General features: G+C 45.1%; 4 protein-coding genes across 13 annotated transcripts; 2 read left to right on the top strand and 2 right to left on the bottom strand.

The window, feature by feature from the left end:
• Positions 1 to 5,566: 5,566 nt before the first annotated feature.
• SLC9A6 (solute carrier family 9 member A6) lies at positions 5,567 to 31,191 on the bottom strand. 2 transcript variants are annotated; one of them, XM_068204693.1, is made up of 16 exons: positions 30,909 to 31,191; positions 24,787 to 24,986; positions 24,340 to 24,417; positions 23,620 to 23,696; positions 22,592 to 22,704; positions 20,910 to 21,015; positions 17,957 to 18,103; positions 17,630 to 17,730; positions 17,315 to 17,403; positions 16,984 to 17,097; positions 15,299 to 15,410; positions 14,762 to 14,915; positions 11,212 to 11,242; positions 10,397 to 10,476; positions 9,678 to 9,783; positions 5,567 to 8,897 (listed from the first exon to the last, which is right to left on the bottom strand). In XM_068204693.1, exons 1-16 carry the CDS (start codon positions 31,168 to 31,170, stop codon positions 8,622 to 8,624), a joined length of 2,046 nt encoding a protein of 681 aa, XP_068060794.1. In that variant the 5' UTR covers positions 31,171 to 31,191; the 3' UTR covers positions 5,567 to 8,621. The 2 variants fall into 2 exon arrangements, with proteins under 2 accessions (XP_068060794.1, XP_068060795.1); XM_068204694.1 differs by having other exon boundaries at positions 17,630 to 17,735; positions 17,962 to 18,103; positions 30,909 to 31,185.
• A 1,097-nt stretch (positions 31,192 to 32,288) lies between these two features.
• Positions 32,289 to 35,207, top strand: MMGT1 (membrane magnesium transporter 1). The gene is made up of 4 exons (XM_068204710.1): positions 32,289 to 32,423; positions 32,923 to 32,975; positions 33,818 to 33,921; positions 34,898 to 35,207. Exons 1-4 carry the CDS (start codon positions 32,342 to 32,344, stop codon positions 35,058 to 35,060), a joined length of 402 nt encoding a protein of 133 aa, XP_068060811.1. The 5' UTR covers positions 32,289 to 32,341; the 3' UTR covers positions 35,061 to 35,207.
• An 11,569-nt stretch (positions 35,208 to 46,776) lies between these two features.
• On the bottom strand, positions 46,777 to 86,513 carry LOC137482412 (integrator complex subunit 6-like). 6 transcript variants are annotated; one of them, XR_011004051.1, is made up of 19 exons: positions 86,219 to 86,504; positions 86,058 to 86,135; positions 68,055 to 68,204; positions 67,537 to 67,626; positions 67,037 to 67,220; positions 66,099 to 66,227; positions 64,108 to 64,271; positions 62,888 to 63,040; positions 61,150 to 61,282; positions 55,286 to 55,380; positions 54,412 to 54,522; positions 52,515 to 52,730; positions 51,913 to 52,036; positions 51,214 to 51,356; positions 50,655 to 50,886; positions 49,678 to 50,070; positions 48,216 to 48,309; positions 47,488 to 47,789; positions 46,777 to 47,051 (listed from the first exon to the last, which is right to left on the bottom strand). XR_011004051.1 is itself a non-coding variant. In XM_068204686.1 (18 exons), exons 1-18 carry the CDS (start codon positions 86,483 to 86,485, stop codon positions 47,690 to 47,692), a joined length of 2,856 nt encoding a protein of 951 aa, XP_068060787.1. In that variant the 5' UTR covers positions 86,486 to 86,504; the 3' UTR covers positions 46,777 to 47,689. The 6 variants fall into 6 exon arrangements, 4 of the variants coding, with proteins under 4 accessions (XP_068060787.1, XP_068060788.1, XP_068060790.1 ...); XR_011004050.1 differs by having other exon boundaries at positions 47,413 to 47,789; XM_068204686.1 differs by having other exon boundaries at positions 46,777 to 47,789.
• Positions 86,514 to 107,566: 21,053 nt separating this feature from the next.
• On the top strand, positions 107,567 to 121,851 carry MOSPD1 (motile sperm domain containing 1). Of its 4 annotated transcripts, none has more exons than XM_068204708.1 (7): positions 107,567 to 107,644; positions 112,839 to 113,095; positions 113,279 to 113,354; positions 116,095 to 116,321; positions 118,266 to 118,427; positions 119,010 to 119,113; positions 120,801 to 121,851. In XM_068204708.1, exons 2-6 carry the CDS (start codon positions 112,942 to 112,944, stop codon positions 119,087 to 119,089), a joined length of 699 nt encoding a protein of 232 aa, XP_068060809.1. In that variant the 5' UTR covers positions 107,567 to 107,644; positions 112,839 to 112,941; the 3' UTR covers positions 119,090 to 119,113; positions 120,801 to 121,851. The 4 variants fall into 4 exon arrangements, with proteins under 4 accessions (XP_068060809.1, XP_068060806.1, XP_068060810.1 ...); XM_068204705.1 differs by lacking the exon at positions 107,567 to 107,644 and adding an exon at positions 107,765 to 107,916; XM_068204706.1 differs by lacking the exon at positions 107,567 to 107,644 and adding an exon at positions 108,767 to 108,940.
• The last annotated feature ends 3,948 nt before the right edge of the window (positions 121,852 to 125,799 follow it).

Consider the following 125,799-nt stretch of genomic DNA (forward strand, 5'->3'; position numbering starts at 1 on the left):
AAAAATATTTGGCATTAGATATTCGGTATCTGAGGAAGAACATGAAAATTGTGCTCAGACTACTTAGATTTTGATTTTTAAAACAACCCCCATGCCATGAGGGGTGACAGAGGCATGTCCCAAGATAAAAAAGGCGCTGGGTGCTTCACGTTCCCTTTGCACCTCCCTCACGCAAACCTGAGCTGGTCAGGGAAAAATGCTGCCATCTGGGGGGCTGGTCAGCGCCTCGTGTCCCCCGCCCCGCTGCTGGCTGGGTGCGGGTGCAGGTGGGTGCAGTGGGTGCTGCTGTGATGTGGCAGCAGAGCCAGAAGCAGCTCTGGCTGCAGGAAGGGTCACTCAGAGCCCTGGGCACTGCCCCTGGCTCCCTGCAGTGTCCTTGGCAACCCAGAGCCACAAACACCCAGTGGTAGGAGCCAGGAGGGACGGAGGGATTGGCCAAATATGAAACCTGGTAACTGGCTATAAATATTTACACCGCAGCTTTACTCGTTCCGCTGCATCAGAGGCTCGGTGGCCACGGAGTGCAGGTATTAACTGTGCTGCTCGTGGTGCTCCAGGGCTTCCAGCAACACCATCATCTCCACCCAGTGTCCTGAGCCAGATTCACTCCTGGGGAGGCCAGTGGATGCTCCTTTTCCCAGCCTGAGGAGCCAGTGCATCCTTCTCTGACGGTGGTGTATCCACAGCAGAAGTTTTGCCCCTGCTCCCGGGACAGCCCAGCCAGCTCTGCACAGAACTGCTCCAGCAGCCAGGCAGGACTGCCTGGCCCAGCTGGGCTCTTCTCCCCAGAGCAATGGAATTCAGTCTTGCCAGCACTGCCGAGACCAAATGCCAGCTCTGGAATCTCAGCCTGAATATCTGTAAAGCCAGGATGATCCATTTTTTCCAGGGAGTTTTTTCACTCAACCCCTACACCCTTGTCACGAGCACCATCAGTCTATTATCAGCTCTGTCATCGAGCACAGATTGCAGCTGAAGCAACAAGTCTCTGATGGGGCTGAGTTTAGGAATGTCACAGTACCACAGGCCTGGCTTCTCTCTAGCAGGACAATAGCCCTGAGCCCTCTTAGGCATCTGACTAGAACTGGGGTATTTTATCTACAGCAAATATCTCAGCAACAGAGCTCCAGCCCATGCAGAGCAGAAACCAATCACAAGGCAAATTTGTTTGCCTTTTGTAAGAATTTACATTTTGTGTGAGCAGCAGACACAGGTCTGGGGTCCCAGGGTGGAACACATAATCCAGACATACCCTGTGCATTTTCAGAACTGTGTCACCTGAGCTGCCCTGTCAGAGGAATCCTTGATTTTGAACTTTGAGAAATGGACACCAGTGCAAATAGTGACCTCAGACCACTCAAAGATTATTCAGCTAAAGAGCTTTAGGATGTTCAGGGCTATTTCAAAGCTAAAAACTAATGGTAGAGTACATGGAGAAAGGAAGAAATTTGTATTAAACCTGGCCCATCTGTCACTCAGATACACAGACATTTCCAATCCTCTCTTATTGCAGATGTCAAAAGCTTCAGAACCTGGGAGAATTCACATAACATATCCAAAGCACCAGTGATTAATATTAACTACCTGAGAAAAGGGAAAAGCAACCAATGCTGCATCTCTTGTTCTCTTTTCTCTTGTACCTCTGGGAATTCTAAGAGTGAGCTGCATCACAGAAGAGCAGATTCAGCCATCCATCATCAAAGGGTGCAGAGGAGATACTTCAAGGCACTGCAGGGAATGAGGATGCTGTGAGGATGTGGAGACCTGCTGTCCTTAGCTGGTTTCAAGGTCATACTCCTGGGGCTGCTCCCCAGGAAAGGTACATTTTGGTTCAGACCGGCACTGAGAGGAGGAAGGGCAAGAGAAAAAAATCTTTGCTGCTGTCTCAGCCCAGGCACATTTACATTGCCAAGTGTTTCCATGCTCAGCCAGTTGGTGCTTTGCTATTCTCAAAGCATCCTTTGCCCTGCAGTGCCTGCCCTGCCCAGCACAGCACCCGTGTGGGTAGGCTGGCATAACTGCCCTGGCTGCTGCAGGTGGAAGGGCTGACACGCTGTACAGAACTGACAGCTTGAATTTATGCACATTTTTTATCTTTTTCCACATTCCTGGGAGCTTATGCACACAGGAAAGGGAGCAATGTTCACACATACCCTTAAAAGTAGCCATGACCACACTATTGTGGAACACGCAGGCTTGGGAGATTGCAACCATATATGGGCTCCTTGGGGCTGGAGCATCCCTGGCACCCCTGGGAGGAGGACAGCTGGTGGAATTTCCTACAAAAGGACAATTAATAAAGATCCAATCCTTTTGTGTATACACATGTCTAAATATTGGACAACAGATTTGCTACCCCAGAATCCTGAACCTTTCAGGACTCCTGCACTCATTAAGAGATTTGTAGCCTCTGACCCAGGTTCCAAGAGCAGGGACTGTGAGGGCTGGAGGTAGGAAAAGCACCGAGAGGGGCTGTTTAAGGACTGCAAGGCCCAAAGGAACATGCTCCAGAGCCCCTGGTCCCCAAACACTGCTCTGAGAGCAGACCTCCAGCAGCACTGAGTGGTGACAGGCTGGAATTCTGCTTTCCCTGGTTGAGCTCTCCAGTCACAGCCTCACCCTGACACCTCACCCCTGCAGCATCCTGAGACTTTGCTTTTCTTCTTATCTGAGGTCTAGGAGCTCTCAGGGACACCAGAGCCACTGTGCTGCTGTTCCACTCCCTGCTTGGCCATGGCAGGGACAGGGCTCCAGGAGCCACCGTCCCCAGCACTGCCCCTGCCAGCAAGGTGCAAAGCAGCCTCTGGGGTTAGTGTGGCTGCAGGCACCAGGTGTGCTGCAAGTGCCTTTGGGATAAATGAGACACACATTGCTCCCAGCTGAGTGGGGGAGGTGGAAAGCAGGGGCACACACAGGGTTTGTGCTGGGCAGTGTTGCTGCGCCTGCACTGGACACAGAGAGTACACAAACACTCCCAGTCCCTGGGTTCCCTCACCAGCTTGGCAGATTTTGTTAGGGTTGTCAGCAAGGACATCATTTCTCCATTTCCATATTACTTGCCTCATCTTCCAATTATTCTCCAATCACAGACACATGGGGCCAAAAGTGGTTTTTGCAATTTACTGTTGTGAGATTATATTTGGGCCCACTGGCATCTGAGAGGCACTTCCACCCCCACCTCCTCTCTTCACCTCACCAAGAAGTTTCCTCCATAAAACTCCCCACACCTGGTGAGAAAAACTCTTTTTGAGTTGTGACAAGAGCAAGTCCTCTCGCAACAGTGCAGGCAGCCATGATGACCACAAATTGGCTGCAGATGCCAGCAAAGCCTAGTGCCAGGACTGACCCAGGTGATGTGAGACACACACCTGTGAGACATGGGGAGCTCGTGGGGGAAGGAGCCATTGTGAGCTCAGTGCTGGAGGAAGGGTTTGAACCAGCTCTGAGCTGCATCAACAGCTCATCTCTCACCAAAACTCATCCTGCAGACAGCTTGTGGCCACTGGATTTAAACTCCTCATTCTGAAAGCTTAGTATGGAAAAAAATGGCCATCAAGCATCTGGGCTTAAAGGGGAAAACAAGGCACAGGGGAGATGTCTGTGAGCACCTCCATCCTCCCAGGGGTTTGAGAAGGTGGTGGCTCCCGCGGGGGGCTCAGGGTGTCAGAGCAGTCGGTGTTGCAACAGGGTCTCCTCTCCTTTGTGCTGATAAGGACCCAGCTGGATGGTGCCTGAGGTGTGGTGAGCCCTGCAGGGCAGTGGAGGGTCTCTGGAGCTGGGTGGGCTGGGCCCTGATGGCCAGGATCTGCAGGGACACAGTGGTGATGGACAACTGCTGTCCTTTCCAATATTGCCATCTAGAGGACCCAGCAAGGACCAGAGCTCCTTGCAGGCCATGATGAGATAAGGGAGAAGAATCAAAGCCTTGCTTTTTTAAAATTTTACCTCATATAAATGCTACCCCAGCATGATGAGGAGATGCAGAGCCAAGGGTGCAGGACTGTCTGTGGCTTTGGGCACGGCAATACAGGATTGCTCTAAAAACAGCCCTGTGATTTTTTGAGGCTGTAGACACCCAGTGCTGGCCCATTTCCCAGCGCTTTACTGATCCCCACATGAAGATGGACAGATGGCACTGACTGAAAGCTGCCCCTCATCAGCTCTAACGGAACAGAACTAATAAAACAGGGACTAATCAGCAAATGACAGCCCTGTGCACCTGCCTGCAGGGGAAGTCCCCCATCCCAGACCATGCAGGGAACTGCCTTGTCCCTGCTCGCTGTGCCTCTGAACAGCACCTATCCAAAACTTGCTTGCACGGCTGATATGAGATGCCAGCTCCTGGCACAGCGAGCCCATCCCAGCGGGTGCCCAGCTGCAGCTGCCCGTGCTGGGGAGGCTGGACACAGACCAGGGGATCCCAGCTACATTTTGGGTACTGGGGATACCACTCACCAATGGTGAGGGGCCTGAGTCATACCTTGTTTCAAGGAAACAATGCATTTGAAGGGATCTGCTGCACTTCTTCTGAGGGTTTGGGAAGGTGAAGGGCTGCCAAAAGGCATTTGTTCAATTGCTAAATGATGTCCTTGTTTGTTTTAGGTACATGCCAGAGTCCAACCCCAGCTGGGCTGGACAGCAGTGGGATTAGTGGTGTTTATTCCGACTGTCAGGATGCTGAGGTGGGAGTGCACAGCAGAATTAGCATCACTTCATGGCAAGAAAATAAACACCTTTGTCTCCTGTCCCACTGCTGTGACTTCCAGTAGCACAGGCCACCCACGACCAGCATGACGCCAGGCACGGCCCTCTTGTGAGCTGCAGGCTCAGTTTTGGGACAGCCCAGCAGGACAGCTCAGGATTCACCACCCCACACAAAGGCCACAGTCCCTCCGGAAAGCAGCACAGACACCCCCTGAGCTGCTATGGGCGGGAGATAAGTGTGGTAAATACATATCAGGGTATCTGCCTGGTAAATAGGTGTATAGGTACCTGCCTCCTGCCAGGCAGAGCTGTGACAACATGTTTTACACCATCCAAGGGATGAAAGTTGTCCTTTGCAAACCAAAGCCCTCAGAAAGAGATTCCTGGAATTTCTGAGGTGCCCTCCGTACTGAAGGGTTGTAAAGCATTTGAACAACTTGCCTTTTCAGCACGTGGCACCAAAAAAAAACGGTGCAGGTGGGAGTCAGAGGGCAAAATCACCAGCCAGGGGCCCAAGTGCAAATTCAACAGTCCCAGGGATATAAAAGCCTGAGAAAGCTCAGGGACCTTGATTTTGCAAACACTCCATGGTGATGCCTCCACGCAGGTCCACTCCCTGCCCCAGGGCCGAGAGTGAGCAGCATTATCCCAGCTGGATTTGCTGCTCCTGGAGGAGCTTTTGGCAACCAGCATGGCTCTGCTCCCCAGCCCTGCTCCTGCGAGGAGGGAGTGTGCCAGGAGCGGGGCTGAAGGCAGAGCGTGCACCCCAGCCCAGCTGCCCTCCAGTCCTCGGGGTCCAGCATCCGTGGCTGCTGCCAGAGGCCATGAACAAACTGCTCTCAGAAGGTCAAGTGGCACGTCGTCACTTTGCTACAGATTTATTTCCTTGTGAATTAATGAAACGGTACACACAATTCCAAAAAAAAATAATCATCTTTTATAGGCCCATAATCCTTCTTTCACAGTACAACGCAACAGTAAAGGATTTAGTCAGTGTAAACAGAAGGTCCAATAGTGATCATCAGCTATCACAGATCAGCTGCACAAACACCATAGCTACGGGGTTAATGCCACTACCACACAAATGGACAGTACCAGAACAAATCATAACTTTACCTACAATGCTTTTTCATGTGCAAAAACCATGGAAATTCAATTTACAGAAGAAGGGCACCTTCTCTAAATCTTCGTGGGGGCTGTAAAGTGCCTCTTCATGGCTGTCTTATATATTTGGCAAAGGTCTCAGGCCCTGATTTTCCAAGGCACCCTTAGCTCCATCTGCAGCACAAAGCATCAGGGCTCTGCCTCTGCACACCAGGCATTCCTGTGTGCTCTGCTGCAGCCTAGCACAGAAAATAATCAGTGGAGGATGAATCCCATTCATTTATGAAAGCACTCATTAATTTAAGCTTAAATTCATTCATCGACTGTGGCTGTTCAAAACAGTCCTGGTTATATTATATATGGATCACAATGTAACCCATAAAATCATCACTGGTTAACTTTTTTTCCTTTCATGTAACTGAACTGTTATTGGTGTCAAAAGCTGAGGCTTATGGGTAATGTGTCTGGCAAGTTTACGGTGAGTGGATAAATTACTGAAGTCAAAGGGTCAGAGGAAGAGAGGAATGCTACCACAGCCACAGAAAACATCAGCTTGTGGCCACCTCACAGCAAATTTGCACCTCAGCTGGGAATGCCTGGGAGGGAGCCCTGGGGCAGCAGAACTGTCCTGCCCCTCCAGCTGCACCTACTCTGTAAATTGAATCCATAGTCAGGCTATACAGGAAAAAACAAGAGGTAGTTATTTATCATACCTCTTCAAAAAGGCAGAACGAACAAAAAACAGGATGTAGAAGTGATGCAGTAAACCTAAAATCAACAGGTTCCTACTTTTTTTTTTTTCCTCCTTTTTTTGTTTTTTTAAACACATGAAGTTAAGTTACAGACATCATATAAAATGCACACTCACTTTATGGAATTCCTGCATAGTAGGAAACAAAGGCCAGTGCTAATCCAACAGCTTTGTTAACAGCGGGATGCCATTTACAGGTGCAAGGAAGATGCCCCAAATATATCCAAATATAAACAGAGCATTACCTCCCTTCTAGGGAAGTCCTATGGCAACACACATTTTGTTCAGAAGGAAAAAGAAAGCATTTTCTTGGGGATAAACTGCCAAAATAATTATCGTTTCACATCCATAAATTTAAGGCAATGTTACTTAGACCTGAGAAAATGAAAAAAAAAAAACAACCGTGTAGATTTATTTTCTCAACTATACATATACACTTGATACTTCAGGATTTTCTGTCTACTCCAGCTCTCAGGTGTTGCTGGAGAAAACAGCTGTGGGGACACTACTCTGAGGTCTCAGGGTCAGATCCTGAGAGATGCAGAGTTTGTTCCAAAGACAATTAATGGGAGCTGTGAGTGCTCAGACTCACCTGGCTCTCTTTCATGTATTTTCATTTTAAATACCTCTGTTGAAGCCCTCTGGAGAGGGTTAACTCCAGAATGGGCCTGTAGTGCATCAGTAACCCTGAAAGGTTTGTATAGAAAAACTGTAGATAAAATAGACCATAAAATTACATACAGTAAATTTCCATTATTCCCCCTATCCAGGATAAAAAAGATGTCAGGGTTAGCAGTTTCTCTGCACCTTTAGCCATTCCCATAACTACAGAATAAATCCTTTAACACTAGTGTGAAATTGCAAATTGTTCTGTGCTCTTCCTTGAAAAATAAAAACGTAAATTAAAACCAAAAATCAACTCACAAACATTTCTCATTAAATGATAAAAGACACAAGAAAGGTCGGGTGGGGACTGCAGACACACAGCATGCTAAGGAGTTACCAAACAAAGTGCAATGGTTTCTGACTCTGCGGGAGGACGGACGGACAGACGGACGGACGGCTCGCCTTCAGTACCAGCTGGATGCCTCTGGAGAGCTCCGGAGGTACCGTGTGGATCTGCAGCCTTAAAGCTCGAGTGTGAGGTTGGCTGGGCTCCACAGCCCCACGTGCAGCTGCAGCAGCTCTGCACACCTTGGCTACATCTGTGACCACAGGACAGGGATTCGCCCACGCAAAGACACGGCCACTTCCCAAACGTGACATTTAGTTGCCAAAAGAGGATTTGATGGCTGGTTCTAGAAAGCTGCTTGAGCCACAGCTGAAAGATGGACTCAGACCTAAAATCTGTGCACGCCTGGTGTAGTTTCGGTGGGATCGCCTCCTTCTCCTGAACACAACTACAGACACCAACCACCCCTCTCTCCTGCTCCCATCCGAGCAGCCGGACACCCGCAGCCCTTGCTGTCAGCTTTGGCCGGGGTCTGCCATGAGCCCACTAAAGCAGGGCTTGGGCAGAGGGACACTAAGAAGCAGAAAGTCTCAAGGTTCCCACAGTGAAACAAGTTTATCACCATCCACTGCCTGGTGAGAGGGTCTGTGAGCAGATTTTTTTGCTGATATTTCAAATGTGACTATCCAAAGATCAGAGACCAAAAGAAACTCAACAATCCTCATCAGACTAGAAAGCAATTTCCACTGCTCACCAGCAACTCCCTACCCTCCTCTCCCAGGATCAAAGGATGAACAGGGAGTCACAGCTCCTTTACTCACCCGCTGGGAACTAAGCCCTTCATCAAATCACACATCAACGAAGCTCACTGTGTGCAAAAGACTCTGACGCTAAAACAGTTCCACCCTACATAGTGCAGTCAACACAGTTTTTAACTTAAATTTGCAGCTTGTTCTTTACAAGTGCTTGGCAGAGAATATTTATATTCTTTTGACACCATATAAATAATATTTATACAGCTTAGACATTTTGAGACATGCATTAGACTTTAGGTAGTACATACTTCTTGATCATATATGCAAATATTACTGTCAATTAAACCGAGCAACCTTATGCTGGACCGTGCCTCGCGCTATCCAGGACGTTTGACGGGGGCTCCGAATCGTCCATGGGCAGGACCAGGCGCGTTCCCCGGATCACCAGTTCATGGTCCCCAAAAGCCAGCTCCCGGTCCAGGGCGTCCTCCGAGCTGTTCCCCACGAAGCGCCGGGACGCGCCGCTGGACGCCACCGAGTCGGTGTTCACCGTGGAGTCCCCGTACGTCAGGCTGATGTCCCCGTCGTTGAGAATGAGGTCGGAGTCATCGTCCTTCAGCTGCTCTTGATTCTGGGGAACAAACAGGAGGGAAGTGCTGTTCAACTCTTCCAGATCGGCTGTTTACCATCGCATGGTGATGGTGACTGAGCAGAGACACAGGCACCGAGTCACAGGCTCTCCTGCACCGTGACCAGAACCAGACGTGGCACACACACATCTCAGAGCCCAGGTGACTCAGAGCATGCAGAATTTCTCTGCAGACTGCCTAAAAGGGCTCTCCCAGCTCTCTTCTTTCTGGTGCCATAGCCAGGTACACGGGGAGCGCAGCATTGAGTGGCTTTAGCCATACTCATGAGCACAGGAATTGCACTGCTGATCCATCACAGCCGTTTCTGGCTTGTCAGGATGCTGATACTGTGCAGACAGGACAAGAAGACTCCTGGCATGGACAGCTGCCACTGCAAGGGCCCCTGGGCACAGCAATACTGGCTACCTTTCTGGTTGTGAGTGATGCAACTGAAAGGGCTGCAGGAATGGCTCAGCTGTAAGGCTGGAAGCAAGCAGGGGATAGGGAATTGTGTGCCCTCCCAGCTGGGCCTGGGGAAGGACAGCTGTGACAACTTCATTGAGCCAGTCACTGAGGAACCACCACGAACACACCACAAACCCCTTCATGACCGAACAGCAGGCTGGAAAAGCAAAATGCTCATGGGAATTAGCTCATCCATCAGCCCCAATACCTGATTTCCCCCATGCTCCCACCTTGACGCTGCACAGCAGCATCCAAAAGAGAAACAGAAACACATCAAACCCACAACACTGTGACAGAAAGGACACCAAAGGACTCACCTCATACGCCTGAGGGCTCGTCAGGCACCGGGCAACAGGCCCACAGCACCCTGGGAGCGTGGTGGTCAGAGGGGGACCACTGTGTGTCAGGAGAGGCTTTAGATAGCTACGGAGAAGGTTAAGGATAAAAGAGGAACGGGGCAGTGTTGGTGAGTCAAGGGCTGGAAGGGCAGCATTGAAGGACTCGGCATTGCAAGGAAATCACAGAAAGAAAACAAACACCAATGTGTGGCAGCACAGAAGTTGTAATGGTGTGCAACAAGAATGCAACCAAACATAGCAGGACACGGTCCTGGTAAGATGCTCAGCAGCACTGCTTGTCCCACCACCCTGTGCCCCTCAGCCTCACATCACTCCTCCACTGATTCACAGCACAGCATCTGGAAGGGACGAGAGGCACAGATCTACCAAGAGGAACTGCAAGTAAAAAAACCCCCATCCCTTCCTGCCCACCTGCCCCTGGGATTAAGGGCCCCCGGGATGCCAATCTTGGAGAGCCCAGCTTTGAACAGAACTGCTGCTGCATTCTCACTGACAGAGGGTGGAAAGTGTCGTTTCTGGCAGCCACAGACACGAGCAGGTGCAAACCAAAACACAGCAAAGTCACGGGACTGCAAACACTGGCTCCTCTGCTAAGCAGGGAGGAACTCCTGGTCCCAGTGAGAGGTGTCTGGCAGTGGGGTCTGACTCAGCACACACCCACGGCTGCCCAAGGATACTTGTGGTCGAAGTTGTACCACATGCGGAAAAGCCAAGCGCTTTCAGCCTTCGTGCTCCTCCTCTCGCTCTCTGGGACGCCCTGCAGGAGAGCAAAATGGTAAAGAGGGGCAGGACAACATGCCACGAGCTGGATCAGGGCCAGGAGACCCCATGGGACACTGGATTATCCCCAGAGGACACAAAGAGACACAGACTTTCCCACTGCCTCTTCAGAAGAAGCCTTTGGCTGTGTGTGTAAGGACGTTCACACCACAACAGGCTGCATTTAGCAGCATTCAACTGCCTCAGGGAGGTGGTATCAAAGCACAGAGTGACCATTTTGCTGCTAGAGCCTCCCAGTGTCTGGCCCCAAGGTTTAAAGTGCCTCAGAGCCAGCAGCTGCACTCAGACATCACATTTAACAGCAACTGACAGATCCAACCTCCATCAGATCTCGCTGCATGCAAATAACTGTGTGTTATGGGAACTCCAGGCTTCCTTTTAGTCAGATTAAAAAATAAAAACTGTTTGGAGGGGACTATGAATTACAGTTACATATTTCATAGAAATCTGGCTTACAGATTTATGGCCCTGGGCTGCCTGTCACATTTGATGCCCTTCTTTCCAGCTGAGTCAAAACAAGGCTCGTGAAAACCAGAGAGCACAGAAAAGCTGTGACTCCCACTGACTGCAAACTCTTTCACAGGGGGAGCTAAAACCTCCAGCAGCTGGAAGGAAGCAGAGCACAGACAGGCATTCACAGGGTCAGGATGTGACCAAGCCCTGCCCTGAGCGTGCAGTGTGCACTGCAGATTCCCCAGCAGAGAATACTCACCACGTTCTCCTGGTCCGCGTCCACACCGACCCTGTGAGGAGAGAACAAGCAGCGTCACACAGCGAGAACAAGCAGTGTCACACACCGAGGACAAGCAGTGTCACACACTGAGAACAAGCAGTGTCACACACTGAGAACAAGCAGTGTCACACCAAGAACAAGCAGTGTCACACATTGAGAACAAGCAGTGTCACACAGCGAGAACAAGCAGTGTCACACAGCGAGAACAAGCAGTGTCACACACCGAGAACAAGCAGTGCCACACACCGAGGACAAGCAGTGTCACACCAAGAACAAGCAGTGTCACACACCAAGAACAAGCAGTGTCACACACCAAGAACAAGCAGTGTCACACTGAGAACAAGCAGTGTCACACTAAGAACAAGCAGTGTCACACCAAGAACAAGCAGTGTCACACACCGAGAACAAGCAGTGTCACACTGAGAACAAGCAGTGTCACACACCGAGAACAAGCAGTGTCACACCGAGAACAAGCAGTGTCACACACCGGGAACAAGCAGTGTCACACACCGAGAACAAGCAGTGTCACACTAAGAACAAGCAGTGTCACACTAAGAACAAGCAGTGTCACACTAAGAACAAGCAGTGTCACACACCGAGAACAAGCAGTGTCACACTGAGAACAAGCAGTGTCACACACCGAGAACAAGCAGTGTCACACCGAGAACAAGCAGTGTCACACACCGGGAACAAGCAGTGTCACACACCGAGGACAAGCAGTGTCACACACTGAGAACAAGCAATGTCACACCGAGAACAAGCAGTGTCACACTGAGAACAAGCAGTGTCACACCAAGAACAAGCAGTGTCACACACCGAGAACAAGCAGTGTCACACACTGAGAACAAGCAGTGTCACACCAAGAACAAGCAGTGTCACACATTGAGAACAAGCAGTGTCACACACCGAGAACAAGCAGTGTCACACACCGAGAACAAGCAGTGTCACACAGCGAGAACAAGCAGTGTCACACACCGAGAACAAGCAGTGCCACACACCGAGGACAAGCAGTGTCACACCGAGAACAAGCAGTGTCACACACCAAGAACAAGCAGTGTCACACTGAGAACAAGCAGTGTCACACTAAGAACAAGCAGTGTCACACTAAGAACAAGCAGTGTCACACCGAGAACAAGCAGTGTCACACACCGGGAACAAGCAGTGTCACACACCGAGGACAAGCAGTGTCACACTGAGAACAAGCAGTGTCACACACTGAGAACAAGCAGTGTCACACTGAGAACAAGCAGTGTCACACACTAAGAACAAGCAGTTTCACACACCGAGGACAAGCAGTGTCACACACCGAGGACAAGCAGTGTCACACAGCGAGAACAAGCAGTGTCACACTGAGAACAAGCAGTGTCACACACCGAGAACAAGCAGTGTCACACACCGAGAACAAGCAGTGTCACACACCGAGGACAAGCAGTGTCACACACTGAGAACAAGCAGTGTCACACACTGAGAACAAGCAGTGTCACACCAAGAACAAGCAGTGTCACACATTGAGAACAAGCAGTGTCACACACTGAGAACAAGCAGTGTCACACCAAGAACAAGCAGTGTCACACATTGAGAACAAGCAGTGTCACACACCGAGAACAAGCAGTGTCACACACCGAGAACAAGCAGTGCCACACACCGAGGACAAGCAGTGTCACACCAAGAACAAGCAGTGTCACACACCAAGAACAAGCAGTGTCACACACCAAGAACAAGCAGTGTCACACTGAGAACAAGCAGTGTCACACTAAGAACAAGCAGTGTCACACCAAGAACAAGCAGTGTCACACACCGAGAACAAGCAGTGTCACACTGAGAACAAGCAGTGTCACACACCGAGAACAAGCAGTGTCACACCGAGAACAAGCAGTGTCACACACCGGGAACAAGCAGTGTCACACACCGAGAACAAGCAGTGTCACACTAAGAACAAGCAGTGTCACACTAAGAACAAGCAGTGTCACACTAAGAACAAGCAGTGTCACACACCGAGAACAAGCAGTGTCACACTGAGAACAAGCAGTGTCACACACCGAGAACAAGCAGTGTCACACCGAGAACAAGCAGTGTCACACACCGGGAACAAGCAGTGTCACACACCGAGGACAAGCAGTGTCACACACTGAGAACAAGCAATGTCACACCGAGAACAAGCAGTGTCACACTGAGAACAAGCAGTGTCACACCAAGAACAAGCAGTGTCACACACTGAGAACAAGCAGTGTCACACCAAGAACAAGCAGTGTCACACATTGAGAACAAGCAGTGTCACACACCGAGAACAAGCAGTGTCACACACCGAGAACAAGCAGTGTCACACAGCGAGAACAAGCAGTGTCACACACCGAGAACAAGCAGTGCCACACACCGAGGACAAGCAGTGTCACACCGAGAACAAGCAGTGTCACACACCAAGAACAAGCAGTGTCACACTAAGAACAAGCAGTGTCACACTAAGAACAAGCAGTGTCACACCGAGAACAAGCAGTGTCACACCGAGAACAAGCAGTGTCACACACCGGGAACAAGCAGTGTCACACACCGAGGACAAGCAGTGTCACACTGAGAACAAGCAGTGTCACACACTGAGAACAAGCAGTGTCACACTGAGAACAAGCAGTGTCACACACTAAGAACAAGCAGTTTCACACACCGAGGACAAGCAGTGTCACACACCGAGGACAAGCAGTGTCACACAGCGAGAACAAGCAGTGTCACACTGAGAACAAGCAGTGTCACACACCGAGAACAAGCAGTGTCACACACCGAGAACAAGCAGTGTCACACACCGAGGACAAGCAGTGTCACACAGAGAACAAGCAGTGTCACACACCGAGAACAAGCAGTGTCACACACTGAGAACAAGCAATGTCACACCGAGAACAAGCAGTGTCACACTGAGAACAAGCAGTGTCACACCAAGAACAAGCAGTGTCACACACCGAGGACAAGCAGTGTCACACACTGAGAACAAGCAGTGTCACACACTGAGAACAAGCAATGTGACACCGAGAACAAGCAGTGTCACACCGAGAACAAGCAGTGTCACACCAAGAACAAGCAGTGTCACACACCGAGAACAAGCAGTGTCACACACTGAGAACAAGCAGTGTCACACTGAGAACAAGCAGTGTCACACAGAGAACAAGCAGTGTCACACACCGAGAACAAGCAGTGTCACACACCGAGGACAAGCAGTGTCACACAGCGAGAACAAGCAGTGTCACACAGAGAACAAGCAGTGTCACACACCGAGGACAAGCAGTGTCACACACCAAGGACAAGCAGTGTCACACCGAGAACAAGCAGTGTCACACACCGAGAACAAGCAGTGTCACACCGAGAACAAGCAGTGTCACACAGAGAACAAGCAGTGTCACACCGAGAACAAGCAGTGTCACACACCGTGGCAGGGCTGGCATGGGGGAAGGACGATGCCGGGGATCTGCCCCCGCTCTCTGAAAGCCGAGCTGGGAGCAGGCCGTGGGGAGGCCGGGCTGAGCCAGGGGAGCCCCGCACTCACCGGATGTTGAGGCAGGACAGCATGGCCGTGGTGCCCCCGCCGAACACCCACACGGTGAAGAAGACGATGAGCAGGGTGGTGCTGAACATCATCTGCCGGGCGTAGGTGGCCGTGTCGCGGATGGCCAGCGCGAAGGCCATGGCTCCGCGCAGCCCTGCGGGAAGGGAGAGCACAGCAGCGCTGTCAGCCCCCAGCACCGGCCATGTCCCCCTGTGGCCAGCTCCCCACCTGGGGTTTACATCCTGCTGCCCCTCCGCTGGGACATCCATCCACCCCAGGGGAGAAGGGTGATGGTCTTGTCGCCTCTCTTTCTGAGCCCAGAAAGGCAAACCCTCCTCCTGCCCCTTGCCACGTACTTGAAGCAGGACAGGAGGAGCTCATTCCTACATCTCAAACCACCGAGTCCCTTCCTGCCCAGCCTCCCCTCCAGACATTGCCCATAAGAGATTTAGAGTTGAATAAGGAATATTTCCAGGTACTCGGAGGCAAGGAAGTGCCAATGGGCCACATGGTCAGAGGAAGGATGCAGCAACCTACCAGCAAACATCATCATATGCTGCAAATTCGTTCCGATCTTATTTCTTCTCCCCAAATTCAGTAAAAATGACAATGGGTAAATATTGGCAGCTCTCCCTAGGAAGATAGCAAGCTGTATTTGCACATGTTAAGGAAATTGCTCTTCCTGTGTCTCCCATCACATCCCACCTGCACACAGAGCCAGTTTCTACTGCCCAAAGGAAACTGGGAGCCGCAGAAACGCCGATGCTCGGGCTGCAAAAAAAATAATCCAGCCCTGAGTGCTACAGCACTGTGGAAAGAGCAGGCTGCTGCCTCGCTGAAACACAGCACACGCTGCAATTCAGGAATATCACACAGAGACAAGCACAAATAAACACAGGTAATGATGAAAGGACACGTTAGACAGTGAGAGGAGAGGAAAACCACCATTTCCCACAGTATGCTCTCTGCTGCCAGGTCCATTTTGCACCCCAAGAATAATTTGTCTTCTGTGAAGCTCAAGTTATCACAGCTATGACAACCCCTCTGACATTCCCCAGCATGCCACACTTCACAGCTGGGTTTGAAGCTTTAAGCCAAGTCTCATTCCCAAAGATTATTCAGCAAAATGAAAGCAGCAGCAGTTGAGAAGAAAAAAAAAAAAATCTAATACTCTTTCTGTTTTCATAGCCTGCAAGATACAAGAATCACCAGCCCCTTCATATTGCTTTTTATCTTTGAAGCTGTATCTTTTAATACCAGCACCCAGATGGCAAAAATAATCTTGGAGCCAGTATTCAGCACAGCCTTGAATAATATGGAAAATGCTTCTAGCTTTTATGTTCTTTCCTGAACACCACAATTTGCATAAGAGACGTATTTCATGATCTCTCTCATGAATGAGCTATTTCATCAGCGAGTTAGCCAGTTCCCACTGAAGAGGAACTGCACAAAATTTCAATATAACAGCCCAAATAGCATTTCTCTGCTCTCCATCCCTCCTGCCCCACGCAACCCCATAAAAGCTGATCAGGGAAATTCAGCTGAGGCTGCTGCAAAACCATGGACCAGCACTGGCAAAAATGTTTTGTTTACCGGTATAAACTTGCATCAATGCTGACAAAGGGTGAAAATAATTCTGCACATTAAACTGGCTTCCCTGTGATGTGAAAAAAATTCCTTCAAAATTCTTGTTTTTCTGAGACATACCAGGGCCCTTGTTCCCATTAGCATCAGCCTGCAGAACAGGAAATCCTTTCTCATGACATCATTCAGAGGCATCTACTGTAGCTGTAACTGTGCTGTTTGACCAAAAAAAGGCTTTTTTTTCAGGGTAAACCAAGTGCACTAGCAGAGAAAAGAGGAAATAAATGGCTAACCCAGGCAGCCCCCCTTTGCAAAGCCCCTCCTGGTGCCACATGACAAAGCCTGGCATTGGCATCACGGTCACACTGAATGATGAGTCCCTGCAGCAGCTGATTCAGATGCCCACAAGAGGAGAGAAGACAGGGAAAAAAAACAACAACAGAAGAGCTGAAAAAAGAATCTCCATCTTCTTAAAATAACCAGCAAAGGCACCACTACATGGCAGAAATCCCCTTTTAAAAATAAAGCTAGACCGACTGAAAAAAACCCAAACCCACTCATTTGAATGAAAAACACAAATTGGGAATGAGGCACCTCTCCCTTTCTTTCTGCCTTATAAATTGGGCTCCAAAGGATACAAAGGCCCCCACCACAAAGGTAGGGTTGAAGACATGGTTCTGGAAGGTGAACAGTGCAAGTCCCATGTAAGAGAAGATGAAGTTTTCTGCCAAGAAATTCAGAAGCTCAAACAACTGAAAGAGAAAAACAAATTAAAAGTGAGTTAGATATAATATAGATTTAACAAGAAAAGCATGTTAGCCCATCCGTCATGCAATAAATACTTCTGCAGAAGCAACCCTAGTGAAATGCAGCTGTAAGAAGACAGATGCACCTAATTCTGGCTAGAGGGAAGGGAAAAAAATTGAATTTGAAATTCAGAGAGGCTGAAGGGGTCTGAGGAGTTCTCACCTGCTTCGTTCTGTGTTGGGACTCTGTAGATAAGTTGTTATAGGTATAATGGGCCTGTGTGATCCCACAGAAGAGCACAGCCACCACACCTGGAGAGCAGAGCATCACATTAGACTCCTGGTGAGGAAAAGGGAGCCGAGCTGCACCCCAGGCCTGTAGGGAACTCAATGCAGAAACCCCAGAGCCCAGCGTCATTAAACTTCTGCAAGCAGAGGGAGAGCCCTGGCTACAATCAATACCGAGAGAAGCAAAACTCAGTGGCCCCATCATCCCTGCAGATCTCCATGCCAGAGGCAGGGCTGTGCTGGAGCTTGCCTGTAAAGCCACACGCTTCAGCCAGCAGGAACGTGCTCCAGGACATCAAGAAGAACAAGCCAGTCTCCAGCAAGGGGAACTCCCGAAGTTTGGTGAACTTGGTGACGTTGCAGATGGTTAAGGACAATTTGGAGAGACACTGCAGGCTAACAGCATATCAAATCCAATTGTGTATCACAGCTACACAGTCTGCCCCTAAAAAGGCTATGGCACTGTCCTTCATTCATTTAGGGGTAAAAAAATTAAACAGCTGGGTGAAATGCAGTGCAGCAAAAAATAAATAAGCTGTTATGCAAACACTTGGAGAAAAAACCAAACAGTGAAAAGGATATTAAAGCTGTCACAACTCCAGTAGCTGCTCCCATTGCAAAAGATCCACTGAATATCCCCAGGAAGATCCCGATGGACTTGAACATCGCTGTGACATCAAACGTGTGGCTGTTGTCACCCGCTGGCTGATACGCAACTATTGAGCTGGAAGAGGAGGGAAAGCACAAGAACAAAACTGCTTAGTCTGGAGGGAGAGGCACCTCATGGTGCTGCACAAGCCTTGCAAAGTGCTACAACTGCTGCAAACACCGAGCCTGAGGAAGCAGGGAGACACAACACACTGCATTCCCCTGAGATCACAGGGTGCAGTGGCTGCACACCCTCGCTGTGCTGGGGAGTTTGGGATCAGCCACCCCTCCTAGGCCTGGATGTGCAGTTACTCCTGGTCACTAGAGAGCAGGGGACCAAAGCCTGTGCCTCGTGTGACGTGTGGTACTTGTGGTGGTATTTGGGGGGGTTGGCACCAGCTCTCTGCAATGCCAGGTGCTGTGAGACCACGAAGCATTCAAGCAGGAAACCTCCATTTCTCCAGTGAGGCAGCTGATGTGAACAGCCCCTGGAGAGCTGTAACTGCTCCCATTCTGCCACGTTTAACATGCACTACATTTAGTCTGCACTGCTCTGAGCTCCAAAGTGCAATACCACAGGGTAGCCAAGGCAGACATGCACAGCAGCAACAGCATTCTCTGCATCCACCAGACCCCAACAGACCTTTGTGGTGAGATGGCAAACAGGTCTGCAGTGCTGATCCCATCTATCAACCTGCTCCCTCCTAACTCCTGATGAGCTGAGCCTTGCATTAGTCATTGTTCTACCTGGAAAGGCTGAGATACAGGGGGGGCCTCATCCAGCTCCTAAATCCCATTTATCAACTCCTTACATCACTTTCCTTCATGTAAACTTCTTGGAAACATTAACTTCCTAGTTAGCAATCCCTTGGCTCACTCTGTTAAAACTCCTGGATGTGAACTTTAAACATTTGGTGTTTAAACTGCTGAGAACAGACACTTACTGCCTTGCACACACATCTTGAAGCTTTCTCCCCTAACTATACACCAACATTTTTCTGCAACAGAAATTACAAACCTCCCCTTTCCAACACAGGTAATTTCCCCTGCTAAACCTCCCTGCTTTTAATACAGCTCATTTTTCTCCATTGCCTTTTACACTGCAAGCTGCAGATTTCTCCGTGCTTTAATTCCTTCCATCAATTCCATCTTATACTTCTCATTCACTAACATGCTCTTATTCTGGGTTTTCCGGTTTCATTTTTTTTCAAAATCCAGACTGGTTTCACTTCCCCTCCATAACCAACTTTTTGAATGTTGGTTTTGCATTTTAACCTCTTACAGTTCTCCTTCTGGTTTTGTTTTTTGCATTGCCAATAAGACACTATTGCCAGCTGCCCTTTATTTCCCCTTTTGCTGCCCATGGGGCTTCCTGTGGTGTTTAATCTCTGCGTATCCTCCCTTTGGAAGAAGCAGGTTGGGATCCTGCAGCTGCATTTACCCCTCTGCTCCCAAACTGCAGCTCTGGCATCTCACTGCCCACCAGCTTTCAGTTCTGGGTTCAATTCCTCTTCATCCTGCAACAAGCTTCTGCTGCCAAGCCACACCAGGCCAAGACAGGAAGAGAAAGGCACAGATCCTGCTCCTTAAGCACAGAATAGAGATTTGCCCAGGGCTGAAAGCAGGCAGGAGAGGAGCCTTGGGGCACCCACACTGGGCAAAAGCCACTGAAGAGCCCAGCTCCGCATCCTCCCCTGCCCGCAGTGCTGGGGCAAAATAAAACAACTGCTGAGTGAACTCGGAGCTGCTGCTTTGGTGCAAAATATCCTGTTTTGGGGAAGGGGTGGCCTGAGCTTAGCTCATGGAGAGAGGAAAGCAGGAAATCAGAGCAACAGCTCCAGAGCTGGCACTGAAGCAGAGCAAGAGGCAAATCACTGCAGGCGGTGCCGCCACCCACACGTGCCGAGATCCACCACGAATTCCATTACTCTGAAGCTGAATCCACCCACTCCCACCCAGAACCTGCCAGCACAGGCTGGAAGACCCCATCCCCTCCTCACTCATGAAACACAGTCTGGCTGTGGAGCGTTTCCTCTCACACCAGCAGTGACACATCCAGCAAAAAAGCCAGAGTGAGCAATACAAAGAGTTCCAGAAACCTCAACAGAAACACTCAATTCAGTAAATACAACACACAGCTCACAGTGTGTTACTTGCTGCCTCCAGTGAAACCCACACAACCAGCACGCTGGAGTGACAAGTATTTTAGAAATATTTTCTCCATTAGCCTTAGCTATATGTTAAGCTGTCACCATTGCAGGTATTATATATTACCGAACAAATTCCCACGATGACAACACAGTGAAAACGCAGGTAAAATATATCCTGCATGCAAAGGACATAAAATATTAAAGAATATAAAACATTCTTTAGAAAGGCAGCAAGTTTCCCATGTGTTCAGTCAAGGGCATTAACTCCAGCTGTAAGAACATTAACTCCTCAGAGTGGGAGAGAAAGGAAACAGCTGCTTCACCAGCTATTTCCACCTAAACAAAAGAGGGGTTTGTGGATAGGAAGCAATGCAGGTAGGAGCAAAGCCATCAGCAAGGGGTTGCAGTGGGATCTTGTGAATGAAAAGGAGACTTGGTGCTTTTCCTGTTTCAGAGGGATATAAAAACTTCCCTGTGGATGGGTCAACTGACCACACAAGCAAAACAAAACCATCCATCATGCAGGGGGAAGTTTTAAGGGCAATCTGTAATCCCAAGCAGCGGTGAGCAATGAGGACATGCATCAGAATGTCACTACAGCTTTTTGGGATGCTTAAGATGCTCTTGCAAACACCCATATTCCTATTTTACAGGGGCAAGGCCGAGAGGCTCCCCCCAGCTCCTGACATGTAACACACGTAACAATTCCAAATAAAAACAGGAGACACTTACGAAGACAGCACTATGGCAACGGCATCATTGAGGACGCTTTCGCCAAAGAGAAGGGCATACAGCTCAACATCGACCTGGAGTTCATGGAATATGGCAAGGACAGTCACTGACAAATAGAAAAATAAAGAGACATTCAAAAAGGTGCTGTTATTTCCATGTAATCAAAGACTAAATGTCCTTTGTAGAAAGCGGCCTTCCTGCACATCTGTGCCACTGCTGCGATGGTGCCAGCGGCCCCCCGTGCTCTCTTTGATAGTCTTCCTTCTGCTCTTTCAGATTAGGACTTGACTCATCATTTCCCTCCTCCTTTTACTAAAACACATCTTGGCCTACTGAATCTTTTGCAGGCAGACAAAAACAAACTCTGCTCTGAGCTTCCCAGGGTCTGAGCTCGTGGGCTGGGCCACAGTACCAGGCTGGCATGAGCCACCCAGCCTTAGGGATGCTGTTAGCTCAGAGCATCAGGGAGAGCCTTCCTGCACCTGCAGAAGGCCAGAAGGATCAGGCTTGTCCAGGATGATGACTGCTTTTTCTTTCCATTCCTGATGCTCTGAGAGAAATCCTTGGATTCAACACATTCTAAGTGCCAGCACAGACACACAATGTTTCAGATCTGACTGGAAATAGCCAGGCATCAGCTCAAACCCCATGTGGGGGTTTCTGTGGTTTAGGACCACATGGCAGAGATCAGAGTTCCCTCAAGCTCTTCTGTGACCCAGCAGCACCAAGAAGATAATGGAAAGCAGCAGGTTTAGCACATCAGCCTTGCAGAGATATCACAACACCCAAAGCAAGCAAGATGTAACACATGGTGCATCGGGCACGGTTCAGGCTGAGGGCTGAGCCAACTCCAAACAACTTCTGTGAGTCTTTTCAAACAGGAACAGGAACTCAGGACACACTGAGGGGTGTTCAACCCATTTATGCACTGGGAAATTCTCCATTTCTACCTGTGAAATCTTCTTGTTCCTATTTCAAGCCCAAAGAAGGGACACGACACCGACGGCTCATCTGCAGCATTTCTAAGCATTAGAAGATTTGCAGCTCTGCTCAGCAAAGGGCAGGAGCAAACAGAGGCCTTTTTGTGGCCCTGTGTTTTTACATGAAACGAGAGCATGCAAGTGAACAGCTACCACATACAAGTTATTATGAACTAATTTCAATTATTTGGACAAGGCATGTTTTTCACAGTTTTGATTTATAAACTGCATCAGTAAACCAAGGTGTCACTACTCCTCCACTACTGCTCATTAAGGTGTCTCCTTAGTCTAATTTCTATTAGATTAGCCCCTGTCAAAATCCAACCAAACTGGAAGCAGGAGAAAATAACTGAACTAACTAAAACTATCAACTGAACACTCCTCACATTACACATCTTGTTCTGCAACAGCTGCTGGCACAGGGTGGCAGAGACACAATGCCAAACCCCAGCACAGTCAAGACAGAGGTTGCCTAGGACTTCACTGCAAACAAAGATTCAGGAAAGCAGAGGTTTGGAAACTGTATTGCACATAACTAAAGAAAATTAAAAGGCACAGAGACAAATCTGACCTCTAAAGAGTGTCACAAATAAATTAAGCTCCAAAATTCAGAAGGAGGGAACTCACAGGAGTTTCAGACTTTCTTCCCCTCTGCCCCACAACTCAAACCAGGCCAAAATGTAGGGAAAGCATGTAACACACCTGGGTCAGTGGCTGACACGATGGCCCCGAACAGGAGGCAGTCAGTGAAGTAGAAATCTCCCCCGAGCTGCCCAGTGACTTTCATCAGCGCCACGCAGCCGTACACCACAGAGCTGGGGATCAGAAGAGGCAGTTACACATCTCTGCAATGCATTAAAACAACATTCATATGGGCCTGGTTTCTCTGCATTTACCAGATTAAAGCTATCCAAATGCCAGAACACCAAAGAACTGCATGGGATGCACAGAGCCTGGTGGAACCCCAGGGCCATGATCTTGGAGGTGAATGCTAGACCACACACACCAAAGCACCCTCTGAACTGGAGCACAAACATGGTGCCAGGAGGGAAGTGGGACCAGAACTCCTCCAGGAGCACAACATGCCTAAAGAAAAGCAGCAGCCAGGCTTATGGGGTCACAAGATCACTTTGCAGTGCTGCACATTAACACAGTCCAGTGAAGTCACCTTGGACTGACTCTGAAATGCCCAAAACTTTCAGCGAGGAGCAGATAATGCAGATGCTGAGTTTGCTTGAATCCACTGGACTCCAGTGGAGAACACTCTGTGTCAGCCTGTGTGCTACTATCCAGAGTGGGAACCATCCAGCAGCCTCTGCACTGAGGGATAAACAATTTGAAACACATCTGTGCTCACTAGACACCCACCTTTATGATCCTGCCCTCTACTCTTGTGCCTCAAGTTTAGGAGGGCTTATGCTTCCAATAATTTGAAGTTGCTGATTTATCAAGACAATTTTCTCTGAAGTGTGAAACTTTCCTTGCCATGAATAACTATTCTCATGGGATGCTCAGATGCTGAGAGAGCACTTCACAATTAGCAACCACCCTGCCCATGCAGCAGAAGTTTGCACAGTAAATAGTATTATTTGCTGCTGCTGAGCAGCAGTAGCAGAGCCTGTGTGACCTTTCAGGGCTGGGATTAGCAGCTTCAGCTCCAGGCTTAGAACACTTCTCCCAAGCACAGCTCAAATCCCTGTGGAAGAACCAGACCAGCTCCATCTACTCACCCAATCACCAGGCAGGAAATGGCAGTGCCAAGGAAAGCATAAGCCAGGATGGATCCCAAGTTTCTGAAGAAGTGCCTCTAGCAGGAGAAAAAAAAACCAAAAACTTAATTATATTTTGCTAACAGTTTATTTCAAGCCTGCACAGGCACCCACAGTGTCCACAGCAACTTGGACCCAGCTCACACACCATGAGCTGGACAGGCACAGGGTGCCCAGCACAGCCCAGTGCCAGACCAGGAGTTCATGCAGCATTAATAAACATGAATGTACCATGTTCTCATACCTGGGTGTTTAATAAGGTGCTATTCCAAGTCCTGGGAACTGATTTCCTAACCCAGCAGCACTCCTCCTTCCTTCTCCCGCAAGCTAAACTACATCATTCTGCTCTCCTTCCAAGTCAGCATTTCAGAGAGCTGCTGCTTTCTAAAACCTTCCCACACTCCCATGTGCTTGGAAAGCTGGGGTGGCTGAAATGGCCTGGCTGACCCCAAAAACCCCTGCTGGAGACAGCTGAAGTCATTGACCCTTCCCGGGGCAGAGGGGCAGACGAGAATGACGGGGGCACTCTCAGCTCTGCTTCCCACAATCCCACATTTGCTGGGTAAAACCATCCCACCCCCGCAGCCTCAGCCTGCTGAGCAAGCATTAAAGCATTCGCAAGTATTAAAAATTCTCTGGAGGCAGAGGAACTAAAAACATCAGCACTGTAAAGGCACGTACCCTTTTCAAGCTGTAGCCTGCATAAAATATAATGGGGGGAAGCAAAATGTTGAAGAATACTTCAGGATCAAAAGTCACCTGTTAAGAAAGAAAGGGAAAAAAAAAACCCAACAGTAAAATGATTTGTTGAAATTTTGCAAGACAAAACACAAGTAAGAAAGTAATATATGGAGGATGCCCTGTACCCCCACCATGGGAATCCTGTTGGGTCAACGCTGAGGATGTGTCTGGGATCTTCTGGAGACAAATCCCAGAGTTTAAACAGCTTAAATTAAGATGAGCTAAAACTAGAGTTTCATTACATTGTGCTCAACATATAAATTAGTGCTGATCACAATCACAAGTTAAAAAACCACAATAAAAACACTCAATCTAGCAGATCCAGGACCCATCCCCATGGAGGGTGTGGGAAGCACCGCTCACCTCTCCAGCCACTGCCACCCTTACCTTCCTCAGCATCTCATTATCCTGGACGTTGTTGAGCTCCTGGGCACTGATTTCCCCCTTCAGGGTGTACTCGTAGAACTTGCCACTGACGTTCACCAGCAGCGTGGCTGGGCTGCTCTGCACCTGGCAGCTCAGGGTGACGTTGTTCACATCGCTGGGGACGTGGATGCCGTAGCGCAGGACCACGCCGACCAGGACACCTGGGGAGGGACACAGCTCTGTGAGACAAACCACAGCAAACCCAGAATGATCCCTCTGAGCGTGGATGCAGCACCAGGATCCTGACCCCCTGCTCAGCTGCTGAGCACTACCACAACCCAATAAACGCCCGTGTGAATTGAACCATCCTCGTCGCCGTGAGCCAGGCGAATGCTCCGTGCTCACGGGGAGTTTCTAACACAGCCACGGACAAGTCCTGAAGGATTTGAACCACCCAGCAATCCGTCAGACCCTCACTCCAGGGCAGCCAGCATCAAGGGCACGCTGGGTTTTTTAAGGTGAGCAGCTCGCACTGCTGGGCCAGGTGCTGCTCACAACGTGCCCAAAATGTGCCCCCTGCCCCTTGAAACCTGACATTGATACATTAAACTCTTCATTTTGGCAGGGATTAAAGATGATACCCAGCAACCGCCCTGATCACTCTGAGGCTGGCAAGCATCTTTCCTAAGGTGCTGCAGCACCATAGAGCCTCCTCCCAGCCCTCCCTGTTTTTATAAAACCACATTTTGAAATACATAAACATATAAACATATAAAACTGTTTCCCAGTCCAGGCTGACCACCCAGGTCTACTCCTTGCCCCTGCTAAATTCAGCTCTGCACCACAAGCAGCAGCCCCAGGGCAGCCCCGTGAGGCAACTCTGCCTCCAGCTCAGCTGCTAAGTAGGGGTATTTTGGAGTTAATTTGCAAGTCAGCAATTTATAAGGCATTTTTCTTTTTCTGTCTGAGTCTCCTCGAATCCAGATTCAAGTTGTTGAGTGCTCTCCTGGCAGAGTGTTTTGACCTCTGCAGGCTGGGGAAGAGGGGTGTCCCACAAGACACCTTTCCACGTAGCCTTCAGCACAAAAGGGTTTGGAAACTCCTCGATTAAGGCGGCCCCGAGCTGCCACAGAAATCCTGGATCTTAACCCCATTTCTGAACCACACATTTATGAAAAGCTTTCAGACACGTGGGAACTAACGAAAGACCGCAAGGCTCTGAAGGCTTCTCCATTTGCCTCCCAGGACACTCCAGCTCCTGACTGCTGCCTTAATTAAAGCCTTGCTCTGCGCTTTCCTACAGGCAGGGCACAGCCCCGACTGATGGGAACACCCAACTCTTCTCGTGCCACCACCTCTCAGAGCAGAGCCTGGGCAGGACACTGTGGGGCCACAGCCATCTCCTGCAGCCAGTTCCTGATCATCCACCCGCTTTTTGACTTCTCCTCCCTTGGCCATAGTTTTTCCAGGACAAGATTTTCCATTTTTCCTGACGGCAAAAAGAAAAGTCCCCACCTCCTGTCTCAGGGCGTGCCACGCACAGCAGGGCCACCAGAGCACACAAGCACAGGCAGAGGAGGTGGCTGCACACAAAATCACCACTGCTGACCTAAAACAGCCCAGCTCAGGGACTGGACAGACCCAAAACCCTGGTCTAATACAGCACTTTGCAGCACAGATGAGCTAAAAGGCTACAGACGCTTCTAAGCCATGCACCATCAACCAGCTGCTCACCACTCTGGGCTTTATCCTGCCCTGAATCACCCCAAGAGTCACAGAACAGCTCCCTCTGGGCACAGCCAGGCACCACCAGCTCCAGCAAGGAGCGTTCAGGGCACATCACACCGTGCAGAGCAGCTGAGGGCTGCTTTTACACCACCATCACTGACAGGGGACACCATAAGTAATTCTTTAGCTTCCTTTTCTGGCAGCCTCTGCTCCTGTGATCTTCCAGAAATAAAAGTATAGAATGAAAGCAAGTATGCCAAGCACATCATGATGCCACAACATGTATTTACAGGAGCATGTGGCAGTGGCTGCAAAGCATCACAGCAGTGGGACAAAATACCCCTTTTTCCTTTCCCCCAGAAGATGACAATCCTACAGGTACCAGGGGAAACAACCAAAACCCTTCACTGGGACAAAAGGAGTTTCAAAGGGTTATTTACATCTGCTTATGGCTATTAAGGTACACCATGCTTTGCAGCCCTCAAGAACTACCTGGGGTGACTGTTAAAAAGCTTCTTCTTAAAAAAAAAAATCTTTCAGAGGTTCATGCAGGAATCAGAAGCCAGCAGCTGCCTGCCCTTGCTCAGATGGAAGGAAACCCACCCAGCAACCCCTTTAACACCCAGGCTAAGCACTGTGAGATGAGGCCCCACAGGAGGAAGGAGGGACAGACAGAAGGAGTCACTGCTGTGAATTCAGAAGGGATCCTGAGTCAGGATCACCTCTCCACCCTTAATCCCTGTCCCAAAGCAGTGCTACATGTGATATCACCCCTGGTCCTCTGCCACCTCCTTATCCAGACAGCTGTTCCTGGCCCCGTGTGCCAGCCAAGCTCCAGACAGGGCCAAATTCCCACCCTGGCCAGGAATGGGGTAAGGGAAAAGGGACAGATAAACCTACAACATCTGCCAAAGACCCCTGTTTGGGAGCCCCCAGATCATACTCTTTGTCTTGCTCAGTTTTAGGCTGCCTGGGAGGCTGCCAGGTGGGGAAAGACACCCACGTGCAAATACACAAATGCACAAATTGCTCCTGGGCACTGAGTGTGACCCTGCAGCGGCGCTGACACAGAGGCACTGCCAGAGTTACCTGCAGGGAAAGCATGCTGCAGCTCTGCTGGACACCAATTATTGCACCAACATTAAATGGCCCCACCAGCAGCCCCTCCTGCCCCACGGTGGGTCCGATCAACCCTCCCTATCCAATGATGCTCATGGGAGGCACGTAGGACAAACCTGACATGGTTTTCCAGGCACCAACCCAGTCCTGAGCTCTGGCCACCTGGACCAAGCCCAGGAGACCCTGCGGGTGCTCCTGGTTCCGACAGGCTCTTAGGAAATGGTTCAGACTCTCCTGGCACTCACAGGGCTGCCCCAGCAGCAACCTGTGAGCCAGTATCGACATGCTCTTGCTGCCAGAAGTTTTACAAAACTGAGCCCTGGGAGGGAGCTGAGCTGAGCAGAGGGAACCCAACACTGAGGAAGCTGCCAGCTGAAAGCTGCAAGGAGTTGAGAAGCTGAAGGCAAAGCCGGCAAATTATTTGAGTTCTTTTATGCAAAGTGCAAGAGATTCTTTTCATTGCCATTTCTCCTGACTTCATTAAAAAGAACAAAAGCCCATGGGCTTTTTTTTTAAGGTGCTGTTGAACATTTCCGAGGTAATGTTTTAAATGAAGACTAATATATTACCAAACCCAGCACTTAACAACAATGGAAGCAGACAGGATCCCCAGGCGAGCATTAATCTGGACACCAAAAGGAAAGAAAAAATCTAACAACTGAAGACATCCTGACAACAAGCAGTTTAGACACACAATCCACAGGTCAAGTGGGAACAAGTACAGGGAAACTAAACTTCTAGAGAAGCTCCTGCACATCCACCATCAGACTCTGAGAAGAACTAAAACAAAATTGTTCAATTAATCATCCTAAATGCTGAGCACCTCAGATGTGGGAACCTCATTTTAAACCCTGAAATGAAGCTTAAGGGCGACTAAGCACCTATTGTCTATCACTGAAATTACTCCAGCCGCTGTCCAGCTCTTGAACATCAGCTCTGAGCTGACAGTGTGATGTGCACGACAGAAATCCACCTGGAGCAAGAGCTTGTAACTTCCAGTAAAAACAAAGACAACAAAGAAACTGATGTGTTTTGCCAAAAGAGATATATGCAAAAGTTTTGACTTAGTTGTTGCTGGGTTTTTATAAACAGAAAAAGACAAGCTTTTGCAAATTGCTTCTCTTGTTCAGATTTCAGGGTCTGTTTTGCAGCCCCTTCCACATTTTCATAGAACTTCCTAGGGGCTAAAAGCATCGCAGGGAGCCAGGGACAGGGATACCTCCTCTCTTCCCTGCAGATTTCAAGTTGTCACAGTAAAACAACAGCATCTCACCATTCCTTGGGAATTACACATCTCTTTTCCTATGGCACCTGCCACTACCTGAGAAGCAAATGCCAAAAGCCTTGACACTGAGGAAAACTTGGGATTTTCTGCATGATCAGACAGGTGACATTACTGATTTCACCAGCAATTCCCTAAGCACAGTCTGCAGAAGAACAGAGAGAAAAGGTGCATTTTATGGATCAGCAGGAGACTGAAACGAGCCAGGCTGTGCTCTGAGAATAAAGTGAGCACTCGGGTACGTCAGGGAGAGAGGACAATCAGGAGGAAGAAATGTCTAGGAGAAGAAGAACAAAGTGTGAGGGCATGAAAGGAATAGAAAGTTGCATGTCAGGAGTTCTGGGGCAGCAGGAGAGAGAAGACCTTCCATGGTGGAAGCATGTCCTCCCACAGCACAGCTCCTGTCCCAGGAGGTAACCATTCCCACCTTGGGCAGGAGGCCAGAAACATCTGAACCCCCCTGAGCAGTGGCTGGATGGAATGTGAAAATGCAGAGCAGTATTTTATGCCCCTGAAAAAGCAGAGCAGTATTTTGTGCCCCTGAAAAAGGAGAGCAGTATTTCGTGCCTGTGCGTTGACGCAAGTGCCTCCACCCCTTCATTTGGAAGGACACTTCCAATTAACTGAAACTTGGGATCACAAAAGCCAGTGGCCCAAACAGGTCAAATCACAGCCTTCAGATCAAAGCTTTCTGCTGGGTGGGAGATTCGGCCACCTCTGACTGTGTGGTCACACATCACCCCCAGCCAGCAAGGGCCACACAGAGGACACACACCAACTACAGCACGTAGCAGGAGATGCCTTCTCAATCCTAAATTCAACAAATCATCCCTAGATACAGATCCACGGCCACGTTAATCATTCCCCAGCACACCTCCCAGTCCTACTTGGGATGAACTCAAAGTCATGCCAGATAACCCAGGGGGAGCCATACATGGCCCCGTCATACCCTGGGGTTCAGGCCACTTCCCGAGGCCATGTCACCTCAGTAAATCACAGGCCACCATTAAACCCCAAATGTCTACAGCCCCACTGCACTGACCCCCAGCCTTGCTTCACTTCCTGTGGGAATACACAAGGGGCTCCTCTCCAAGAGGTCCTGTCACAGTGGGAGGAAAAGGTAGGGGCTTGTGCACACAGGTCCTCAGGCAGCAGGATAGAAGGCTGCTGGGTCTGCAGGCTCCTCAGAGTGGCAAAGCTTGGGAGAATCCCTTAAATGGCCTCTCCACTCTTCTTGGACAGCTTCTGGAAATCTGAACACATCTTGGAAACACAGCCTCTGGCCCCAGCTTGTGGGATCACAGAATCACAGAATGGTTTGGGCCAGAAGGGGACTTTGATGATCATCCAGCTCCAACCCCCCTGCCATGGGCAGGGACACCTTCCACTAGACCAGGGTGCTCAGAGCCCCATCCAGCCCGGGATGCAAGGCTCCTGACCAGTGCAACAACTGCTCTGTGCTGCCCCAAGTCCCCACACTCAACCTGGAGCAGGTAAGTGGGACCTGCCAGCGCTCGGTGACGTGGTAGCCCATGACCCTGCCACCTTCACCCTGTGAGGCCGTCTGGAAAAACTCAACCAGTTCCTCACCGCCAGGGATTTGGGAGTAGCTCTGCCTTCGAGAGCCCTCCATATCTAGGGTTTGGAAAACAACCAACCCTCTCTGCAGCAACACCCAGATAAGGCTCAGCACAGCAGGACGGGGCTGTCCCGGTGACACAGCGCCCATGAGAGGATGTGTCGTGTCCCGCCGCAGCCCCGCAGCCCTTCGCCCACCGAACAAGCCCTGGCGCAGCCCCTCGCCCGGGGGCCACCAGGCAGCAGAAGGATGCGCTGCTGGTCCCCACTCGTGCTGCCCTGGGAGCGGGCGGTCGGGCAGGCACCCAGCCCCGCAGGCAGCGCTGCCAGAGCCGGGACTGGCCGGGATGGGGCTGCCAGCGCTCGGGGCAGCTCCCGCACGGGTCTCGCAGGGAAGGGCTGCGCGGGATGCACGCGTGGGGCAGGCACCGCTCACCGTAGATCATGGCCAGCCCGGTCTCGTGGAGGAAGCGAGCGCGGCGGTGCTTGAAGAGCCAGATGGTGAGGATGGTGAGGGTGAGCAGCAGGATGAAAACGAGCAGGTTGGCGCTGTCCTGACGGTGACTCTCCTCCGCCGCCTTCTCGGACACGATCTCCTCCTCCAGCGCCCCGGGACGCGCCGCCGCCACCTCGGCGCCCGCCGCGCCCCGCGCCCACAGCCCCGCGGCCGCCGCCAGCACCGGCCCCGGCCCCGCCATCGCCCCGGCACCGGCCCGGCCCCGCCGACACCAGGAAGCGGCTCTGGGCGCAGGCGCCGGGGGCGGGAACAGCGCCGGGAGCCCGGATAGGGACGGGCCGGCAGCGAGCGGGGACGGGCCGGCAGCGACGGAGCGGGAGAGGGGCCGCGGGGAGCGGGGGAAGGGGACGGGCGGCGCTGGGGAGCCCGTAAGGCGGGGTTTGGGAGGGAAAGGGGTGCCGGGGGGCTGCCACGAACCCTGGGGAGGCCGGAACGAGTCCTTGGGAGCGGGATGCGAGGGACGGAGAAGGTGATCCGAGTTCAAAGGGGTTTGCAGGAGGAAAGAGAAGTGCCCAGACAGACTTGGTGCGGGGTAGCTTAGCGCGGCCCCGCGCAGCGGCGGGCGTTGTTTGTGCGCAGGGTGCTTTGGGGGGATGTCCTGGACATCCCCCGGCTCATGGGGAGACGGGGTCCAGGAGGATCCTGCTCGTGCCTTTACACCGTGCCAAGGCATGTGTTTGGTGCCAAGAGCCGCCGTCAGCCCCGAAGTGGGATCGGGGTAAACTTCCCACCTTTTTTACCAAGAAATAGAGGGGGGATGCCTGGAGCTGGTGGGTCAAGAGTTGCAATAAATGCCAGTGGTCAGCTTAAAGGTGACTTGTAGGAAACGTCCTCAAAGAATTGCCTTTGTGCCTTGGGGGCACGGAAGACCCAGCGTGCTGGGCTATGTGGGACCCTGGTGTTTCCTTGCTTTGCCCCAAGCCTGGCTCAGCCAGGGGCGTCCCTCCCGCACGTGTTGTGTGCATCCCTTTGCCCCGTTTTTGCTTCCACCGGTTTCTCAAGCTTTGAGGTTAAACACGTGGAAAGTGGGAATTAACTCGGGCACCACTGGCCCTACGCTCTGTTTTCGGCTGGAAGGGATCCGGCCTGGCCCGGTGGAGGGAAGGGGCCTGTTCGGGGGGTCCATGGGCCCCTTCTCCCTCAGCCGCCCCCCAGAACCATCCCTGGCTCCGGGGTCCACGCACCGCCTCGCATTTTATCAATGGCCCCGCGTGGGAAAGCGGCGGCCTGGCCCCGCCCCCTGCCGCTGACGCCACGCCCCCTGCCCGCCGCTCTCCCGGGGCGCGGCCTGGCCCCGCCCCCTCGGTGACGCCATCATCGCGCGCCGATCGCCCTGGCGGCGGCGGGCGGCTATGGCGGCGGGGTCGGTGTGGAAGGGGCTGGTGGGGCTCGGCCTGTTCGCCCTGGCACACGCGGCCTTCTCGGCGGCGCAGCGTGAGTCACCGCCGGGGCGGCGCGCCGGGGCGCCCCGGGGCACCGGCACCCCCGCGCGGCCGACGGGGAGCGCCCGGGGCGGGGGCCGGGCCGGGCCGGCATCATCATCGTGCTCAGCCGCGAGCCCGCCGGCGGGGCCGGCCCTGCCCGTGGGGCCGGGCTGCGGGAGGGCCGAGCTTCCGGGAGGGGCGCGGGGCTCGCCCCGTGCGGGCGCCGCGGCAGCCGGGAAGGGACGGAAGAAGGAAGCGTGGGAAGGGGGAGCTGCCGCCCGCCGGGTCGCGGCTTCAGCCGGGCCTGTGCCGTGCCGCCGCCTCCCTCCCGGCTGCCTGCGCTAGGCCCGGCCGTGCTGCGGAGCAGCGGCAGCAGGGGCGGCCCAGCTGCCCGGGGAGGGTCGGGCTGACGCGTGGTTCTGCAGCCGATTCTCTGGGGGTTCGTGTTGCCGGGCTGTTTATTTGCGTGCACAGAGTGCTTGATGCGCGCGTGTGTTTCTGTTTTGTAGATCGTTCTTACATGAGGCTGACAGAAAAGGAAGATGAAACGTTGCCCATAGATGTAAGTTTTTGCAGTGTGTGAAGGGTGTAACTGTGGGGTGGTTCAGTCTCTCAATTGCTTCCTTTTAATGTGCTAGGAAGCATAAAGGATAAAGTAGTTTTTAAGCTGCACTTTCACTGGAGCTGGCACTGTCAAAAAGAACCACACTTTTCATCCCAACTTCCTGAGCATGTTGTAGTTGTCAGTGAAACCAAACCGCAGATCCAGACCTCCCTGTCTTCTAGAACTACCCTGGAGCATCTTGTCTGGGATTCCCTGAATGTAGCTCAGAGAGCTTGTGCATCCATCACCTCCTTTGCAGCATAAACGTCCTGCACCCTCTGGCTCTGGGTGGCTGACATATGTTTATCCAGTGGGGCTATTTCATCCCAGAACAACCTGCTTCAGGAAGGGAGCTTTTATTTGCTTTATTTGCTTGCTTTTCAAATTTCCACTTCAGTTCTCTGTTCCCTCTCTCCTTAATCAGAAGGGCAGGGAGATCAGGTGCCCAGGAGAGCCAGGCACAGTGCCTGGCCCAGGGCTCCACAGTGTTCCTGGCAGGAATTTGGGTCCTGGAGAGCACAGAACGCAGTGTTTGGTCTCAGGCTCTTGCTGAGAAGCCGTGTGAGTCGATTCAGTTGGTGCAACCCAGACCTGTGCTGGGGCAGCTGGAGCCCTGCTGTGCAAATGGGAGAGAATTTTAATTCTCCCATGCTTCAGTTTCCCCACTGCTGGATTGCTCACCTCTGTTTGCTGTCTCTGGATGAAAAGCACCAGAGATACTGTGTGGCAGCTGAGATGTTTTGGTAAATGTGCAGAACACTGGATAATGTGCGTGTTGCACTGTGCTCCCTCTGTTGCAGATAGTCCTGCAGACTCTGCTGGCCTTTGCAGTCACCTGCTATGGGATAGCACATATTGCAGGAGAGTTTAAAGACATGGATGCCACTTCAGAACTCAAAAATAAGTATGTTTTATTTCTTCTTTTTGTGCACACCGGTATCTGCTTCTCTGTACAAACTGAAATCACTCATCTTAAGCTCAGTCCTTCAATGCATGCTGTAGGCAGTTACCCAAGGGGAACAGCCACACTTGCAAAAGCCAGCAATGTCTTGAGTTTTAGGGAGAAGTAGATAACAGGCAGAAATCAAATAAACTTCTTGCTTTTCCTCATCTGAAATCCTGCTGTGCAGACTTGGTAGAGGAATGAAATGTGCAGGTGGGAAGCAGAGCTCAGGAATCACCACCTGCTGTCTTGACATGGTCTCAGACTGCAAGTCTGAGTCACTTGAGTCTCACACAGTTATATTCAAGGCAGGACATCTGTCAGACTTTAAGAAAACAAGGGATTTTGGACCAAGATTTTGAAGAGGAGAGTTGGTTAGAGCATGCCAGGGTTCTAGGTTCAACTGCTTTATGAGCCGTTCACTTTGGAGCTGACTCAATGATCCTTGTGGCTCCCTTCCTCCTCAGAATATTCTGTGATTCTGACAGGAAATTGGATGGGCAGACGTTGCCTCTCTGGCCATTTCCAAAACCACAGGGGAGTATGGGAAGTGAAAAAGTTGCCACAATTGTATTTCAGTGTGTTCACCTAAAGCCTTTAGCGTGAGGCTCCCAGGGGGGTGGAAAGCTGAGCATCATCAGGGTGTTAACACAAGTGAGAGCTGAACAAAGGCTGGCATGTGTGTGTCTGCAGCAGCATCCACAGGCTGCCCCTGAGCTCCAGAAAGGAAAGGGAAGTTGGTGACGTGGACATCTTGTGGTCTTTTTCACAACTGTGTATTTCCTCATTGGTTTAGTTTAGGAAACTTAAAAGCAAGCAAGAGTTTGGAGTGAAAACTTGTATTTTCGTGTCTAAAGTCGATACGGCCCAGACTGACTGTTCTAAACTCCCTGCTCTGAAAGAGTATTAACCTTGGCTTTTTGCATTTATTTTGAAGGACATTTGACACATTAAGGAACCATCCGTCTTTTTATGTATTTAATCATCGTGGTAGAGTATTGTTCCAGTCCCCAGACACAGTGAATTCTTCTTCAAACCAAGATGCTTTGTCATCCAGCTCGGCACTGAAATTTCGAAAACTTGAACCTCTGCGCCGCTAAGACTTTTACAGATGATACCAGTAACCCAGGACACTGAGATGTAATATTCAAGTCGGGGATGTAAACACTTTTTTAATTTCTGGAGCAGTATTTATATTGATCTTCCAGACTTTATAATATATATATATATATATATAAATATATATATATCAACTAATGACCTTCTTTGTACACTGTTAATGAGAGTGACTGAATTGTGGATTGGCAATGCAGTGTAAATTCTACAGTTATGCTGTGAAACACATCTTCAAAGTTTCAGATATTAAAACGAGTTGCAGCTAACCTAACTTCAGTTAAAACAAAAAGCAAGCTAGTTGTTCCTGCAACTGATGTTCTTTGACAGGAGGGAATATTTGAGCGTATTTATTTTCTCAGTTTGCTTGCACTACAGTCTATGGATCCCCTCAGAAATGCTGTGTGCACTGCATCACTGAACAGCAGGAAAAGGGGCAGCACCTGATCCTGGAATGCCTGTGGGACACCAGCACAGGGTGGCAGGGGGAGTCAAAGAGATTGCTTTCATTTTTATTGTTTTATAATGCTGAAAAACAGTTGTGTGAAGGGTTATTCTTTTTTTCCTGGTTTTTCACTACCACGTTATTTCCTCGTTGCCCTCCTTTGTTTCATGTGAGTTGCCCCGGGTTGCCTGGGCTGTGGCTGTGCGTCGGTGCTCGTGTCGGGGAGGCAGCTCAGCTCATCTGCCACACTCCGCGTGCTCCGGCTGTGAACCGGGGAATGCTGAACGTTGTGTACGTGCTGAACATGGTGTTGGCACCAGGTACAACCTCCAAGTCATCTTTGTATTCAAGTATCAGTAAAAAATGTCCCTTCTGTGAGTGATCCAGGGGTAGGGTCTAGCAGCTTGCTCTGTTTGCTGGCACTAATCCAGGACAGCAACCCCTTTTCTGCCAACAGAGCCTTTCACCTTGATTTTTCCAGCTAAGCCCCTCATTGATTTAATATTACTGTCTTGATTTTATGTATTAGAACTGATCATACAGTCCTTAACTCTTACTTATGTCTAAATTCTTATCTCCCCTCAGGGGCTGAATCAATACTAAAATCTCTCTCGGTCTGGTTTTTCACCTCCCTGACACAGCAGAGGGAGGGTAGGTCGAGATACTGGTGGGGCCAGTGAGAATTTGGGCTGGTTGGAGGATGTTTCACTGGCACAGTGGAAACTCAGCCTTTTGTCCTGGCATCTGTTGAATTGTGTTTGGTATTTTTTTAAACTGTTAAGAACTGTCAAAAGCAAAAAGCTTGGCAAAAATACTGTGTAAACCGAAGTCTCTTTTTCTAGCTCTGCCCGTCCTATGGAGTGGGTGCCCCTGTGCTCGAGCAATATCCGTGGCTGCTGCTCTACAATCACTCTTAAGCATCTGGGTTTGATTAGAAAGGGTTACTCTGCCAGCTGAAAGCATCTGAGCTGCAGGATTAGTTCCTAAAGTGTCCTGGTTCTCCTCTTGCTGGTGTCACAAAGCAGCTCCTGCCAGCACCAAAGGCCTCGGAAATAGTAGTGGGTCATCCCTCCACTGCGGACAGAGCTGTTCCCTGGGGGAACAGGGCTGCTGTGCAGCTGCTGCTGCACCGAGGGGAGGCTGAACACGGGCCAGGTGACCTTGTGGGGCAGAGGAGAGACAGAATTGGCAGAGGGAGGGAGAAGCACAGCAGGAGCTCAGTAACCACTGCTGTAGACAGGTTCTGCAGCCGTGGTTGCAATGAGCCCTTTGCAGAGGGCCTTGGAGCAGAGCTGCTCACGCAGAACGTCTGAGAAGCCCCTTTAGTGCTGGAAGGCTACAGGGACCTGCCCGAGGTGTGAGGTGCTGCTGGGACAGGGAGGTGGAGAACAGCCCCTGCTGCTCAGAGCAGGTCCTGCTGGGAGCCCCCTGGGGCTGCCTCAAGGCCCTTCTCATGAGGAGTAGCCTCACTCTGCAGCAGCAGCGGTTCTACCACAAAGCTGTACAAATTATTTTTTCTTATTGATCTCACAATGTCAAATAAAAATTGATATCCTTAAAGTGTTTGTTTGTTTGTTTATTTCTGACCATCCTGCAGTAAATCCCTGTTGAGTGACTGTTTAAAAGTGACTGCCTTAATTATAGCAGCTCTATATGAGAGTGCTGTCTGGCCTGGTGTTCATTACTGGGAGATAAGATCAGAAAGGGGGATCAAAATAGCTGCAAGTAGCTGAGTAAAACACTTGGGAGGGAAATATTACCAGCCTGGGGATCTGCTTGCCTTTGAGGCTCCTCGTCATCCTCTCTGGCAGAGCTGACATATTTTCTGTCTTCAGTTTAACCACAGTAAAGGCTTTTCTACCGTGTGCTAATCTACCCTGCCAGCCCACGGGACAGGCTCCTGCAAGGTCTGGTGTTGCAACAGTCACTGGGGGAAACACTCGGGCTGCTCCCAGGGCTGGTGATAGTTAAAATCCTGGGCTTGAGCAAGATCACTTTTCACTCCTTGCCCTGCTTTTCCACTGGGGGAGGTTGAAAAGTTAGCAAAGCACTGGAAGAGTTTGCTCAACTACAGCATCCATCAGGATTGCACCAGAGAGAGCAGCAGACTCGCCCCTCATCTGCTTTCTGTGCTGCTGCAGTTCTGCACCCAGCACAGCCTACAAGGGGAAAACACCAATAAAGCTGGTGTTTTGGGAAGGGGTACCTTAACCAGCTCCCAAAGCCACCTCCTGCTTACCTTGCAGCATGGGGCTCTTCACGGATGAGCTTCTCTTCTTCAAAAGCAAAGCAAGAGTTGAGCCAAGAGTTTCTTGAATTAGACTGGAGAGTTTCCAGCCTCACCCAATGCACATTTACAGCCGTCACATCTTGAATTGCTTTGGCTACAAGCCGTGATATTTCTACTACATTAAATAGTGAAATAAAAAATATGTGCTGGTAATTTCCATTCATTGCTGAAGTAGCAGGTTTAATCTGCATTAATTTTGCTGGGTTTTTGAACTATTGCAGTGAGAGCTCAGTGGGGAATTGCTAAGGAGGGCAGCAGTCATTTACACCCTTGCAGGTGGGGAATGGGGACCACGGTTTGTGTCAGAGTTTGGTCACTGTGAGGCTGGAATGGGAGTGCAGCTGGCAGAAGCGCTTATTCTAGAGGTCAGTGAGGGCTGAACTGCAGCACCATGTGTGGAAATCCTCCCTGGTCACACAGCTGATGTGTCCCCTCTGCATGCCCCAGACAGAGCCATCGCTGCAGTCTGGTCCCATGTCCCCAGTGCTGCCCAAAGTGGAGCACAGCATTCTCGGGAAAGCTGGCAGCTCATGGCCCCTTCCAGGTGCTGTGGAGCACCCACAGTCCCCCTTGCTGAAGAAAGCAGGGAAGGACTATTACTTTCTAACCCTAAAATGATTTTTGGCTTCCTTATCACTCGCTTCCCATGGTTCAGGTTCTCTCACACTTCACCACACTGCAGCAGATCCGCCCTTCTCCACCTCTGACACCTTCAGCAAGGACATTACTGCGGGGACATCCTCCACCTGGATACAGCCCCCCACCAAGAGTGGCACCATTTCTGCTCCCTTTTGCCACCTGCACCAACAGCAGCGGTTTTCCAGCGGACAACTCGGGAAGGCTGCGGCTCACCCGCAGCATCCGGGGCCACGGCGCTGCCCCCGGGCTCCCTGTGGGAAGGCCCCCAGCCAGGCAGGGAAGCTGCAGCTCTGCAGTTCCCTGCTGTCCCAGCCATGCTGTGCCAGACTGGCAGGCTGCCTGCAGAGGGGAAGGGCAAAGCAAGGCTATTTTGAATGTTAAACAAGCTGAAAAGACTTTGGTACCAGCTTTCCACAGCCAGCACTAACAGCGAAGGCAAAACACTCCTTGGATTTGGCCTTGAGGCTCACCTTGAAGCCATAATCACCAGGGGCAGAACCCTGGCAGAAATAAATCTGATATTCCGGCAGGTAAAAGCCTTTTAATCAACCCCAGCTTGGTCTCAGTGACACAATGCCATTTCAAAACACTTCGGACTGCGACGAAAGCTACATCCTTAAAATGGCAGCTAATTAATTTTCCTGTCCTGCTAACTTAATCCTTTTTCCAGCCAAGAAAGGCAAATGGGAGTTCACAGAGCAGCAAGGCAGCTGGGAGTCTGGCAGCGTGAGCAGGAACACAAGCCCCAGGGCTCCTTGGCAGGGACCCAGGCAGTGTGGTGTCACAGCTTCCCAGGCCATTTTAATAGGAAGGGAGATGAAAAAAAATAAATAAAAGGTGACATTTGGATTATCAATGGCTCACCCTATGCCAGTGGTCCTGGGGAACACACAGCCCCCCACACGGAGAGATGTGGATGTTTATTCCCAGTTCATACCCCAGTGCTGCCAGGCACAGCACCCTGCACTGGCAGTGCCCTCCCTGCCCAGACTGGTGCTGGCTGAACCAGTTTCCCCGGGATCTGCCGGAGGGAGGCCGTGCTGCAGGGGCACTTCACTTTGCATTTCAGAAAAAAAAAATAATAGAAGGAAAGAAAATGTTCCCCTCTTCCCCCAAGGTATTTCTTCGGTGTATTTTAGAGCAGTTCAGCGCCAGCCACAAAAGGCCAGTGCTGATGTCCCTGGAGCCAGAATCCCTGCCCCAGGTCTGTGTTCCAGTGCAGGATGCAGGAGGAGCATCCTCTGTGCACAGCAAAGGCTGAAGCAGAAGTGCACAAAGCAGGACGCAGCCCAAAGCAGTTTTGGAGTGGCCAGTTTGGCAGGCAGTCCCCAGAGGGCCTCCTGTTGCCCACATCCACACCAGGCTGTCACTCCCTGGGCCATTACTGAAGCCTCCAAGGCACCCACAGGCCTGGGTGAGCCCCCAGCGAGGCACCACCTCCCCAGCACAATGCAATGCACATGGAGTGGGGAGAGAAGGGGTCCAATAATGCCCCCTCCTTGCCCATGGCCACCATGCTGCTCTACAGCCTCCTGTCACACACAGATCTCTGCTGAGGAACCCTGGGGACGGTGGCACCGTTTCAAAGTCACCACCACCACTCTGAAGCTGGAACCAGCTCTTCCTTCCATACATGTTTAAATACAGCAGCTTCAGATCACAGAGGAAAATCCACAGCAGAGTGAGGCCCACGTTCATCTCCCATGGGAGGGACCCACATGTGCTACAGGATGCACCAGGGCTGGTTGAAAACCCCGGTCTGGTGGTGGTCAAGCGTGGCCATGGCCGTGCTGCTGCCTTGGGCTGGCAGGGAGGACAACCATGGAAACAGCCTGAGCTGCCTCCCAGCATGGGAGCAGTGAGCAGGGGAGTCTCACGGCACTTTCTCCTCTGCCTTTGCTTCTTGTGCTCAGGCAGCAGCTGCAGAGCTTGAAAGGGGCAGACCTGAGGCTCAAACCCCACCACACTCCGGGAGCAGAGCAGCGGGACGCTCCACAGAGATGAAGTGCAAGTCAAAACAGGAGCAGTGAAATAAGAAGTGAGTCACGACAGATGAGCTCCAGACAGAGCAGAGCACTCCATCAGCACAAAACGCCTCGCAGGGCCCCACGCCAGCCTCGCACTGAGCACAGCACCAACCTCCCAAACTCACCGCTGGTCAATCCCGCAGAGGAGCCCCCACCTCGCGCCTGAACATCCACAGGGAAAGGTTTTCAACCTCTTTCTGCTTTCCTATCATAGCGAGAGCTGTCCCTTTCATGTCCTTACCCTGACAACCCCTTCTCCCTTCAACAGTGGGTACACCAGGTCCAGGGGTGCAAGGCATACCCTGGGAAGGAGGGCCTGCTGTATCTACATTTGCAGGAATTCAGCTTTGGCTGCCTGGAACCCAGACAAAAAAACAGCTTTCAGCTGCCCCACGAGGTCAGAGCCTCCTCAGGGTCCTGATGTGTGAAGAAAAGCCACCACCATCGCTCAAGCTATTATCCAGCAACCTTCCCACTGCAGCCTGGGCCGTGACTCGCCAGTAACTGCCTTTCCCGGGGGAATTCACAGAGTTCCCAGGAGTCGCTCTGACCCGGTTTCACCTGCTGGAAGCCGCAGGCACTGCCGCAGCAGCAGCTCGGTGAGAGCCTTCCCAGCTCACCGAGCCCCAGCACGTCCTGCCCACATCCAGCCCCTGGCATTCCTGTTCTCTGACAGAACTCCAGGGAGGGTTTGATGGATGTGATACACTTACAACAGCCTCTTCCAGAGCTCCCGAGTCCCCCACCGTCTCTTTTTCCACTAATGATCGTTTTGGATAGCAGCTTCTAAGTTCTGTGTATGCAGAGGGAGGAGCCCTGAACCCACAGATGCTAGCAGAATTTCAGAATGCGCTTCCACTGAGCTGGGAAAGGAAAGGTGCTGGAGCAGCTCAGGTCAGAAACCAAACTCTAACAAAGAGGCAATACCACCACAAATGCCAAAAAGCGTGGGCAGCTTCTCTGCAGTCCTCCTACCTTCCTTTCCAAGCTCCTGCTTTTTTCCAGCCAAAGGGCACTCACTGCAGCCACCTCTATGGGGAAGCAGTAGGGAGCCTGTCCTTCCTCCACCTCACGCTGCTCCCGTGCCAGACCCAGCCGGCAGGTGGGAGAGCACAGGGAGGAAGGAACCCACTGACACGTACAAGAGCCCAGCAGCCAGTGTGGTGGTTTGTGGTGGGATTGTCCACACCAGGGAAATAATGCAAGCGTGCAAGACCAAATTAGGGCACAGATTTTATAATCATCTTTGTCAGTGACACACTATATGACCTTGGGCAAGTCCCTCCATCCATCTTTAAAGACACTCTCAGAGGAGAGCCACAAGACTTTAATTAGCAGCCCTAAAAGTGCTCAAGATAGCTTGTCTCTCTTCCAAAATAACCAACTGCAGATGAATTGGAACAATCTTATTTTCAAATTCTGCAAGCAACTGGGATCCAGGCTGCTCTCAGATCAGTCACTTCAACAACATAATCAAAGTTAAATGTGCCAGCTGTGCATGAAGGGTTTTAATATGCTGTGCAGACTGGAAAACAGCTCAAAGAATCAATGTTTTTTTTCCATGGCTGGGATGTCACTGTCGAACAGCTGCATTATAATCATCTGCAATCAGCAAAATGCCTTTTTTTTTAATCGCTTTCTAGTCTTGGGGAACAGGGCTCATTTTTATTTCTGTCCTGCTTAGGAAAGCACCCTTGATCATTGAGACACCCACTGCCAAGGGATCAGGCAGCCACTTCAGCAGCGTGCCCTGACCAGACCCGTGGCTGCTCAAACCCCAGATACCCCGACAGCTTCCTCAGCTCCCAAAGCTGTGCCCAGACAGGAACTGCTCACACTGCTACCACCACCTCAAGGAACAGTAAGTACATTTCCACAAACCCAGCAAACATCAGCTACACCTGCCTTTTGCCACTGATCCAACACCAGAGATGGTTCCAGAGCAGCCCCTCCCTGTGGAAAACCTGAGCACAGCCCAGCATCCTTCTCTGCAAGGGCCACCTCTGCACAAGCACATGGGTCACAGCTGCAAGATGAAGCAAGGGGAGAAGTCTCCCATCTCCATCCTTTTCAAAAGACTGAATCTCTTTGATATATTCTATATATTAAATACTTACAAATACAATTTATTTTAACATTAAAATATACACCTGCTCTGGAGTAAATGACAAGAAACAGGCTGACCACGCAAGAAGAGCTTTGCCCTAGTAACCACCAAAATGCTTTATAACCCTCTCCTCCTGTTCAGCATCCTGCAGGGCTCTAAGTACTTTGTAAATGAGCACACACCATGGGGATCATTCCCAAAAAGCTCTGTCCCTCCTACCTGCTGCTTAGCAGTGGCGAGTGGAGCTCTGGGATACAGCAAATTACCAGAGGTGTCCAGTATTGTAAGGGACATTATGCAAGACTGTTTGCATTACAGGAGTGACAGTGATGGAGATGACAGCAAGCATACACAAATGCCAAGGATGCAGCTACTTCCATTGCAGCTGGAGATGGTCCAGGACTAGGAAACAGCCATCAAATTCCCACTGCAGATGTAAAGATAAGACTTCCCCAAGCTCTCCAAAACATCAGATCTCCAGCAAAAATCTGAGGTTTCCATTCCACCACCTTTCCCAGGCCATACTATTCTTCTGGACTTCAATAAAATTTGTTTGAGAGCTTCATCCCGAGCTCAGACTCCGAATAAATACACAGCTGCTTTAAGCACTTCCCAGCTCCTGGTGAAGGGCAATTTTCCTTACATGGTACCAGCAGTCCCCATTCCTGGCAAAGCTGTGTGGGTGAAGGCATGTGCAGCTCAGTTCTTCCACTGCCTATGGAAGCGTCCTCCAGCATTTACCAAAAGGCTGTACAAGTCTGTACAATAATTTAACTCCTTCCTTGGCACATTCATCCTCTGAACTCTGAGTAATCAGCTGCTCAAGGCATCAGATCTGCGCTCCCAGCCCTGAAAAGCACCTTGTGCACTTGAAAAATGAAGGCTCTGACATGGAAGAGGTGAAGCTGAACCACTTCCCACAGCACACAAGCAGCACCTGCCTTTTCCACCAACTCTTCCCACAGCCCCTGTCTGCATTTCCAGCTCCATGGACAACCACAGGGCTTTCCTGCCATGCTACTTTAGCCACTACCAAAAGACAACACCACATCACAGACTGAGAGAAGAAAAACACCAATGCCAAAGCCAAGCCAAGTCTTTCAGTGAAGAAACAAGCCAGGTTGCAGCTCAACTGAATGGATTATCTCAGGGAAGTTCAACATTTTTTGTTTAGTCTATCCTCCTTGAAATGATCTCAGGATTCAGATTTAGAATACAGTTTAACAATTCCTGCAGGCCAGATTTTTGCTAAATCCCAAGGCATTCTTCTTCTCCAGTTTTTTCCTTTTCCACTTAGGATAGACTTCAACTTGTTTTTGCAGACCTGAAAGCAGCAGCTCCTTTTAACTCCAGTGACTAACATCCTTCCTTCAGATCTCTGCCAAGCCTCCTGTCTGCCAGATCTGAAGTGTCTTTGGCCTTGTTTTCTGCTTAACTAGGTTGCACATTCTCAAGACAAGCACTCTCAAGTCCATTTGCTAAAGGTGTGATGTTGCCATGTTGCTGGTATGAAACACTGTAATTGAGCTTTACAGGTTTTTTTAACTGTTTGTTTCTGTTAGGTAATGCACTTCTTGTATTTTTCCATTCAAAGTTTCTTAGTAGATACTAAAGAACAGACTAAAAGAAATGAAACCAACAGCCCACACTGCCGCCATTTCAGCCAGGCAGTTTAGAGGAAGAACCAGGAGAAAATTACCAGATGAAAAAAAAAAAACCCAAAAAATAGGCTGGGGATTTTTTTTTTTTTACAGTTTTCTGCAAAGGGAGACATACAATTGCTTGACCACAGCACAGTAACAGCCTCTGCAGCTGCTATTTTGGAAGATGACAATCACTCTCTGATGCTGGTTAAACCCAGGCAAGAATACACGTGCCCACCATAAATGCACTGCACCCCCAAACTGGGAACAGCAGCACCCAACAGACACCTGGCACAGTGACCAGCCTGGGAGCTACATGGCTTAGGAGGAAACACCTTTGATGCCTACAAGGGAAAAAATAAAGGCAACAAGCACTGAGGAGGCCTAGTTAAGAGAGGGTCAGAAAACCCTCAGATGCAGCAGAACTCACACAGGTATCCAGACTCCAAAGCACCTCACAACCCTTCCAACCCAAGGAAGGCAAGTGCTAAATTTGTTAATTCAGATTGTTAAACAATGCTCCTTACAGGAAACACAGAGCCATATTTCTTCCCTGCTTCCTAACATTCAACTCTGCCACATTATTCCAACCTTACATATAAACAAGGGCTCAAAAATCTAAGTTTGAGCAAAGCACAAATGGCTTCCACCAATTCCAGGATGCATCAGTGGACCCATCCTCTCTCTTGAGCCCTTGCTGAGGGACACTCCTGCTGTGAGAGGCTCACCTGTCACACAGGTCACAGCCCTGCTGACACAGCTCTTGCTGCTGGGCTATGGTCTATACCAGGAAAGGCAAGGCCTGACACCAGCATGGCTCTCCTGGCTGTCCACGAAGTGCCAGCACAGCTTGGGACTGGATCTGTTCAAGGCATGTCCCACCCACATCCAGCACTGGGGTCTGGCTCACAAGGAATTCTCTCCATTAAGAATCTTCTTAAACCAGTTGTGGAGCATTTTCTGCCTCCTAAATGAGTAACTTCCATGTGCAATTCAGGGCTGTGTGCGCTCTCCATCAACTGGTGTTGCTCCTTTTTCTTCATCTCTGCACTGACACAACCCCTGAAGACATCTTCCTTCCTTCCTTCTTATGAAGACTCATGTCCAGTTCACTATATGGTTTCTGCTGCTCAAATATTCTAACCCGAATTCAATCTATTCAGATAAAGTAATGGTGAGGTAGGGGGAAATTCCCACTGCTTGCACTTGAATATTTTGTAGTTTCTGAGGTGCAAGATTCCAAACGAGTGCATGGAAGTTACCAGCTGCCTGCAGCTGATGTGGCAGTCAACTACATCCCACCAAAAGAGCAGATTTACACACTACCAAGGTCACTAGTTAAAAGTATGGCCCCTGCTGAGACACACAATGATCAAGTGAGTGTCTCTGGAATCGGTGATGAAAATTATACAGCCATTAACTATATGGAAGAAAGCTGTCTCCTCTTATCACCTACTACTTCAAGAATAGCACATTACATGCAACTTGATGCATTTAACCAGGCCATTTTACAACGAGGCATGCACAGTATATCTGACCCTCCACAAATAAAATCCCTTAGAAGAGTCCAACACTTGGCATGGGATGTCCATCACAGTGACAAACAGCTGCCATATGAAATTTGAAGGAGTAAATCCCCCTTAGTATCATTTCAAGGTATTTGTGGGGTTTTAAAACAGATATTCATTTTTATTCATCTGCACAGATGAATAAAAGTTACTTCTAAGAATCAGGGCACATTTATAGTAATGCCTTCTCCTATGGCACTTCATTCATATACACTGTGACAGAGATTTGTTGTTGCTGCATTTCATTTCCTTCTTGAATTCCATTTCCTTCTTGGATTTCACTGGTGTCATTCCAATGGTCAAACTGCATCTTCAAGGAAACCAAGGCCACCGCTTCAGAGAGGATGGAAAAGATGTCTCACAGGCTGGTCTGTACTAAAAATACCAGCAGGAACAGAGAAGCACAGGCTCACCACGAGAATCTGTTTCCCTGCCTGGCCAGTGCACTGGAATCCCTGGGATATTTCCTATACGAGGCCAAGAGCACAAGTCAGCATGAGCACAACTTTAACCTGTCTTTTAAAGAAAGCTGTTAGAGGATCAGAGGAGGTTATGAGCAAACAACTGAAAATACACACTCGTCCCAAGAGCCACTTCATACTGGTACATTACTGGTACTGCTTTAGAGAGAAAAAAAAATTATACGCAGGTAGCTTCAGTCTTCTTTGCATGTTCTGTCACATATGGAATTGCCTTTGGACAAAATAGTTAAGAGGAACAGAGGAGAGGATACCAGCTCAGGTAACCAAGAGTTTGGTAAACTGGAACTTAGGGCCCTCAAAACTGAGTAAAAATGTGCAGCCCAGAGGCCAAGCTGAGTGACACCTGGGCAGCTGCTCCAGGGTACAAACACATTCTGCAGCTAACACCACAAGCTGTGTTTGAGGATGTGAAAGACCAGGTTCAGCTGGTTTTACAAAAATATCCTCAGTCTGCTGGTAACAGACAACTGTGCTGCCCGCTACAGACTCCTCAGATTAGCACTTCTTAAAAATTAATAAAATGGTTTATTTTATATATACATATGTTCCAAAAAATTTATACAGTTAAAATATCAAATTAGTGATCTGGTAACAATACTGTTCAAAATAATCTCTTTTGTATGAACATTAAAATACACGTTTTTAAAAGCGTTTCCTTTTAGTGCTTCCAAAGCACAGCGTGTGCCAAGGCCACCTGAAGAATCTCCGTCCTCCTCACAGGATGAAAGAGAACTGAAGTCGGGGACCTGGGAAGCCTCAGGTGCACTTTCATAATGTCTGCAGACAAAACAGAAGAGAGTCTGAGGTAGATTGTTTAGTGACCATCAGGTGGTAACAGTCACAGGGCTGTCTTTAGCTTTCATTAACACAATAGCAGTTTCTTTACTCTCAATCTACACTGAATCTCAAGTTTAAAGGCATGGCTAGCAGTTCTTGGGAACAAGACCCTTGTCTCTGTGGTGGCAACATGCAATTTTACCAGTGCAGGTGTTTCTGGGAGGGTTTTTTTGGGAACACACGGGCTCTCTCCACGATGCAGACAGTGTGTGCATTTGACAGTGCCCCATTTTAGTGCAACCTGCTGCCTATAGCACGTAAATGTCTAATGACAGCGTTCAAATGAGTAAATTCTCATCACCTGCAGGAGGGGCAGCAATGGTTATTTTCTTCCGCCTGTTGAGCAAAGAGCACCCTCCACAGGAAAAAGCCACACCTTTCATAGCAAATCCTTAAGGTTATAGCCCAGCTTCTGCCGAATCAGGCTCTGAAAGTTAAAGCTCCACTGCTTCTTCTCAGACTGTGACAGTAAAATCACTTGACTGCCGAGATGGTGAGGGCAGCAGCTACATCCTCTTCCACTCTTCTGTGGCACAGCAAACTCGTTCCTGGTCCGCATTCCTCTGGCCGGTACATTATTATCTACTGTTGACATGATTAACTCTGTTGGGTGGGCTGGTGAAATCTAGTTCCTCTAGTATTCTCTCTAAGTGTTGTATTAAGACCCGTTTTTTAAACCTACAGAAGAGAGGGAGAACAATATAAATTTCTTCTTCCAAAAATACAGTTGAACAACTCAAGAGTATTCAGCCATGACAAATCGTATTACCAGAGGCTCTCTGTTTCCAGTAGGGAAGAGCTTGTTTTATTTCTGACATTAGAATGGCTAGAAAATTTAATTTAATACATCTGCCCCTCCTCAACCCACTTGTATTTTGAATTGGTCTTCAAGAACAACCTGTTATCTCTCTAATTCATATGTAAACTTTAAGCAAAGACCATTTACTACAAAAAATGTAACAGTAGTTTGACCACTAAAACAACTAAAATTTAAATATGTCAAAACAGAAAATCAGAAACTAGCACTGATAAGGTTTATTATTTACTACCACGATCTAAATTAATATTATATTTACGACTCTGATAATTTCTATCTATACAAACCTTGCTGCTTCCTTGATAGCAAATTCAATGAAATACTTCTGAATTTCCATAGGTCCTTGCACCTCCTCAAGAAGAGAAAATATTTTTTCATAATCTAAGAAAGAGATAAAAATTCAACCATGTATTAAAAATGAATGTTGCAGATACAATTTCAGAAAAGCTCAAGAGCCAAACATGAAAAAAAGCTCAGTTTCATGTCTTGCTGCATGATAAAATACATAAGGCAAGAAAAACACCTGTACTAGCTTTATGAGCAGAACACAGCTCATAGAATAATTTAAAGGAATACTGATGATCTGGGAATTCAAATGTGGCACCAAAGATTAAGGTTCTCTTCAAAAAGCAGAAGGTAGGAACATTTATCCTCAGAAAATGCAGGCTGGTAGAGAGAAGCCTCCCATTTCCATGATCACAGTTAACATGCACAGGGCCACCAAACCCTGATCTGGCCTGCAGCCATCGTCTCTGAAAGCAGAGGTTGCCATTACATCTCTTGAAAGACAAATTATCAACCCTTAGTGTGAGCACAATATGACTGTCCCATTGGTACAAGGTAAAGATGTCCACTGCAAAAGAATAAACTGGACATACTAAATTGGAAACAAATTTAAAATCAGCATTGTTTCACTATTTCCCATAATTGACCCCTGTATGAATACATTTATGGTGCTGTGACCAAGAGTCTGCTCAGAGTGATGCAGTAGGCAGAAGGAGCATAAATGGCCAAACCTCTGAAAAGATTACATACTCAAGCCGCAACAATTTAACTTCTTTCTCTGATGACTGCTTGAATTCTGCAGCAAGACAGGTGACTCACAGTGAATACAGTTTTACTCTGCATCACCATTTACTGGGCATGAATTTGGTATAAAACTGGAGGAGCCCACTTTGCAGACTGTCGCTTTTAGTCTTCAGTTCTTAAGAGTTTGTAACTTTTAGTGTTTCATCACTAATTAGTCTCACAAAATTTAAAAAAAGAAATCACTCTGCTATAAACTGTTACTATTCCCTTCCAAGCATATTCCAAGATGCACACCCTTACAGAGATGTGTCTTTGCCCTGCAAAAGGGAGTTTTGATGGACACAGAGCAACAAGTACACTTTTTGTGTACACAGGAGCAGTGCAGCCTAAGGCAGAGTATTCAGTGTCACTAGATCACTGGTAACAAAACCAAAACCTCTGAAAGGTGCTGCTTTCATAGGGCACCTCTTACACCAGTTAACCTGTCTTCCAGGGCAAATAGGGTGACTTGGCACTCAACCTCCCAAGCACATGTCTAAACTTCAGCTCAGCATTTCCTCGCTTTTTGCCCCTCCATTGCTCATTTATGAGCAACCAGAAATTGCTCAAAATCTGAAGCTGTGTGTATACTGAAAACAGCTCCTTCCTTCCGGGAAAAGTCTTCTCTCTCACACCACATATAATACGTACTACTAAAATAAAGAAACCCAAATAACTTACTTCTTCCAGGTTTGCGAACCTCTTTCATCACTTTAATTTTGATGTCAGCATTGCTTCCCTCCAACATGGTAGGTGTTATTTTAAAGGAATTTGGCACAGATTCAGATGTAGACTCCATGGCCCGCTTTTGGTCATCTCCACTCACACTGTAATTCAGAGGCCCTCGAACAAGTGCGTTGGTACCAGGTTTATGATCCAACCCATCTTCACTTAAACAATTGAATTCAACGGGTAAGGAGTCTAAGTCGTTGGGTAACATCTCATCCTCTCCCACAGCAGCTGGAACCACAGGAGCCATCTGCACAGGTAAGCCATCAATTTGCTTCTCCATTGGCTGACAATTTTCTGCTTTCTTCTCTCCATTGCCATCCTGGACAACACTGTTACTGGTATCTACAAATGAAAAATACACATCTTACTGGTGCATCTTCAAAAGAACCCAACAGAAGTAATTCTGTATCCTTTTTGTCTGAAGTGCTGTGTAGCAATCTGACAGCACTGGACAACACTCCAATACTTTTGTTCAACTGTGGATGTGACCAAGGGAGTATTTCCCCTTTGGACTGTTGCATCTCCTATCACTATTGTGAAGTCACCATGTTCTGTATTCCTAGTGCAATGTCATAACTCCTAAGTAAACTCATGTCTTCCTTCTCTTCCCCAAACCCAGCTAACAGAGTTTTCTTCTGACTCCATTTGCTGCAACAGATGGGTATGAAAATTCCCGTTTGTGGGAAACGAAACAACTTCTTCACCACAGAATACACAAAGAATAACTAAAAGATGATCCCAGATATTTTCTATCTCCCGTTTTTTAATTTCAGATTTCATTAGCTGTAGCAGCAGCCTGTTCATCTAAGCCAACAAAAGAAACCCACTCCTACACAACAGCAACGCACAGACGTGCTGGCAGAACCTTTTCCCTTCCTCCCCTGATCCCCCTGCCAGCCGAGCTGCTGCACCACAGCTCTGCATACCTTTATTTGCTGGGACACCCTTGAGGCTCAGGTAGGAGGGGGAGCCAGGAGCAGCGGGTGGCCCCTTGCCGCCCACGTGGTTGGTGACGACGGGCGGTGACTGCGGCCGCCGCAGCAGGGGGGACATGCTGCGCCGCCGCTTCAGCGACGCCGGCGTGTTCGGCTCCCCGGGACGCTTGATCTTGTTCTGGGGCCCAGCCACAAACTCGTCAGCTTCATCTATCATCATACCCTGAAAAAGAAGTAATAATTTCAGTAGCAGTACAAAACAGCAACTGTTTCATCAATCCACTGATGAGCTGAGTCCCTCTGCGTTCAGACTCAAGAGGCTTTCAGTACACTTGACAGCTCTCAGAACAGAGATACCCAGAGAGAGCCCAGTCCCACCCTGTAAAGCAGCACGATTCCATACACATTCCTCTTGGACCACCACATGGGAGACATCTCTCCTTTCCACAGGTTAGCAATATATTGTAGTTGTGGGGGAGAAATTCTATGCACAAACTACTTCAAATTGCATTAAATATAAAGGCACAGCAGGCAGCAAGGCCCCTCCTACCTTCTTGTCCTGTTTAAATGGATTGCCAAATGTATGGAGTCTTTTTGGTTGATCTGGGTCAATTTCCCGAAGAGGTGAAGGCATCATTTTCAGGTATTCCTGGTAATTTCCCATCTGAGCAACAGGAACACTATGAAGGCAGTCTGCAACAGAAACGAGATCTTAATTTCATCTTAAAATTAAGGCAATACAAACTTCACACCTCAATTTCAAGCGTTAGCATTTAAGAACTAGAACTGATTATTTCTTTTGAATACAGAGAATGAGCTGAAGACTACAATTGTGGAAATAAGCCTGGCAAGAGCTGAGCTTAATTGGCAGAAGAATAAAAAATAAGCAAGTTTAATTTCTTTGTCAGCAACTGCACCTTTAGACCACCAGCACCTCACAAAAAACAAAGAGAGCTCCTCTCTGCCTTAAGCCCCCATCGCTTTACAACACATGTCTACTGAACCCTGGTGAATGTGAAAGCTCTCCAATGGAACTTATTTTTAAATTTCAAAGCCAGCATGACGTCTTGCATGACAGAAGGCAAAGATTTCCTTCCTTCCCCTTCAGAGACAAGAAAGGGACACTGTCTGAGTCAGCAAGATATGCAATGGCTACCTCTGCTCCCACACCAAAAACCACTACCATAAGGAAATAACAAAAATAGCTGTATTTTCTTCAAACTATTAATGAAGAATTGTGATTCCTTACCTTCATCCTGCCCCAAAATAAGCCTGTGTGTTTTCAGAAGATTGGTTCTCATTCTAGTTAGCTGGTCTAGAAGACTGCGACGAGGAATATCATATGCATTTCTGAATGCCTGTGGCTTCAAATCCTAGTTTTGTAACAAAATAAGTAACTTTCAGTTAATCCATCTGTTCTCATGCACGGAAAGATTCCATTATCAACTGTAATAACATTAACTTTTAAAAAATACTCTTAAGTAACTTTAGAGCTTTCATAACTGGATACAAGCAGCTCAGTGCCTGTCTTTTCAACATGACCTTATTCAGCATTAGTGCTTTCAGCTCCATTAAGAGAAAGCACATTAATTTGTGGAGGAACAATAGCTGTCTTTTGCAGAGATTGGCACTTAAACCACAGTAATTTTCATTTACTACCATGAGGTTTTCAAACAGTGTCCCAAAATCAAGTGCAAAAAAATTGCATTTATTCTTCTCCCTGTTTATGTTTATGCTGTATTCATCACAGTTCAGTGAAAGTACTTCCTTCTCTATTAAGTCCATAAAAATTACCCATATAAAACAGATCAGATTAACTACTTAGTCATGCAAGATCACAGTGCTGTTTACCTTGTTTAAAAGTCCTATGTGGAATCCAGCAAACTCTTTAACATTCATTTCCGACAGTCTCAGAGGAGATTCCCCAGTGATCCCTTGCAGCAGTTGTTTAAAATCCCTACTGTGTACCAAGGAGAGGCCACTGGAGTGATTTTTCACTTTTATTCCAATTTCTTGTGGAACTTTCTTACCCACTGAACCTATTATCCGTTCCGATTCTATTTTTGTCTAAAATGGAATCACATTGTGAGTTAAAGAATCAGCAGGCATTGCATATTTCCAGTACAAAACACACAGTACATTAGCAGAATAAAACTACAAATTGAGTTCCCTACTACCTACCCAGGGATACATTGGATTACATAGATTAGATCTCAAGCATATAGAAATCCTAATGTGCTAGCATATGGAAAAATATTTAGCCAGTGTATCTAAATTTATATGCCAGTAGGAGGTCTGTGAATATTCCCTGATTTTGCTGCAAGTCTGTGACTCTGTTGTGTCCCTGAAGAACCATCTTTAATGGTAAAGGAAAAACAAAATGGAAGGTAGGATGCCTTAGGTTACAGTAAAGTTGCATTTAAAACAATCGTATTACTCGGATATAGCAATATAATTTCAGTTTATTTTTGAAGCAACCTATGAACTAAGTTTTGCCCTGTATGTTTGTAACAATATAAGGCAGAAAAATTGCAAAAGAAATCTGTTTTATGAGTAATTTCTAAAAATGTATCACTTCTCCAATTAGCACAGATTTCTTATTACAGCTACAGAGAATTTTACTGTATTAAGTTCTAACTGTATTCAGAGTTTAAGTTTTTTTACCCACTAGCAATACCACCAAAGAAAAAAAACACCCAACCAACCAAAACCCCAAAACCCACTGTGATTGCAAGCCACTTCCCCCAGATCTCCTCCTCTGCTCAGTTTGCTTCATTATCTGCGGGAAATTGAATTTAAGGACAGCAGGAGCACAGCAGAATTCTGGAATTGCCTGTGCCTATACAGGAGCTGATAATGCATTCCACACATTCAAACTGTTCCATGTGCTGAGAACGTCTGTGAGAGCCACAGCAGCCATCTCGAGTCATTCCAACTCCACAGTGCAGATAAACCATAGGAATTTGCATATCATTAGATTACCAAAATTCCACAGCAAGTTTTATGTCTAGTAGATGCTCAGTCATTCAGAGGCTCTGCGATGTATTTTGTGCATTCTCTAAGGCGGAGGATTTTTGCTTTGTAATTTTAAAGGCTGCACTGCTTCCCCACTGCCTTCTAGATATCGAACTGCTGTTTTAAGAGCATTTCATGCTAAGGAGGAAGAACTTCCAGGCCCTTACACCTGGAATGGCAGTCTTGGCAAAGAGAAAAAGATATGAAATACTGTTTCCCACCAGGTCACACTTAACATATAGAAAGACTTTGACCTGAAGGAAACAGGAAGCTCAGATATAAAGGTTGAACTGTGATTTTATTTCCCACAGACAAGAACATAATTTTTTTTTTTTTTTAAATATACATTGCCAAAGGAGACATGGAAATAAACATGAGACTGAAAACAAGCCTCAGACGTCAGCTGTGAAGAACAATGGCAAGAGTAGGCATAAATCCAATTAATGATTATCTTTGGAGTTTAAAATCTAACAAATATTTAAAGTATAGCCGAAGAGGTTTCACTTGCATTCCTCTCCACCACTTACAGAAGGCACAATCACTGGCTACAGAACCATACTGAATTCATCCATATTTGCAATGGAAATGCTCACCAATCTTCAATTATATTATATTATATTATATGCTGCACACCCATATGAACTCCCCCACAGGGATTAACTGCTTTATAATGAGATTACCACAAACTAAATAATCAACGCACTTCTAATTGCAAAGGTTTCATCAATACTACCTGTTGGCTGAGTTTTTTAAGGTAAGAGATAACACTGTAACTAAGTCCACAATCTAAATTATCTGATATCAGATTTGGAGCTCCCATCATCCTTAGGGCTTTCTTTAATGGCTATAAGGAAAACAAAATACACAATAGTAAGAGAATAAGTATTTAAAAAAGGAAATTTATAAGCTCAATTATAGGAAGCTAAGGCACATAGATTAGTGCTCTAGCTTTTCCACTTTTGGCCACTAAAATTCAAGTCTATTTATTTCAATAACATGTGACATGAGTTTGGTGTCTAACTAGCTCACAATGGACATTATGCCACATCACCAAGACACCACACAGTGTGGTGCCACTGGCAATTTCCACTCAAAGGCTCAGGTCCAGAATAGCCGGGATGATGCAAGTCCATATTGAGGTGCATTGTCCAAGCTACATGTAAAAAGTGACACAGTGCCTCCCTCCACCCTTTATTTGGCCCAGTCAGTATCAGCTTCCCAAGCTGTAGCACTTCACCCAGATTAACAAACAACCTAATCTGCATTTTTCTTATCCAGTTACAAAAATAATGCCAAATTTGGCTTTTCTGAATGTTCTGAAGTACTTTTGATCAAAATTCATTTAATATTTAATAATCAGAAAACACATTTTATTAAACACTTAAGATATTAACATAACTACTATTTCTCCTCAGTATTTCTACAAATTTTTTAATTCTTAAAAAATGTTTGCTCTAATCTACATACCTCTGAAAGGCAGAATGTTAACTATCTAAAATGCCATCATAGTTATGTAAAAAAACTTTACTAGGAAGAGGTATGATGCAAAGGACTCAGGTCACACCAGCCATTACACCCCGGAGGATGAGATGAGAAGAGGAACATACCAGTAAGTAGTAAGGAGGCATTGTTTTTAAGTAGTTGTCAAAAGCCTGTCGCCACTTCAGATTTGGCTTAAGTTTGTGAACCTTAAACAAGTCATCTGCAACAAGGAAAACAACAAAAGAAGGTGTCATTTATACAGTCCCAGACCTTTAGCTTTGTCCAAAACCATAGGTGCCAGGTTTCCCCCCGTTTTCTCTCCCCACCCATCTCCCAATGGGGCTTCCCCCCAAAAACTGCTCTTAACCTGAGGTGTGAAGGATTGGGAATCCCCACTCCTAGCTGCAGTAGGCAATCCAGAGCAAGTCCCCATTACAACCAAACTTACAAGGTACACCAGACTTAAACACTGCACACAACTACCAGAGCACGGAAGGTGCAACAATCCACCTGTTAAAGAGTTTCACCTCCCTTGCCTCTCTCTTGCACATCAGGGAGTCCCTGTATCTGATTAAATCAAACAACATTATTTTGATTCCATTTCCATTTCCAAACGAGCTTTCTTCTGTTCAACCTGTATGATGAATTCTGGTCTCCAGTAAAAATATTCTTTGGTATCAAAGGGAAAGAATAAAACAAGTCCAATCAGAGAATCATTCTGGACAGCTTTGCTGGACTGGCTGCCAACAGCAGCAGCTACACCCGGCAGATAAGGGGTTACCTCATGCCAGGGCAGCAAAGTCTTCCACAGGTACAGACAAGAGAGAGAAATTAGCTACAAAAATTGCTGTCCTTTAAGAGAGGGACAACCAGACATTTCTTTCCTTTGGGTAGTGATTTAGAAGCACGTGGCTCACTCCAGGTGTGCACCTGGCTGTTCAGGCATGCCTGAGGTGAAGCGTGGGCCTATTTGCTGTGCACACTGAACTGTGCCTGTGGTCTCTACACCAAACACAGCATCCTGCAATTTATCATGTGCAATTATGAATTATCCACTGAAATAAAGGTTCTTCTTAGTAGGATTGTAGCATGCTGGCAAAGTGAGGCTAATGGAAGGATATGCAGGTCAGAAGAAAGGGGATGTCCAAAAATTAACTGGGGAGAGCTGCAGGAGACAGAGATGCACAGAAGAGGGTGTGCAAAAGACAGATGTAGCAAGGAAATAGTTTTCTCCACATTGAGTTTTCAGGAAGATGTATTGGGAGAAGAAAATTTGACTTGCACGGTACTCTGCACAAATTGAACAGATGTTATGATAACTACTTCCCAAGTTCTCATAGACAAACCACACTCAATTACAGGTATTTTCCAATCTAAATGAATTCTGGATTACTTATATAAACCATACTACAGATGCTACTTCTTCTCTTCCCTGGCCTGAAGAAAGTGGGCTGGAGTTGGAGAGGACAAATCAAAATTCCATTTAAAATCACAATATACTCCAAGCTTAGCACTATTATCCAAAGTAACCGGGGGTGATATCATGACACATGGCAAATAAGAAATAACATCCATTCTTATTTCACAGACCTATTTCCTTTTTGCAGCAAAACACAAGTTCAAGTCCTCCCCTCTCAAAATTCAACATAAAAAACCACCTTAAAAAGCAAGATGTTCAGTATTATAGTGCTAATATTTTACAGTCTATGAGTTGCTTGAGTACAGCTTGAACCTTACATCAGCACTTGATCACTTGCTGCACTGTGAGGCTGTCCCAGTAAGAGCACACAGGCACTGTGACATGGCACAGGCACTCCTCAGCTCAGCCACCTGGGCTCCCAATCCACAGCACACTTCTACTCCCAGACATCAAATGCAGAAGCACTGCCCTGATATCTGCTATCCCAGGAAAAAAGGCTCAAACCTATGCAGAACTTCAGCTTCTTAAAATTAGTCTCCCCATAGCACAAAATCACTGCAGGAACTGCCACTCTCTCAAAAGGGTGGTAAACACAGCCACAAGTTTCAAAGAGAACTTCACCATCAGCATCTTACCCGCCTCTACCTTGAGAGTTTGAGAGACACACTGTCAAGCAGATTGCAACACAGGCACCTGAAAGGCACTTTTTTCCCTGTGCCCTGGGCTGCACATGATAATTTATACAAATAAGCAAACTAAAAATAATCTAGTTAATTATGTCTTTCACAGATTAAATCCCAAACTTTTGCAGATAAAAATCAAAAAGTACTGAAAAAAATCCTTACACAATTTAGTTTTACTTCTACCTAATTATTTTCAGATACTAATTTTTGCATAGTCTACTTAATGCAGAATTTTTTTTTTATTTCTAAACTCAGAGGGAGTTAAAAGCACTGTATAATTGGTAACATGGTATTAAAAACCATTATGAACAGGCTGCAAGCTGCAACAACTCAAGGGATCAGGTAAAATCACACAGACCAGTTAACTGAAAATTGCATTGCAAATTCTTTATCCACTTCAGATTAATGTAAAAAACAACCAAATTGTGACAAATAGGACACAATACACACTTTTAACACTCAGTACTATAGAAGGGTTCTGGATGCACCTTTAAAGATCAGTGAACAGTTAAAAACAAAGAGAGCGTGAGAGAGAGGAGAGTCAGCAGGTAATTTAAGTAATTCAGCTGGAGCCAAATTACAACAGTTCATTCACCATGTAACCCGAAGTAAAACTTGAAACCTTTTTTTTTAAATCACCACTCACATTAAATTCCACCTGAGCAAGTACACCACCATTCCCTGTTGACTCCTGTAATTCTCCTAATTATGCACTAATTCTCTACTCTAGGTAGCAGATTCATGATTTTACTTTCACAGAAAACAGTATCCTTCCCTGCAAACCATCTAAGCAAAATTAAGGCACTGCAATGGAAAACAGCATCCATCATTACCTAAGAAAGGTACTGTGTCACTGTTTTCCCATTGATACAAAATGCATCAAAATGTATTTGGTGTTCCTCCCAGAGCCACAGCATACTGTGCTCACCCTGGTGGGAACACAGCCCTTAGCTTCCAAAATATAAAATCATTACTTGCAGGTTCTCTCACAGAGCCTGTAAAGCATCAAAGGAAACTGTCCATGCTGCAGTCCTTCACAGGCAGACATTTTCTAAATGCTCATCCTGTTGCATACTGAGACCCACATAAAAAGGGTATTTAACCACCTTCTCGAGGCATTTCCTGCATGGCTGTTTCACTGCTGCTTCTGCTGACACTCCCAGTGAACAGTCACTCCTACTGCCCAGCAGTGCTTGCCCTCCCACCCATGCAGCCAAAAGGAAACAAGGAAACATCTTAGGCAAGGCAGAAGCATTTAGAAATATACCGCATGTTTACTCAGCTCTCCCTAAAACCCCTCCTTCAACTTCTGCTTCATGAACCTGGCTGTACAATGTTTGTAAACAGCCCAGCACCTGAAATACAACAGCTTTGCAACAATCCTTCAGGAGGAAATTTCTATCATTTGTGGGCCAAGCATTCAGCATCGAAGCACATCAGCATCTGCCTGTGAAAAGCTGTGCCTTCAGCAGCCTCCCACTGAACAGAAAGAACTGCACCCCACCTCCTCAGTTCTGGGAGCAAACCAGCACCAAGCTAGTCAGGACATCTCTCTAGCTTTCTGAAAGCAAACTGGAGCTGCTCATCCCACATTATCCATCATGGCTAATGGACCAGAGACCAGTGTTTTTGTCAGCCAACCAACCACAGTGCGTGAGTCCATTAACACCTGGACTGTCACTGTTTTATCAAGTCCTGTAAATTGGCTCCTTTCCCTTACAAAGCTTCAGAATGCAGGCTCTGGAATTTAAATGCCAGCAGAAGTTACAGCATTCCCAAATCCACTCTTGCAGAAACCAAGACATAAAATTACCAAAGCTATAGGATGTGGTACAATTCATCTCCTTCAGCCACGGACCAGTACAACTTGTTTCAGTTTGCTCAAGTATCACCTGCAAGCTACCTCACGACTACCTATCTTACCTGTTTGTAGGGCTGTCTTACACTGTTTTTCAAAAAGAGAATTAAAACTTCACCTGCTCAGGAATGCAGGAGGAAAACAAAAAAAAAAAAAAAAGGCAAAAAAAATGCGAAAAAAATAATCTGTAAACATCTTACTATCTAGGGTTGAACACATTTGATGATACAGTACAAATATACAGTTGTAAAGTGGTTTTGTCTTTGAAAGAATCACCAGAAGGAACAGAGGTAGATTATCCATGGTACTGTCCCAGCCAGTCCTCCAACACAATATTCTACCCGTAGGGCAGGAGCTACTAGAACCACACTGATCAATATGGGAGGTAGTGGCTGAATGGAGCAGACTTCTCCTGGTCTTGGGAGTTCTCACATCCTTTTAAATCTGGGTGAGAGTAATGAAAAATTGGTTTTACACACTCATATTAGTCCTCTGCTGAACCATCAGTAGCCACTACTAGTGTGTATGAAGGCAGATGCAGGAGGAGTGTTCCTACCTAAATACAGAGCCAAATACAGAGTCAGTATTGCTAAAAGCATCTATAAATAATAACTAGGCATGCTGCTTATCATCTCACTCATTTTCTGTACTGCTAAGTAGAAAAGGGTCCAGACCTACTTTTGTGTTGAAGGTATATTCCACAGAACTTAATTCTACCATGCCTTAGAGAGCAAGGATAAACAAAGTCCTGGAAGGAGATCTGAAGGTAACACTGTGCGTGTTTATATGAACAATATGGAATGCATGGGATTCACACCATCAAGAAAACATCCACTTTACAACTCAGGCTATGTGGAAACTCTGCATTTTCCTTTGAAGAGCCTTCAGAAATATAAGAAATGGATTACCAGGCAAGTAAACTGCAGAATAGCACTACACACACTGCAAAGTGCCTTTCCTCAAAGAGAAGGAAGAGCTTTACACCCCTGTAAAAAAAAGGCAGGGGGAAGACAAGAGCTGCCAGGGAAGACACAGCAGAACTGCAAATGTCAATATCCAAAATGAACAGGGAAGTTAACTTAGAATCAGTGATGGCTTTTCAGCTAGTGGATCTGCTGCAGTATTTCAGGAACCACAACGTCATCAAAACTCTCATCCTCCTTGCACACTTTGGGACAATTACCAGGCTACATAGGTAACTATAAAAGACATATAATCAGCAAGCACAAGTTTCTTCTTTTTTGGTTATGACCAGGATTTCAAAAAAGCATTCCTGAATTGTGTTCTGATCTTTTTTTTTCCTAGAAATGAATAGAAAAATCCTGTGTAAGACAGTAAGACTCAATTCTCTTGGTCACTGTTCTTCTGTATCACCCACAAGACTAGAACAAAAAAGCCTTAACAGCATCTGCAACTGAAAGGGTTAGTGGCACTCTGAAAACTCCTGTCTGCCATTACCTTTATGCCAGTTACTCACACAGCACTTTATCTGTCCTTAGAAAATAATTCCATTGTCGGAGTAAAAAACAAAATCAAAACCTGGTCCTTTGGGCAGGAAAGAAATGCAGATTGCTTCACTGCTCAATTCCTTCTTACTGCTCTAAACTGCATTAGGGAATTCCCTCTTCCCAACACCCGTGACAAACACTGCATCTCATCTTCCAGTAAAAAAGAAGCTGCTACAAGAGCAACTGCAAAACCTGGATACACCACACCCTAAATGAGGGAAAAGAATGGAGGTTGAAGCTTACTCCAGGTTAAGGAAGAGGCTACGTGTCTAGGAGGTGAACAGCATCAAACATGCACTGGAAGCAGGTAGCTCTCCTCCTCTGCTGGAGAGAAAAAAAGGGAGAGGGGGTATGAAAATCCTCTCCTCCCAAAGTACGTTAAAAGAGTTTGCAACATTCTCTACTCTCTGATCTCCAATATTTTATAATGTCTCAAACTAAGGCAGAACACCAACCATTATTGTTTTGCTTTTACTCTGGAGCAGCTGCACTGGCAGTCCAATGCAGATGTGTTACCTACCTAACAATGGAAGTAAAACAGGGTAGTTGTAAGGCATCACAAAGAGGTTTACACAGGTTAAAGTAGTGCTTGCTTTTAAATACCCAAACGGGTGGCCGAGTTCGCTGTATTTTCCACTGCTACTCACAAATACCTGACAAAGAAAAAGAGAGAGCACTGTATTAGAATGAAGAATGTGAAGAACAGTAAGCAATGGGGCATTTTAAAATTCAAATCAATCTGAATCCAACTGCATTAAGACAGTAAATTATCAAGCACAGACAAATCTGAACACATCAGGATGAGTGAGGACTTACATTCCCCAGTCACCAAACTGAGACATGCAACATTTAGTGTACATCCAGTAAGTGTGGAAATGCTCTTCACAGAGTAATCTTTACTGCTTTACTGAAACTACTCTGAAGTGATGCCCTGAGGAGTTTTTGAAATTATTTAAAACAGGTTAGGGACATCTGTTGAAGGAATGTTAAATAAACAAGCTATTTGAAATTAGTCTTCTGAATCAAAAATAGCACAACTAATGTTTACAGCAATGACAAAAAGAAATGCAAAACGTTTTTAAGCATAGAAATTAAACAAAACAAACAACCACTCAAGAAATGTCTTGATTGTGCCCAGTGCCAACATTCTTAAAATTGACTTTATTTTTTAAGTGCACATATATGAGGGTTTTAACCCTGAAAAGTAATACATGTAAACAATGTTTCAACAGAATAAAAATGGTAGATATTCTAGACTGAGGCAAGCAAAATAACCCACATCTAAGTCAAAAATAGTTTTCCTAGAAAAAAATAAACCTTGGAGCAAATAGCAAGTGGTTTTCCTCTGTTTTTCCAGGGCATAAGAAACTGGGTTTGTTGCATGGTTTCTATGACAATGAGCCTATTTCTCTGATTTGTAAGGGTCTGATGTGTAGCTGAGAGAAGAAAAGCAGTTTTTGAAAAAGAGCAAAGTAATTTTAGTAACTCAGGCAAATAATGTCCCTAATAGAATATAAAGGACATTTTTGAAACTGTTTTTTTTTTAAGTAACTTTAATTTTCCTTCTGAATATGCACGTCATATTTTCAACTAAGTTATAGTATTTATTAGGGATACAAAAACAGAGACACCTCCAAATTTACCTTCCCAGCTAGAGGATCCTACTGAGCATACTCCTGGTGTACACATTAGGCTAATATTTAAAAGAACACCACCAAGAAGGGAGCTTGATTTTAGAGAGAACACAGAAACATATAAAAAATTACAAAAGTATCACGTGCTAAAGACTTCAGCAACAGAACTTCAACTTCTTCAAGGCCAATCTAGTCAACAGGATCAGCAGATTCCATTCAATTCCCATTAGCAGCCTCAATCATCTAGTGAAAATGATTTGCAGCTGTTCATTAGGTAACATGATGGAAACTAGTGCTGGGTTTTCCCTGTAAGCAAATGGAAGCCTGCAGAGATTTTCAATTTATCCAAAAATGGAACCTGGGGGGCATATTTCTTAGCAAAATGAGATGGACCTATGTGGCCACAGACCTAGAAGGAGAATTAAATGAGATTACAAAGTCTGTGGAGGGAACACTCAATTCTGACTCCTGATAATTCTCTTAGAAAGGAGGTAAGTGAAACCTTGACATGTTTCTTCTCATCTGCTGCAGAGTTTGAACCAGGCCCCAATTCTCCGGGCTTGCAAAGACTGAAGTACCTCAGATTACCCATTACATTTCTAGAATCAAATAAAGGGCAAGTACCTGCCAGCAGGTATGGGGAGACTTTCGTTCCAAGATGTACTGGGTGAGGGGAGAAGGCTCAAGCTCATACTTATCAAAAGGAAGCTTGTCTATGACCATGGGCTCACAATCCACACAGGAGAACCTCACCACAGGGTGAGCTGTGCGTGGAGGCTGAAAGGGAGGAAAAGGGTATCAGTTTTCACGTATTTATGGCAAACAAATCAATTCTCTTAAAAACATCCATAAGCGGGTATTTTATCATCCTGTAAGTTTTAAAACACTCAGTTTCCACAGTATTCCTTTGAAGAGAATAAATACAAGCCCCCATAACAGAATATAAACTAAGTATTTCTCTAACTGAAAATAAATGCTCACACACTGATACACTCTTCCCATCAAGAGAAAAACATGGTTAATATGCCATTTTTTATCTTTACATTTAAAAACCTTCCTGTCAATTGAGCTACAACACAGACAGGCTTAAAGGAAACTTCAATTCTTCTTCCTAGCTTGAAGTCCACAGAAAAACAGAGGGGAGAGGGCACTCAATTCACAAAGGATCTCTCAAAGAACTCTCTACAAACCTCTTTTTTTCCTCTTTAATCAAGAGGTGGGAACAAGGAGAATGGACAGAAAGTACCTTGTGCACTTGCAAAGTGCAGGAACAGAACATGCCTAACAAAAGAGAAATGTTTCGAAAGGCTAGTAAAGCATGCCAAATGTATGATCATTTCAGTAAGAAAAGGAGAAATTAATACTGTTTTTCTCCTCATTTTCTGCAGGGAGTAGCTCTTCTGTTTCAGTTTTAATTCTTCCTGCTAGTGAAAGAGTCCACACATGAAGCAATACCAAGGAAAAAAACCCATAGTTGATCTTCTTTCAAAAACAAATTTTCCTTTTTCCATGTTAATGAATTTTATAAAGCTTTGATTAAAATTTAATTAGGCTCACTATGATTTGTGCTACATGAAGTAACTTTCAATTTTTTAACCTTTTAAATTCTTTCAGCAAATTAACTAACCATATACATTGAAGTGAACTTTCTGGATACAAGAAATGTCACAGGTTACAGTAGCCACATTAGATTGTACCATTCTGTTAAAAACAGTTTTAACCCTTTAAAGCAAAGTCACACCATATTATAAACAGAGAAAGTAAAAACTACTCTATCCATTATCTATTTTCAGTCTGTTCAACTATTAGTACAGAATCCTTTTTTCAGTTCTTATTTTACTTACCAGTGTTGGTGAATTCTGATCAGGCCAAAAAGATTCTGGGATTGGCCAATGCCCCACAGGAACACCCGTTTTAGGGTTAGGCCGTACATAAATGAGTTTATGACAACTATGCCACGGCTGAGAAGCAAATGAATTGATGGGCCTGGATGAATCAACAAGTCCATCTAAAATTTAAACAAAGCAAAATAACAAAAAGAAAATGAAAAGCTACATGCATGCATTTGTCTGCTAGCAAAATTTCTGTATTAGCAGCCAGTAAGGCATTGCATTACTCTTGTTCCAAAGACATACAGATCTTTATATCAGAGGCTGAAATAACCTATGCATCCAGGTGTATCATTGAATCATCTGAGAAACAATTCCAATATTTGCCCCGATCTCCCTTCTGCTCCTGTGTCACAGCCCTTACACAGTGAGTGCAGCAAGGCATACTCACGTGTTATGGAAAATGTATTTGCTTAAGCTCAGTGTCTGACACAGCTCCCACAGGCAGTACCAAGCTACTGCTGCTGCTTCTGCTGCACCTGGAAAGGCTGAGAATTGGCATTTGCATTTCTACATGGGCTGCAGTGCTCACTGACTGATGCTGCCACACAAGGAAACTCCAAGAGGAGCAAAATTTCTAGGAGAAGTTGGATCCATCTTGCAGGAGGCAGCTTTTGCCACATTTTTAATTACAACAATTCACAGATCACTTAAACCCCACAGCCTGCTGCAAAGGCCAGCATTCCCTGCCAGCCCACCAGCACAGACACTCCTGCACACTGAGGACAAAGAACTTTGTAGCACTACAGATATAACCAATAGTTTAATAAACTGCTCTTCAAAGCAAACAGCACAGCAGAGATCACCCACTTAACCAATCTTCATTGTTTTAATAAGATTTTACAATACTAGTTTTCCTTGCTTTAGAGAATTTGCCAGTAATACTGTGGAAACCATGTTTCTGTGACACACAAGTCTGGTTTCTCTGCATTATAAAAACAGTGACTTTTACAGCTTGGGAAAACCCTATAGTATTTCTCTCTAATTTAGGACTTTCTCAATTTCCATAGAGATTAAAAGTCTTGACATTTTTATACATTCGTATCCACAGCCCATCACCATTCAAATGTGACAGAAATGAAGGTAACAAAAACCCCACATTTCACCAGTCATTCTGTCACATAGGAGAGAATATTTGGGCCACCAGAGACATTTGGGAATTTGCTGCTGTGCTGTCCAGCACAGCATTATAGGAAATGCCTTCTTTAAATAAGCAAAAGGAGAAAACAAACATAGAAAAAGCTGATTCCAGAATGAAAGCAGGAATAAAGCCGGCTTTGTCAGAATGTTCAGGTGATGCTAAAAGCTATTATGTTTTCTGATATTCTAGGATCCTAACTTCCCAAACTGGAACTGGTCAGCCCTCTCCCTTTAAGCCATGAACTTCTGCAAATCTGAAGAACTGCTTCACATTTGAAGTGCACTTTCCTCTTTTCCTCTTATGCACTCGACTCACAGAGAGCAAAGTAATTCTTTGTTCTTTACACAGTTTTTCACTCACAGCTAAGAACATTCACCTACATCTTACTGACCTGTGATCATTTAGCAGAATGAAAATCTACAGAAAATTAAGCATTGAAATTGCTTTAGAGATGTTTAAGTGTGTTTAAATACACTACTGCTAGACTTAATTATTTTAAGTACAGTCCTGACAACAATGTAATTCAAACTTAAATGCTTCCTGCAAACATTCACTTTCCTCAGCCATCCAAAAAGAGAAGTGACACAGAGCCAGCCAGCAGTAGATGATCCATACAAGCATGTGCAGACATATGGCATCATTTAACTTAGCAAGGATCAAACTAACATTTGTAAAGGGTGTATCCTGTACACTACAGGGAAAAGCTGGCAGGAAGGACATGGAAGACACTTAAGGACATCTACACACAAATAAAACATTTTGTCTTAAACATTAGGAGCAGGGGAAAAAAAAACAATCACTGTACCTTCTCCAATAGGAGCTGGGTCCGGTCCTGACTTCTCGAAGTTAATAACAACTCCACTTTGGACTTTTTGAACTAAAGATTCTAAACACTGATTCAACATTCTTTGTGTCCGAACGCAGTATGAACGACCTATGCAAGAGAGAAATTACATGGGGAAACAGAAAAGCAAATTTTGAGTAATCTTACTTAAGGAAAATGTTTTATTACCTAAGTCATACTGCCAAGGCTTGCAATTTTAACCAAAATAACAGCAACAAACTCTGTACAAGTTTATGTAAAAGGCAAAGTACTTTGCAAATCAAATACAACCAAGAAAAAGAACCAAAGCCCCACAACCTGCTGAGATTTTGTTACTAAAAAGAGGCCATTAAGGCTTCATCAGGCTGGACCAAGGCCAAGTTTATAGAGGCCCTTAGGAAGGCCTGATTTCACCAAGACTATGTAATCTATCTGCTTTTGTCTACTCAAACCTCCTCCTCCCACACAACAATTTCTCCAAGCACCAATTAAAAAAAAATTCTAATCAACATATCAAGCAACAGCTCCAGAATTATTTTAAGATTAAATTTAGCTTATCAGCCCTGCAACAGAATTAACATCTCACTAATAGCAGTCCTGCTCAATTCAAAACTTAAACAAAAAAAATTAAAAAAAAAAATCATGATGAGCAAAGCCAACCTCCAGAATAACCAAAGAAATTTTCCAAAACCTCCTACTGCATTTAGAAAATGCTCTGACTTCTAGATCTGAAATAGGAATATTGCTTTATTTTAAAGTTCTCCTGTGCTGCTGGAATTCAAGAAAGCACCACATGGATTCACATGGACACAAAGTAATTCAGATAGAGAAAACAGAAAGAGGTGAAGGTGAATTAAAGGAAAATAAATATTTCAAGGCAAATGCCAAATGTGAAGCAAAGCAAAAAAGCATCCAGTTACCTCCTGTAACCTCACACATCTGTGTGATAGCAGATTCATCAGTAGGCACACTCCCAAGCTGCTCTGGCTCAGCAGATGCAGCTCCTGGCAAACGCAGTACCAGAGCAAACAGCCTTTGATCCCAACGGAATGGTTCTTTGGTTAGTTCACTTCCAGGCAAAGGAGAATTCAATGGAAGATGAAGCTGGTGAAAAAAGATTTAAGAACATTTTCCAGTATTTGACACACCAGCTAAAAACATCATATCCAAATTAATTCATTTATCAGTAAAAGACCCCATTTCTCTCCAACCCACTAATTTATCTGAAGTTCTCATCTCAAAACCCTTACAGTCTATGAATTTAGGGGCTGGGCAGTGACAGAATAGCTGGTTTCTATTCTCTATAAAAACAGGTCAACGATGAAGAAGTACAATTAGCAGGAAAAAACTGATTAATATTCATCTCAGCATAGCACCAACCTGCACAACCATAACTTGAAAGAACTTAATGCAAGTTTACCTCCTCTTGGACTCCAGCTGTATTTGTCAGTTTGTTTCCATCTGTGATGGTAATCAAAATAGATGGCTCCAAAAAGAATGGATTCCTTCCCTACAGACAAAAGCACAAGAATGCTAAGAGCAACCTTAACACACAGGCTGAGAGGCTTGTATTTTTGTAATTATAAAATAAACAGTAAGATAAGCAATCTTTCAAAATAATCCTGTAATTTTTTTAATAAGTGTGGAACCACACAGAACTACACAAGATGGGCTACTCCTGTGAGTCCACAGTTGGGGCATTTATACTCTGCTTCTTTGTACTTCAGCGAGGAAAAAAATGCCAGCATTTTCCAGCGTCTTTTCAGTAGCCATAATAAGAAAAAATGAGTTCCCAGCTCAAGCTCTTACACAGAGCTATTCAACATCAAAAAAAAAAGTTAAATGCAAAAAGGAACTTGAACCACCAAAATCCCTCACCAACTATCATTTAAAAAAACATAGAAATATAAAAGACAGAAGACTAGATAGATTTGTTACCTGTCCATAATTGTCTATTCCAGACACTAATCTATTGAGATTTAACAAGTCAAACGATGACCTGAGTGCCTGACCAAGGGTTGTTAGTCCTGAAGCCTGAAGGTTTTTCAGTTCATTCATGAATGTTGCGTGGTTTTCCTTCCATCCAGCCTGTTACATAAAACAAAAAAGCTTATTAGTTATTCTAGCAGCAAACTGCAATCAACTGCAAGTTGGCATTTATCTCTCTTCCCAACAAAAATTAATTATATTCCTGATTAACAGTTGCACTGCACCATTTACATGCTGCACACACCTAATCCAGGTATGCACAACTTGATGTGAAACATGGTTACACCTACAATGGGAGACTCAAGAAACACACACACTGCCAAGCACTGCAAAAACTTTGCATTACCATGAAAATTGCTGTAGAGGTGATGCTGTTAAGAGAAGTATTTGGATTTAGCACGTAAATTATTTTTTTAGGAGAAACTGCCAAGTTTAGAAATCAGAAATGCAACTGCCAAAGTAACAGCAAAGGTAAAACCAAGATAAAAGCACCATAACGTCACTGCCTCTTCTGGCATATACCCATTGCCTTTCTGTCCTTTCTTCCATAAATTAAGTTGGGAAGAAAAGAAAGGAGTGGCTGCAAACACCCCATTAAGAATCAAATTACTGTTTAGTGTCTCAGGGTAACAGCTTAAAATTTTGGAGGTCTTTAAAAAAGTTATTGCTGACAAAGCGCAGGGAACAAAGGAACAGCAAGTGATGAGGGTGCATCAGTCCAAGCAAGCACTCTGGACCCTCTGGTAAGCAGGCCCAACAGGTGTGATTCACATACCCTTCCCTTGAAAGTGGCTTGCTGCACAGTTGGGAAGCTATTTTAGAAAAGAGTAGCTCACAGGGAATTAGTACAGGATTTAAAGATACCTCAGCTAAAAGCCTGAAAGTCCTGGATATTCCTGTAATTTTCAGCCTTGCTATCACACCCTACTCTCCAAGCCACTCCTGCAGCAAGCAAGCAGTTATTCACCCAGGCTCACTATCATCTGGCACCAGAGACATTCCCCGTGCTCCACCAGGAATGCCAGCTACGCAGACATGGAGAGGACCATTTCAGACAGCCTGACTTCTGCTGGGACAACCTCTGAGCAACACATCCTCCAGGTGAAGCAGGTTCTCCTCCCTGTGCACTGGCTCAGCAGCAACCACCTGCTGGCTGTGCCAAGTTGTGCAAGAACACGAGAGGACAGGATCTTCCTGTGCTTTTTTAAGCAGCTCTATCCCATTGCCAACCTTTAGTACACACTGAGGGCTCCGTAAATGGTCTTAGGACAGACATGTTCAGAACTGTAAAAGATATAAGAATCGAGTAGAAAGGACATGTGATGATCAATACTTCTGTTGAGTTGACAAGCCTAAGGTGGGTGGATTTCTTTTCAGAATAGAGAATTATCAGAAGATGATATGACAAAAGTAGTTTGGTCAAGTTTAGCTCCCTTAACCAGTTCTTCAAGCTTGAAATTAATGCAAGGGATACAAGTGAGAAAACTCTGCAATGGGACAAAGAAAGAACAGACTTTCACCAAGAGTGATTCAGCTTTATGACTGAACTGCCCTGGCAGCTCAAAAGAACCAGGTAATTCTCAATAAAACACCAACACTGACACACAACCATAACTTAAAATATAGCATCTCATCAGCAGAGCCACAGCAACCTCCCACACCTGTGGTCAGCTCAAGGCAAAAATGAAATCCAAGCATAGAGTCACTGTTTTAGAGTAAAAGTGACTTAATCAATGGTATTTTTTCAGAGTGAAATAGCACCAAAGCCCAACAAGATTATTTGCCTTATCCTAAAAAAGCCTGTCTTAAACAATTTTAAGTGAAGAGTTACCAAAATTATTTTGTCTGAATTCTACAGACCCATAAATGTAGGTGAGACTACTCTCTTTTGTCTGGCAAAAACACCCATCAGCGAGTCCATCAATGTTCTTGGGAACAGCCAGGCTGGAGTTCAGAAAGTGTTTTCCAGCAAAGACCATTTGCCTTAAGTTGTTACTAAAGCACATGGGGGAACAAAACATTTACAAAAGAAACATTATTCCCAGTCGACATTTCTTGATTTGAACTCCAATGAATTTAAGAGTATTCTTTATAAAATAAACAGTAAGAGTCTTCTTCACTGGTATTTGGAGATTCTGCTATTTTCCCGTTGTGAAAATGTTTGCTCAGCTTCCAGTTCTCTGTTTGATCTTGCTGCAGTGTGGTCAACTGCCTGCAAAATAAAACATGTACCATTTCCCCAGGCAGAAGTAGGGAAGCTGAAGGTACAAGGAGCAGCTGATCACCAGTGGTTGGCTGTCCAAGGAAACTATTTTCCATCTTACAGCTCTCACAGGATCTTTAAAGATAAAGCCATGGAGAACTGTACCTTTGAAATAAACAAGAGTAATATGGAAGAATTTCTCATAATGAGAACAAGAGCAGCAAATGCAAGATTTCCATATCCAGCTCTAACTACAAGTCTGATTAGTTAATGTACTCCATTCTCTACCTTATCCTCAAAAAAAAAAAAAAAAATTGAATCAAAAACACTTAAATCAATGACAAGTCTGCTTCTGTAAAATGTTTTTCTCCAGAAAGACTCAAGCCAATGTATATAGTGAAACATGTATTTCAGGGACAGAAACTCCAGCCCCAGAGAAGTCTGTATATTCTCCTTTCCATATATACAGTAGGAACATTCTTAGGGCAAAACAGAGTCAAGTACCCAACACTGAGCAGATGCACGAGTTCACGCTAAAGTGATTAAATAATAATCCTTCCTAAATTCAAAATACTGCCACCAACACTGCTTAAAAAAACCCACTGGCTTTATTTGCCAGAAGAAACACCAATGACCAAAAAAACCCAACCAAAACCCCACAACCTTTAAAGGACCAAAACCAAACATATTCCTCAAAACTACTAATCCTCTACAGGTCAGAAACTAAGAAGTCAGAACTGAATAATAGTTATTTCAGCTGTTTATGAACCAATTTGAACAGTGAGAGTATTTGCTTCTAATCTTCCAGTATTACATTCCAACTCAGTCACTTTTATGTCCAGAATTTATTAATAGCAATCTGAGCAGCCTTTACCTTGCCAGTATATTACTGGCCTTTCCTTTGATAATTTATATGAACAAATAATTTTAAACTCTAAACACATACCAGAAGACTTTCAAAGATACCTAGGAAAAAACAAGTACTAAAATCAAAAATCTCACCCTCTTTGCTTATGCCAACAACAGACAAAAATGCTCTGTCATTTGGCCTTCTGCAAGCTCTGGATACATCCTACAAACCACCCAGAGATTTGGAAGCATCACACCACCCTCCAGCTCCTAGCTTCAGCCTTGGCAAGCAAATCATGCTGACAAGAAATAACATACTTAAAAAGTAACATTTTTCTCTGGTAACTTAGTTTTCAGACAAATCCGTGCCCTGCTCTGTATTTCACCACACAGCTACAGAAGTATTTCAGCTGCTCCAAGAAGCAGGTAAGGTCAAAACAGCTTATTTCAGCAGGAGAAAGGCCCACATTAACGAGAATTCAAACACCAAGGTGAAAAATACAGTGAAGAAAAGGAGCTCTTATTTAGACCAAGCAGAATCAGGACTAACTGAACATCAAAAGAACAGAGTTGAGCAGCAAAAGAAAATCTTGGTCAGAGTCAGTAGCTTAAAAAGACCTTCAAGATCTAGGACAAAGAAGACTCTAGTTGCAAGACACTAGAAAGAAAATCTTAAAATTCTGTAGCAGGAGTTAAAAAACAAAAACAAACCACCCCACCTTTATCAGGGTGCAATATCAATATACAGGTAAAACAGTACCAAGTTTTGAATATATGTAACACAGATCTTGAAATCTGTGGTCTTACTGTAGTTTTTTACTGGTTCATTGTTGGTTTGTTCTGGCTTTGATTGATGCTGTGCTTTTTTTCTTTTATTCTTTCCAACTATTTCTTGGAACAGTTTTGTCAGCTTGTAAAAAAAAGGGCAGAGCCAAAGGCTGGGCATTAGAGCACAAGAATTCCAGGTCCAAAACAGTTCCCAGTTTCACCAGCTTCGGGAAGTCCAGGGACATGGTGCTTTTGAGGCTGCAAGTCTTCATCTTCAGAGCTTCTAATAAGCAATGCCATAAGACTGAACTGCACAGTTTATTGTTCACTGGATTGCTTTCAGATCTAATTCAAAAACTGCAACATTACTAAAAATAATCTTCCAAGAAGACAATTTGCAATCCTGCATGCCAATCACAACAGCCTGTGTTACAGTACGTACTCAATATTAGTCAAACATACAGATTTTTTAAGAGTTCTGCTAATGTTTCCTTAGAAAGAGCAACTGCATTTCAGATATTACTACTTTTTAAATTAAGTTTATTAACTTGTTTATTACAATTTGTTTATTAAGTTTCTCAACAATTCAAGCTATTATTAAATGCACCCATCTTAGGAAAACAGACTACCTGAAGATAACATGCCTGTGGCATCCTAGCTTGTCAGTGGCAATCATTTGGAAAAAAGGTAAGGAAAAAAAAATCCAGCTGTTGAAATCTGAAACCACCACTGCTATGGAATTTCCAAGTACCACAAGAAGACAGGGAAATCAGCAGAGCATTTTACCTCCCAAATCACCAGAATGACTCATTTTTAAATTACCTTTCTGTTCACTGGTGACTATACACATGATCACAACTCAGACCTGCTCAGGTCTGAGCCAAAGTCAAGCGAAGTCAAGTGTTTCTTTTGTACAGAAGTGAATTATTCTTTTTACACCCTAACAATTCACGGGGCTGCTTCCCAAATGCCGAAGTATCTCCACCTCTTTGTAACCTCCTGAACCCAGCCCCAGCACTGCTCAGTGGGTTCTGCAGCAGGGAATAACCACCTGAGCATCGACACCTTTGGCATAGGAGTTTTAGCAAGCCAAGACTGTCTTGGTCACCCCAGTTCTGGCACAGTAAAACTCAGCAAACAGGGAGAGGGAGAGGTGCTGGTACCATGTGTCCCCCTGCCCATGAAGGACAGGGTAAGGCTGCTTGTCAGTACAGAGCAGCCAATGCCCACTCCACCTCCACGTGTTTGATCTGTTATTCGAAGATTTGCTAGCTAAAAATAGTACACAGGAGAAGAAAGGTACTGACTACACTACGAACTCCAAATACATTTTTATTTAACATTTTCCATTTTCCTAAAATAATTCAGAATCATATGATCTACTAATCACCTACTAATTTCATCCTCACAAATGTTTGTCTGTGCAAATGGGGCAGAAAAACAGCTCTAAGAGACACAAACACTGACCCCCCTCCAAATACTTATGAATGCCATTTTTGAGGCAACAGAGCCCTCAGGTTTTCTGTACCTCTGGCTGCAGAACTCTTCTTATTTCAGCACTTCCACTCTCTCGTTTGTTCTGTGCAACACACCAGTCCTGTCACTGCACAGCATTAAACAGCCCGTAGCAAAGAAACTCCCGAGATCAATTCTTTTTTGTTCTTGGCTCAGGAGAGCAGCACAGCACCCACCTCTCATATCTGAGATCAGCACAGCTCCAGCACAGAACGACACTGGCACACAGGCCTGAACTCAGCTCCTCACCGGGGCGGTGCTGAGCACAGGGAGCAGCAGGGCTCACTGCCTGCTCCAGCAGGTGCACACTGCTGTCTGCTCTGAGACCTGCCTAACAAAGATCCTCCTCCTCAGTGCTCATCTGGGGAGTATTTTAGCAGGTAACCAACTCACAGGTTTAAACCACTCCCTCGATAATCCCACACAGTAGTCAAGTACAGTGAAGAGTCTACAGAAGCATCACTTGGTGTTCCTTACATCAGAGCTAGTGAGCACCACTCAGAGTGTTAAGGCTAAGTGTTGTGAATAGTAAGTTGATTGTTTCTTCCTGTAAAGTTATTTCTGCTGCTTTTATAGGACACTCAGACTGAAAAACATCCATCCAAAGTGCTTATTTAAATCCAATGGGGACTTTTTGAAAATTTAGTTCCTGAAAAAGCATCTAAATTCCAGTCAAATAAACTTTTGTTATGTTTTAATAGACATAAAATTTCTCAGAGACCAGAGAAGCATAAACTGCTTTAAAACATCTTTAGAAAAAAAAAAAAATCTTAAAAAAAGAAGACACTGAAGTAGAGGACTCCTTTGATCCCACATAGCTGATACAGTCTGACACCAGATTTTTAGCAGAGAGCTGTCACTTCGCACACCCCGCTATCTCCATCCAGCTCCAGGCACCACAATTCTTCCTTTTTCTCTGGGACACACCATGTACCTTGGTAACACAGAATCTCTCCTGCCCTCACCCACACTATTTCTCCCTACACAGCTGGAAACAGTGCAGGGCAGCTGTCCCTTGGGACACAAGAGCCACACTAGAGCCCCTCCTGGACACTCACTACTCAGTGCCTGGGGAGCACCCTCCTTTCACCTCCCCTCAAAGCAATCCAGGCCTTGCACTCCAAAGAAGGGCTGCAGTATGAAGTAAGATGCCCAGGAGATCCCCTTCAATTGCACATTTCTAAGCTGAATTCTCCTGTACCTGCACTCATCAGACTAAATAATTTTTGAAGACAGACTGAATCAGCTGGTTTTCTAGAGCACATTAGTGAATGTTAACTGCATTCTAGCACAGTATGTAAGTGCCAGCTTTTATTACAGGCAGTCAGCTACACAGAAAACTACTTCATCTTGTATAGAAAGAAGTATTTCTCCATGAAACATTAAAATAAAAAAACCCAAAGAAAGCTCAATCTACACCATGCAACTCACTGTCCTTTCAAGATGACTTCACTATTAAATAAGACATAGAAATGCTTTTCCTTCAAGAAGAATTCAAGATGTTTGTGTTACAAACAACTCAAATAATCTTTAAGCACAGCACCCCTGCAAAACATGAGCAGAGAGATTCTTAAGCTCCGGTTACAAAACGTGTACTGGGGCCTTTTGTTAATATCAGCATTTAGAGAGAAGCAGCATCTTCTCCTATAGGAATGCCAAATGCAGAAGCTGCATGAACAACTCAAAGCTGGAAACTGCTTGGAACCAAGGGATAATAATCAATGCCAAGCAAGAAAGAAAAAAAGCCTTCACTACCTTTTTAATTTATTACCTGCTGCTCCTGCTTCAATCCATCTCTGGATTTAGCTTTTTGGTCAACAGTATTTCATGTATTTTGACAGTTACTCTCACTGCACTTTTTCTTGTACAAGGAAAAAAGGAAACACATGAAGAAAGGACAGTATAAATACCAAAGAGATCATGGTATCACCCCGTTCCAAAAAGCATTCTTATTTAAATAGAAGAACACTATCCAGTTTTAAAAAGCACCTATTTCTGAAGAACACACGAGAAGCCATGATATTTCAGTACAGAGCTGAACCAGAACAAGCTACATTTCACACAACAGCTTAATGGAGAGGGAACACAGAAGTAATCACAGTTTGCAGCCTTAGCACAGTAAGCATAACAAGAGGCTCCATACTCCTGTTCAGCAGCATAGCAGTCATTTCAGAAATACCATTATAGGTGCATCTTATCCAAACACTGTAGAGAGGGCAACGGCAGAAATGTGGAGGTTTCAATCAAAGATTTTCAGCTACTCATAGTGCCTGTTGCTCTTCCAGCCTACCAAATATGCTCTCAATACCAATCAGCCCCAGCTCTGTCCTTCTCCTGGTCCCTTCCCACACTCAGCATGGCTGGAGAAGTCACAAGGAACAAAGGCAATAGCTAAGAGGTTACAGAGTAGCTGCTACTACACAATACAAGGGACTCCTCACTGCACATTTTCTGCAATCAAGTGGAAAAGCATTACTGATGATACTCTAGCTGTACAGCCCAGAGCTGGAATAACACAATATGATTCACGTTTATTTTGCAAACTGCCACATTCCTTCCTCCTTCCTCCCAAAAGCACATCACAGAACTACAGCAGCACACCAAAGTGCTACAAGTATTGCAAATTTACTTCTAAACTCAAGGATCTAGAAGGAGTCATCTAATCACCAGCTTTCCTCAATTAATGTCTGAAATGCTGCTCAACACACTGCTGAGGAAAAGAAATACTTTAGATGACCATTAAATTCATATACTCACAGAAATATCAACTAGCCAGCCCAGCAAATAAATAACTTCACTGTCTTACAGCCAAAAATACACTGATGGCCTTGGGAGCATTACTATTGATCAGATTTTTATTTCAGATGATGGCAAGGTTGGATGTCTTTTTAATGCAAGAGTCATCTGGACCGAAAGTAACTACCTGAGCTTAAGCCCTTTTGATTAGAGAAAGCTCCCCCAGGCCAGGCCCTCTGAGTGCAGGGCACATGGTCCTGATCCAGCCCTCCAGTCCCACCACATCCCAGCTAGGGAGAACCATCGGCAGCCCTGGCAGCAGCTAAAGGCACCAAGTGTTCTCCTCAACAGATGCACATTCTCCCACAAAGCAGAGCTTAACTTTTTTTTTTTTAATCAAGACTCACTGGCTGAACCATTAACAAGCTATGAAGACCAAGGCTAATGCATTATACTCACTTAGAAGCAGAGCATAGCAACACCAGCTTAACCACACTGTAGATCTTTGTTTTCTGCCCAATTAATTGCTCTACAACATCCATCTTATCAAGATTCTCACTTTTTAAAACACTATTTCACACGTTTAAGATTTTAAAAGCATCTGTGAGAACATAGACAAACCAACAACTGCCTTATCTTTAGAAAGTAAAATTAGGGCATTCTGAACTGTTAAGTTTTTTTAGTCTAGAATAACATTCAATAAATCTAGTGCTGCTTATGCTGAAATTTGCATAGATACACAAGGAAAGAATAACTGGGTAAATTGTGGGACAGAAAATCATAACAATAAAAATAATAATAGCTATTTAAAAATGAAACAAGACTTGTTTACTTATTTGACAATAAGCAGTTCAAGCTTCAGAGATCCTTGTCAATCTCAGTTCTTACACCAAAATAAAGTTTGTTTTTTCAATGCTCTGCAGAGTGAATATACAAATCAATACAAGTCTGTGGGCAACTACAGATTCTGATCTGCACAATAACAGTCTCTTTACAAGAATTAATCTCTTGGCACATTCTTAAAACCTCGATCCTAAAACATGCTGCTTACAGCTGAAACTGATTGCTATGTGTTTTTCAAGTGTTCTGAAATCGGCCAGAAAAAAAAGCAAAAAAATTCCTTTCAATTATTGCCTGCTATACTTTTGGGAGGTATAAAGCACAAGAGTTACATCATTAAGAGGTGCATTGTAAGGATAAAGTTTAGGAAAGAAAAGAAATTCCAAGATTCGATCTATAAGAATGCATTATTTAAGTAACAATCTACACACAGCACCAGCTGCTCTTTACATTTGGTTTTCTGGGGTTTTTTTTGGTTGGTTGGTTTTTTGGTGGGTTTTTGGGGGCTGTTGGGTTTTCTTTTTTTTTTTTTTCTGTTTGGGTTTTTTGGAGGTTTTGTTTGTGGGGTTTTTTGTTTTATTTTGTGGGGTTTTTTGTTAGCCTGTTATTAAATAAAATCAAGGATACGGGCATTCAAAATACAGACAGTGGAGAGAATCACTAAGACTGAAGCCATCTGGACCCTTCTGACAGGGCTCTTGGAGTTGCACTGCTCCCCCCTCCAAAAGCACTGGGCTCCAGAGCACAGGTCACACGGTACAGAACGTGCTTTTTCCCACTGGATCCCAGTTGCCTGAGGTATGGGAACACTGTAGGAGACAGTGTAGGATACAGTAGGATACATCTTTTCGAGATCACAGCAAGCTCAAAACATCATTGTTGCACCACTGCTGCAATCACAGTTCCTCCTGGCAAGCTGTTATAAAATATGCAAGGGTGAACAAGGTAGAAGTGTCTGCAATCTTCATTACCTTTTTCCACTGTTAAAATGTGAGCCTATCAACTACTACATCAGCTCTCACTGAGTTAAAAAAGAACGAATGCCCACCCGCAAGGTATCACAGATGTACTTTGTGCATATTTTTAGCCCCACCACACAGCCAGGGTGCAAGGCCCAGGCCTTTTTACATATATATACCAACTAAAAAGACATTTTTCAAAAACCTCCTAAGTGAAACTGAAATAATAACAGTAAAAAAGGGGTAGAGGCAGACCACAAAGATTCCATGTGTCAGGAACCACCAACTTCACAAAGCACCCTCCTTTACAGAACACCTCCCTACAAAAATATAACTCAGGAGATCCAACTCAACTGTTTTGATTCCACATTTTAAGCTGCTATTTTTAAAATAAAAGTGACCTTTGCACTGAGGATGAGTAAAGCCTCTTAATGCAAACCTATCTACTTTTGTCTAGTTTATCCTGTAGTCTTAAGGGCTTACATCTTTGAATGTGTCCAAGCCCAAATAAAGAACCAAATAAAAAGATGAAAATATAAATTGCTATAATGGCTATGATGGTTTCCATTCAAGGCCTCTGGCATCTCATCTATTGTACAGTACAAAGCAGAAACCCACCCTACATGAAAAAGCAAGATTTTACTTTGCAGATTCCTGTAGGAGCAGAACCAGTTAAAATATTTGCATTAAGAATTAAGCCAGCAACACACACTCGCCCTTCTGTGAAGACAGGCAGCAGGTGAAAGCACAAGTTCAAGTATTTAACTACTTCAAAATTATAACAATAAAAAGGACAGCCAAGCAGAGTTCAGACCCTCATGTCTATCAAGAAGTTAATTTCTGAACTGTCCTTCCATTTAAGTAGATTCCTTTCAAAAATTTAACCATCACCTTTAAGTTCTTGCATGAATTTGATTTTTCACAAAATACCTCAATTTCAGAAGGCACAGAACTGTACCTTTTAGAAGAATGAATCACCCTGATTACTACTGCTCTGTTTTTTTAAAAGCAAAAGGTACATTACTTTTCACAAAATTCCTCATTATAATTTTCTGTCCCCATTACACCAGTTCCTGGAAGAGGTTGCTTACAACTCACAACCAGGACACAAAGAAGTAAAGCAGCATGCTTATGCATGTTTAAAAGCATTTTAACACATTTTACACTACCCAGTATGATATTTCTCAGGAATGGGAATGTGCTTTTTAAAGGACACACTCTATAGGAATCAATTTAGTACCTTTATAAGCTAAAAGGAGCTACAATACTTCCTTGCTTGCTGCAGGGGTGCCAACTGATGATTCCTAAGATTTTAGTAAAATACATTTTTAGATGTTTTCAGATTCTGAGACACAAACACCACAGTATCTAAAATACCTACCACCTGCACCAACAAGAACCTTCTGTCTATGGCCTTACTTATCCAATTTCAGAACAGATGCCTAATTTAAAAAAAAAGAACTTTTAAAAACATATTCTTCAGTCAGATTTAAGTGATAAAGCAGTTAAATTGAAAGAAGCATGTAAAAACTGTTTGGTGGTTATTCCCAAACAGTATTAAGTTGATTGTTTTGCCCTAACAAAAAAATAGACAATCCTATCTGTACGAGTGTTCCTTAAACAACTGACTTCTGTTTCTCTTCCTTAAGTCACTGTGTTTAACAGAGGAAAAGCAATTGTTGGCTTTAACCTGCCAGTCATTTCTGCTCGAAGACAGCCTTCTGAAAACACACCAATTTAACAACAAAGCCTCAAACATGCACAGTGGAAGATGTGGAGGAGAGGTGTGTGGAGTACTTCCAAGGCAATGGAAGATGTTGGTGCTCAGAAATAAAAATACTGCTGTAACTGACCCAAAAAGTGTATAGTGGTAGAACAGGAACGGTTATCTCTCTCCACTGAACAAGTACAGAATACAGTTATCAAGAACAGACACTGTGTGCTGCTTACACTACATCCAGTCCCTCAGTACTACATTCAGCACCTCTCTTCCCCCTTTCCAACAATGCCTGCCTAGTGGGTTCACTACGTGTGTACATCATTAACAGCATATCTGCAGAGAAAGATAGGCCTCTCCCACTGACCTCAGCTCCCTGTCCCTTTTGCACCTCTCGGATAGCAGCTTCCCTCTTGTCCCTGCAGCTGCTATCTGCCTTGCACCAAAAATTCTGCCTGCACACCCCACTGCCAGCCTGTAAACCTCCAAGTGTATTCCCAGCTGCTCACACCAACCTTCCACAGCACAGGCTAGACCACCGAGTACTCGTGCCTGCCAAAAGTCAGACCTTTTACATATAAAACCCAATGATTTTCAGTGTCTCAAGGTTTCTGTAAAAACTTAATCAACTGAGGCTCAATCTGTGGACCTGCTACAGTATACTAGGTATTCCTCTGGTTTTCTTCTTTCAGAGAAATGAAAAAACACACTAATGCATTTCCTACCACCTCAGGCAGCATTCCTGCAGATCTGTGCCTCGAACCCAACAGGTTTCATGGCTGGGTTTCTCTTTCTCTCTGAAGGAGCTCTGATCTAATTTCTTCCAGAAACAAACAGATCTCGCATCTCTTTCAGCAGCACAGCCTATTCATTTGCCCCTGCCTTGTGCAGAGTGAGCGGTAATCAGTTCCATTATGCACCAGCACAGGATTTCCATGAAAGCAAAATTTAAAAATGCTTCTGCCGGAAGCTTCTGTGCCACCAAAATAAAAGACAGCAAAGTTAGTCTCCTCAAGTGTGACCTTATGAACTCCCAGTTTTGAAGCACTATTTCAATATCATAAACAAGCAGGTTATTTACATACAGTAAGTATTCTTTGACAGATGCTTAAAAAAGCCTCTACAAATTCCTGCTCCAGCCTCTAAGATATCCCAATCCAACTCCAGAATTTCAGGAAAAAAAGAAGAGGTTGTTCAGAGTCCATCATGAAGAGCTGCTTCCACAAGAGAGCTCTTTAGCACTGAAACATATGTTCAGGCTAGCAGGGAACAGCAGAGGAACTGGAAGGCATCCTATCCATCAGTCCCAGTTTGCACATCTCAAACAGTGCAGTGTTTCACACACACTGTATAAAGTAATTTGAGCTACTTCTTAGACAGCTATGTACATATTTCTGCACTCAAATTCATGGAGCCTATTTCTGCAGTGCAGTCACAGCTGACTCTTGAATTCAGTATGACACAACAGAAGGAGGAAAATATGTATTTCAGAATATAACTTATGTTCTCTCAGTCGTCTGACTTGTGACCAGATCATTTATGAAGGTCAGACAATAGAATCTCACATGAACATAAAACAGAAGTCATATTTCTGTGACCAGATAATAAATAATATTCCTCAAGCCCTGAGGAAAGGCCGCATCACTGCCAGCAGCCAGATATCAGTCACAAGGGAACAGGGCAGTCCAGTTAATCAATAACTTCACATAAGGCCACCATTGTGTTTTTGGTCTGGGCCTGAACTCGCCATTTGCAGCCCAAAACCACAAGCAAGCCACAACCTGCAGGATGTGAGGTTTCACAAAAATCGAGACTGGGAAAAATAAATGAAGAGTTAAGCCTTGCTTTCTTTTTCAAAAACTCTTTTGGCTAAGATTTTGGCATGAGCTCAATTTTCAGACAAATCTAGATAGATCTTGCTGAAACATCATCACTGGAAAATAGGAAAAGCTTGCAGGGAAAAGGGTAGGTGAGAAGACTGTTCTGTTTTCTTCATACTTTTACTCGAGCACCATTACTTCACAAAAAAAATAAACAAAATGGCTTAAGATTCTGCCCACTTACACCACAACACACGCTTATGTACAGAGAAACACCTATATTTGACAGGAGAGGCTGAAATTTATGTGATTAAAAAAAAAATCGATTGGGTAAATATATGAAAAAAGCCACAGAAGACATGAGGGCCATAGCAAGAGCTCATGACAGGCCCCTGACCCACACACCGAGCGAGCTCGGGAAGTGCTGCGCACAACTGTCAGTAACACGCCTGGCCTGCTCCCACCCTCCCCCAGCATTCCGGATCAGCCACCTTGTGCAGGAAGGGATGAGAAGGGTGGGGCTGGCACACAAGGCTCGCAGGTGCTGGGAGGTGCTGCAGCTCCAGGTCACAACACGGCCGAGATGGAGCAAGATCCGGGCTCTAGCAATCCATGGACAGAAAGTCCTCAAAGCAAGGACACATCAGGAACTGTATTCCCTGAACAGGACAATGCACTTCCCTTGCCAGAAGGCCAGGAACATCAAACACCCTGCCAGGCAGCAAGGCTGTTCTTGAACCCATTTCTTCTTGCCCAACTGGATACACATTGGAAATAAACTCCTTCCATACCTAAATTTAAGCACTAGTGTTTTAACAGTAATAGACGCCTTTTACAAAGGTGCTTTACTGTACATCTTATTACCTTCCCATGCATGCCAAATACCCAAAATCAGATACCCAAATGCCAGAACAGACTAGCTCACTTCCATGTTAACATGCCACCAACTAGCACATTCTCACTTGATAGCACCCTATCATAATTTTAATCTAAAAAATACACTAAAAACATTAGGTTGAAAATTCTTACTTCATGAAATACTAGTTTTCCCTTAGTTCATAAAATGAGTGTCCAATGGAATGTACAGGTATTTTTCCACTAACCTATACAGAATCACATCACTTGATAATTACAAGGTTAATACATTTCCTAAGATGTTTTTAAAATATTAAATATTTGTCTCTTACTGTAGAGTATTTTGGAAACAAAGTAAGAGTTATAAGCGGTTGCACCATAACTGCTGTCACAAATCACCTATACATTATATAGCAAATAGAAGCCAAACAGCTGACGAGTTTCCAGAGGCATCTGCTGCCAGAGTGGGGCTGATATTCCTGCCATCCCCACCTGCCCAGAACAGCACCTTGACTCCTCTTTAGACACTTGTCATCACAGCTCTTTGCAGAGCCCCACTGCAAACTGAGAGACTAAATAATTCCATGTTTAAAAAATGGCACAGAGAGATATAAGCAGTCAAACAGAATCAACAGGTCCTGTAAACAATTTCAAACCATCTATACTAAAGACAGTTTCAAAAACACCTTACTTTCACAGATTTTGGCAAATTGTTTGTGCAACAGCATGATGCTTCCACTTAGCACAATACAATATATATGCATAATACTTTCTTGATATATTCTTGTCCATCAAAAGTGAACCAGTGCTGTTGGTTTGAAATAATTTAATGCTACAGGCAAACAAATTCTGAAACAAACCAATCCAAAACATGTATCTCAGCTACCCCTGCTCCAAAACTCAGGTTCCTGTAATTCCTCTGTGTCCTAGGTGGTCTCAACTCCCCCACCAGATTATTTCCCTCAAGTGATTCTCTGGTAAACTGTCTGAGAGACTATGTGATTTAATTAGTATAAATAATAAAGAAAACAAGAGGCTAAAACAGCCATTGCTGCACATACTTGGAAAGCAAGCCTGCAAAATGCATTCACTTGCCAGGTTTGTTTTCACATTCTCCAAATCAAGACAAATAAAGCATTTAACTGCAGCACCATTACCAAAGAAACCAGATTTTTTATGTTTACAAGCATGTTCTGTAAGGCATAGAGAATATGGCCTAGACCAGGAAATTTTCCTGGCACAACTGTGGTTGTTAAAAAACACATCAGAGGGAACATCATAAATGCCAGAGCAGGTCTTGAGAACAAGTCTTCAAACAGGGTGTCATCACTGCTGTGAGGCTTTCTCTGCTCAAGGAACAGACATGATGACAGCCCAAAGACACTCATTATCCCATGAAGTCTTTACGCAATAGCTGAGTTGCACTTGTGATCATAATTACTATAATCAGATATTTATTGAATCTGCAGCCTGTTTCTAGAAAAGTTACTAATTTTTGAAAAAATATTTTAAGATTGTTTGAGGTCCATTTTAAAAACCAGTGTGCTAAAGGCAGAAATATAAATTTCTAAGAAGAAAAATTAGCAAGTTACAAGAACCACAATACTTTTCCTTTCCCTTGGCTATTTAATGCATATTAAATATGACTGAATGCTATGACGGGTATCACAGCCCCATTTATTTCAATTACTATTTACTCAAACTGTTAACAGTCAGATGCTCATTAGCACACCAGAATGTACACAGATGCTTAATAAACACAAGGATCTTCCTCAGCAAATCTGAGTATCGACATGGTAATAACCTGTAGCATTACCACACAGACTTCCAGCAGCAAAGTAATTTTTTTATTAAATCACCAGTATGCTTGCTGTCACTGCAGGGAGCAAGGTCATTTCTCAAACATAAGATACACTTGTGAAATATTTGACACAAAACTATAAGAAAAGAAATCTAGGACACAAGAAATCCAGTCACCACTGGCATAACAAAGACTTAGGGTTTGCATCCAGACACTAACACAGATGGGGCAAATGGTGTGTGCATCTCATCTAAAAAACACCTCTCCTAGGCAGATGTAGGTTTTTTGACAGTAACTTTCTGAAAGTCAAGGATGGTTTCAATTCACAGAAATTACTTTCACACCTTCTTCTGAGCAAATGAAAGGAGCAATACCAAATAATGAATACTTACTCTGTGACTCGTCACTTCAGAAAGCTGTGTAAATTTATTACTGATGAAAGGAGCCAAGATCCACAGCTCAAGACAGTTACATTTCCTCAAAATCAGAGATGTGAACAAGCTCACAGCACCAGTGAGTCTACTTACTTCTTAAACATCTCAAGAAGTTCTAGCTGTGAGATGTACAGAATATTTTCCTTTCTTCTCTAGGATGACCAGCAATGTATTCATACATTAACTTCTTTGGCCTTCATAGCATGGGTCTACAGCTCAACAGTTATCTTAAGTAGTGTATTACTCTGAGCAAATATAGTCCTAATCCAGGACTATTCAGGAGGACTCTAAAGCTCCCACAGCAATGCTTTCTGTGACACACTTTACCTAAGTGTTTTCAGTCAGGATGTTTCCATCAGCAAGCTGCAGCCTACAGCATAATGGAGGCAGCACCACGATTTTTTTTTTTTTTTTACTTCTGCCTAAACCTCATGGTGCAGACGAGTCAATGAGAACGGCATGGCCATACTTGCTTTAACTTGAGGAAAGAGAAAACAGGGACAAGAGGAGCCAGCCAGGCAGACTTATTTACTCTCAAGGAGGCTTAGGGCAAACCTCATTCTCTACAACTCCTTTACAGGAGGCTGCAGTGAGATAGGGGCTGGTGTCTTCTGCTGTGCCTGCAGTGAGGACCACAGAAAATGGCCTTAAACTGGGACAGAGGAAATTCAGATCAGATATCAGGAGGAAATTTTTCATGACTCAGGAGGGCAAACTGGTTAGGGAGGTGGTAGAGTCCCTGGCAGTGTTTAAGAGGCTGGCACCGGGTGATATGATTTAGTGGTTTACGAATTACAGTAGCGGTACTGGGTTGCTGGCTAGACTCGGTGATCTTAAAGGCGTCTTCCAACCTTGATGATTCGATGGCTCCACATCCAGCTCACCACGACCCTGCACGGAGTGGCGGCTGCGAGCACCCTCCACAGAACGGGTGCAGGCTACCGTGCTCAGCGGGATGAACGGGGCGGGGGAGACGGGGGGACACAAACCCCAACACTGTGGCTTCTTCAATCGCAGAGGCGGAAACGGCCGCGGGTGCTGTCCCACACCCACAGCCGCGCCAGGGCCGGGCCTCCGCGCTGCCCCTGAGGGGTAACTCGCCCTGCCCTGCCCTGCCCGCCGGGCTCGGGCGCTGCCCGCCCCACCGAGCCCGCGAGCCCCGGGGGTCTCCGGGCCGCGCGGGGCCCGAGCGCGGCGATGGCCCCGCCGGAGCCACCGCCCCGCGGGGGGCGGAGCGCGGCCGCCCCTCGTTGCGCCGGGGCGGTGAATCACGGCCCGCCCGTCTCCTCCCCCCCCCTCCTCCATCTCAGCAGCGCCCTCAGCCTCTTTCCTCCATACAAAAGCAAAATGTCCGCCATCTTCACAGGCTGCTGCTGCCGCCGCCGGGCCGGACGGGGCCGCGCCGCGCCGAGGGCGGCCCCGCCGCGGGGCCGAGGCGGCCGGGGGGGTCATTACCTTAATGCAGTAGGGCGGCTCGTCGAACGTAACCAGCATGTACCTGTCGCCGCGGCTAGCCGGGTCCCGGGCCCGCAGCTGCGGAGAGAGCGAAGAGAAGCGGCGTGAGCGGGGCGAAAGGGGCGAGCGGGGCGGCGGCTCCCCCGGCGCCGCGCACTCACCTTCATGAAGATCTCCACGGCGCCCTTGGCGATGTCCAGGTAGCTGGTGCCCAGGTACGCCCGCTGGTTCATGGAGGCGGACGTGTCTATGAGGAAGAGGAGGATCGGCATGGTCCAGGCAGAGCCCCGGCCGGCGGGCTCCCTGCGGAGGAGGCGCGGCGCTCGCCCGCGGCTCGCTCGGCTCTGGCGGCGCTGCCCGAGCTCGCCCGGACTCAACTTCTCTTCCCTGAGCCTCCACCAGCACCATGTGACCAGCGCGCACGCCATTGGCTGGCAATTATACCGACATTTGCATATTCATGGCGGCGTGCGCGGGGCGGGGGGGGGGGGGCAGGGAAAGGGAGGGGGGGAGCGGGGTGACGGCGGGCGCGCGCGCGCCGCACCTGTCACACGCGCGGCGCGCCCGCCCCGCCCCTCTGCGGGGTCCCCCGCCCCGCGCGCCAGGGGCCGCTCCGCCCGGCCCCTCGCGGGCCGGCCCCTCACGGTCGGTCGCGGTCGCAATCCCGCCGTGTGCACCCCCGGTACCTCCCGGTAGCCGCGGCTGAGTCACCGCGCCGCCGCCTCGCACCTCCCCGCCGCTGCCTCACCTCGGCCCGCGCAGCCCTCGATGGCGCTGGGGAGTATGCGGGAGATGTGTGCTGGTCCCGGGGAGCCGAGCAAAGCCTCTCAGCAGCTCACCCGGTGACATAATCGCCCCCGTTCCTGTCTCCAGAGGTTTCACTTAAGCACTAAATCCCCGGCCCCCCACATGCGGTCCTTTCCCAGGTCGGGTAACAGCCGTCTCCCACAGGCAGTGCCTGCATCTGGCCATCGCACGCTGACGGGGCACCGCGGGCTGCCTAGATCAAGGCGGGATGGCAACAAATCCATTGTGGCAAAGCTGAAAATACATAAACCCTGCAATATTTCCTACCACTCAGGAGAAAAAAAAAAAAAAAGTATTATCTGAAAGGAGGTATCGGAGAGTCAATTGGCCTGGAAAGTCTCTGTGAGGTCATCGAGTCCAACTGATGGCCCAGGACCACCATGTCAACCAGACCGTGGCACCCAGTGCCACTTTCAGCTTTCCTTTAAACGCATCCAGGAACGGTGACTCCACCACCTCTCTGGGCAACCCATCACCCTTTCTGTGAAGAAATTCCTCCTGATGTCCAACCTAAACTTCCCCATACACCTCAAGGCCACGTCCCCTTGTCCTGCCACTTGTTGCCTGGGAGAAGAGCCCAACTTGCACCTGGCTACAACATCCTTTCAGGTAATTTTGGAGAGAAAATAAGGTCCTCGCTGAGCCTCCTCTTCAAGGTGTCCTGCTCCAATGGGCCTGGCAGCCACCACCAACAGCAACCAGATAAGGGGAAGGAGGCTGAGGAAGTATTTAGCACTATGTCCACTCATGAATGCTTGTTTTCTTCTAGGAGTAAATCCAAAACACACAGAAGAAGCACTGCCAGCATGTACCTTACTTTAAAGTAATAAAGAAACTGATAATATTTTCCAGTGCTTTTAAATTCAAATGCTTTTTCCACATTTTTTTTGTCATTCATTTCAACAGCAGGCAGAATCCATTTCCGTTCTCACTCAATTTTTGTGAAGCACTCGGACACAGATGAATTCTAATGCCCCATTACTAAGCATTACAAAATACAAATGTTGGTAAAGATACCATTGCCCATTTTGATCAGAATAATCAAGAGATGTAAACTCATTTGATTCAGGCATATACTCATCCCTTTTGTCAACAGAAAAAGCTCAACATCTGCACACAGGACCTGCCATGTCTCTATATTGGCTTTAGAAAGAAGTTTGTCTTTTAAAAAACCTCTGCAGATATTTTTTAAATAACATCATCTCATTAATTAATTCTATAGAACCAAAAGTAGGTAAGTTAAAGAGTTGAAAAGCAGCTCATTTTGAAAAAGAATCCTGTCAAACTTGGAGACTCCATTCCATTATCCAGGCCCTCCATAAGTTGTGCATGTGTATCTGCAATTATGGTTTCTGAATTTTAACAATTATAGCAGAAAGGTCAGGAGGGATAAACAGATAAATATTTTTCGCACGTCATTAGTGCACATGAACGGAGCCAGACTGAAACAAATGGGATTTGAATCTCTAGAGATAAGATAAAAATGCAGATACTATATTTTTGTACGGCTGCATGTTAGCCTGGAAAGATAACTCCTGGACAGGAATGGATTTGCAAAGGCCTGAATGGAAACTGAACGGTTGGTAGAAGAAGCCACCTAACACTGCCAGGTCCTGGCACGGGGAACTCGATGAGGCCACCTATACATTGCTCTCATGTCAACCAGATGAGGTCAGAGACTCCTTCTGCCTCCAGCTGACCTCAGCCAATTCCAGCTGGCAGCCCAACGCCCCGTGTCCTGCAGCCTCCTTCACTGGCTGTGTGAAATGCTAAACAATTACTAATTCATATCCTCACCTTTTTTTTATATAATTCCAGACCACCAGATACCTAAAAGCTACTTCTTTCCTATCCAAACATAGTATTTAAAGGTCAAGATGAAACTCTTGTTTCCCATTTCACAGGCTGACCTTTCCAAGGGCAGCAGCAGGCAAGGTTCACATACTCTCCCTCTTTCTCTCTTGAGGACCTTGTTTTTTGGATCCTGCTCCAGCTGGACACCACAAGAGCTAAAGTCTAGCAATCTTCTAGGCACAATGCAAGATGTTTATTTAGTTTAATGAGATACCTTTTAATTCCTGAAATTACAGACACCATGGTTGCTAACGTGCATGAATACAGCTAGAGTGGCTTTTACTCCTCCTCCATACAGTTTGTTTTTGCAGAGCTGACTACCTGGCAGCTGTGGCAGCAGACATTCATCATCTCCATAAAGTTTAAACTTTTCTTGTTTTTTAATTGAAAATACACTCATCTACTACATTTCTTCATCTACGATATGTCTTTATGGGGAAATTAATCACAACAGGGACAGCAGGTTAAGCTCTCCTATAATTAAATATTTTGAAATAATTTCTGTGTAGATATTCTATCCCATAGTAAAAAGGAACAGAATTCTGGATTGGTTCAAAAATTGACTAGAATTACCAAACAGATCAGTGGTATTTTCCCTGTTGTGCTGATAAAGTATTATTTTTCTCTTTCTTGTTCTAACACAGCTTAACATCTAGGCTGTTGCCTCTAACAGGATTTTAGCACTAACGGTTTGTTTCTTAACACTTTTATATTGCTTCATCTTACTTTTTTCTCACCTAGCTGTTTTCTATCCTGAACAAGTAATACACCTGTGAGAGAGAAGCCATGCTGTTTTAGACACTGAAGGTGCTCAGCTTTGGCACTGATTAGCCACCTGAATTTGGGGCACACTGGATATTTAGTCAGAAATTATCTACTTAAAATCTGGATCAACAGCTAAACCCTTCGAACCTCCTTCTGCTGCTGTGGATCCCTATCTTGGTCATGTAATACAGCTGCCCTGATGATTTTCCTTCTTAATTTAAAACACTTCCAGCCAGAGCAGAAATGGTCTCTGCTAAATCACTATGAAAATATGGATTAATCCATGCAGTGAGCTGGGAGGTATGATCCCTATCACACACAAAAAAGAGGCTGTCACCAGAGCTAAGGGACTTACTTGGCACCATAGAAGGTGCATTTTTCAGTACCACAGTGAGAATTCAGAAGGGTTTAGCTCTTAGGCAACCATGGATCTGTGCTGTCCCTTTCAGAAAGGTGAAATCCCCTGTTAACTTAAAGAATTTGTGTGCAGCTGGAGCCGGGTGTGGAAGGTAAGAAATTGTTCTGAATAACAGCTCCTTCACAGTTATATTCAAGATGGCAGAAGCTGAGCAAATTCAAGTCCTGTGATATTGTGTGCTGTATCAGGGCAAAATATTCTCCCCCATCAGCAGTTAGCTGCTCTTAAGCCAGACACTAGAAAAGGCCAGGCTGCTTCTGCCAGTGTGTCACAGAGCCCCTTCTGGAAAAACAAAACAGAAAAAAAAACCCCAAACCAACAAACACAAACAAAACCCCCAAACCAGTATTTTCCAGGATATTGCTCAGCAGGACCTTTTTTCTTTTCTGTAACTACACTGCAAACTTCCACAAAATTGTAACCCATCCTTAAAGATTTCTGCCCCTTTCACTTGCTCCATGTCCTTTCTGCAGTGATTCCACTCAAGAGTTTGGGAGCCTGATCCAAAATGTGTCTTTTTGCTGCTTTTCAGGAATGTGGATTTGCAGATGGAAGGACAGTAATGGAAGCTGAGGAGCAAACCCTGGCTACTGTGAGCCATCAGAATTTGTGTAAGTCTCTGGTGGAGATGTGCACCTGAATTTCTTTTCACAGGCTTCAGCAAATTCAGGAATTCCATCTTCAGCTAAAATATAAAGAACAGACTATGGATACATGCCCTGACTGCAGCACGTTTTCTGCTGATTTATTGACTGTGCATAAATACTGCACTATAACTGTCATATTTAACTACAAAAAGAGAGAGCTGTATGCTCAGGAAGATAATTCAGGGCAACTCTGAGGTTTTTCATCTGTCTTCCATGTACTTCAGAAAAAGCAGCCACTTGGCAAAGGGCAGAGTCCAGCCATCCTGATTTTATCCCCTTCTCCCTCAGACTTGTTAACCCTTTGCTGTGCACAGTTCGGCAAGGTTTCCTCTTCCTGCAAAGTTTTTACGCAAGCACAGCTAATACTGCCCAGAGTCCAAAGGTGAAACCAGATCCACAGCCTGCGTAACAGCAGACAGTTTAATTTCCATTTTGCTTTTAAGACCAATGAGAAGGGGATGAGGAAGTGATTGGTTGCTTAAGATGGGGGATCGTTTTGTAATACTGGTAGATAAGCAAAATTCTGACAAAATGTCTCCGAGGAGACATAAAATGAACCCACGAAGCAGCACTTTGAGCAGCAAAGCAAGCCAGAACAGATTTCCAGATAGCAAGGCTTTCCATATGAGAACAGGTTTCAAAGTCCAAGAGTCTCTCCAAAGAAGAAACAACATTCAGAACAAAAGTTTGAAAAATATTCTGGCTGCTGAAAAAGAAACTGAAACCTTCTGTTTAGCAAACTGGAGAATTGCGTTACTCTAAACATCAGAAGATAAGGAAAAAAATTTAAATTGTGCACACACCTATGCAGGGAGATACAAAACCCAAAGTGTGTGCTTCAGCCTTGTGCATGTTTGTGATCCAACAGCAAATAACATCAGATTAATGGCCCCAGCCCCAAGCCCCCATATGTCCTGCCAAGTTCTCCCCTAGGAAAGATTTATCATCTCTTGCTGACAAACACTGGGAGACAAAAGAGCTTGTTCTGGGGGGTGAGAGAAAGGGAGAGGGATTTGTGGCTGAGACAGGAGCCTTGCATCAGGCAGTCACAGCCACGGGAAGCAGGGGCTCATGGGCTGGGGATGCTCTGACTGTAGGTGCATTTGAACTGACAGCCAGCCAAGAACTGTGTGAAATTCCCCGTTACTTCCTTTTATTCGTCTTATGCTAAGTGTTGCTAAGCTGTACCTGGGAATCAGGCCAAATCAGCTTGGGATCTTTGGATGAAAGGCATTAAAAAAAAAAAAAAAAGAAGAAAAAATCCAGAGTATTACCAATGTAGAAAGCAGCAATATGAATTAAACAAATGCACAAGTGGCAGGATTTTATTTTATTACATTCTACAATGTAAAATATAAAGACAGACTAAAAAATTGCCACTTCTGAGGAAAACTACATCCTTCTCCATGGGTTCCTGTGAGGAAGAGTCATAAAAGCAGCATAACGTTACCAGAACTGAAACCTGAAAACACATATGTTTAAATAGACTGGAGCCAACAGGGACTGGTTAGGAGAGTCATTTTCCCAGGCTGTGCTACACGGATTTGTGCCACCAAGTGAGAAGTTCACACTGTTTCATCTATTACCTATCAGCATTTTTTTTTATGGCAAAGAATACTCATGGGCTGGGAACCTGCTCTGAACTGACATGATTTATCATAAAGCAAAAGCCACACTTGGCTGTTTCATTTCTGGACACAGTTATGATTTTTTACTATATACATGGCTTGTCTGCAACAGAAATTCTCCCTTGCAGAGTTCAAAGTATCTCCCACAGAGAAAGTTTAGCTAACCTGACTGCACTCCACATGCTGCTTGTGCCTGATCCAAAGCAGACCAGACCTGCTGGAAGCCTCACCCTCTGATTTCAGCTCAGCAAGTCACCTTTCACCCCTCACCATCATTTCACAGCACTGGGAACACCCACTGTCCCTCACTGGCTTGGCACCTTATGTCTTAAAAAAAAAAAAAAAGTTGGCAACAGTCTCCAAAATATTGATGGGACACTACTCCATGGGATGTTAACTCCATGCTGAGGGCACCTAAAGTAACTTACTGGTCCCAAACAGGACATATTACCATTTAGGGATGAATATTAACATTTCCAACATATCCTTAAGAGATCATCATCTTACTGAAACCAAACACTTCCTGACATGAGTATCTTTATCATTATTTAGTTCCCCCAAAACAAGCAAAAATTATACAGAAAACACTGTGCCATAAAAACATTGCATTCTAATATAAGCAATTTTCACAAAATATTTCTCCCCCAAAGGAATTCCATATTTAATCCTTAAGACTGTTTATCATTAAAGAGAGTTACAAAAGCAGACAGACTGATCTACTTGGAATACAAGGCTTTGGTGCCACGTGAGCTCTCACTGGTTCTGTTATAGACCTTCACCAGCACTTTCCATGGGTACCGGCCCTTCCTACCTTGGTTTCCCCAGCTGCAGACGTGCTAATTTTCTTGTTTTCACTATTTTTTTGAAAACAACTTAAAATCATATCAAGCCCTCGCTACTGAGGCGAGGCATCAGCCCTGCCCTGTAGTTTTCACCAGCTAATTTCAGCCATGATCTAATGAGTGGGTGGTAACAAGACAGCGAGGCAGGGCAGGAGGGAAAGGCCCAAGCAGCACTGGGGGCTTAGCAGGAAACTCAGCAAAAAGCAAGTGCATGGGAAAATAAAACAAAGATCTTTTTATTCTTCAATATATATATTTTTTTTTTAGATAGACAATGAAGAAGAGGAAGTGAAAGCTCCTCTCCTGAGATATTGGGTATCTTGTTTGTAAGAAACAAGTTTCCAGGAAGACCTTAGGCAGGAACACCACCACATCTTTTGAGAGCAGCTCTCTGCGTAGGGACATGGAAAGAGGAGATGGCAGAGGAGACAGTGTGGGGCAGCAGCACTGCCAGCAGCACACAGCAGATGGGAAATCCAAAGAACTGAGACACAGCAGGAAGCAAGAAGTAGTTGTACAGAGTCTTGAAGAGTCAGCTCGAATGCGACAAGGTAGGAAAAAAGGGCACAAGGTGGAAGAGCTTTGTGACTTTGCCAGACTGAAAGGACAGCAAGGTGCTCCCTGCAGATGGTTGTGCTCAGATCTGGAGACATTTGCATTTTTCTCTCTCAGATGGAGTATTTGTGCCAGATAGGAACACAGAAACTTAAAATAAAAATGTGCTCCCTTTTACTCCTCTGTCCCTTCAGATTTAGACATAATAGAAAATACTGTGCTTATTCTGGACTAAGTGGAATAAAACAGCCCCACTCTCTCTGGAGATGCTGTGTCCTGTTAGTGCTGCTGACCTTGTTCAGTACAAACTGAATTACTGAACTTCCTGAACTCTCAGGTCCCAGTTTTGTCACTTCCTTGCACTCACTCAATTTTTATGTATGAAGTTGGAAGGTTTGTTGGCAACAAAGGAGAACTTCAAACCCAGACACTTCTGTTTATTTACTGCATTCTCTTACCTAGTTTTGTATATGAACACAATCTCAGACTGGAGACGATTACAAGAACAACATTTTCTCTTCCTTTCAGAAACTTTTGGTAATTTCCAAGAGCCAAAAGCTAATTATTTTGGCACAAAGAAGCACCAAAGAAACTTTTAACCATGGCATTCCTGTATAGGGTTTCCTTGACACTTTTGTCTGAATGAAGGAAAAAAAGAGAGAAGTAATAAAAAGCCCACATTTATCTTTTTTGAGATACAGAAGTTTCACAGCAAGAAGAAATGAAATAGACAAAGGCTCTTCAGGTCGGAAAAATAAAGATGACTGCAGCGGGAAATGATGGCAGTCTGTAAAACCGAATGGAGAAGGTAAATGCAGAGTAATTGTTCACTTTCTCTTGCAGTACAAAAGCTGAGGGGGCATCCAGCAAAGGCACAAAGGCATTTAGCAGCAGGTTTAAAACAGATACACCCAAAAGGAAGTACTCTTTCCTACCATCCATAATTGCATTGTGGCAGTCAGTGCCTCAGGAGGTTGTGGAGGCTGAAAATGGATTTTAAAAGGCATTAAAGAAATTCATGTGGCACAGTGTGATCAACAACAAATAAACCCTGTAGCTTTGGTGAAACTATTATGCTTTCAAACCCTTACCAGAGCTGGAAGTCAAGATGATCGGGTGTGTGGCCTTTTCCTCCGTCCCTGAGCGCTGCTGGCTGTTCCTGGAAACAGCGTGGCAGTTCCTGCTGTTCATGAGCCGTGAGCCCGGGTACTGCACATCACGCAGGAGCACCAAACATTCTCTGCGTTCTCCTGCCCGACTCTATCTTCCAGCAGACTCCCTCAGAGGGCAGGAGATGCTTCTGACAGAGCTTTACAATCCAACCCTCCCCCCATTTTCCCTAGAGCAACCACACGTATAATTGTACAGAGAGAGAATATTGCATTAGCTCAGGTAAAACCAAGGAAAATTTCAATCCTATGTTTGGGCATTTAATTGTAGCATTTATCTCATATTTAAAGGGTAGAAAATGTAGCTGCCTCCATTATTCATCAAAATGCTTGTCAGTCCCCTATAATTCAGTACTTTCTACAAAAAAAAGACAACCAAACAATTGGTCTCCATAGCCAAGTGAAAGTAACTATTTGCCTCAGACAGCAAGAAAAAACAAACAGGAAACCAGAAACTCCACCCTGAGTCACTTAATTTAATTTTTAAAAAATACTATCTGCAATAAAAGATTTTATATTCAACATTCATATAAAGGACAAAAATTTCCAATTATGATTATGCTCACCCTTTTATTTAAAAAAGGCTGTAATAATGCCCATTGTCATCCAAACATTTTCAAACGTCAATTATTCCCTGTTCAGCTAAACCCATTGTGTTCGCAAAGAAAATCCAACTGAACTGGGAGTTTGTGCCAGCCCTTTCCCATGTCACAACAAGCTCATTCGTCACCCCAACATTTCTGCAGCCTTGCACAGCACACACTCTGCATCAGCACCGAGCCAGGGACAGGCAGCTTGTCCCTTACCCCCCGTGCAATCTCCCCTTTCCTCCCAGCACACACATCCTGCTCCCTCATTTTACCATCCAGCAGAAGAGCAGAGGAGAGAAGAAAGCAGCAGACAAGGAGGAAGGGAAAAGGACATGGTAGGTAATCAATGCTGTGTACAGGCCTTGTATATGTATATTTACAAGAAATGAAATTAAAAATTCAAGGGGGAAGACCACAAAAGCCTAGTGACAGTCTGGCACAGTGGAAAGCTGTGATGAGCTACTGGTGAATCAAGGTTTCCACAGCACTTGTATTCTCAGCTTAGGAGCAGGTCAAAATGAAAATAGAGGGAAATGGTTACACTTGCACTACGGCAGGGGGATCCTGAGTTGTTCTGCACCCCTGGTGGTGTTGGTCTTATGGGAAGAGAGTCACTGAGACTGGACTGTGCCCCTCGGGGGTTTGTATCTCAGCACAATGCCTTGGAGTTTCCAGCTAAGTGCTCACAAAGCCTCTTACCTTCTCCACTTGCTCAGGTCTTCTCAGTACTCACACATTAAGGAACACAGAAAATAAAATGCAGGAAAATGGATGGATAGAGACAAAATAAAGGAATAAACCTTTGAAAAGTAGATATGAAAAAACAAACACAAATCAGAAGGAAAACAAGCACAGTTCTACAAGGTTCCTGCTGTTCTGAGGAGGAGCCACCATGATGCAAAACACATAACTTAATGCATTGAAACCATAAATTACCCTTTGATACACATAACAGGAGCTTACCTGAATCACGTCTCAGGAAAACAATCCTGACAAAGCTAAAACCACCATAAAAATAGAAGTTAACTTTTTTTTTTAAATTCAGAAATTAGCACTAAAGAAAGTATTTAGCCATCAGACTGCTTAAAAAACAGAACAGTATATTACATCTTACTGTATCAAGGCAGAACACTTCAGAATGGTGGCAACAAAGGAAAAATTAGCCTCAGCTTTCCAAAGACACTTTCAGTGAAACACAGACGTTTCAGTTAATGGGCTTTGACTGTGGGTATTTTAGCTCTAGGCAGTCTCGCCTGGTGCACTTTGAGCTTAATTCTCTGAGGTATCAATCACTTGAAACTCCAGATGAACTCAGGAAGATCAGCAGCTGATGCTAGTCAGAGTCAGGCCCAGCTGTCCCAAAATAGTTAATTAAAGAAGCATCAAAAATGTGAATCCAGCAAGGTTACTGCAACCAGGGGTTCATGTACTAAGAGGGCAGCAAGGCCCTAAATCTGATGATATTGCCTGTTGTCATGGCCGAACAAAAACCAGAAAATAGAAGGACTTGTGTCCTGATAGTGATATCCAAACGTATTCTTTTCTAAATGCAGCACAAGCTGCAACATGCAGCACTCGTGCCTGAGGAAGAGTAGTCCCTGGGCCTGAGGAGCAAGCAGGACAGCACCTGTAGCCATGTGGGCTGTGGCTCCTGCAGGGAATGCAGCTAGGGCCGGTGCATTCCTTGCTAATTAAATACAGTCCTAGGCTGCCAGCCAATTACCCCTGCAACCCTCCCAGGGCCACGTTTGCAAACCTCTGGTCAAATGTGGGATGTGTGGAACACTTGAAAGGTAAGTAAACTCAAATTTAAAGCCTTACTGCATACCAGATACAACCATAATATTTTTCTTACTTGTTTACTATTCTCAAGCGAAAGCAGCAAAGGCTGTCTGGACTCTTAACTTCCCATTGCTTGCAGAGACGCAAAAAAACTCTCCCATTAACCCTTTGCTTCCAGGCTCTGGGACTGGCACATCCACAGCACCCCCAGCTCCCTGGAACTGGTGATGTGGCAAACTGGGAGGGCAATAAAATGAGGTGGGGCAGCGCTGCAGCAGCACCATGGAAAACTGCTGTACTGGCTGTGAGTGTAACATGGAGACTCCTGCAGTCAGTGCAGCTCTTTGTCAAAGTACAAAATGAGAATCTTATCTCCTCCAAAGCTTTCCTTGAAACACTATACAGAGCTACCTGTGTGCAAGCTTTATCCTCAGCTGCTCCTTTCCCAGTAGATAGGCAAAAGAGTGTGATCTGATTTCAGAGGCCAGGGCTACGCTCTGCCTTCTGCCTCCAAATAGAGCTTTTCCTTAAGACCATTAAAACAAAGCCAGCTCATCTAAGAAATAGGACTCTGTAGACAGTGGACTTTAGGGGTTTGGTGACAGCTCTTTCTCACTGAGGTTTGTTTTCTGGTCAGAGTCTGATCATGAGTTTTCCAGTGGTACAGAACATACACATAACTCAGCAAGGCAGCTGGCAGTGGCCATATCCCTCCAAAATCCAGTGATGAGGATTAAACAAGCTTGGTAAAAAACCTCATTTTGTGATTACTCTGCAACCAAGAGAGCAGCTGGGAATGATTCTGTCACTACCAGGTCTTCCCACACATCCTGCTTTCATCTTAATTTTTATTCATTGGAACATGCAAATTTCCTGTGACATGGGCTGGAAATTGCTTCTACTGCATTTCCAAAAGACATCAGAGGATTTCAGCATCAGTCACTGTGTCACACAGGCCATTAAACAATTTTTAATGGACAATAGTGGAAAAAATCCTGAACCAAGAACTAGCACAACAAACGTACAGAAAAACTCAGTTCTCCCTCTGGAAACACTATTGTTATTGCTGTCAGGGTCAATGAAACTATAAGCAAACTGTTTCAGCAAGCCTGGCAGATTTATGTGTGCTAATATTCCACATTGTTAGTGCAGAAATATTTTAAGAACTGTTAAAATCAGAAGTAGGCAGGCCTCAAGTGCAGCAGCTGAACAAAAACTCTGTTGGCTTGAGTGGCATTAAGGCCAATCTGCTGCCTCTCCAAAAGAGTCCCTTCCTTTCTGAATCTTGGGAGAGAGGGACAAACTAGTCAATTTTTGCAAACTCAGTGAAGAAAATATGACTTTCTGGCCTCAAAGGCTGCTCCCCCAAGGGGACCCAAACTTTGTCCAGTTCCTTAAGCCATCCCAGATGTCTGCCCCAGAATCCTGCAGAGAAAGGAAAGAAAGTCCCATAAAAACTAAATATCACCATGCTGGAAGAAGCTCTCCAGATGAGCCCAGATCTGATCTCGAATCATAACAAATGGAAACACTTCTACCATCCATGGTTATGGGCATGTCATACATCTCTTGTGATAATTAAATGATTCATTTGTTTGAAAATGAAGCCTTTTGTGTCTTAGCAAAAAAACGAAAGCAGGGAACGTAACCAATCAGCAAGACTGAGCAACAGAGATGCTCTCCTGTTACTGGTGTAGTTGCCAATATTTTAGTTTAGTGACAGATATTAGTCCCAACTGTTAACTGTTGTATAAACCAATTCACATCCAACATGTTTCACATGGAGTCAGTGTTTTATTCCCATTCACTGAGGAAGAAATCAGTGTCTAATTTGTAAGAGCCAAAGGTACTTTTGTCATTGAAAATCACCTTGACGGCTGCATGCCCCCTTTTCTTCACCACCCAAAAAAATTTTGACTATTGGTAACAGATTTGGGTTGGTTTTGTTTTCTTTTTTTTCTTTTTTTTTTTTTTTAATTGTACACTTTCTGCCTTTTTAATCTAAATCAGGTAACCTTTGCGGTCTGGTCTTAAATGACTTAGGGCAATACAGGGAATAAAAGGCAGAAATTAAAGAAATTTCCTTACCTAAAGTCATGAGCTTTACCACTCTCCAGTGCTGCCTCCCTCACTGAAATAGTAAAGTATAAGTGCAGGCATTCTGGTGTTCAGATTACAGATCCCAGCCTTCCTGTTTTGTTGTTGCTCGTTCATCCTTTTTATGTAACTGTTGCCTTAGCTGTGAGACCCGTAAAGGTCAACTTGACTCTAAACTGTATCACTGGGAAGAGTTATCAAAATTGCAGACAAAGTATACCAGGTTGCCACACACTTTCTTGGATTTTGGGAGAAAGTATATTGGTAACTTTATTCTAAATGCAATGGCTTCAGTGAAAATAGTTCTGCAATTGAATTTACTGCCTAAGATTGGGTCTGCAATGGGAGGAAGCTGTAAATAAATGGTACAGTCTTGCTAATGACTGTGTAGAGGGCAGAAATAAGGTCAGACAGCAGCGCTGTTGTTTTCACTAAATTCTGTGGATCTAATTTTTATCTCCCATTGCTATAATTTCAGTGGTATTACTTTATTGACTTTTATCCTAGTATAATCCGAAGTATCCCAACTGTTCATTGTTTCTCTTAGTAAATATTTCTTATGAGTGTAGTAAGACTTTGGTGAATTTATCAGTATTACTACAAAATACAAAGAAACTGAAAATAAGATACCAACTGCAATATGTATGTGGTCTATACTGGGCACAGTATTATACTGGGGAAAGATTGCACTAGGCCAGGACTTTTATGAGAATCTGTGTTTCACTTATGCTGGGAACACCTTTCCCAGCAAATGCCCACTTTTACTGGCATAAAATGCTTCAAGCAATCAATAATTTTCTCAAAATTTCATTTTAGAGGAAAACTTCTGAGATCATCTGGTGTCTTGTTTCTATATTTTCTGTCCAAAATAATTTTCCTGTGACAAGTAACACAGTGCCTATAAACAGGGGGTACACCATGCTGCAGTGCAGGGGATTCTAAATTAAAGCCCACGTTTCAGTCTAACCATCACACCTTTATCTTCTGAACACTGCAATTTTACCCAAACGAAGAAATTAAACTTCACAAAATATGTGCATGAGATCTCTCCCTCCAGCATTCCTGATGCTGTTTCTGCTTTCTTCCACTTGTCCCTGGGGTGGGGTGGGTGCAGCCCTGCAGGGAGAACATGGCAGGAAGGCTGTTTTGGGGCTTGCTCTCCACACAGGTTTGCAGCTCCGGCTGGTGTCACTCGCTGTCCCCACGCTCCTTCCCGAGCTGGTTCTGGCGTCTGGCCGGGCTGCTCGGGCACAGCTGAGGGGGAGGTGGGAAGCAGCACGTGGAACTGCCGTGGGAAGGCGAAGGGGGCCATGTGGAAGGCAGCAGGAGAGCTGTGCTGGTGGTGGCAGAGCGGGCAGTGCCCACAGAAACCTCCCTGAGGCTCCCAGCACTCGCCGAGCAGAGCCCGGCTCTGAGCGTGGCAGCGCATTTTGAAAGAAAGGTTATGCACTTCAAACAGACAAAGATTAGGTTCCCACCAGGCTGTGGCCAGGTGTAGTTTAGACCCTTTACAAGAAGCCATCACCCCTGAGCTGAGCCATCCCCTGGGCTGCACTCCGACCACAGCTGCAGGCCAGGTTATGCAGCGACTCTCCCACCAGTGCCAAAGGAAATCTGGGAACTTCATTGCTACCCTCGTCCCCACTGACATTTTCATGACTTTCAAGAGGGAGATTATATCTGAGAGCTGGTTATTACATGGGGGGAAAAAAAGCAAAGTCATTTAAAATAATTTTTTTTATGTTTGCATTTCAGAATAAATGTAAATTTGCACCAGAATTGATGTGGAATGAGACTTACAAATGTGTTGGTACAAGGCTGCACATGAGGTAGTCACAGATGATTGATACAATGACTGATACTATAATTTAGCTTTTTATGCAGTTTAAATGAGCACTCAATTCTGTACCCTTTAATCACAAAGTGGCATTTCATCTCAGGAGTAGCCAGCTGTAGTTCAATAAAAGAAAGGCTGCCCAACAGGAATAGGCAAAGTAGGCTGAGGCCTCCAAAAGAACCAAGATCAAAAACATTATTTGAAAAATGAAATATTAATATGGGCAAGATTTCCAATGAAATGTTTCCTTTGGTATTTGTTCAAGTGAATGTTATACCTCTAGTGGCAGCAGAAGTGAATTATTTAGCATAATGATGATGGAAAATTCAGACTACAGTTAAGGAGTTTCTACATCCTGGCTATAGGTGTGTACATACAAAAACGTGCGTCATTTTTGAAAAATGAAACCTTAAATCCCCCTGTCAATAATTCACACTGCTCAGAGCCTGAAAGTGGAGCAAGAGAGGATGAACAGGCCTTTCCAAGATAAATATGGTGATTTGCTCAAGTGAAATGGCAGAACTGAGGCTTCCACACAGAATTGAGATGCGCCCATGGCTGGTGCTGAAGTGAGGGGGTCTGGCCATCACCTCCCCTCAAAGGAGAGCTTGTTATAAAAATGCTAATGTGCAGTCTGTCCCTGCAGGCAAGAGGGAAGGCAAAGTGCACACTCCAGCTCCTGAGAGGGAGACACACGCACAGCAGGCCGGGGTGAGGCTGCAGCAGTGCTGAGAGTCAGGCTGTGGACACGTCTCCTCCCAAATCCAGCTCTGTTGACAGCACAGTCCTCCCCCAGTCTGCCCAGAGGCTGGTGAGCATTGCCCAGCAATAGGTTACCACCCCTCTGATCTGGATATACTTGTTTGAACACTCCTTAACCTATTTCAGAAGAAAATCACCTGGGCCAGTAAACCCTCATTACTTAAAATGTCAGGCCATGGTTGCACAGACATTTTTTATTCCCTGCAAAGCACTCCATCCATTTCTACTCCCTTTCTTTGAGTCTGCTTTGGCTCTGCATTCCCCACCCCACAGGTCTATGCACTATTTTGTCTATTTCTATAAACCTAAGTTGTTGTTGGGGTTTTTTTTAAGTTTGATTCTCCCAACACTCCTCATTCACTTAATTAAATGTTACAGTCTGTACCAACACATCAGAGGAGATGGTGAGGGGTTGAAAAAATCACCAGGAGGTTCCCTACATCATATTTGTCTTCAGAATAAATGTCTTGAAGAAACCACGGTCTAACACTCCCTAATCCTCTATTTGGTTTGGTCTTTGATAAACTACATGACTCTGGTTATTTTACAATCACAGAAACAATGATCTTAACCTCTTCTTAGCGTGACCTCCTCCAGAGCCACCAAACCTGGCAGAATCTCCACAAAGGGGGTTTTGGCCTGGGCTTTCAGGTAAGCAATTCAGGCTGTTCACAAGTGATACCCTCCCATACACAGTTTGGAATAAGCCCAGGGCAGGTTGCTTCCAGTGCCTGGAGGCAAAGGGGTCACTGTAATACCAGATGGAGAAATAAACCCTAAGCAGTGTGTGTGCAAATCAGGCACAGGTAGGATCTGCATGTCCTCTTTGAGCCAGAGCAGGTAGATTATCTGCACTCTAAGCTTCTCAGTCACTGGTGGCAGCAAAGCCCAAATCCAGGAGCATTTTGAATTTCCAGGTCAGAGATCAACTCGAGACTAGTTGCCTCCTGGTCTCTCTTTTCTGCAGAATGTTTCAAACGTGTCAAAAGCTGCACAAACTAAACACAAGACCATCTGCTTAGCAGCAACAGCAGCTCCTTGTCCTCGACTTCTAGCCTTAGAAAATCCCTTGTCTTGGTCCTGCTGACCACACTAAAGAACGAGTTCAGCAGGAAGGACAAGTGCTCTCCAGAGTAATTCCCAGCAGAACTCCACCAGGAAGCCCGGAGCTGCCTTGGCGCCATGCTCAAGAAACAGAGCGTGCAGTGTGGAGAGCTCTTCAGAGAGCAGCCAGGATCAGAGAGGGAAGGACAAATGGTACCTGCAGTCAGCTTTTAGCAACAAATCCAAGTATCAGGGCAGGCATTTGCTGAGGCGATAGCAAAGCTGGTGGTGAGGCTGCCCTGCCTCCCCTCCCTACAGCTGCACAAAGACTCAGTAAGTCACACACAGAGAATGCTTGAGCAGTGGAGGTGCAAAATGGAGCGTATTAACTGAAGCTTTTAATAAGATTTTGATAACAATGATTTTTTTATTAATCTCTAAAGAGTTTGCTTTTGTAACATATAACTGATAAGCATATAATCTAGTTTTAATTTAATCTCTGCAGGTGTTTCCCGATGGTAAATGTTAAATTTTTATTGCTTCCTTAGGCAGTAATAATAGGAGAAATGTCTGTAGGGCTCCCACCATCCATTTGTATGCAGATAGCATCATATTTTATAATAGCTATAAATCTGACAGGATAGACTCTTACTGTTGAGATGATATTATAAATATGTGTCAACACTGCATAAACATCTTTGAAGGGAAAATAAAATAGAGATGTTATTAGAGGTCTAATGAAACAACCATAACTGCTTATTTATAAGAGATGTATGCGTACATCCTTGGAAAAAGTAGAGCCCATGCTGGGTTTGCAGCTTTCTGATGAGCAGGACATGGAGATTCTCAGCAGGGTCCTGCAGACAATGCAGAAATAGATCCTACACTTCATAAAGATGATGACTCTCTATAAACCTCTGTATGTTTGTTCTCTCTGAGGTTTCAAAATGATTATAAATACCACGGTGTCTAAGACTCAATTATGGCTTCTTTCATACAGCTTAGGAGCACAGCACGTCAGGAGCGCCCACATGAAGAACTGGAAGACACCAAGTACAAGGAAGTGAACCCTGATGCCTGTCTGAAGCATAATGCAAACACATTTTGGGCAAAATTCACTCAGTATGAGATTTGAAAGGTACTTGATCCCTTAGATCTTACACTTAGCTTTATTCACTGAGCATGCATGAAACCTGCTCTTGTTTACATTGAGTATTTTAAAGACAGCAACACTTTAGGATGTATTTTCCTCAAATAATTTTATCTGTTCTGCAGCAGTTGTGGCTCTCTGGCATGCTGTGCTCACCGTGTCCATAGGCACATCTCAGGGACCCAGCAGCACAGGCAGAGAGCTGAGCTAAAAGATTCCTAAGATGGAACTGGCTTGGCTCCAGCCAGTGGGGAGCATGGGCAGACAGAGCTTTGAGCTGTCTTCAACTCTCCTGTATAGGCATGCCCTGGAAAGGATTACACTTTAACAGAAGTCTAGATATTTCCTCAACGGTGCTGTGATATGTGGCTCCCAAGGTCCACATCATTAGTCATAAAAACAAACAGTCTAATCTCTGAAACAAAAAATACGAGTTTGTCTAAGACCCCAGCGACAGGGAATGGGAATACAGCTCACTGCCACTGGAGGGGGGAAATTTGAAAACCTGCCACATAAGCAAGTGAAAAAAAAAGAAACCAAAACACTTTTGCTGGTGAATTAAAGTTACAAGAAACAGCTTGGACAATTTAGGTTAAACAGTTCTTGCTTCTAGTGTAAGTCAGAACATGTATGTTGCTTTAAGGTGGTAGTTCAAATGCAGTATTGTTTCTTCTGCTAGTCTTTAAAAGTGAAAAACATATTTGTTATGGAGACTTTTTAATAAATTGGTAGTAATCAGAAAGAAAATTCCAATCATTTTCTACAGGAAGACAACACAAGTGCAAATGGAAAGGCAGATATGCCACTCCCTTTCCTGAGTTCATTCAAAGCCAAAGAGGATCTGCCACATTGTGCCATGGAGAAGGGAACTGTCAAAAAAACCCAAAACATCACATTAAGAATATTAATTAGTAAGAATTAAATGCATTATGAGCTATAGGTAAGATTCAGGTATATAAAGTGTTTAGCTCTCTCCTATCTGCTCTCTTGTTGCTTTCACATCAGATCTTGTAAACATACAATTTAATCCATGTGGCTTCCTCAGACTGAGGATTCATCAAAGGAGGCCCCTCATGAAGTGTTTGCAGTCAGCCTCTGCAATTGCACAGTGCCAACGTTCCAGGCCCTCTGGGCTAGTGGTGAATACAGAACCCAAACATGGTACCCCCTGTTATAAATGCTACACCACGTCCTTATGCCATGACACGTAAAGTGGAATATTTTGGTAATCAAGTGTGCAAAATTACAGGAATCAGGCATAATGCTGTGTTTTTCACAGCTTAGGTAAATCTTTTCCATGATAAATGAGTTGTGAATCTCCCATATGAAGTATTTAAACAGATGGATAATCACCACAACAACCAAAACCACCACAGTCCTTCAGGAGCATTTCATCTCTGCACACTCCACTGTCAGGTTTCATGCTATAAGGAGGCAGTATTTTATTTAACAGAAGACTAGCCAATGCTTTTAGGTAACTCACAGCAGTTTCTAAGGTAGGTAAAAAATCAGAGGACCAATTATAAGCTGCAGGAACAGCATTTTTTTACACCTTGGTTCGCACTTACGGTGACCTGACAAACTTGTCGCAGATTCTTTGCTGCATCCGATGTCTCTGCTCCTTTGCATTTGTATTTCTGTTGTCTTCTTCATCCGCATTTTCTCCTCTCATTGTTTCCGTGCTCTACCAGCATCATAACAAGAAATGTAACCTCAGTGTCCTTCTAATCGCAGAAATAATTGATTATTTGGGCAGAATAAAGCAGCCCAAAAAGGAGAAGGCAAAAGAACCGATGTCCTAACGATAAAGGAGAGAATTTGGCACAGATCCGAGATACTCCCGGTTACTGCCCCACCAGGCAGCAGTCTCCAATCCCCCCGAGCAGCCTTCCCGGAGCAGCCGGCACTGAGCGCCCCGCGCTCGCCCTCTCCGCGGTTTTGCACCCCGGGGGCGGCGAGGCACGGCAAGAGCAGCGGGACGGGGCCAAGCCAGGCTCGGTGCGTGCCCCAAACCGAACAGCTCTGGGATGTTTCAGTGCTGCTTCAAGAGCCATGGCACTCCCGTGCCTTTGGGAATGGCAGGGATGGCAGGGTCCCTCCCAAGGGCTCGTTACCGCACAATCGCCGGGGATGCGGCTTTGCGCCCTCCGAGGCACCAGCAGCAAGGACAGAACAGCGCCGGCTCCTGCTCGCACTCGTACAAACTTTCTCACTTAACTGGAGTCAACACAGGGCTTTTAAAAATCACAAAACAGCCTGGACTCTCGCTGTAGCGGCCGATGGGTGGGAGAGGAAGGAGGCCAGCTGGATTCCTGATTTTCAACAGGTGGATGCAAACCTTATCAAATGTGACAGCAAAAAGTTGGATCCTGGGAAACTTACAGAGGCAGACAGAGCACCTGCCTTGAGAAAGTCTGAACTTTCTTCGTAACTGAACTGGATGAACTGGAAAACAGCGATTTGTCCAATTAATGTGCTTTTATGTCTAGCCATTTGAGATTGTGTTTTAATCCTATCATTCTGTTTGTTATTAATTCGAATATCTCTGAAGCATGTCTATGTCTGCTGCTTCTTCTGAGACAGGTTTCCAAAATGAGGAACACCCTCCACTGGATTAATACTCAATAAAATCATAATAATTTCCTGAAATCCTGAAAGGCTGAAGTCTGATGTTCTTTTTAAAAACAAGAATACCAGTTTATTTTTAAACATGTAAAAATCTGAACTGATTTTCACTCATCAAGAAACAAAATATTTTGCCAGTTTTCACTGCATACATTTTCAGAAATTCTGACAAGATTATGATTTGTCTTTATAATAATTTAACAATATTATGTAATTTGTGGCTGTAAGATTGAACTTCTTAATGAACCATTAGTTCTGCAGAAAAAGGTGGGTGCTAATACACACACCTTGCCTAAGTTGGAAACTATACTTTTTAGAATTTCCTTATTTAATGTCTTCCATGATTTTAAATATGTTACTTCCTGTTCTGGATTGTTTCATGATGTTATTGTGAAACACTCACGGCTGCTGTGTTTATTTCACCACGGATGTGTGTTCATTTCACTGAGGGGTAAAGCTTGGCAATGGGTAAAAGATTTTGCAATCCTGTACTGGGTGGCTCAATATAAACCTTAATTATCCACCTGACTTGCAACAAAAACATTTTGCTGTACTAAAGATCTTGAAGTTTGGGATGATACTGGGTGGTGATTACACATGGATTTCTTTGTATTATACAAAGGGGAAGTTGGGGGAAAAACCAAGGGAAGCTGATGCAGTGGATAATGCATAATACGAGCTGAAGTCCACAAACAGCCTAACTGAATGAAAGCACACTAAGTAAATAAGAGGAATAAAGACCGAAGGTAACAGCATGGAAGTGTTTCCAGGGACAGCGTGTGCCATTTAAGCCGTGCTGCTGGGTGAGCAGGCGGTCACGCCCGGATGTTCGGCTCTCCAACGCTTCTGTTCTGGTCCAGCCCGGGGGTGACGCTCGCCAGCCCTTGCAGCGGGGGACCTGCCCGCGATGGGCGTCGAGGTGAGCCGGGAGAGGGGCAGGAACGGCCCCGGGACGGGGCCAGACCTCGGGAACCGTGGGATGAGGTGAAGTATTATTAAAAACACCTCCCCGCAGGTGAGAGGCGCCGGGCCGGCCGCACAGGCCCCGCTGCCCGGGGAGCCGGCGGTGCCGCGGGGCTGCCGGCCGGGGAAGCAGGAGGGAACGCCGCGGAGCCGAGGCCGCCGGAGCCGGAGCCGGGGCAGCCCCGACATGGCGGCGGGGGCGGGCGGCGGGCGGGGCGGTGACGCGGCGGCGGCGGCCGGTCGGTCCCAGCAGCCCCAGCGCTGCCCGCAGTGACGGGCGGACAAAGGGGCGCCGCGCCAGCCCGCACCAGCGGCCCCGGGCGGGTGAGTCGGGGCGGGGGGCGGCAGCGGGCACGGGGCGGGCGAGCGGAGCGACACCCGCGGCCCGGCCCGGCCCGGGCCTCCCGCCCTGCCCTCCGCAGGCCCTGCGGGAGCGCGGCGCGGCCGGGACGGGGAGCGGGGCGGCGGCCGCGCTCCGAGGCCCCGGCCTGGCGCCGCTTCCCCGCGGGGCCGGGGCTCGCTCCGGGCGGTGCGGGGCCGGCGGTCGCTCCGAGGGGCGGCGGTGCGGGGCCGGGGCTCGCTGCGGGCGGTGCGGCGGGGCCGGGCCGGGGGCGGTGCGGCGGGGCCGGGCCGGCTGCGGGAGGCGCCGCTATCGCGCGGCTGCCTCAGCCCGGATCGCTGCTGCTCCTCGCTGGAGAACAAAGAGGATCAATTAAGAGTGTGCAATTACCGCCGTGCCCTGCCGGCAGCAGGCTCGGCTCGGAACGCCTTTCCTCCCGTCGCTCTCCCGGGGAAGAGTGCTCCCCTCTGTTAATCCGAGGCGGTTTGGGGCCACGCAGCGCTAATGAGCACAACACACGTTTAAAAACCAGCCAGTTTAGTGCATTAAACACAAACCTAAAGTGGGGAAATAGAGACTAAAGCACATGTGCCCTTGAATGTCTTCTCTACGATCCTTGCGAGCCTGTAGCAGAATGGATCAGAAACAATGCACAGCTGTTACTTAATTTTTCACTGCTTTTCATGCCTCTTAGTTGTATTTGAATATTTCCTTTTGTTAGTCACCTTTTCAGCATTTAAAACAATCATGTGGTCCTAATAAATTTTGCTGTCAGTGTCAGCATGATTTCTGCGTGTGGTCATCCATGCTAATAGTTAATGCTCCGAGACTATTTCATTTTGCAGCATCCTGGAGACAGTTACTGGTGACATTTCTCATCATCCTGGGAAGGGGTGAACAGTAGAAGTTTTGCAAAGTAGCAGAGCAGTTCTGCGGGTTCGGAGGGGACCTTCTGCCTACTGAAATACTTTGTAGAATGTGTGCGCCTTCATAGATCAGCAAATTGAGGTGAGGTTAACCAACTTGCTCAAGGTCATGGAGTGTCAGTGGCAGAGTTAGCAATAATGGAATCCAGCCATCCTGGCTGCTGGCTCTGTGCTCTCATCATTGGGTGACTCTCCCAAGTAATTGCAGGTAGTTTAAACATTGGTTTGCGTAAGTGCACGTCGAGGCCTTCAGAACGTTTTGGAGAAACAAAATGTTTATGGTGTGCTTCAGATCCCATGCTGCATTTGTATGTAGCTTAAAGTGATTTCTCAGCTTGGCATTGGAGGGAATTTTGAAGAAGGCTTTGTGGTTTATTTGGTAAATATGTGCTCAAAAAAACATCAGTTTTACTGAGTATAAAGTGTAGAAAGACTTGTGTAGGTTTAGGAGGTAGATCATGAGATGTAACAAAAGTAGATTACACTGTAATTAGGCAACTTTTAAAGCAGCAGTGTGAAAGCATGACTGTAAAGAGGTTTTATTCTGAATGAAGTGTTTACCTGATGACTTTCTGTAGAGTTATTTGCAGTTGTTATGAAGAAAAACAACCAACAAATGCACTGGGAAGCCATGGTGATGAGGCTGTTGGAAGTTAAAATGGGAACAAAAAAGTTCCTCAATTGATTTATTTATTCAACAGATACTTGTTAAGTAAAAACAAATCACAATGGATGTTATTTCTGACCCTGGAGAGGAGTTACGTTTTGCTCTGTGTTTTTCTTTGTCAAGTTAAATTTATGAAGAAAGGGATTTCAAAGGAAACGCTGGCAGATCTGTGCTATTGTGACACCAGCAGTATATATTTAGTAACTTCAGGGAGGAAAGATCCCTATTGTGCTGAAAAAATACCAGTGACAATTGTTTGTCAGGACTTCAAAGGGTGCTGGGAAGTGAGCTGGCATTGTTCAGGTGTTGCACGCTGGCCCTGGTGAGTGTTAGCTGTGACAGATCCCTGCTCCTGTGGGAATTCCATCCTGGGAGAAGCCCATCTGTGCAGTGCAGACCACAGATCCTGGGTTGGGACAAATTTGCTCGTGCTTACCTTTATGTGCTGCAAGTAATCATGGTGACTGTTGACCACAAAATTTAGTGGTTGTGGTGCAGAAGAGCAGCAGCTGAGTTTCTGTTCATGAACTCTCTGGGGTACGTGACCTTATTCTGAGCTGCTGTGGGGTTAGTCTGGGCAAAGAAGTTGTGGTGATACAAACTTCCTCTGTAAAAGTGTTGGCAGTGTCTCATTGATGGGGAAGATGTGCTGTTACCAAGAGTGTCAATACTAAACCATCACATCTCCCTATCATACGCGTGGTTTATCCATCAGTCTTTGGGAAAAGTGCTTTTACTGCTGTCACTTGGTGAGATGTCCCAGCAAGGAGACTTCTAAGCTAAAACTGTTGTCTTGGAAAGGATGCTGGTTGCTTGCTTAGGAATACAGAAATTTATACCCCGAATGACACTGCTGTGTCAGCAAACGTGTCCGCTATAGGCCTGCCAGACGTTGCTTTTGCACCTTGGGGCGGTAGCTCCTCATCCAGCCAAGTTAAATAGGAAAAGGAAGCAATAATGGGATATTCTTTTTTAAGATCGGTGGCTTTCCACATGCAGGTTGTGGAATCCTGGGAGCTTTGCACACCGTTTTCCACAGATGTGTAATAAAAATGAGCCTGTTGATAGGTGTAGTGGTCCATACCTCCACTGGTACTGAGAATCATGGGGTTTTGGACGCTGAACACTTGCCACAGACTGAGCTGAAGAAACTGAAGATGTGGGATGGAGCCAGGAATTGGAATGAAACATGTGCAGTGTTTAAATAAAAAACTAAAGCACCAAAATAATACTGATTATTATAAATAATACCTGAAATTTTTATTACACGTAGTCAGTTAAGTTGTGTGGCAGTAGCTTGCTGTTGGTTTAATGGTAGGTTAAAACATTTATCTGAAAAAAAACCCCCTTTTGTTAATGTCAAAATTTGCCTGTATTTCTGTTACACGTGATGTGCAGAGCGTAGATAGATATGAGAGCCAAAGATTCCACCATATTCTTACTGCATACTGCATTGAGCTAACTTTGGTAAAAGAAATTTAAATAAACAATTCTTAATCTTCTGCCTATGACAAGCATCAAAAGGTATTTTGTATTCCTGTGTGCTGGCAGTTTTTCCACAGTAGCTTTTCATATAGTCTTAATATGTTTGACTGGAACAATGAAACTCACTTTGCAATAGTGCATTAAGTTGTTCAAGAAATAATACTTACACTTGGTGTACTAAGTCATTCCAGAGTTTGTTGATTCTTCTGAAACAAAAGGGATTCGCCATAATTCCAAGAAGCACTCAGAGCCCAAATTGCCACTTAGAGAGCCATTTCTTTTTCTAGACTCTTCTTAATAAGGTAACAGAACATCAGCTTGGAACACTGTCATTGGGGATTTGTTTTCAGAATATTATTAGTAGCATTTCAGTGAAGTGGAAACAAACCTGTGCTCTGAAAAGGAACTGGATCATGGGGAAAGACATTCCAGTGAGATCCATGAATTGGAATTCTACAGGGATAATTTGCTATATTAATAACTAAATAAATAAAATTAAAGGCTTAGTTTGTGAATAAGAATCAGAACCTGTAAATCTGATGGCATGACAGATACACTTTTGTAAACACATGAACGTGTGTCATGTTTCAAGTATGGAATATGTATCTGGTGCTTGGAGATGTGATCATCGTGTGTTTAGAATGCAGAAACAAGCATTTATTTTTGATTGTTCATAATGTTTGGGCTATTTGCTGCTAGAAATTTCAGAAGCTAAATTCTTTAAGGTGCAGCTGTTCAGTGTATTGAGCTTGAGAACAGGTAAAATGTACCTTATTTTAAAAAGCTTTATGGGAAGTGGAAAAGACATCTAGTGAGTCAGTAGGAACTTTTTGTTGTTTCAATATTTTTTGCTATAAAGTTAAACCTCAAAAGACACCTTCAGTTTGATAATTAATCTATAGAAGCTGCAGTAAAATATGACCTTTTTCGGGGGAGGAGGAAGACATTGTTCTTTCTGTCATGTGTTAAGTCAGTGGCATGTGTGCTGAAGAGTCTGGCCTTAATTTTATTTTATGAATTACATTTGGGATTGTTTCTTGGTTGGGTCATTGGTTCTGGTTTTAGTTCTGGAATGTCACTCAAAATAAAACAGAACTGCGGGGGGTGGCAGAGGGAGAATTGTGATGATTGTACTTTGGTTAGAGGTAGTGGTGTTAGAAGACCTGTCATCTCTTAATAAAACAGTGAATCCCAAATCTGTTTGCTGTTACTCATCCCAGGCATTTTCCCATTCATTACCTGTAACATACGCAGTTGGAACAGGGAGTTTGGTTTAAACATGACATGAAGGTGTTCCCCATTCCTTTGTTCTGAGTCCCTGGGGTTTGACATACCTGGGTGCCTAGGTGAGATGATTCCTAACTTGTTATACCTCATCCAGGGAGGTCATCCCCACGGAAAGGTTCCTGCCCAAACAGTGGCTCCTGCTGCCTCAGTGTCCTTGCATTTCCTCATTTCTGCCCTCGTGTTTCTGATGTGTTGCTGTCCTGAGGCAAGGATGGGATTTCTTTCTGCTGTCATTGTTTGGTTTGTGGTGCAAACACCCAGCATAAGCAGCCCTAGTCATGGACTGGGCCCCCAGATGCTGCCATGAGACACTGGAGAGGTGCTTATCCATTTATTTTGTAGCAGTTTATTAAATAGATGGAAGCGTAGTGCAAATATTTTTTCTATTCCAGTATTTTGAAGGAACATAAGTAGAGGTAGATTCATAATCAAGCATCATGTTTTATATTTTTGCACCTTTGTTAACTGACTCAGTTTAGTATAGACTTATGGAAATAATCTTCTTGCCTTTTCTCTTTTTTTTCCCATTTTTTTCCTTTAGAATTGCCAAAATGCTTTGGAATTCTTAAACGATTCAAAAGCTGAAGTCTCTGAGGATACAAAAGCATAAGAACACAAGAAGCAGCAAGGAGGATTCAGTGCCAATGCAGCAACAAAAAAGACAGCCAGAGTTAGTGGAAGGAAATCTTCCTGTTTTTGTTTTTCCTACAGAACTTATATTTTATGCAGATGACCAGTCAACACACAAGCAGGTGTTGACTCTATATAACCCCTATGAGTTTGCCTTAAAATTCAAAGGTGGGTTTCTTAGGTTAAGTTCTGTTTAAGGGCTAGTTGATGATCTTGAACAGTCCAATTATAATTCATGTAACAAATCGTATCTATGACAAAACCAAACTCGTCTCTCTACGTGTATCTGTTGATGAAGCTGGTGATGTATTAGTTCATGATTTGTTACCACTCCTGTCCTTCTCCTTGCAGTTCTTTGTACAACTCCAAATAAATATGCGGTGGTGGATGCTACTGGTGCAGTGAAGCCTCAGTGCTGTGTTGATATGTAAGTAGAAGTTGGTTGGTTTTTTTCTTAATATACAACATTTTATTACCTTCATTTCTTTTATTACTTAAGAGGTTGTAAATGACAGCATGCATGTTATAATACTTAAGTTGGATAAATATGTTTTCCTAATCTCTTGTATACTTGTGGTTCTGATTTTTTGCCGTTCTTTCCCTCTAGAGCAGAGGTATTACAATATTGGGGATATGTCCTTCTTTAATTTTGCCTGTGGGCATAAATGAAATGCCAGTAAATGCATCTTGTAATGTAGCTTGTAAACCAGGAGCGAGAGTAATATGAGCCTTCTCTGAGCACCTTTTTGTTAGAAATAACAAGAACAGCAAAACCCCCAGGGCTGAGATCTGTTTGTGACAAATACTTGTTTGCAGATTGGCAAAATGGAAATGTATACAGTTCTACTGAGAACATTTTCCTGGGCCATGTTAATAAAGGTAGCTTTGCCTACCTTTCACCCTGACCACCCATCTCATTCTCAGATCTCTGTGTCTGCCCTTCATCTCTCCTGTCAGGTGTCAACCCAGTAACTCTGAACAGAAGGAGGCTGCTTAAGTGACCACAGTAATGTACAGGGTCTGTAGGCTGCTGAAAGCTGAAACAGAGTAGGTGTATAAGCTAAAATAGACCAACTCTTTTTGTCTGCTATTTGCCACATTATTTCTGTGCTGATGTACAGATACAGCTGAAGAAAATCTGAAGTACCTAAAAGACCAGACTGAACTTTTTGAATAGACTTTTCCCAAACTATAAAACACCACCTGGAATCTCTGGCTAACAAGTGGCCATATACAAAACCCCTTTGTCAGATAAATAATAACTGTTCTTGGGGAATGGATCTTTATTCCTATAGACTGTTTTCCTTAGGTGCAATTTGAAAAATTCCAAGGACTCACCAAATAGAAAGGAAGTTTAGAACATGGAACTAGAAGGTTTCAGTAAGCAGGGGCAACAATGCTAAAAATGGAACTAAACAAGTCAGAATATACCAGTGTACCAGTGAGCTCTTTCATTCTTCAGAAGACATTTACACAAGTTTGATTACATTTGGTTAAACAAATGTGTTTTTTTAAATAAAGACATATGTTCCAAGGGGATTTTTTTTTTGTGCAGCAACCCCCCCCCCCCCATCCCCTTCCAGTGGTTGCTGTCTAAGGACAGTGTTTACTGCTAGGATATGAGCAGTACTATGCAAGTGTGGCCATTTGCCAGATAAACAGATATTCTACAGAGCTTCCAATTATGCAATGATCTCTAAAAAGAAACAGGAGAATGTATCTGTTTATAAGGGTCTGCAGAAAATATCTCCTTGCTTGGCAGCAATACATGTTCTCCTAGCACAGTGTTATGTAAAGATTCTGTTTAGGTTGGTAGTTGGTACCATGGTACTAGGAGTAGGAACACCAATTTAAAAGGAAGTGTTAAAGGAAGAAATCAGACTTGATCTGCTGTGTTGATATGCTAAGAGCTGTATGAATTGGGGTTGTGGGGGGAAAAAGCTTTTTGTTTTAGTGAAGGCAGTTGCCCAGCCAACACTCCACTTGCTGAAAGCCTGTCATAGGCACTCTCCTTTGCCTCTGAAGTGACGTGAAACATCACTGCAGCCTCTTGCTGAGGGGATGACTTGGTCTCTGTTTCTGTGTTGAATAGTCTATTCAAACCAGATACCAGTTGCAAGCACTGGCTACGTGCTAATGCTTGTAGATATCTTGATGTGATATAGTTCCTTTAAATAAGGACTGAAAAACAAAGATCCATTTCTTGCAGCATTTTAATGTGTATAGTATCACAAACACTGGTTTCTTGAAGCAATTTTAAGACTACCGTTCTGTGTTACTAAGGGTACAGTCATTTTTTTTCCCCCTCATGAGATGGCAACCTTTTTCTTTGTACGTATGTTCTTCAGATCATTTGCTGTTATCTTGGAAACTTAGAATAATCTTTCACCAAAAAAATCTGGAAAAATAGTTTAAATCCTTATTTACCCTAAGAGCTGATACCATTTCAAAACCTAAATGTTGTAGCTTTTCAGTGGTAGATATGTATTCTCATGATGAATCACAAATGCAGAGAGGAGGCAGTTGAGCACAGCACTGCTCAGAGGTCTGTTTCGCTGTTGATCAGTGCTATTTTAAAGTTGTGCTTTTTATAGGTTCCAAACATGCTCTCAGTGGTGGGTTTCTGATTTTGAAAATCCCTAGCTGACTCTTGTCTATACAGGGAATGAGGTTTGCTTCTGAGAAAGTAGAATTGTAAAGCTTTGAGCCTGGTTTCCTCGAGAAGCTGGACTGTTGATTGCCAAACACCTGTCCAGTTCCTTTCCTTCCCTGGCCACTCCGGTCCCCTCAATACCTTTTAAAATCACTGGCCAGCATCAAACAACTTTGATACATGAGGAGGAGGCATTTTTCAGATAATTGATGTTTCATCAATTGGCAGCTGGGCCTCAGACTGAGGCAAAGATGGGCTTGGGATAAAGACTTAACTGTCTTGTTTGGCCAGGAACATAAATATTTGGGAATTAAAGCAAACCTAAGGAGGGGAAAGAGGAGGTAAGATCAAGTCTTCAAGAACATTGAGTGGTGGAGGAGGTAATGGAGGTCTGGATTATTCCAGTTTAAATGGAGGAGGGGGGACAGAGGGCAGACTTTGTGATATAGGATGTAATTCCACAACAGACATGTTCTTGGTAGTTCATCTGTTTGAAAATGTTGTTTTTCTGCAGTGTGATTCGTCACAGAGACGTTCGGGCTTCTTACTATGGTGTCATAGATAAATTCCGTCTCCAAGTGTCTGAGCAGAGCCAGAGGAAAGCATTAGGGAAAAAGGAGATTATTGCTACTCTGCTTCCATCTGCAAAGGAACAACAACAACAAAAGGAAGAGGAGGAAAAACGAATAAAAGAACACCTGGCTGAAAGTGTCTTTTTTGAGCAGACTTTGTGTCAACCAGGTAGCTGAAATCTTTTTTCCCTCCTATGTTCTGAATCAGTTTTGAACAGCTCAAGTGACTAGACTCAAAAACATTTTTAAATAGAAACAGAAATACATATTAAAATAATTCATTTTACTTACCTGTAAGACTGCTGTCTTTATCACTTGAGGATGACAGTATACAAGAACTCAAACCGTGGCTATTTTGTTTATGCTGCCTTGATCAATCAAGACCCTTTGCTGCCCTGTGTTTGCATGTCACACCTTGGAGAGTGCGTCCACTGTTCCTCTGGAGCAGGAGTTCTCATACAGACAATGGGAATTTATCTGTGAAAGGATGCTAGTTATTTTTTCCCTTGGACTCTTTCAAAACATATGCCCCTTCTGAGTTTGTTCCAAACCCCTAATCCCCCATTTCCTGATGAGCAGGAAATATTGCCAGAACATCTTCTAAAGTGCTCCTTGTTCTGTGCCCTGTCCTTTGTCTGTCCCACAAGAACAGAAGAGCACAGTTGGTGGCTGAAAACTCTGCGTGTTTCATACACACAGTGAGGAAGTGAATCAACAGTCTTGAAAACCTGGGCCAGACAGTTAAATTAAGGGATAGGATATAAAGTGTCGAGTTGTACCTGAAATGAATCTCAACTGATTCTTGATGGTCTACATTCTTCTTACTTTTATTGATTTCTACTGAAATGTTCTTGTCACTATTATATTTTTCAGGACAACAAAAACCAATTCCAGAAAATAGATGAACCTCCTTGAGAGTATTCATGTTGTTAAAATGAATGTTTCACTATTTATACTGAGTTTGTTGGCTGGTGATACACTTTTTATTAAAAAACCCCTCATAATAGATATTAGTAGGGTACACCATTAAAGCAAACCTACAAAGGTCTCTGGGCTCACAGAACAAAATGTTTCTGTGATAGCTGATCCAGGACAGAGGGCCTGAGCCATCCTGAACAATCTGATACTGCTCTTATTCCAAATGCTGTTTCTCTGCTTAAAAACCTCATTGACTAGGGTATATTGCAGTAAAAGAAAAAGCAGTAAACAAAGAAACTGCAGTTTTGCATATAACCTGCAACCTGGAAATAAGGGATTTATGGAATTAAAATAGAGCACATACTGCTAGTCGCTGAGGATAGGAGAAGTTGATAAAAACATTGGCTCTTTTCCAGTGGGTCTTGAGGATTTGGTTAGAGGTATTCAGCTGACATGTTAACAGCTCTTTTCAAAGATGACACAGTGGGCCTTTGAGTAGGTTCCAGCTGTTAAAGTGCAGGACAATAAAGACTATGAAGGACTCTTTACTGTCTGTGGTTTGCATTTCCTTATTCTGATAATACTGAACTGTCAGAGTGGTTCACTCTCACAGTTTTTAAAGTAAGATTCAAATTTTACTGATTTGTGGCATCTAAACTGACTGGCTCAGGTGTAGGCCTTGAATCCTGGAAAGAATGAAGGGGAGCTCATCTAGCCCAAGAACCTGTGCTCCTGCTGCAGGCAGGTTTTGTTCAGGAGGTGTGAGCAGTTACCTGCCTGTGCAGGTCTTTTGGGTGCTCTAACTGATTGATTACTGATCACTGAAGGAACATATCAAGGAATGGAGTCAGGATGCACAGGGAAACCTCAAGCATGGCTGAGACATCCAGCTGTCCTGAGTGTGTATATATAGCAACCGGGCCTGGCAGGCTCTGTTCCTCCAGAAGGGAGTGGTTTGGGAAGTCATGTGAAAACAAGTTCCAGCATCAGAACAGGGAGCAGCCTCCTCCACTGCAGGATGCAGAACGTTTAGAAGAGTGGGTTTAAGAGTTGTCTTCCACCCCCTGCAAACTCCAGAGCAAAAAGGAAAATTCAGGATATTTCAGCTCCCATGTACTGCAGACATTTTTGCAGGATATTTAATGTTTATATTATTTAGATCTTCCTTACAATTGGTGCTGTCTTGCTTTTTCAGAAAACAGAACTGCCTCGTCGGGACCTAGTTTACTCACAGTCTTCCTTGGAGTGGTGTGTGTCGCAGCACTAATGCTACCTACATTGGGGGAAATGGAATCCCTGGTGCCTCTCTACCTCCACTTAAGTGTGAATCAAAAGTTAGTAGCTGCTTATGTTTTAGGTAAGTACTTTGGATTTTATAAACGTTTTCCTGCAAAATCTATGGATTTAGAAAACTTCACCTGTCTTTGCCAGCGGCCTCAGGAAACTGGATGGAAGCAAAGCACCACATTAGGTTTTGTTTTGCAACACAGCTTACATCTTAATTTGTAGCTATGGTGATAGCAGGGTAAATTAGTTATTGTAAGTGTTTTAGACCAGATTTGAGTTGATACCTATTGCACACAGGCCCCTACATGCTAATTTCAGCTTTATTTGATGATGGGCCAGCAACAGTCATCTGCCAACACACCTGAACAGAATGTGCTGTTTCTTACCCTTGCATTGCAATAGCTACTCTATTGCAGAATGTAGAATGTGGTACTGTATTTCTCTCTCCAGCCCCCTGTGAGCTGTTTTTAACGCTTGATTCTCAGTAGCTGTTTAATAAGCAGTTGATATGTGTAGCAGTAAGTTGTTGTACCCCTGTCTGAGACCACTACCATCCACAGTTCTTCCTGATTTGTAACTTGCTCCTGCATTAGCTAGCATAGATGAGTTGCACATTTCATTTGTTATGACTATTTCTCTATAACTATTTCAGATTTGAAAACCAGTCACACTAAACTCAATTCTCCTCTCCCACTACCTGGCAGAAATGAGGATTTAAAGGAAAAGAGCTAGGCAGCTCCAAACTGATAGCTAGAGGTGAGGTAGTGATGGGGAAAGGTGCAAGTTCTTGATGGTTCATGCACACTCTGCTGACTCACAAAGGTCCATCTGCTGAAGTGGTTTGAAATCTCACTTGTGGCTCTTTGCCCAAGCTGATGCTGATAGATTCTCAGATCAGGACCTTGCAGTAATCCTCACTTTGTTTTTATCTCTGCTTTTGAAAATTACTCCAGGTTCTGCTGGTGTCAGCTACAGTTTTAAGTCTTTTGACTATATACATTTGCAAGACCTGAACCTGTTTCTAGATTCCCTATGAAGTTTTGACTTCTTTGCTGGCAGTGCTTTTAGTGTTCATGGACAGATTCTTTTGTGTGTGACTCTTGCTCATGTAGAAAGTCAACTGCTTTTGAGAAGTTGAAACCACCTTGTTCCACAAGGAAGTACAACTGGATTGTGGAGCATTTCATTGGAAAGGGTTGTTATCCACACCAACAGGACTATATGATATTTGGGAAGTATTTGATGTACAGAAATGAGTTAAACCCTTTATTGTCTGCAAGTTCCTGCACAAGTGGTGCAGGCTTATCTCCAGAAGTCTCTGCTGTTCCTCTGCCATGATGGAATTTATCCAAGCTAAGGATCCAGCAGCTGTGGGAGCACTGATTGTCTGAACCAATACAGACCCTAATAAACAGCTGAGCTGTAGCTCCCCTTTTAGGGATAAATTGCTGATCTAATGGAAGGCAGTGTTGCAGGTCTGTTCTCGTGTGCTTCTGCCTTCACCATCTTCATAAATTAGCCAAGTTCCATCAGTATGGAGTGGCAGGAGATAAAATAGCCTCAGAAACATCTTTATCCATGGTGAGATCTGTAGGCTTTAGCTGAGCTTTCTGCAGTGAAAGGCTGTTGCAGTGGCATCATCTGAGCCTGCAAGACAGTGAGATTGTTGAAGAACTGATTAATTGTTATTTTGATGTTACATAAGGCTGGAATTCAGGGAGTCCCTATGTTCTTCCATCTACCTCAACTTGTGCCATATAACCCATGGCTAAGAAGTGCAGATTTGCACTTTTTCCTGTATCAGCATATAATTAAAAGAAACTTTTCAGTGTGTCATGAGTATATTTATTAGCCCCCTATTTCCTGTTTTCATCTGGTTTTAATTGTTTTTAACCTCTATCAGAACAGTCCTTTTTTCCCTCCCTCTTTAAAGGTCACAACAAAGAATCTGTTGAAAGCTCCCTCTGCAAACTGACAAGGAAGCTTAACATCTTTGTCTAAAACTGGTCTTTGATCAGTTATTCACAGAGCAGAAAAAAAGCCTTGGAGCCTTCAACTGATCTGCCCTACTGATGATTCAGCATTTGAATGACACTGCCCATAACTGGCCCCCATGAGGAATGAGGTTTGGGTGCTAGTGTTACACTTACCCAAGTCAAAAGTTCAACGTTAAGATTTTCCAGTAGAGAGATCAGTAATTGTTTGGAGTATTTCTGTCTCTTTGACATTCAGTTATTAGATGCACCACACATCAGCATTGATTTTTGACTATGTCAACATTTGGAGTGATACTTGTAATATTTACGTGTGTATATAAATGCATTCTGCATGTATTTATGTACTTCCACCATATTTTCTAGCCTGTGACAGGGTAAACTCTTTATTTTAAATGTTTCATTTCAAGTGAAATATAAGTGTTTAGTTCTTAATTTTTGTCTTTCAGGTCTCATCACCATGGTTATTTTGAGAACATGAGCAATGAGTTCATAGGATGTCAAACACCTTACTGTATATTCACATCATGAATGTGGACTGCCTTTTACTCCCATTTGGCTCATTAAGATGCTAGCAAAACTGTTCAGTGATTTAAGATACCTTCAGAAGTGTAATATATTTTAACTGTGTATAATAAATGAAAGACTCAAAGCACTTTGCGGTGCTTCTGTAACAGACAGCTATGAAATGTTCAGTGATACCTGTGAAAATAATTTGAAAAAAACTTTTATATCTATGCCTACTGTAAAAAATCCTTATTAAAACAACATTTGTTATTTTTAGTCTATGTTCACATCAGTGTGTGATCACTATAAAAGCAAACTGTCTTCTGTAAAAACGCTCATTTGGTTTGTGGTTGTACCTGCTGAGGCTGGCACATAACACTTCTGTATATACCTACCAGAGGGGTGAGAGTCGTGACTGATCATGGAAGAAAATGAAAAATTCCATCAGTGGAACTATGAAATAAACCATGACTTTTAGGTGAAGAAGTAATTCTCAAATTTCTTACTTCATCATTACCAATATATCGTTGAGTGCTCATTTTCTTACCTGGGGAAATAATTTCTTCCAACAGTCATTTTGTACCACAATATTAGACAATAAAAACAAATTCTGTAATCAGATCCTTCATTTCTTAGGGATGCATGGAAGTGGCATTAATGGAAGCCGAACTCCTACTAATACAAAATTAATTATTTTCTCTATTTTAGAGACCAAACTAAGTGAAATAGCAAAGGCATTTCTCTACATCCTTCCCCCTACAGCTACCACAGGAACTTCTTTTCTATCAGAAACTCCTGCTTAAATGCCAGTTTCATATTTGAGGTGAACATTAATCTTGTTTCATACAACAAGTATTTGACATTTCATTGTCGAGATGTTAATTCTAAAAGGGCAGCTATTACTGCATTGGATTCATACAGACAAATCCTTGTTTGTAAGAAGTCTATAGAGTATGCTCTGATATGATTAATAAAGTTTGGAAATCAAACCTTCTTTCCCCCTGCATGTTTTGGGTCACTTTTCTGCTTATGCATGGAAATGCAAAGAAACCATGCAAAAAAGTGTTTCTTAAAAAAAAAAGGAGAAAAAAAGGAGAAAGAGAAGTTGAAAAACGTTAACCACTACATTATTTCTTTTACAATGCTACTCCAGTTTGATTCTTGGAAGAACTGGGATTGTGTCATCCATTGATCAGCACCAGATGATAAAGTCAAACATTAAGATTCACTAAGAAAAAAAACCAAAAAAGGTTCCCAGCTGGCTTAGAAGGCCGTGTGCCAGAGCCTGCTGCAGGCACTGCACTTCCCTCCAACACTGAGCTCGTGGCTGGGTCAGTGTTTTCCTGCCACTGCAGGGCTCTGTTCTTGTGGCTTCACTGTTCCTTAGTACCTACACTGTGAATTCTGATTTTCACCGGGTGGTTTAACCTGCTGCTGCCTGGGGAAAGGTGAGGGAATGGAGCAGAAGTTGGGGAGATAAAAGTTCCATGTGATACCTTATCCTTAGCACCAAACAGCCAGGCTAAACATTTTGTTGTGCCCAAGCTGATGAAAAAAACCCAACACAAACCTTTTTTCCCTGGCATTCTGGTCATGGACAGGGATGATGTTTTGCCAGGCAGGTGCAGAAATCCAGAAGTGACAATCTCACGTGTAGGAACCCAGAGTCACTGAGTGACTGTACCCAGGTCTGACACCTGCAGCTGCCTCAGGCCTGCAGGACAGCGCGTGCATGGGGAGGGGAGGTCACAGCACACAGATGCCAGCAGTTTTCAAGGAATCTGAAGAGAAATTATTGGTTTAACCTTGACCAAAAAAATCAGGAACAAAAAGTTGTTGTCAACCAAAAAGACTAAAAACATTGGACCACTTCTTTGTCAAGGCAATGGAGGAGCAATATACAGGGAAAAAATGATTAAATGCACAGAGTAACGCAGCAGATGTAGATAAAACTGGTGCTTGGGTGAAATAAGGATGACAAGTGTGAATTCTGACTTCTTTCTCCTTCAGGGAGGTTGCAGCACACTGCAGAATCACAGATTTATCCCAGTTATGAAAACAAGACCTGGGGCCTGTTTCAGTTCAGCACTAAGGAACAACATATCAAATTATGTTACAGCACGGTCACAGCAGGGCACCAGTAAAATGTTACCAGGTGGATACACAAGATTTTGGAGATATTTCCTGATTTTATGTATATTTAATGTGCATGCACATACCTCCAAGTACTTACATACTAGAGTTTCAGATAGCACTGAACACCTTTGGAAACGAGACCCGAGACACTGAATACACCTCTTAGAAACACCAGGAGAAACAGTTAAGTGTTCACGTCATTTCCCATTCCTGACTCCTAACACAAACAAACAGTCATTTCCTTGCAGTGGGCAAGTGTTTTCAGCAGACAGTTGGGAGGGCTTTGAGATCATCCAGCAGAAACAATCCTGGTGTTTACCCGCGCCTGCCACGGCACGGATACCTCAGAGGAGCCGCGCTGGCAGCAGAATTGGGAGCGCTTTGGGGAGCGTCACTCCCAGAGGCTCGGTACACGATCTTCTCCTGGTGTCCGCACTTGTCGGGATCAGAAAGTCCCGAGGTGATCGTGTTTCTCTGGAGGAGTGAATCACAGAGTGCTTGAAACTTCAGTAGAGCCGGTGCACTGTTGCACAGCTCCAGGGACAGGAGGGGCTGCCAGGGAATCAGTTAATTGCAGCAGCCGATAATGGAGCCCCAGGGAGCAGGGCCACCACCTGGAAACAAACCAGCCCCTGCAAAGGGAAGAGCTGAGCTGCTGCTGCTGACATGCCTCAAGACATGCCCCAGGAAGACAGTGGGATGTTGCTGTCAGATGGGAACAGTCACTGCTCCTCTCGAAATAGCTCCACAGGGATGTTTGCAGCAGCTCCAAGAGGAGCCCATGCACAGAACTGTGCCTTCCACAAAAACCAAAACCAAACCAAACCAATCGTATGTTATTTCATCTTATGCTAATATGTACAAGTATCTGATGACCAACAAGCCTAAACTGGAAAGAGGCTGCCAAATAGGTTTAGCAATAAATCGTTGTATTTCAGTCCTTATTTGTCAATGTACACTTAAGATACCTGGCTTTCCTTATAACAGCTTTCCTTATAAATGCCAAGTTCCATTGCCCCTTTCCTTTGTCAGGAGTGTGAATCTCACACTTCATACTTACACTCATGGCAACATCAAATTTAAGGATCAGATCTTAAAAAAGCTTTTGTACAGGAGGCCTTAAAAAAACCCCAAACCTTGAATCATCTCTGGCAGGTGGGGTTTGAGTTGCTGGGCTGGAGCAGCTCGGGTGCTTTGCCCTCTGACCTTGCATGAGCCCCCCTGGGCAGAGAGAAGAGAAGGGAACACACTGTCCTACAAAGCATGCAGGGCTGAGCAGTGCTGCTACTGACCCTCCTGCCAGCTGTGTGCCGATGGAGGGGCCGAGTGGCCGTGGAAAACAGGCTCCCTCCTGTGTCCCTGGGAAATGGGGCACTCACCTGCCTGCTGCAGTGTAGGGAAGGCACCATCTCTCACTAGAGCTGGAGGAGAAACAGCCAAAGTTAACAGTGCTGGAGTCTCTTTCCTGCAGGCATAATGTGCTGCCTGAGGAAATGAAATTAAGACTGAAACCACTGAAGGAAAGTGAAGTTCACTGCTGCCAGCAGCCCATCACTCACTTGTTACTGCCCCACAGGAGCTGGTGAGGATCGGGAAAAAATCGCCACGCAGTCAGCAGGAGCCATTTCCAGATACCGACCTCAGTGAAAGGAGCCTGGAGAACAAGTGCATCCTCCCAAAACGAGAGCAGGAGGAATGAACACGGGCAGGCGACACTCGCAGCATCTCAGTAAAGCCGAGTAAGGGGTTTACTCACTCACTTTTGGGCCTGTCTTTGTCTTCTTTAGAAGCTCTCCACTGAACGCTAACGAGCTGTTTACTTTGGATAATGAGCTGTAGCTAATGCACATCAGCTCTAGGAAATCTGCAAAGCTCTATGACCACGCTGACGATATAATGTGGAATTACGTGGAGGCAAAGCGACCACACTGGTCTTCAAAACAGCAGAGACTGCAAAGAAATAATTTAAGAGCACAACCACGATTACAGCTGTGGGTGTCTCCTCAGTGTGAGGAAAAAGGCTGGTAAGGTATAGCTGAGTAACAGGCGCCCTGTAATGGAACTTAAATCCATGTTTCCAGTTTTAAAAAAAGAAAAAATTAGCCATAGAATTTTCAATAGCAAAATATGATTCACAGTAACAAAATGAGAGCGTTCTTCTCTAGAAAACAGCACAGTCGTTGGCTTGAGGTATGAACATAAAGGCATTAGAGGAACATTTCCTTTAACAAACAAAAAATCACCATCAAGAGACAGAACTGCAGTAGGGAGAAAACCCGTGTTCCATCAACATCACCAAACCCATTAGCGCCCTTCCCTCAGGAATGTGCCAGGAATCTCCACAATCCAAACCGACTGCTGAAGTCAATGCACTTTAAATGAAAGGATGCTGATGTATTTTTAGCAGGAAGCTTATTGCAGCAACTTCAGTGCGAGCTGTATTTAAACTGCCTTGAGAGACAACACAGTACCCGATTTCTGTGCCAATACAGTATCTGATTTCTGTACCACAGTACCTGATTTCTTTCTACCTGACGTGTGCTGTGCACATCATGGGTTTGATTTTTCTCCACACAAGGACAGAAAGTAACCAGGAGAACCACATTTCCAAACATGAGTCCCTGCAGCAAAACCTGCTTCCTCTTGAGCAGCTCTTCCTACCTGGGTTGACATCCAGCAAAATTCTAAACATTTTACATACAATTATTTGTCATGGAAGGAAGTCTTAAAGTAGCAAGCATTTTCTAAGGCTCTTAAGAAGCAAATAAAAGAACAAGAAACCAAACTAACAGAAGAACTTTAAAT

Source organism: Anomalospiza imberbis, chromosome 14 (genome assembly GCF_031753505.1).
Source record: "Anomalospiza imberbis isolate Cuckoo-Finch-1a 21T00152 chromosome 14, ASM3175350v1, whole genome shotgun sequence".
Taxonomy (NCBI): Eukaryota; Metazoa; Chordata; class Aves; order Passeriformes; family Viduidae; genus Anomalospiza; species Anomalospiza imberbis.

Bases quoted from the DNA above. Each gene is read 5' to 3' on its own strand.
- SLC9A6 (XM_068204693.1), bottom strand. From the start codon at position 31,170: ATGGCGGGGCCGGGGCCGGTGCTGGCGGCGGCCGCGGGGCTGTGGGCG. The intron at 21,016-22,591 runs GTGTGTTACATG...TCTATTTGTCAG, and splicing joins CGTGTCAGCCACTGACCCAG to TGACTGTCCTTGCCATATTC. The intron at 8,898-9,677 runs GTGAGTCCTTTG...TTTGTTCCCCAG, and splicing joins CGAGCCCTCAGGCGTATGAG to AATCAAGAGCAGCTGAAGGA.
- MMGT1 (XM_068204710.1), top strand. From the start codon at position 32,342: ATGGCGGCGGGGTCGGTGTGGAAGGGGCTGGTGGGGCTCGGCCTGTTC. The intron at 32,424-32,922 runs GTGAGTCACCGC...TCTGTTTTGTAG, and splicing joins GGCCTTCTCGGCGGCGCAGC to ATCGTTCTTACATGAGGCTG. The intron at 32,976-33,817 runs GTAAGTTTTTGC...CCTCTGTTGCAG, and splicing joins ATGAAACGTTGCCCATAGAT to ATAGTCCTGCAGACTCTGCT.
- LOC137482412 (XM_068204686.1), bottom strand. From the start codon at position 86,485: ATGGCGTGCGCGCTGGTCACATGGTGCTGGTGGAGGCTCAGGGAAGAG. The intron at 51,357-51,912 runs GTAAGGAATCAC...TTTCTGTTGCAG, and splicing joins TATTTTGGGGCAGGATGAAG to ACTGCCTTCATAGTGTTCCT. The intron at 50,071-50,654 runs GTATGCAGAGCT...TTTCATTTGTAG, and splicing joins GGGTGTCCCAGCAAATAAAG to ATACCAGTAACAGTGTTGTC.
- MOSPD1 (XM_068204708.1), top strand. From the start codon at position 112,942: ATGCAGCAACAAAAAAGACAGCCAGAGTTAGTGGAAGGAAATCTTCCT. The intron at 113,096-113,278 runs GTGGGTTTCTTA...TTCTCCTTGCAG, and splicing joins GTTTGCCTTAAAATTCAAAG to TTCTTTGTACAACTCCAAAT. The intron at 116,322-118,265 runs GTAGCTGAAATC...TTGCTTTTTCAG, and splicing joins GCAGACTTTGTGTCAACCAG to AAAACAGAACTGCCTCGTCG.